Source organism: Papaver somniferum, chromosome 7, assembly GCF_003573695.1.
Source record: "Papaver somniferum cultivar HN1 chromosome 7, ASM357369v1, whole genome shotgun sequence".
In the NCBI taxonomy this organism is placed as follows: Eukaryota; Viridiplantae; Streptophyta; class Magnoliopsida; order Ranunculales; family Papaveraceae; genus Papaver; species Papaver somniferum.
Genome location: NC_039364.1, coordinates 10,322,864 through 10,467,042, shown reverse-complemented (window position 1 = coordinate 10,467,042; position 144,179 = coordinate 10,322,864). Strand labels below are relative to the sequence as shown.

Below are 144,179 nucleotides of genomic sequence, written 5' to 3'. Positions count from 1 at the left end.
TGTAACCAAGAGATATGCACGTCTTAAATGCACGCGTGAATAATCAGGGCCCTAGATACATCTTTATGGAAAACCGTTCCTGATTCGTTCTTGAACGTCCGATCTTTCTCGTGGTCGGGTGTCTCATTTTACTCCTATATTATGCTCAAAAGAGAAAGAAAATCTTAACCATAATCTTTTCACATTCTCTTCTACACCTCCCTTTATCCCTCACCCTCTCTGCTATAAACCCTTCCTTAGCAAACATTACAATGATAAAATCTCTTTTTGTCTCTCTGTGTCTATCTCACTTTCTCTTATCAACAGTCATCACCATCACAACCACCCATTCTCCATCTTTGTTTGAAGATAGCTCATTATAATTATACCTGTAACTTGTATTCGTCAAGGCTGCATTTTTTTTCATTATTCGTATTTTCTGGGTTTTGAAGATCATTACTAAAAAATGATAATTAGAAGAACTAATGATAAGAGGAAGTGGTGGTGGTATTGTTAATATTGAAACTGAGCAGAAAAATTATGTTTTTTCTTCCAATAGTCATTCGTAAGTTGTTGTGGGTGATTTCATTTGCACGAGGGTCTTAACAGTCTGTTTAAGGAGATGTCGACACCACGGTACTTCTTCTTCTTCATTTGTCATTTTTTTTTACTTTATTTGAATTTAATCGAAACGGTGGAAAAAATGTTAATATCAAAAAATTTAGATATAATTTACTTTTATGCAGAAGAATTTTTTTTTTTTTTTGCTCGACTTAGATTTTATTTTGTTAAAAATGTTAGATTTCGATTTTATGTTTTCAGTTAATTCTAATCTTAGTATTTTATTTGCTTGCGTCTAAATGCAGAACTCAAGTTTGTCAATTTCGTAGGGAGGAACCAGATCTGGAATTAATGCTCCATCAAGTCTAAAAATCATATCTAAAATATTAGGTCGCTGCAGTATGAATATCCTAGTTTTTTTAGGCTTGTCCACTGGTATTTTTTAGTTGTTGCAGTTGGGTCCATAGGTTTTCATGGGATTGTATTTATTTTAAGAGATTGCATATATATATATTTTTCTTATTTTTTTTGTGAAAAATGAAATTGTAATTTTTGTACAGAGAGATGACTATGTAAATTGAATTTAATAATTATGAAGTTAATATTTTGATTTAATTTGGTTCATATGTTTTTTTCTTCTCAGAACCGGAATTTTTAGGCCACCCCTAGTTGCTATAATTTCTGGCAGGTGCAAGGTAGCTACTAAAATTAACAACCATATTAATTGCCATATTAATTACAATCCTATTAATTACGATATTTATTTTCATATTAATTACGATATTAAATTACAATATTAATTAAAATTACAATATTATTAATTACCATATTAAGGAAGACATTGATTACCATAGTAATTATGATATTAATTACAATATTATCCATATGCCACCACATTAATTACAATCCTATTAATTACGATATTCATTTCCATATTAATTACGATATTAAATTACAATATTAATTAAAATTACAATATTATTAACTACCATATTAAGGAAGACATTTATTACCATAGTAATTATGATATTAATTACAATATTATTCATTGGAAAAACCTACAAAATATTAGATGCCACCACAGTTCTGGAATGATTTGGGAACTATATGCCGGCTAACAAACTTGTCGTTGAACAATTCGACAACTATTTGTCAACTGCAACATAGTTGCCTTAACCTATAACAATTATGAAATCCCAATATTTGGCTGCTACCGAATTAATTGTTAAATGAATTCACAACAATGTTTTAGTGTAGTTGCCATATTATTTGACAACCACCTGACGACTACGAAAATGTAGTTGTTTAAGATTTTGGAAAGTGACTAACAACTCCAAAAACCAGTAGGTTTAGTTTGTCGCACTTAACAAGTAACGTGTTTGGAAACTAACTTTAAGTTTCCAAAAGTGCGCATAGCAACTAGTTGGTTTTGGTAGTTGCTATAACATTTGGAAACAACCCATACGGCAACTTAAGCTCGGAAACTACCATTTGTTGTCTTTCTGTTTCGCAACTAAAATATCATTTTAGGCAACTAAACTAGTATGGTTGCAAATACTCAGGTTTTTTGTAGTGCCTGCAATACACCAGTCTCACTTTCTATTTCACTCACTGCTTCAGCTGGTATTCCATTAGAAGATCCAAGTGAATACAGATCATTAGTGGGTGCTCTACAATATCTTACTTGGACAAGACCTGAAATTGGTTTTGCAGTAAATCAGGTGTGTCTTTATATGCAGGCTCCTACTGATCAACATTTTATTGCAGCCAAGAGAATTCTAAGATACATCAAAGGCACTCTAGACTATGGAATACTGTTTTCCAAAGGCCTTCTTACATTACATGGATTCAGTGATGCTGACTGGGCAGGATCAATTGATACAAGAAGATTTACAGGAGGTTTTTGTATATTTTTTGGTCCTAATCCAATTTCTTGGTCTAGCAAAAGACAAGGTAGTGTCTCAAGAAGTTCCACTGAATCAGAATACAGGTCTCTAGCCAACACAACAGCAGAAATTGTTTGGGTTTGTCAACTACTTAAGGATCTTCATCTCTTGCTTCCTGCTCCACCATTGATATCTTGTGACAATCAAAGTGCAGTTTCTCTGTCATCTAATCCAGTATTTCACAGTAAAATGAAACATCTGGCCATTGACTATCATTTTGTCAGAGAACTTGTTCAGAACAAAAACATTCAGGTCACATATATTTCCACTTGGGATCAAATTGCGGACATTCTCACCAAGGGTCTGGCAGGGCCACGGTTTTCTACACTCAGAGACAAGCTAAAGGTTCTCTCTAGTCACAACCTCCAGCTTGAGGGGGGCTAATAGCTGAGAATCTCATAGAGTTCTCACGTGTATCAGAGTGTGTGAGAAATGCCTCTTATTGGCTGAGTATGAGCTGTTCACAGCCTGTCATGTTAGGACAGCTCTTATCTTGGTCAGAACTTGTATAAATGCCTGTCTGCATTGCTTTAAGTGTGTAAGAAAGAAATCAGACTTTTGTCTTTCAATCAATGTTATAATACTACTACCACATAGGAAGGATATTTTTATGGATGTGATTTCATCAAGAAGCTCTCGTCTTAACCTTACAGAAAGTGTGAGTGAGGAATTTTTGTTTGATTCGCAAGAAAATCTGGCTTAAAGAAAAAGGTTGTTCTCTGAAAATTTACCAGATGTTAACAATTTCCCACCTGAATCGGGGCTTTTTCAAGTAGTGGTGTACGAAAGATTATTAACTTATCAGGAAAGACCTGATTTCAATTTCGAAACTGCTGATGCTCATCGCTCGTTCTCCGGAGATCCGTCTGAAGAAGAAGAGCACTACACACTGCATAGAGAATTGAAGATTGATAGCAGTCAGGCAGCATTCATGATGTCTGTTAATTTACTAGGTCTGATTGAAACTAATAGCTCTCTAGGTTCTAATTCAGTAGAAATCGAAGAGGATGCTCAATCGAGGACTATGGTAGATCAGTTTGGCTCTTTCTTGGGGTCCGATATCATAGAGCATTTTCATATATATCAGGAAGTTAGATAGTATTCTCCCTTGTCACTTTCTCATTATCATTTTGTTCTGAAGTTAAGTAACGACCTGGCAAATATGTAACCAAACACATAATAATTACGTACATCTATAATTGTAGTACTCCTTGATTCACCAATCTTAAAGTACTGTATATATTTATTGAACATTGTAAGTGGTTATTTCATGCTTTGCATATTTTATACCTAGTTACCTACTAAAAAATATCCTTTCGAATAATGTTTTTTCCATATGGAGATATAATAATTTCCGGATTTTAGGATTACAAAATTTTCATCCCAATAACTGATAAACTATTTTTATCTCTCTTAATTTTCCTAATCGTCATTATACAAAAATGATAAAAGTTATTTCATTACACAATAGTAAATAAACATCTAATTTACAAAGAAAATTTCTTCAACAGGCTGATGGCGGGAGATGAAATCATTAAAAACGGATATGAATCTAACGAACCTAATTTGGTTGAACATTTTTTTCTTAATAAAAGACTTGCGCATTTAAAAGTTTGAATGATGTACAAATTCAATAAGAACGACCTTAAATAAGAAATATATCAAGCCAGAAATAGCCCCATCCCATTAAATATAGCAAATTAGGTTTAGGATGCATAAACACAAAAGATAATGGTTGTCTGGTGAGTGGTGATCCATCACATATTTTGTCCACCAACCTTCACATTTATCATAAGGGATACATTTTATCCGTGTTGATTGCTCATCTCAAAGACATGCAACACTAGGAAACAAGTCCAAGTTCAGTCTTATAGATGAACTTCAAGTCACCATAGAGTTAATTGTTGTTGTCAGGCAAAATGACAATGAGCAAGTCAGTCCTTACCCTTGAGTTTTGTCATTGCTTCAGAATATCCAGTCTTCAACGCTCGTTTAACATAATCTTGACAAGCGGTATACGCAAGGAGAACCGGCTAACATAAAATGTCATTCCAGAAATATGACACATTTGGGCGAGCTCGTAACTAAACCCTCGAGCCACACTCTCTTGTGCATTGCGTGATAAGTTGAAACACGACCTGTTTTTGACCATACCCCATCAACCATTTTCTTGTTCATCATGTTCCATTGTCCGACTTGGAGCAATAAATATCTCTCTCTACCACTTTCACAGTACTTAAGCCTTGGGGCAGGAAGATTGCAAGTTTCAACTTGAGCGAGCTTATCCTTGATTTTTACTCCAAACTGTTCCGTGCATGAGTCATCCACAGAAAACATGCGGTGCAGAATGCTTTAACTTATTAGACACTAACCTGCACTTCCTCAGCGACACTAATACCAACTCCAATTCAGATTCTTGATGCCTGCACCATCATTTCAACCATTGCCAATGGCTAGCTGGTGTGTTTATACCAGTTCCTACTATCACCATCACCAATCTTATAACACCTGTGCATATACTTAAATGTTCAACAAAATGTGCCCAAGTAATAATGATGTCGAGAACAAAAGGTTCAATTTACATAAAAATAAATAATGTCAAATGGTTCGAGTGTACTTACAAGAGCCTCTTTTTTTGGTGAAGAACGGCCACAAACAACTGATGCATAAGTAAGTGGAAGCTTCAGAAATAAGTTCTCCCGATCCGTTGGATGACTAAAATCAAAGGACTTGCCATCATCAATTAAAGCCGGAGGAACATAAATTTTTTTCGCGGAAATAACTTGAGAATTTCCTTCATGTGAAAAGATGTTATGCAGACCATGTGCCACAAGTCTTCATTATGTAAGAAAAAAAGGAGTCTCGATTTTCCAAAAAACGTATGAGGCTGATCTTCCGGAAATCCTTTCCTGTCTCAACCTCCAAGCCAACGTGCTTGTAAGACAGGTTTCTTAAAAGGATTTGTATCTGTAAATGAATTGAATGGAACCATTATATCAAAACATACAATCACAGCTAGGATGAACATAAGATAAAAAATTAACTTTCAGTAACTCATTAATATAACTTCTAATCGTTGCGTACTGTATGCGTGAAAAAACAACCAAAAGAATTGAGAAAGTACCCTAGCTTACCTTGAAAGGGAGTTGCAGAATATTCCATTAGACGGCCAAAAATGAGATCGAGCTCAGTATTTATTTATTTCTTGGAGAAGAGAAGAAAAGATATTTCTGGAATCGCGGAAATGCTTATTATGATGACCCTTAAGCAAAGGATATTGTAATAGAATTCTTTGATAAGTTTGCTTAAATTGAGGCTGGCGTTCTTCCTGCCCCATGGCTTAAGTACAGTGAAAGTGGTAGAGCGAGAGATTTTTTGATCCAAGTCGGACAGTGGAATATGATGAACAAGAAAATGGTTAATGGGATATGGTCAGAAACAGGTTGTGTTTTAACTTATCACGCAATGCACAAGATAGTGTGGCTTGAGGGTTTTGTTACGAGCTCGCCCAAATGTGTCATATTTCTGGAATGACATTTAAAGTGAGCCGATTCTCCCTCCGTATACCGCTTGTCTGGATTATGTTGAACGAGGGTTGAAGACTAGATATTCTGAAGCAATCACAAAACTCAAGGGTAAGGTACTCGACTTGGTCATTGTCATTGTACCTCACAACGTCTATGGTAACTTGAGACTGATCCTGGACTTGTTTCCTCAAGATGAGCAACCAATTTTTGACAAATGTATGCGTAAGATAAATTCGAATATCAGAGAACAAATACTGTGCTGATTTTCTACATTTTGTAAACGCTGCGAAAGAAGTGAGGTTTTGTAGTTGTTGTTTTTTTCTAATAAGGTTGAGAATCCCATCTCTAGGGCATACACTTCTTTATAGCCTACAAGGTTCATGAACCTTTCTCCATGCCAAATCAATTTTAGGAAAACAATAAATTTATTTATTAAATGCCTAAACAAGTAATGTAAATAATTACTAAATTTGTGAAGATTTTATCCGGCCCATTCAAATTTTAAAATATGGGTCATCGACAGCTATATGTTCAATGAATTTAGATTAATTTGGCAACTCCATTTGAAGAAAAAAATTAATATTTAAATGCCGGAACAACGGATATATGTATGTTGTGAGCAATCTGATAAGAGTTGGTAAGTAGGTAAAGATTTTCCCGCCAATTTGAATTTTCATATCTGCACTAGCCGACATAGATTACATGAATCCTTGTATATGGCATGTCCAATTTCGAGCAAACATTAAATTTTCGACAATGGGAATTATCAACACAAATAGTCAATTAAATTAAATTTATATTTCAATCAGTGGGATACCAAAGAGGGAGTTACATTTGTTAATTAAATTAAATTAAATAAAATTCCAATATGATGTTGACAATAACAATCACACGTTTTATCAGTTCTTACCCTATATTAGGATATGATCCGTGCCGTAACGGTCCGGGATTCAGTGTATTTGATATTAAAATCCACAATTTTTCACCTTGTAAACCGGTAGCTTCCATGTATTATTATTATTATTATTATTTTTAATTGCCACAAAGGCTATATTGAAGAAAAAAAGAGTTAATTACAAAGATTTGGCAGGGAGTCGAGCAACAAGTTGTGCTCCCATACCTTTTTGAATAATAATACCTAATCTATGGAAGAGAGAACTACCCAAGTTATTATTAACATCATGACTTGCCATACAGTTTTTCAAACGATTTACAAGGACGATAATGTCATCACCTAATTCACCTAAGGTTGAGAAGGCTAGAACCCCAAATTCATATCCATGAGTCAGACATAGACTGGCGTATTTGTTACGTTTGCGAGTAATAGCTGCTGATATTGCATGCCCTGGAGTGAAGGACCGATTCCCACCTTTAGAAAATGGTGAAACACCTGTCACATCAAAACATGTATCTTTGCCATTCTCCCAATTGAAGACCATAATATCTGCTGGTTTAAGGGGTGTGTTCGTGTTGGAGGTAAGTCCTAACGAAGCTTCCTTCCTGGCTGCCACTCCGGCCTTATAACATAATTCCACAAAGAGGTCTCGTACCATGTCATGTCTGTATTTAAGGCCCACTTCGCTTGCACAATGGATTGCGTGATCACCAAAACGATCCATTTCGCGTTTACAACATGAGCATGTACTATTCTCCTCAAAAAGGGGGATACCCAGACGGTATTGAAGCACTGATCTGAACTGACGTGGCCCGATGGACTGGTTAAGACCTTGAATTGGAATAGCTTTTAAATAATCATGTGCGTGTGATTTTTTGTTACACTGCCATAAGATTGAGTCCCTCGTAGATAACGTGTAAGAAGTGCGTATATTCCTAGTGACTACTTCAAAATAACGACTCGCCAGTTGATGCATAGGTTGTGGGGTGAAATCGTTAATGTTAAAAGTAGCCGGGCATAAGTCACAGGTACTTACGTAATCATCTAGTGCTTCTTGGAAGTTTGGACTCGGGTCTGTCGTACACTGAAGGATGGAGCTTTGAAGTTGTCTTGTTTGGATGCATGATGCAATATAGAAATACTTGGTGGTATCAGCCATGGTGTATATTCCCAAACCTCCATCAGCAAATGGTAGAGTAGCGATCCTCTACTGTAGTAAACCAAAACCTGGTCCATCTCCTGTTATTAGATGCTGCAGGTAACGGATAAGGTGTTGATCGAACTGAAGTCGTGAACGTTGTAGTACACTTGGTCTGGTTGTTCGCATCGTGAAATAAAGCTTTGAGACACCAGCACAGTTGCGTAAGAGTAAGAGCTCGCTTTGTGGATCTTTAAGCCTTTTAATGCAGTCCATTAGATGTGTAGTCTTATCAATCCTGGCTGAGATGATATCACTGCAGTATTGGTTGTTTGTACTTACAGGTCCACCTAATAGTTTTACTCCATCAACAGGTCTTCCAACAGCAGATGGGAACACACCACCTTCACAGCATCTCGGGTCTGGTGTAGGCCAAAAGATTTCAGTCTTCCTGATGTTTAGGCATAATCCTCTTGCTGGACCATCTTGTTGTAAGATCTGCAGGCCTTTTGCAACTTCCAATGTGTCTCCGATTAGAGTGCCATCGTCTAGATACCACGCATGAAGATCCAACTTGCAAGTGGAAGATATTTTGGTTACAAGAGGCTGGAGCACCAGGGAGAAAAGCAATGGACCTAGGGGATCTCCCTGTTGGACGCCTTGTGCAGAAAACAAGATGGATTCGTTGTAGTACAGTTTTGCAGGATGTGCATAACAAAACTCGACCCATTTCGAAATGCTTGGACATCTGATACGCACCTCGTTGAGCATGGCAGTTCTGTCGGCAATGTTGAATGCATTAGTGAAGTCGATCAGTAACATTGTTGTGGTTTTTTGATCTCCTTTAAGCTCTAACAATCTGTTGACAGAATGTACGATGCCTTCACCTCCGCAGGGGATTCCTACCCCAAACTGGTGATTGCCTAGATAACTTGTCATGTCTTTGAGTACAGATGTTCCTGCTAGTTTCGAGCATAATCTTCGCCAGATCGTTCCAACAGCGATTGGCCGTAGACCACCACCAGGTTTGAGCAGAGATGTTAGTGGTGCGCTGGCGATGTATTCTCCCAGAGTGGACGGGCATTTGCCAGCAAGCCAGAGATTGATGACACCGGTAATGGACACAAGGAGTTCATCAGCCACTGCTGCTGCCGCTCCACTGGTTGCATCCAGTAAATGCTGAGCTCGGAGTCCGTCTCGACCACATGAGGTGCCTTTTGGGAAACTTCTCAGAGCTTTAATCACTTCCTGTACATTTACAGACACAGCATCTGCATTAGGATTGTCAGTTGGGATGATAGGGGCCCTTGCTTGTGGGTGTTTAAGCTGTAGTTCGTGGAGAGTATCTGTATTGGATTCAACAACCCCACTAGAAGATAGAATACGTATTGCAGCAGTGTAATGTCCTTGGCTCAGTTTCTTCATGCATGCTTCTGTGTTGGTTTTAGGCTTTTTCTTCTTTGCAGGCTTGCGTCTCTGTTGTAGCGTTTCTTGTTCTTTGATCTTACCTAGTAAGCACTGAATAATAGAGATACACCCACCTGGTTGGCTCCATTCAGTCAGGGATTGATTGATAGCAGCAATTTGGAGTTTCTTACGTGTTCCGGACCTTTCTTAAGTTGTATTGGTTGGCATGTACAGATTAAGTGTACAGATTGGAAGTAATAATAGTTCTAGCCATGCCGATAAGTCGTGGTATTTGTTAAGAACTCTGTCTAATGCTGTCTTGAGAACCCTAGAAAAATGCAGTCTACATGGTGGTGGAATGCATGCTGTTGTGGTTATCCGCTTCTGGTAGACTAAGTTTAAAAGTTCTAGAGATAATCCATGTGTTTCGTCTGTTACAGGGGTTGTAGAAGAGGATGCTCCAATCTCTTAAGTTCCAGGGGATACAGCCACAGGTTTAACAATCCCTAATATTAGAATATCATTGTTGGGTCTGGTAAGGATGTTTCCATTGTGTGGACGGCATGGTCTTTTCCAAGATTGTATCTTCATGCATTCTCCACACAACCACATCTGTAACTGAACTAAAAGTCGTTCCCATGCAATATAAACATGTTCATGGATTCTGATACGTTCTTTGCAAAGAAGAATATTGCTTGAGAAGTGCCAATGTAGATCACGAATGTGTCTTAGGATTGATGTCTTGGCATAACCTCTGCCATTAACACCATCTTGGCATTCTTCGAAATTCTTGTAAGGGCAGTGAACCAGCATGTCATTAATATGTTCTTCGTAAGAGAAGGAGTGATTAGTAATGGGGACATTATCTTCAGTTTCATAATCCTGTGGGCTAGGGTTTCTTCGTGTTCTAAGCATTACAGAAACTCATGTAACTGCCGTAACTGCTAAAAAGATGGCGGTGGTGAGTGCGATGGCAGTGAAGGGTATCCTGAACAACTGATGCAATAACAGATGGCAGTGGTGAGTGCGATGAGGAAAGTAGAAGCTGATATTAATTTAACAACAGTTATATACACAGAGCGTGAGTTGCAGGAGATGCATAAAACTATGAAAACCTAGGGGATAATACTATGAAAAGATGCAGGGCAAGACGGTGATGAAGAAGGTATAAGATGGGTGAAGTTTGCTGATGAATTAAGGTATAAAAATGGAGAAAAGATTACTGCAGGTTTTCAATCGCCTACAGGAGATGGCTCTGCCATTTTTATATATATTGGATAACGATTATTACATGAAACTAGTTAGAAGCCTAACAAGCTAAGCTCCAACAAGGCACTACCACATTACTTTAACAGGTTGTCGTGTTAGCCTACCAGCGAGCCTTATGAGGAACTAGCCAAGGGAGCCGATTATGTCGCAAGGGGGACAAGCTAACTCTACCTTCCATGTCAAATTCTGCAATATTGCGCCATCGGGGACTCGAACCTGGGACCTCCCGGGGCGCATCAAATCTTTGGGAAACGGGGATGACCAGCTGAGTTAGAGCTCGTTATTTTTTTTATTTTTTTTAGTCAAAAGGAAGTCTTGTTGTTAAATGCGGTCACCACAATAAAAGCAAGTCTGAAATATTTTTTGTATCCCTTCCAAACACTTTTTTTAAGATTCTTCTGGATATTATGGTTCTTCGATAATTACAGAAATAAGATTTACAATGGCGATAAAAGGTACCATGAGCGGCGGAAAGCTCGAGAGTGGAGTCACTCAAACTATTCATGATTATCAGAGATTAGGATATGATCCGTGAATAGATAATTTTGGTGGGAGTGAGAGCTAAGGAAAGAAGAAGAGTATGAAATGATTTAAACTTACAAATAATAGCTGCAGGGCCGGCCCTGAAGGGAGGTCAACGAAGGTTGACTTCGGGCCAGCACGTGAAAGGGGCAGCAAAATTTGCTTTTCTGTCCAAGGATGGTTTCGTGCTAAAACAAACACTGAAGGCTTAAATTGTGAGTTAGAACTTAAAAAAGGATGTATTCCTAAGAGATGTAGGGGCATATTAAAAAAAGAGATAGTTTAGTGGTTTTCTGATAAATATATAAAAAGTCCCGTATATATTTCAGAAAGCAATCTCTTTCTCCTGGACTCTCGAGAAATTTATCCCCTTCCGATTTCTGGTTTCCAGTTTCTTACCCTGCACCATTCAATTATAAGAATAGATTATCATGTATACTCTACGATTGATTGGAATCTATCTTTTGTTTTCAGTTAATATTATTTAATTTCATTTTTAGGGTAAAAACATAAGTATCACCAATGACCAATCTTGTTCATAATTTTTAGGTCTCACTCATAGTTTAAACTTCTGTTTAGAAGGAAAAATTGTTGTCGTCGGCGATTGATTGAGGATCTACAGTACTGGTTGTAGTGACAGGAAAACTTGCTTGTCTTCTCATACCCCTTGTAGAGGATAATTAGTGCCCAAATTTGGCCAAGCCATGCTCGGCATTGAAGTGCACAAGCCAAAAATGGATTGGTGATACTTATGGTTATGGGGCAACAACTTTATCTTCCCTTCGGGGCAGCAAATTCTCAGGGCCGGCCCTGAATTGCTGGAAATGATTTAAACTTGCTAATGGTCTAGGGCATTAGCATCGAGTTACAGTTCAGCTGTAACAAACGGTTTGCGGGATATTCTCGTCCTTTTATTATTTCTAGTTTGTTTACAATTACAAAATGAATTTCATTGATCAAACCGGTAAAATAATAAATTTCATTAATGTTTTCTTAAGAAGTAATTTGTACAAAAGCCACAATCAGGCTTGAATATAGCTTTTACACTTACATGATAGGTCTATAAGAAAAATACTCACATTCAGATATCCAAGTCCGTTTCTTGTGGGGCCCGAGCATGGTAAATGATTGCTTTTCAAAGTGGTGATGCCAATTACATTATATAGCTTCAAAATGCCAATTGCATTTCAATTGAAAAGTTCTTACGTATACCCAAACAGATAGACAACGCACCTTTGATGATATTGTGGTGATCTCTGTAGATAGTAGTGCGAATGGATCTTAAAAAGGTTGAAGCATATAAGTCCACCGCAGCAAGGCATTATAAACGAAATTCAGAAAGAAAAATTTGTTACCCGAACAGTTGCCAGTATTATTTTCCTCGATTCATTTTCATAAATGTTTTAATTGATTCAAATTGTTCTCCTCCAACTGCAATTAGCAAATGTTACCCTAAACCCGTGATAAGTAACTTGAACATTATCTAAAGCAAGATACAACCATATCACTCTGTCAATCTGATTCTCCAAGTTTTATATAAATTAGATGGAAGTAAAACCAAATACAACCTGAACGGGATGCAACTTTCGGATTTGGTCAAAAAATAGCATTGATTTAGCCAAATCTTATGACTAATATCTGAAATCCCTGAGAGATTAGGTACAAAATACACAACAAAGAACTTAAATGCAAGTAAGCCGGTTCAGAACTTCGTACCTTTGAAACAAAAGTCACTTTTTAACAACTTAAAAGCAAGTATCTGCAAATGGGGCTATCAGACTGCTTTCAAATATCAGCTAAACATAATTCTCCACTATTTTTATGGTAATTTAAAAATTAGAACCTTACAAAAGGAACCCTTTAAAAAAAAAACTACTACAACCATCAATTATATCTGTCATGATGGTTTAAGGGTCCCCTATATTGTTCCAATATTTCAAAAAGAAAATAAAATGTTACAGCTTACTTGGGAAGCTTTAAGAAGCATATGGTAGATTTCTTATAGCTCATCTAAAGAAAAGCAAAAAGCTTATTTCTTCAATACAAAACAGAAAATAAGGAAGTGTTAAGCATTGGCATACATGGTCTCGGGCTCAGCAAAGGAAATTTCTTCCAATGCTTTCAATTCATGTTTAACATTAAATATTTTTTTAATTTGTTAAGGATGCTTTAGCACAAACATGCATACTAATCGTCCAGTTAATGTACTGTTAGTTGCTATCCCCTAGTTAAAAGCAAGCAAGCCAAAAGAAAGTAAACCAAGTTGAAATCCGAAAATAATATAGTTCACCAAATGGCACAAACTCATAGTTGTCGGCGACCTGCACATGAAGATAGGTAGTCATATACTTAAAAATGCTTACATTTGATCATTTAAATTTTAAAGTTTCTTGGAAGCTTTCCAACTAAATATGAAGAAGAGAGAAGGTGATCAGCAATTAATAAGTTTTTTGTTTGTACAGCAATTAATAAGTTGTTTGTTTGTACAAATATAGATGGTTTTCGAATCCTCTGCAACTGTCTATGAGCATCCAGAGAAGATTCCATGTGTTGAGGATTTCTACTTAGTCGTCATGAATCAATACAGCTGGAGTAAGGTATTCCTAACTAGCTATTACCTAAATTTCTGTTTATGCCTTTGTTAAATCAAATGGAATGATTTTTTTTCCCTAGGAAGTAGGGTTTGATCTAAATTTAGGCTGTGTTACATGTAATTTCTTACTGTTGAAAGCAGTACATTAGGTAGGTTTTTTCCCCTAGGAAGTAGGGTTTAATATCTATTTCATTTACATTCACAATTGAATTTCCAACTGAAGAAGGGTTCGTTCGTTGGACCAGATTTACTAGAACCATGAGAAGGGTTACCTTGATTTAGCTTGCCAAAGAAATGCAATTTCCTTATGTCTTGAGTTATTAGAAGGAAATTGATTTAGCGGCGCGAGTCATGACCCTTAGATTTTGGTGGCTTTACTACTTAACTGAGTATCATAATTTGGTTGAACATCCACCGAGGATAGGTGGCCCAGATAAGTTGCAACCTCTCTATTGCCTCTTATCTTCAATTTCTTCTGTAATCAAGCAGATACGACCAGTATCTTAAACTAGAGTTAAACATCAAGGTTCATAGTACTCCTTTTTTACATAAAAACTAGGAAATCCATTTCTTATATGAAGTATAAATATATGATGTGTTTTGTTTTCTTCTCATCCATGGAGACAGGAAAAGAACAAAAGTAGATATGCCCAAGGCAAGGCTGGATGCATATTAGCAGATGTGTTGGTAAGTTCTTGATGTTTTAACTAACTTTAAATGAATGAATTGAAACGTTTTGGTTTATCATATACCAATTCTTATGTTATGATTTATCTGAAATATAGTGCTTCGAATCTGATAGTTTTATCATTTGCTAGATTCTGGAGACTTAGCTAAGCATTACATCGTTACAAACACAAATCACAACTTAGTTATGTTAGGACTTATGAGTTATATAGGATACAGACCGCCATATATGGATATCTAACCTTATAAACTTGCAGGTTTCGCAGATCCCTTGATCAAGTGAGGGAGGTGAAAGTCTTGGTGACTACAAATGTTTCGAGTGTTCGTTGCATTTCTTATAAATTAAAGTGTGTATCAGCCATAAAAAGAATTTAGTTACTGAAATAATATTGTGTATCAGCCATGTAAACTGACCTACTTTAATTACTTGCTGAATTTGTATTTCCATGAGGACCACAAATACAATTATTGAATCTACTTATGCAGTAATGGTGTTATGAACACCATACAGAATCTCGGAGTTCACTTACCAAGATTTCATTCATTAGAAATGCTACGTGGTAGTTGTCAAGAACAACATCACGTCAATGTTTGAAAATTGCAATGAAATTTTTTGTGCATAAAGAAGTGGTTAGCAATTTACATTCAGGTAACAAACTATTACTAATATTAGGTTCTAAGTACTAGAGAACATTATAACATAAAATTGTGTCAAATGCAGTTGTCATCACAATACAACGGGTAAAAATCTTGAATAGACGAGAAGAACCAAGTGGAGACGAAAAATGTGTGTTCTTGACAAAGTAAAACAACTCCACTTATGAAGTCGTGAAATGTAAATACAATTTTAACTTTTAATATTTTGTGTATTCAAGTTTCCTAATAGTCCTATAATTGATTTCTCTTTAGGGTTGATTGTATTCGGATGTGATTATTAAATCGTTAATTTAAATTCATCACCTTTAACAAGTATAAACTAATTTTTCAAAACTGATGATACATAATCCGACCAATTCACTTACCTCGAAGGGACGAGCTAAGCTCCAGAGCCAGTGTTAGGTCCAGTAGTGGTGGAGTGGGACTAGAGAGTGAGTTTTATACAAAACGTATAAAAGCATAACCCTGCGCACAATTTGATAGTATACCACTAACATGACTCATATCACTATGCCCGTGAAAATCACGGGCGCACAACTAGTATAACTGATAAAGTCATTTGGTTTATCCATTATCAAGTAATAGAGACTATAACTAGTATAAATAAAAAGACATTAGTATTTACCTTAACTTGAACCTGAAGAATGCGAACATAAGCGGAAGCTCCAATAACCGTTTTCCTAGCCTAAATTTGGTTAGCATTAACACATCTAAATGATATGCTTTTCAATGCAATGAAAATTAGATGTACAAATGATAACCTAGTTCAGCTGGGAGTGACACGAACGCTTGCAACAGCATCAACATCGGTCAGTAAAAACAAACCTGTTGAAATGGATTTTCACTTCTGGTCCTACATATAATTTATTTGCTTTTGCTAGAAAATGAAATGACAGAAAATTAAAGTAGCAGTGAAGGTGGAATCATACAATTGAGGTAGAATCCAGGAATCAAATAGAACTGATACGAATCATACAATTGATTATAACAACAATTCCTCAAATCATCAACACCATGGAACAGCATTAAGAATCATACAAATTCATGATTGATAGGAAAAAAAGAGTGAAGATTTGCTGAATCACAGTTCGCAACATAAAAAATCAAATAAATATGCATAATATAAGGTATTTGATTCACAGACAACATGATTCCAAACAAATCAAAGGGTTTGTTATACTATAAAAATACATGATAAAATGCAATACATGAACGAAAATTCAGCTAGCTTAGCATTCAAAACTATTTACCTGAGTTAGATGGCAGATCTTTTGTTAATCGACCAACCAAAATCTGAAACAAATTGAAGAAAATATTAAGAAAATCAAATAAAAGAAGAAACCAATTCCAAATATACCAATTAATGGTCCCTGAGTTGTTTTGTAAAAATAACAATTAAAGAAAAACTAATTGAAACTAAGATAGGATTACCTAGTATGCCTGTGAGAGAGAGAGAATGCTGGAGACAGAAACGGAGAAATCTGGGAAGATGATAACCTTTCTCAATTACTGGGAAAGAAGAGAAGACCTAACATGTTTGTTATGGTAACGTAAGAAAAGAAAAAATGGTAAAAGTGATCTGGGTCATCGGTGGACCTAATTTTCTCTTACGTTAGTCAATGTATTGATTAATTAAGTCGTCGGTGGACCTAATTTATTATGCTAATGGAAGAGATTAATCAATGTATTATGGTAAAGGAAAAGATAATCAATGTTAGAAGTGATCTAGTCGGTCGGATGCGAGCGTTAAACATGGTTTGATTCACAGTCACGATTTGTCTTTCAACTTTCTCAACTTTGATAGCAGATGCTGGTCATGTATCGCGATCAAAAAACCATTCACAACCGTCGGATTGGGCTAACATCTTTTGTTTTTGTAAGATAGATTATCGTTGACAACCACTTACGAACTTACATTTGTTACATAATCAGCGTATTAGGGATAACTTCATGAAATTACACTCCAAGAATGTTAAAAAAAAGGAGTGCCCCCATCAAGATAAAATAAGTAAAAAATGTTTTGTTTTAATTCTAACAACCCTGGTAATAAATTTAAATACTGTTGGAGCCAAAAGATAAGTCATGAGCTGACAGTCATAGACTATACTATCACTATCTTAGTCAGATTATTGAAATTTAAATATCCTTTTACGTGCGAAAAATAAACGAAACTTAATTGATAGTTTAGGTAAATCAAAACACAGATGCAACAACCGTATACCAACCAAAGGTACAAAACAAATACTTCATACCACCTTTGCCTTCACTTTTTTTGACTGGTTCCTCATTTACGTTCACATAAGTGCCAGAGTTGGGCGATTCGAGGATAATAACATATTTCTCTGCTCCTAAAATGTAGTTAGACACAATCAATCCTCAATGCACAAAAAAGGTCGTTAGTATTAAAAAGAATGGTGTGGGTTGTCATGGCTTGTCATCAATTTAAGTGGGATGTCACTTTCTCGTAATCATTAAGTTTTCTTTTACGTGCTAGCATGATGTGTTCTTAACATATGTGAGCATGTTTCTGTGTACTACGATGTATGTGCATTATATGTTTTGTGTGGTTTTCCCGCAAAGAGTGTCTGTGATTCTCACGGTTCCTAGCTAATTTTACTAGGTCGTCGAAAGCCGGTTGAAATATTATTAGTATCGCGTAATCTGGTTGAAATATTATCGCGTAACACAATTTCAATATTATTTTAGTAGGCCCACATAAGCCGGTCGAAATATTATATATACTATATATTTTGGGGAATCACTCGTGTGCATATTATGTTTGATAACACTCTCCTTTGATGATAATATTCTGAATCACGATTTTGGCGGACACTTCATGTGGATGACATTATTATTATTTATTGGGGTTATTCTTGTATCGTCTTAGGATGACACTTTCGTCTTGATGCATAAATTATTGAATGGTTTGAAATTCATTACTATTAATTAAATCATTGTTTATCACTTGGACATGTGAAGCATGTTAGTGATTTCTTGAGAGTTATTTTGTTTCCACTGATCCCCTTTGGGAAGATGTGCTCACTCGTTTGCACTTCAGTTTTTTAGTTATCAGAAGAGACGGTAGGTTTAAGGTCATGCATTTTCATAGTTTAAAGATTTAGTGAGTTAAAGATGTTTATGGATCCTTTATATATGTACTGCTTGTTTATCTATAAAATAACACATTATTATATATCACATTGAGAGATTCTTATTTATAAAGTATGAGACAGTTTAGATTTATTTTAGTTTTACTTTATGTAATTACAATTCTCATAATCAATAATCCAGATTTAATGCTTTAATTAGTTTAATTTTAATCCTATTAGCTAAGCACGTTTAATATTTGGGGTGTCACAACAAACAATAACACCTCCAAGACCATCGCCAATCACTAACATCACCGACTGCTAACCTTAGGGTGATTTGTACGGTGAACTCTCATTTTAAAATTGAAAGTGAAGAGGTATTGGTGCTGGTTTATGGGTGAAGAAAGAGCTAGGTTGTTCTGAGCATCGATACCTTGCAGATACAATCGCTTTGTTGTTGCAGCAAAATCCAGGTCCCTTCGATTATTGAATTCGACTGAATCAATGATGCTAATCAAGGGAAAATTACACAGGGCTCATATGTTTTTGGTGTGAATTTCTTTAAGAGTAAATTAATAGAAATTATGATGGTGATGAACTGAATCTGCTGGTATTATGATAAGGTATTATAATGCTTTAGAGGAAATGGATTTTGTTAATTTTTTATCAGGGTTCGGACTAGAGATGATTTGAGCTCGAAATCAAGCATGGTAATGGAAATGGATTTTAGGGGATAAGGTTTCGATATTGGGTTTACATGAAAGTTCCCGATTATGAAATAAACACAACAACAATAGATGGAAGTACATGAGCTAGAATTCATGTGTTGAGGTGCATAACATTGACAATAGAGGTAATGGTGTAACAAGAAGACAATATTTTAATTACAATACAATTTAATATGGATAATACGCAGTCATTTACAATCTCAAATCCGTATACAAACTGAATTTGTTGGCTGGAAAATTGCTTGGAGTCATAGTGGTTACCATTGATTAATTTCGATCAGTATGTGGATTAAGAGTTGTTTTATTATTTATACTAGGATATGACATGTGCCGTAACGGCAAGGGGGTATGAGTTGTTTTTCTGTTGGTTAGATATTTTTTTCTTGTGAGACTACCAAGAGCTGAGCGTGGGAACCCTGCGGGAACTGTAATCTTTCTCAAATCGAATTTAAAAATTTGATCGATACTATTAACATCAACCAGATCGGTTTCTTGTTAAATGGCGATTAGGATGTCCACATGGATGTACACTGACATATATATAGCAGAAAATACATTTTTGGTGATTAAGATATCCAATGTAAGTGTGTACACTGGGATCTGCACCCGTTTTCATTTATTGGAATTGAGATAACCATACATTCATAGTTGTTGCAAATAATACCAACAAACTTGAAAACCTAATGTCCCAATAGGGAACACATAGAAATTCCAGGTTTGAATAAAAGCAACTTGTCGATTGCATTCCAAATTACAAATGTAGTTCAGTCATCATTTAAATAGATTGTCATTTTGTGCTAAGAAAATTTTAGTAAATTTTTTTCGTAATTCAAAAAGTTGAATCTGAGTTGGGAATCCTTCTTCCATATCCTTAAAAAGCATTATATCTATATTTTGGAATCGCTAACAGTTTTATGACACGAATATTGATTTTGTGCTTGTATCAATGTATAATTGGCATGGTTACACATTAGTAATACTTGAACTCATGGTAAAAAAAATTAATCGGTTTGGGTTATATAATTTACGGCCATTAAACGTCATTATTCCCTACAATATTATAGGTTTGAGAGACGTCATACTGTAATATGAAACCTCTTGATAAAGAATGATAACTATACATTTATGGTTTAAACTAACATATGAAAAACGCTCAGCATACAGCGTCACAAAAAAATAAAATAAATAAAATGTAAAACATTAAATCCTACAGCATTCCCTTGGATATCAGTGATACGAAGCGTCCTTGAATCTTTCTTAGCGGTGAAAAATGATGCACGTGATGATATTGCATATATCGTATGCCAAATATGCTTTTCTTTGCAAATTAATAATACAATCTTATTGTATTAACTAAGCAGTGAAAGACTCACGTTAAATAAAATTGCATGTCCAAAAAAAAGAAATTTCCCCCTCTAATATGATACATGTATAAGAGCGTTCCTCTTTATCAGCATATGCGTTTGAGACATATAAGTAAATAAGAGACCCAATCTGAATATGAATGGTATGAAAACTTGCAAATGGAAATGATATTACACCTTAACCTAAGAGTACATAAGAGAGCTAAAACATCCATAATTTTATAGCATAAAATGAACATGACAATACAATTTAATATTAAAATATTTTTTAAATCAACTTCCATAAAGTGTAAGATATTTGTACCGGCTTTGGTTACTTGGTATCTTCAATGAAATAAATTAAAGAAGTTCAAGTATTAGATGATATCCACATAGTAAAAGATAGGTAATGGATCAATTATTAGTCATGGTATCTTTAGATGAAAAATGTAGATGAGTTCCTAAGCACTAAGCTCTCTTATACCAAGATAATCTTTAAAAAACTCGACAATTTAGTCATCGCATTCACATATGTGCATATGAGCCACATCTTCTAGCAAAAATTGGACTTGTACCTTTCTGGAATACCAAAACTTCTTCATTTGCATGAACGATAAAATGCATGCAACGGAAATTTGTATAGTCTTGACACATATAGATATAGTGACGCATCCCACAGAAAAAAAATTGTATTTTTGTATTGCTCCCTAAACCGCTTTATTTATTGCTTAAAAATAATCTCTTGAAATCAGAAAATGGAAGATTATAGGTGAATTTGAATAAGCCAGTTTCGCGGTGCTTGTTTTGAGGCTTCTTAAATTTCAGTATTAGCAAGATGGTTGACTATGTATAAAGAATTTAGGATGATCTTTTAAGAGAATACCTATTTTTAGATGTCAACCGCATATAACCATTATTTGATTATGCATGAAGAATTTTAAGACAAAAAAATACTCACTTTGTAAACCATCAAAAGGCTATAAATATGAAGAGATGTAATTTCAATTTTCACATGATACAAAAAATTTGAAGTATAACATACACACATAATCAAGAAACTTTAATCCATTTTATACGAACATGTACACGACTCTAGTCCAACAAAGAGTATGAACTCTCTAACATCAATAGCAATACAGTTAAAAAATGCTATTTACTTACCCTTTTATTTTCTCTCCATGGAAATTCTCTGATTTTGGCCCGAAGAAGTCAGAGTCTAATTAGAAAATTTCATGTCCAGAGAAAAATAAAAAATTTAGTGTAAAAAAATAGAAATTAAATGATATGGTATTAAATAAAACCTAACATAAGAATAAAAATGAATAGATAGCAATATCAAATCTGATCAGTATCTTTTGACTGCAAATGAAAAAAAATCGAGATAACAAAATACAATATTAATGAAAAGTAGCAAAGAGAAATTAAACTGCATAGGTGACACAAATATTAGGCGCGAGGCACCCTTAATCCGTCGATGTTAAACAAAAAATTAAAGAATAAAACTAACAAAAATTATCTCAATCAAGCAAAACAACAGAGAATCATACCTTGAGAATAGAGGTGTGCAAAGGATGAAAAGTGAACAAAAATTAAAGAGAAAAGCTAACAAAAATTATCTAGAGAAATTAAACTGCATAATGACACAAATATTAGGCGCGACGCAGCATGAATCCATTGATGTTAAACAAAAAATTAAAGAGAAAAGCTAACAAAAATTGTGTCAATCAAGAAAAATAACAGAGAATCAGGCCTTGGAAATAGAGTTGTGCAAAGGATGAAAAGCTAACAAAAATTAAGGCGAAAACTAACAAAAATTATCTCAATCAACCAAAACAAAAGAGAATCATACCTTGAGAATAGAGTTGTGCAAAGGATGAAAACCGAACAAAAATTAAAGAGAAAAGCTAACAAAAATTGTGTCAATCAAGAAAAATAACAGAGAATCATGCCTTGGAAATAGAGTTGTGCAAAGGATGAAAAGCTAACAAAAATTAAGGGGAAAACTAACAAAAATTATCTCAATCAACCAAAACAAAAGAGAATCATACCTTGAGAATAGAGTTGTGCAAAGGATGAAAACCGAACAAAAATTAAAGAGAAAAGCTAACAAAAATTATCTAGAGAAATTAAACTGCATAAATGACAAAAATATTAGGAACGAGGCACCATGAATTCATTGATGTTAAACATAAAATTAAAGAGAAAAGCTAACAAAAAATGTCTTAATCAAGCAAAATCACAGAGAATCATACCTTGGAAATAGAGTTGTGCAACGGATGAAAAGCTAACAAAAATTAAAGAGAAAAGCTTACAAAATTTATCTCAATCAACCAAAACAAAAGACAATCATTCCTTGAGAATAGAGTTGTGCAAAGGATGAAATAGAATTGTTGATTTAGAATAAAAGAAACGGTTTGACATTAAATGGGAGGAATAACTCCCAAAAAATAAATGACATTAAAAATCTAAATTTAGTCTTATATAAAATTAATATGTGAATTAATCTGGACCCTTCTTTATATGACTAAAATGTGGATTGAAAATCTTAAATATTTAGCTCAATCTGGACCATTCTTTATATGCCAGAAATATAATTGAATAACTTAAATATGTATCTCAATCTGGGCCATCCTTTATGTGTTCAAACTGTAGATCTCCGTCCATAGAGAAAAACACCATTGGTCCTTATAATATAGAAGACTAGGATATGACCCGTGCCGTTATGGCACGGGTTTTGTACTGTAGTTACAGCTTGATATGACCTTACTAACTCATTATATGCTCCCCTATAACATAATCGCGTTATCCTAGAATGAGTGATACTAACGCCCTTGGTTGTTTGTTTTTTTTCACCCCTTCTTAACGATAAAAAAAGGTCGCATTTTAAGAACTTTGTAATTGATAATCATGTTTATATTGAATACACAATTTCTCCCTCTTCAAGTATATATAAGTATAATATCGACCGTTGATAATCAACCATTGATTACTATTTTTAACCTTTTTATTACAAAGTGATAGAGGTTAATGTTATACGTAGGCACAATCAATATGCAAGGGGCATATGGATAATATGGAATGGTCTTACTGAACCAATCAATATTAGAACATCCGTAGTTTCCTTGCAGTGCCGCTGCTGATTCTTTAAGTTGTGTTATGGAGGTGGATGAAATCGAGGTTTGACAGCGTATGTTCCCAACCCTTAATGTTACACTTAAACATTAAGGACGCGGCCAATTGAAAGCATGGACATATAGTTGTAGACCATACCCAACTGGCTCCTGTTAGATCACTGCTCGGTCGAACTCGCATGCGCTGCTATATCAAGCATGTTTGTCAATATTAGTGATCAAAACTATAAGTCTTGATTTCTAGTCTATTATAGCTAAGTCTCGGACTAGGATAGTAAGTGTAGTTGAGCTCAAGGACTTCATGGAGATTCATCATACAAGTGGAAGAACTACTCAAGGAACCGGTGGAACTTCTCGACAAGAAGGTATGTGAAGACTTGAATGTATCTGTCACTCAAAATTCTATCCATTCTATCTTTTATTTCTTGAGACAAAAGTCGTATGCTATATATATATACTTAGATTATACACATTTGGTATTTCGATCCAAGTATACCTCGCCTATCTATATCTCGAAATATGTGTTGGTAATCGTTTCGCTTTGACCATGTTTTTCGTTACCTAGTGACGCAAGTCATGATATGTTTTAGTCATCTTGAAAATTGCTTTGACGATAAATAATGTAACAACTATATAACGTTATCTAAGAATTTTTCAATGATTGGAATGAGAGTTTAGATTACATAACCATGATGGACATAAGTATGTTGTGGAAACACATATGTGCATAAGTCCTATACTAGAAGAATGGCTAGTAGCCAAGTCCGCGAACTCAGTCCGCGAACTTCCGAAGTTCTCAAACCCGAGAATTTCTTCTGGAGTTAACAAACTTCTTGCGTGAGTCAAGTACGTGAACCCAGTCCGCGAACCGGCGAAGTTCTCAAACCTGAGAATTTCTGCTAAGTTTGTAAACTCTATCCAGTACCTTAAGTCCTTGAACCTTAGTCTGCGAACTTGAGAAAGGTTATATATCTGAAGATGATTTCTGAACTTAAACTTATAAAGACTAAGGAATGATTTTGCAAACCGTGGATATAAAGTTCATGAACCGATTCATGTGAATCAAATCATCTTTGCTTAATTGTGTCTTGTGTAGTACATGAGATTTCCTTGCAATTGAACAACTCGTTAACTAGTTCATATGAGTCATTTGAACTAGTTATAGTGAAGAAGAAAATGGTTGGTATGAAATGCTCAAATGACTAACCTTTTGGTTGACTATTGTTGAACCAACAATGCACATGTTTGGTATGGTTAACAAACCTAGAAGCGTGCACTTCATTTTTGTATAACAAGCTAAGATTTCGATCTAACGGTTGAGATTATCTTGAATCTAAATCAGGTTTTCATCTAACGGTGGATAGTGTTTACTTTGTGAGCAAGGAGAAACCCTGATTTGAAAGACTATATAAAGGAGACATCTAGCCTTGTGCAAAACTAATCCTCACACCTTACGTGTGATACTATTTTGCGTGCTAGACTCGGTTCTCCTTTAACCTTTGGTTTTCTTCTTCTAAAACCAGGTTAACGACTTAAAGACTTCATTGGGATTGTGAAGCCAGACCGATACTACTTTTATCGTAGTTGCGTGTTCTGATCTTGCATCTTCTATCATACGAGTACAATCATATTGATTGGATTGAGATTAACCTCTCCGATAGACAGGATATAAAAAGTAATCACAAACATCTTCGTCTCATCTTTTTTGATTCCATGACATCTTGTTGCGCTACCATACAACTAAGATTGTTGTGAGGTGATTGATTAATCTAGGATGTTCTTCGGTAATATAAGACCGGATTATCAATTGGTTTCTGTTCACCTTGATTTTATATCAAAAGACGAAACAAAAACTTTAGGGTTTTTCTGTGGGAGACAGATTGATCCTTTGATAGACTTGTCCGTGTGAGACAAATTTGTTTATTGTCAAAGCCTGCGATTTTGGGTTGTAGCAACTCTTAGTTGTGGGTGAGATCAGCTAAGGGAATCAAGTGCGCAGTATCCTGCTGGGATCAGAGGCGTAGGGGTGCAACTGTACCTTGGATCAGTGGGAGACTGATTGGGGTTCAACTACAGTCTAGTCTGAAGTTAGCTTGGAGTAGGCTAGTGTCTGTAGCGGCTTAATACAGCGTGTATTCGGGGATTTTTCTGCATTTGCGATTTTCTCGTTAACAAAACTTATGGTGTCTGTGTTATTTCTTTTCCGCATTATATTTGGTATGTAATTAAAATAATACAGGTTGTGCGCTTAGATCAATCAATTGGAGAGTCCGACCTAACAGTTGTTGATTGATATTGATTGATCCTTGGATATTGGTCTTTGGTACCGTTCAAGTTTATCTCTTTTTAATCAAGACTCGCAGTTTGCTTGAATAAGATTAAATCGAGAGATTGAGATATAAACTCTTTGATATATCTTTTTATTGATTGAGTCTAACTGTGTAGTTGATTCTTATAAAAACTATATTGGAGTTTGTCCATACAGATTGCTAATCAAATTATTGGGTGTGGTTGTTAGACCCCGCTTTTTCAGCTCCCAAATCTTAAATTTCCAGGAGTTTAGAGCTCGGAGGCTATTTTTTTCTTTCCTGCACCTTTAGCAAGATTTTTCTTCCCATTAGTCAAGTTTCTGGCTCCGCCTTTGCTAGCATTTCTTCATCTTCAATCGAACTTCTTGGAACACTTTATATGTTTAAAAACGCAATAGAATATCCTCCTAATGTGTCTAGATAATAGGGTTGTTATATCAAAGAAAAAAAGCAATCGTTGTATTTGAAAAGAAATTCTTGTATGTTATCAATTTTCCTCACATCTCTTATTTCTTCCTACAAATATGCAAAATGTGGGACCGCCAACAGAATTGTCAAAGGACCATCAATAGTAATTAAGGATCTGTAAGTTTGTACACATGGAGAATGGTATGGCACTATGGCCTATAAGTTTGTAAGAACCATCAATAGTAATTAAGGTTTAAAATAATGGCATGTTGCCCAATGCACTTGAAAGTAACATAAAAATTCTTCCCTTTCTTGTACTATACAATCTACAACAATGTTTTCATTTTAGAGCAAAAAAAAGAATGATTGATGTTTTTTATTTACAAAAACTTATTGTAAATGTAGATTTTTTCACATGTGGATGAAAATAAACACCCCCCAAAATCATTTACAAACTGCCTCTCCTCGTGGTAAAAGTTTAGCGCATGTAGATGCTTCGTCCATGATTGTGGGATATCCTTCTGGGTAGATCGAATTCATTAACTTCCTTTGTGCTGTGGTATAAATATTTCACAATGACTCTGCAGGACCATACAAAATGTATAATTTGAGCAAGAAGTAAATAGCAACGGGCTTAGGCCTTTTTTTCTATCACCCTTATATAGCTTCCTTCTCCTGTAAGTTCGAATAGGATGGACACGCCACAATTCCTAATCATTCAAGCTTCTAAAAATATATTCAAATATCAAGCATTCATCATACAGAACTGATGGCAACAACTTGCACACTTGGCTATCTTCTCAGCAGTGCCGTCCCTGAGGCAAAGTCAACGAAGGTTGATTTTGGGGCATCACCGCAACCGGGCAACAAAAATAGGATTTTCTTCAGGGGTGGTTTGGTGTTAAATAGAAAAATGAAGGTTTAAATCGTGATTATAGAAAATAGAAAGGATGTGTAGCATAATATTTAGGGACATATGGTAAGTAAGAACTAATTTTCAGGGCTTATAGGTAAATATATGACAAATTTCATATACTACACATAGGCCATTCTTTTTCTATCGGTTTCTCATCAGACTCTCATCTTCTTCTTCTGGTTCCTTTCCTACACCACTACTTCCACTTGAGCCACCATCTCCATAGCCATTGTAAGTGAAATTAAACCCCCAATTCAATACGATTGATTTTAAATCTAGTCTTTGATTTTCAGTTAATTGTAATACTTGATTGTATTTTTAAGGCAACAAATTTTAAACCCCAATCCAAATAACAGATTATCATGTATAAATTCTATGATTGATTTTATATCCAATCTTTTGATTTTGATTTTCTGTTTGTGCTACTAAATTGTACTTTTTAGGGCAAAAAATGTTCAGCCAATTCATGCTCTACAATATATCCTCAATAAAGTCTAATAATCATGCATATATTTGGTAGTTACATGATCCAGATAGTTTTTTGATTGTAGAGTTATAATTCAGAGTTATTTTGAAGAAAAAAATTTGTTTGTTGTTCTTGTTTGTTGAGCTTTTTTCGTTGGATCAATTGCAGGTATGGTTCTTAAAAGAAAACAAGCTTCTGGATGTCAAAATAAGAAGAACAAAAAATAAAATGAAAAATAGATGGGCATCTACTAAATCTCTAGCAGATTTTTTTGATAACTTTTTGGTTAGGAATCAACCAATAGTCGAAATTGCTGCCAATGAAGATGATGATACAGTTGATAATGGCATGAATGAGGGGAATGGGAATGATGATGGATGCTGCTAATGGTATTATTGACGAGGGGAATGTGGATGATGGTGTTGCTAATAATGGTTTTAATGATGGGATTCAGGGAATGTCTATGTTGGTGCTTTTGATAATGGTTTTAATGATAATGAGAATTATAGAAATGTTGCTAATGATATGAATGATCTCAATGGGAATGATGTCTATGATGTGAAGAGTGAGAATGAAGGCGCTGAGTTTAGAGATAGAGACATTTTTGATCCAGTAAATTGGAGCACAGTGAGAATGTACAGGCCACTTTATGCTCCTAATCTACGGAAAGGGGCAACATTTATTGGCTGTTGTTTGGGGCAGCATAGCGTCAGGGCCAGCCCTGCTTCTCGGCAAGAATCTCCCTCCAAACTGAAACAAATTGATCTTCTCCTCCGTGTTGAGCACATCATCCCGCCAGTGCCAAATACCCCTCAAACACAGCCATCGAGCCATGGCAACGGCAGCGAAAGACCAAAGCAGAACTGTTGGTGTCTTCACTGTTTTCTCGCTGCCAGAACTTTGCTCAAACATTCACTAGTTCATATCTAGCCGTAACCCAACTTTGAAATACCTTCCAGGACAAGAAATATCTCTTCAAGCCTCCCCACATTGGTCACGGCAAATCATCTTCTGATTAACCTTCTTCCATAGACCTTCGCGGCTAAATCCAACAGCCAAACTCAATCAAAACTCCACGTTTCCTGAACATCTCTGTACCCAGCTCTTCCCTTATTACCGACTTCTAAAACTCAGCTCAATCTACCCCGTGCGAACATCAGAACATGGAAAATAGCCACACAAACCCTCGCAGCAACAATACTGTCAGACAGATTCAACTAAAGCTTGAAGCGGGGAAGAAAAGTCGTTTCAGGCAATTACTCGAATATCTGATGTGCACTGACTCTGTTAATGGAGTCATTGATTTGGGAAGATTAAGCACTCTGTTTGTGTATCGCCCTTCTTCTGGTCATCAACTAAAAACTGATTCCCCCATATTCAGCTAAATTAAGTTCTTGAATCGAAACCATATTCGGGAACGATTGATAATTTACTGCCAGTGTTGAAGAAAACCCACAAATTAGCACAATCGATCACAAAGTTAGGAAAACAAAAGTAAAGCAAGGAAATGACACAATATTCAGCTACATAACAATCCATGAAATTGGAATCGAAGTTAAGAATCAAATACAAGGACAATGAATTGAGAATCAAAGAAAAATATATAAATTGCGAATAACATATCTAGGCAGGCTTACCTTTTAGATTCAGCGAAAAAATCAAAAGATATCTTACTGCGTCTGGGTGTAGCTGAAGAAAATGGTATGATTATATAATTTATATTCCATGAATTAACACTTAACTGAAGTAAACAATTACCTCCAGTTTAAGTTCTCTTATATCCTGTTTCGTTACCTGATTATCTCATACAATGCTTCCATATTTCTAGATGCGTGTGAGTTGATGAGTTGATGAGCATATGAAAAAAGAAACATCTCTGTGTCAGTTTACGTTGCTTCAAAAGATATCGCTCCACTGACTCCAGTAATCCCCAATTATTGCCAACAATTTGAAACGTCTGGGACTGATTAATTCCGTTCATTTAACTTTGAACATTCATTGTGGGATTAATGGGACACATTGAATGTGAGAAGAAATTTATTAGAGATAGATAATGTGAAACAGGCTAGGTAAACGGGGGATTATGATAAATCTGGACCATTCTTTATACCGTTAAAATGTAGATATCCGTTCTACTGGGTGAGGGATTAAGATGAATCTAAACCGTCCTTTATGTGTCCTAACTACAGATGACCGTGGATATAGGAAAACACCATTGTTCCTTATAATATAGATGTTTTAAGGATTGTATGATATACATCCAGTTCGAGTTTGTATGAAAAAGAGCTATTAACGAAGGAGAAAATGATGGCCGAAAGATACTTCTACACCACTAATTTTACCCCTTTGAAGTGTTTGAGAAAGTTTCAGAACGAGTTCGTCTAAATATTAATAGGATAAATCAAGATTTACAAATACAAAAGATGCACCTGAGTGCATAACGTATAGTCTGACAGAAAAATACATTTTGGTCAGGTTGCACCAAAGCATAATGTATATTTTTTGAATTTTTTTGTTGTTCTTCTTATTTTTGTTTTTTGTTTTTTGTTGATATTTATAATGTGAATGTGATGATAATGGTGATTGATATTTCTCAAGATCATGAACTATTGATTTTGGTTGTATATAATGTGTTATAGGTGATTGCTTAGATAAACCTATATTTATCCATGAAGCACAAAAGATGCATCTGAATGCATAATGCATATTGTTTATAAGAAATAGGTTTTTCTAGGTGCACTCGAGTGCATACGGTATTTCTGTTTTCATTTTATCTTATTTTTGTTCCTATTCTTTTTCTTCATTAATACTTGTTCTTGATTGATGTTTTAACGGTGAATGTGATGGTAATGGTTGTGGATTTATTACTCGAGATCATGAACTAGTGATTTTGGTTGTGTATGATATATTGCAGGTGATTAATATGATAAACCCAGATTTATCCATGAAGTACACAAAAGATGCACCCGAGTGCATAATGCATATTCTCCATAAGAATTAGGTTTTTCCCAGGTGCAATTGGTGCATAATGCATATTCTTATAGGAAAAGGTTTTGACTAGGTGCATCAGGGTGAGTAGATGTTGGGAAGGCTGCACCTGGGTGCATAATGCATAATCTTATAAGAATATAATTTTGGCCAGGTTGTATCTAGGTGCATAATGTATCTAGGTGCATAGTGTATCCTCGGTTTGGTTTCAAATTTTACCTTTTTATCGAATATTATATGAACAATGGATCTAGTTTTGTGGATCATTTCGAGATCTTCTCATAAAGATAAATTTTATAAAATCCCAACTTATATTTCAGAAGTTAAGACCATTCTCTTTATATAAGTTCCAACTTATATTTTAGAAGTTAAGACCATTATCGCTATTATTTTTAGTTTACTATCGTTATTATTATTGTTATTATTTTAAGGGAATTTTGTTGTAATTATATAGAAGTTGTGTTCCCTTCCTTTCTCCACCCTCTTGAAAATTTGGGATTACCTTAGTTCGGTGAAATTTCGGATTACCTTAGTAATTTGTAAATCTGACATCAATTTTCTATATTTTTTGTTCGATTGGTCATATAAAATGATACCTTGATCCTCCATCCATAAAATTATACCGTTCTTCAGACGCAATATTAGCTATGCATATGTTTTATTAGTTATATCTCTCGAGTAATGGAGAAACTTTAAATTCAAGATTTTCTCCATCCGTATTGTTTCATCAAACTCGTTTCACCTTGATATAATGTTGTTTTTCCATTCACTTACATCAAACCAGACATGAAATAATAGGGAAAACTATACATTGGCGTCTCCCGGTACTCCCACATATCTATTAAACATATTTCCTTTCCAAAGCTTGGTCTGGCTATGGTGGAATATGGGATTCTGATAGTGCTACCTCCTCGAAGTTCGCATTAAAAGTATCGAAATAGACCAACATGGTAGAACCTTGTCAAAATGAATGTGCAAGCCAATGATGAGATCCATTGAAGGGCACTTCTTCAACCTTGAATTTATAGTAAAGATCGCATGGCAGGCTTTGACTATATTTCCATGAATTCGATCCTAATGTACAGACATCAACACCAGAAAAATTTGAAGCCATGTTGTAAATAACCCTTATAAATTTGTTATCTTGTAATCATAGACAAATCCATTTCCATCAATGTGATTTTTGATGAGGTTGACAATGGACGTACTAAAGATGATATTGACTTATGATTGTCAAGGTTTCATGGTTCTAGGTGTCCCTGTTAGCAGCAAATAAATGGCGGGATTTAGTGATGCTCAATCTGGGATTTGAAGTTGGTTTGCCGATATGAATTCAGAAACTTTCATAGATGATAGATTGACTGCCCACATTTCAGTAATGCTTTGGAAAATCTGGAAAGAAAGGAGTAAATGTGTTTTCCGTAACACTAAGCCCAATATAGTCAATACAATAGAAAGATACAGGTCTTATATCATCAGATTTGTCAATGCTGGAATGCAAACTATGATAAAATAGACATTCTATCTACAGGAAATACCAACTGGACACCACCTCCAACTCTTTTATTTTTATATGTTATGATGCATATTTTAAATCAAAATTTAAGTAAAGTAGTATTGACCCAACCGTTATGAATTTTGCAGGTGTCTACCGATCCTCGAGATGTATCTACAAGAATGGACATCTAAATCCGGAATAGGATGAATGTGGTATATTGCATTGGAAGCAATTTGATGGCTATAGTTTTGGGAATACGTAATCTGGAAGTCGAAACAAACCCGAAAAACGTGGCAGCTGCTATTAATAGAGCAACCACAAGCTTATCCCGGAAGAATCAAATAATAATTGAAGATTTAAAATCCTATTTAAATAATCTTAATAGCTGGGTATGTTAGCATTAAGAATCAAATAATAATTGGAGACATAAAATTTTATTTGAATGATCTTAATAGCTGTATATGACAGCATTAAAGGTGTCAAACAGGCCAGGAAAGGGATTAATAAAAGCTTATGTAAGCTTATAACATTTTAATGATATTTGTGACCTTCGTCTATCTTCATTTTAACGTAAAATTATAACATTTCAAGGTTACAACTATTATCTTTTGTTATAGATAATTGTTTTTTATTTAATCATTATCATCACATTATAGAGAAATTGTTAGTGTATCATTTTTACTGTTTGTATGTGATCTCTTTGTTTAACGGTCACCACAAACCAAAAAGCTTATTGCTAAGTTGGTTTCAAAGTTTGTCGAAATACATAGAAAAGGATTTTTGGGCCTGGCTTACCAAAAGTAGGCCAGGCTCAAGCTCAGCTTAGCTATGGGCTTAGGGAAGGCTTAGATGTAGTCACAGCAGTGTGCCTGGCCTAGGGGTGTGTAATGGACGGACGGTTGCGGATTAGGGGTCACCCGCAATCAAACCGTCAAAGTTGCGTATTTGAAAAATTGAACCGTAACCGGCCCAATCATTCACGGATTTGACATCCACGAATTAGCGGGTGATGCGGACCGGATGCGGATTAACCACGGATTTAGAATTAAAAAAAAAAAAGAAAGTCTGCCTATCTGCGAAAATCCCTTCGTATGGGTAATTGATCTCTATATTGATGTAAACTCACTGTCTCACTCCCATGATAATAAATTAATAACAATGAAGTAATTGCCAAAGTTTTGTTGCACAACATTATGAGTACAATATATACTTACTAGGTAGTAATCTTAATTAACACTACAACTGATAAGTGTAGTGATCTTTAATCAATTGATTAAGCACCTTGGTTTTGAAAACGACTTTAATTTCCTATATGAATTGACAAACAACATGATAAATTTCCTAGATTACTGCTTTAGAAGGATTCTTGTCCACATTAGACCACCTTTGGCGGATAATTAGCTACATTGTTGTGTTTATATTCAGTATCAAGAGGAGGGCATAGCTTCTTTTTCTAGTAGTTCTCACAACACACGGAGTGGATCACATGCAAGCATCGAGAAGCTTCAAAACCTTCAGTTTCTTCAAGAAGATTATGCAGATCTTGAAATGTTCTCTGAAGAGGATGAACCTCTTATTCCCAGTAAATTAAATTAGAGATATTTAATCTAATCTAAAATCTAAAACTCTTTTTTTGCGGGTGCGGGTGAATCCGCGGATTTCAAAGTCCAACCGCAACCAATCCGCTAAACCTTGCGGATTTGAATACTCAACCGTGTCCGGTCCATAGACTCTTGCGGATTGGTTTTCACCCGCAATTTTGCGGACGGTTGCGGGTGAAAACCGCGGTTTCGGTTTTTCTGCACACCCCTAGCCTGGCCTTTCTATCATGTAGTCTTAGCAGGCCAGGCCAAACATGCTACAAAGCCAACAACTATCCGGTCCTGTATTGAGCATGGACCCTGTCAAGCCAACTTAAAACACGCATCAGGCCAAGTTGGAGCAGCTCGATGACCAATGTAGTTTGGTTTAAGAGTCTTAATAAACCTCTTTATGCATTGAAAAGATAAGTTGAGCCTGGGACCGCCAGGCTAGGCTAATTTAAAACATGAGCCAAATCAGGTTTTAGCATGTTTATACAGGCCAGGAATATCCTCATCCCAGTGCGTAAATGCATTGGATTGTGCGTCCTTACTAGGCCCAATCTTCGGATGTAAGGAAGCATATATACATGGGCTGCTAATATCCTACTGATATCTCTTATTCAACATAGAGAGATTACACAATCTACCTTAAGGATACTTTAAAACATCTTTATGTGTAGAAAGGTTGTCTTACAACAACTTGTGTAAAAGGATAAGTTAGTTATTTTGAAGTATCTCTTGATACCGATTTTGGAGACAAGCTCCTTGGAGAATATTGTGTTTCTGTAACACATTAGATGCGAAAATATTTTCAAATATTGTCTGAATTATTTATATAAGGCTGATATCTATGTTTGGAATGTGTTAAAGGTATTTTAGTATTTGTACTCAACATATGAGAACTTATACAAAAGAATGTATTCTCAAACCAGATCTCAAGCACAACTTCTGAAAGCCTTGAGTGGAATGTCTTCTAAGGAAAGGGTTCATCTTAATAATACCTTCAAGAAATCTGGTTGTGAAAATATTGATAATGAAAAGGATTATATGACCCATCTCCTTGTCTAAAACAGCTTGGATGCTAAGGTTGATATTATCAATCTACCACAAGTCCTCCTCAGTACCAAAGAAACTCATCATAGACATGCAACATTACTAAGAACTGTTATCCGTAACCACATGAAACTGATTAAACTTGGAATCGGTAATAGGGAGTATGCTCGGAATATTAATCAAAAGGTTAATGCTTTAGCCTGTGAACATAACCAAGGTACTGTGTGCAGAATCCGTGATATCACTCAAGATGCTGTTGATGAAGATCCTGAAAAATTTGAGAAAATTCATGATGATCTTTGAAAACACCTTTCTGAAGGTTAATAGAGATTAAGTTATATGTTGTAATACATAAACTAGAATAATAGACATCAATTTTTGATTTCTTTCATTGGTTGTATTGGTCTTTTATGAATAAAACTATTATGAATAAAATTATTTGATTGATAATTTTTCTTGTGATAGTTTTCGGTTTACATATCATGTGCTTTAATGCTTTTATCTAATTGCTATGTATGTTTATGAGATGTTTGATTTCTATTTTACTACCTTAATATTCGATCTCATATATTGTGAACCCTTATGGTTTGGGTGACTTTTTGGTATAGCAAGGTTAAGTTCTTGCCCATGATGGTAGGATTTATAAAGGATCATGAAGGGTTCTGGTAGAAACAATATGTGAAAAAGACACAATATGTTGAATCGGTTTTGGTTTAGCATAAAAGCATATGTGTTTCGACGGTTTTCAACTTTTGCTTGCAATTGTTAAAACCAGTTTTCAACCTTTCTCTGGTAAACATTGAAGGTTGTTGTTATTCTTTTTTTTATGCATAAGGATTATAACGTGATGATATTTCGATATTAATTCTCCCTGGACGAAAATGCAAACATATAGGAGAAGTAGATGCGAAATTTGAGGTAACAATCTTGGTAGTTAATTGTTTTCCTGTTTAAGAAAAGCCAGAGTTATATTATATATATTTATTGCTTTTGCTTAACAAAATTTCGGCAAAATTGATGTTGTGTGTGATTCAATTGGTTCCGGTTAAGAAAAAATATTGTTATCTTGCTTTTGTATGGTATCAATTGTTTAGGCTTACAAAATTTTGATGCAATTGCGGTGCTTTTAATGTCTATGTTGTTTCAATTTCTTCCGATTGAGGTGAATAATTATGCAGGTTGATTTATTTTGGTTTGTATGAATTATTTATGGCTTAACGAAATAAAAGGTCTACGAGATGAGTTGTTTAGTCCAATTCGATTTCGGATAAGAGAAACTAAGTTAATTCTGATCTTAGTTAGACTTATCAAAGTAAGGTTTCGGTTATTCAAGTCTAATCGAATGCCTTAACAAGAAATGCTAGTTAACTAACCTAGTACTTGTCTTGTTTAAAATAGAAAGGTCTAAGTTTATGGATAATTAGAACCTGATGAGAAAAATAGAGTTTATCTTTATTTTGGTCTTATCGAATTAAGCGGTTGTTTCTGAACAATCAGTTTAGCAAAGGGACTAAAGTGCTTAGTTGATTTTTGTTTTGCTAAACTAAATTGGAAAAAAAAATCAGAAAATTGTTTCCTGGTAACATATCAAAATAAAACTACTTGTAGTTTCGGTTTTGATATTGGATATCAGAACATGATGTGTGGAACCCTCGTGCCTAACTCTACAGGTTGCAAGTCTATTGAGATTTGTAAGATTCTTTTCGTGTTGTCCTTTATTTTTTCGTTTCTTTGTCATTTTTGTGAAAAAGGGGGATAAATATATGGAGTAAACAAGTGATACTGGCATTGATTTTATATTGATTGGTATCGCTGAGGAAAAGAACATTGGTGCTTGAACGTTTATCTAACGAAAGAGTGAAAGCACAGACTAAGGGGGAGTAACATGTCATATGAAGTGGTATAACAAAGACGTGTGGTTTGAATATCCACCTATCTTCCTTAGGGGGAGTATTATTTTTGTTATTATAATGTCAACAACGGCATTTTCAAGGATTGAATGTAAGCAGTTTTACTGTGTTGTTGAATCGGGAATCAAGAGGATGTGTAATGAATTCTTGTAATTTGTTTATCCATATGATGTAAGAGTTTTGTCACTAAAATTGACAAAGGGGGAGATTGTTAGAGCATTGCTCGGTTGAACCCACCAAGTGTTGGTATGTCAAGTTTGGTTGTCATATTTTAGTGAATCAAAACTCATGTTAAGAGTCGCTTAATTATGTGCTAGAGTCAACTTTGTATAGGTTACATTGAATGTATTAGGATATGAGACATTACAAGTATTGCGAAGTCTTGAAGATGTGAAGAAGCAAGGAACTACAACGACAACAATCATCCTTCCACTTGAAGTTAGTGATATTTGACTTGAACTGTTTCATTCCCTAACGTATCTTTCAAGTTGTACATATTGAAAACATAACTGCGAAGCATATTTGAACTCTAGATAGACATAGTATTGAGGAATACATACGAGGTTTATTGCTTAACCATCAAACTTTATAGATAAGACATCGCCATAATCATTTGAATGCTATTGTGATTATGTATGGGTATGAGGTGAGGATTTCATCCTAGGGAACAATGTTTACATGTGTTCTAAGGAAGTAAGTTCATAAACTTGTTTGTGAACCGAAAAGGAAATTGCCAGGTGTTATTGTTTTGTTATTCATTGCATATCTTATGAACAATTAATATGTGTGATTCATTATAACCGCTCACAACTTGTTTGTGTTTTTGGTAGAACTTTTCACAAAGGACTGACTTATGTATTGGTATGCCTTTTATTAGTGAAACCGATCTTAAGTAATCACCTGAGATCGTACGATCGGGTTTGTGTTTTGTATGACCGAATATGGGAGAGGGAAACTGATCCTAGTAAGAGGTGCAATACATCACAAGGGGAAACTATCCTTATATGGGGTGTACCAAGGTTTATAGCAGAAAGGGGAACCGATCCTATGGACATGTACAACACGTTTTTAGGCAAAGGGGAACCGATCCTATGGACATGTGCAACACATATAAGTTAGATACCATATATATGTGGGGAACCGATCCTAGTACCTGGTCAACCAAATTTTGGAAAGCTAGCGTGCCTTTAATTATATATCCGGGACTTCTTCTTTTGAGACCTTCAGCGGGAAACCTCCTCTTAGAGTCATCCAGATTAGGAAGGAACATAACTTAGTGAGACACTTCCTTTATCATTTTACTTTATGTCCCCGCGTCTGGAATAACCTTCTTTATATTCATCGGCAAGCTAGAAAAACCCTTTTAATTTCTTAAGGAAACGGAAAGTTGGACTATGCACAGTACTCACATGGAGGTAGAACCAAAACTTTTTTTGGCTGAACCGTTAAACCCATGATTGTGATTGAATGTTAGTTTGATCAATTACATAGTTCTTGAAAGTCAGATGAACCAATTCTAAACTTGTTTGGAAGTGTGGAAAATCGGTTTCAAGGTTGTAAGTGTGAAAGAGAACTTACAAAGTAACAAATGTCGACATACTTTGAACACGTGTTGTGAATGTTTATTTCTTTAATTGTTCAAAGATATTAGTTAACAACTAAGGGAAGAGAATCCCAGGATCGAAACATAAATAAGTTAAGAATCTTTTAATTAAGGTTATTAATTTCATTTGGTAGGGAAATTCCATAATTAGTAATGTGCATTTACTAATTAGATTTTCCGAGAGATTTCGATCATTATTTTTTGACAGACCATTTTCAGGAATTATGAAAATCGAATCTGTGCTTTAATGAATATCTTGAGAATATTTTCGGTTTTGGAAATTCCTTGGTGTCCAAACTTCCTTTTCTATAAATACTTGAAGTTTGCCTTTCTAGCAAACTAATCCTTCATAACAACAGACTTCCTCTTTTGTTGTTGTTACTGGTGTAGCCGCCTATTCGGAGAGGAGAGTAACCTAATTAGGATAAATCTCTTACGGCCCTCAGTTTAATGTCTTCTTTGGGATTGAGAAGCTCTATCGTGTACCGTTGGTGGGAAACTAGATAATTGCGGTTTATCTTTTGTTTTCGATTGATTTGATTGATTAACGGCGGTTGAAATCTGATTGCACCTAGTTTGTTTATTCTTGAGAATCTTCTACTCTGATATGAGATTCACTCAAACTAGTTCAGAGTTTCGACATGGATCTTTAGACTGTTGTGAGTTCTAAAGACGATCTTGTGATAATCCATTGTTAACAAACTCCGTTATGTGCGTGATTGATCACAAGAGATTCAAGTGATTGTGTGCTAGTTTTTATTGAAAATTTAAGAGCATTTGAAGACAAATAAGATATTGAAGATCTGACTTGGGTTTTATAATCTTTCGTTTTGCACAATACTTGTTTCGATCGGTAAAGAGGATCCAATTAATAATCGGTTTATCCTTGTGGTAGATTGGATTGATTAATTGAGTAGATCAGCATCAACACAGTTCTTTGGATTAAGAGTGTTGTTGGCTTAATCTTAAACGATTACTTCAGTAATTGAACATAAGATAGATCTAAGGACCTGACGAAGGAGTTTATGTTAAGATAAACGGAAGAGCCTTTGTCCGACTCATATCACTTGGTTGAATAGAGCTGATACCAAATATATTTGTTGTTCCTTTACTGTTTGGAATACGAACCAAAGGAATTGTTCCAAGTACGTGACTTATTTATAAGTTGGAGGCATGGGAATACAGACGAAACTAGGTGAACTATAGGTTTAGTTGCTTGGTCTCAACTATACGAATTTAGGTGTAATTTTGTGTAGCCGCTTAATCCTGAGAGTATTCAATTATGGACAAGGTCCCGGGGTTTTTCTGCATTTGAGGTTTCCTCATTAACAAAATCTTGTTGTGTCATTTAATTTATATTTTCGCATTATAATTATTTAATTATAGTTAAAGTAAATTACACAAGCATTAATTCCTATTTACTTGATAAGAAATCCTATTGTGTTTGGTTAAGTCCGAACCTTTGTATCAAGTAAACATACTTCGTTTTTGTATTTTCTCGATCTCATATCCATAGATGATCACACGAAGTATGAACCGATTAGTTGTATTGTCTCGACTCAGTCCATAGATAATCACTTTCGGAGAAAGGACTTATAGGTAGGAAAAGTTTTAGCTTGAGGTATATTTGAGTACCCTCGCCTTTTCAATTGGTATCAGAGCAGGCAATCACGAAAAGATCTAACAATATGTGTTTGGTGCGATCCAACCTATAAGAATGAATCCAAAGGATGATTCAGTTAACGTAAGTAAAGATAATGAGAATAAGATATCAAGGAAAACCAATGGAAATTGGTCTCGAAAGTCCTTTCAAAAATCAAAGAAAAAGTCTTTGGCTAGTAACTTGATAGCAAAGCAGGTTACTGATCAGAAAAAGGTGAGTTCGAAACTCAAGAAACTTGTTTTGGATTAGAGTCCAATTCCTAGTGAAAATTCTTCTTTTATAGAATGTGAAAAGAGATTAGAATCACTAGCATACCCTATCTCTGAATTCCGTAATATGTTGGTAAGGTTTTTCAAACATATCGACACCTATTTAGAGAAAGGGAAAACCATTGACAGTCTAGATGATGTCATAGAACTTGTTGTTCGATTGAATGTAAGAGTGTGTGAAGGAATGCGCGAAACACTAAGTCTTCAGAATAATATGACAGATTATATGGAACAAAAATTGGCCTTGTGCAATGAAGTTCATCAAAAGACTACTGAGTGCGAAATTATCAATCAATCGCTAGAACATTCACAGTTAAGGAATAAATTCCTGATTGAGAAACTTCTTACTGTAATATGTTGAGAGGTATATCTAAACCAATGTTTAAAAAAACATTTCTAGCAAGGAATGGATACCTTAAGAGGACATATAGAGTGTCTTGAACAAGAGACATTAGAAAATTTGCCTACTGGAAGATCTAGACAAATCGGGTTCAAGTTCAAAGAACATACCATCCTGGGCACAAGATGTAATTGAGTACATTGAGTCTCGGAATTTTATCAACAAAGAGGATGGGTTCAGAACCCACGAAGAAGAACAAGATGATGTTCAAAAGGGAGAAAGTTCTCCTCATGAGGTATATGATGAGGAATATCCCCATCTCAGTGCGTAACTGCATTGGATTATGCGTCCTTACTATGCCCAGTCTTCGGATGTAAGGAAGCACATATACCCGGGATGCTAATATCCTACTAATATCTCTTATTCAACATAGATAGATTACCCAATCTACCTTAAGGATACTTTAAAACATCTTTATGTGTAGAAAGGTTTCAATCATTATTTTTTATTAAATAGATTTTCCGAGAGATTTCAATCATTATTTTTTGACAAAGCATTTCCAGGAATTATGAAAACCGAATTTGTGATTTAATGAATATCTTGAGAATATTTTCGGTTTTGGAAATTCCTTGGTGTCCAAACTTCCTTGTCTATAAATATTTGAAGTTTGCCTTTCTAGCAAACTAATCTTTCGTAACAACAGACTTCCTCTTTTGTTGTTGTTACTGGTGTAGCCTCCTATTCGGAGAGGTGAATAACCTAATTAGGAGAAATCTCTTACGGCCGCTCAGTTTAAAGTCTTCTTTGGTATTGAGAAGCTCTAGCATGTACCGTTGGTGGGAAACTAGATAATTGGGGTTTATCTTTTATTTTCGATTGATTTGATTGACTAACGGTGGTTGAAATATGATTGCACCTAGTTTGTTTATTCTTGAGAATCTTCTCTTCTGATATAACTCAAACTATTTCATAGTTTCGACAGGGATCTTTAGACTGTTGTGAGTTCTAAAGACGATCTTGTGATAATCCATTGTGAACATACTCCGTTCTGAGCGTGATTGATCACAAGAGATTCAAGTGATTGTGTGCAGGGTTTTATTGAAGATTTAAGAAGATTTGAAGATAAAGAAGATATTGAAGATCTGACCTGGGTTTTATAATCTTTGATGTGCACAATACTTGTTTCGGTAAAGGAGGATCCAATTAATAATCGGTTTATCCTTGTGGTAGATTGGATTGATTAATTGAGTAGATCGGCATCAACGCAATTCTTTGGATTAAGAGTGTTGTTGGCTTAATTTTAAACGATTACTTCGGTAATTGAACATAAGATAGATCTAAGGACCTGACGAAGGAGTTTATGTTAAGATAAACAGAAGAGCCTTTTTCCGACTCATATCACTTGGTTGAATAGAGTTGATACCGAACAGATTTGTTGTTCCTTTACTGTTTAGAATACGAACCAAAGGAATTGTTCCAAGTACGTGACTTATTTATAAGTTGGAGCCGAGGGAATACAGACGGAACTAGATGAACTATAGGTTTAGTTGCTTGGTCTCAACTATACGAAGTTAGGTGTAATTTTGTGTAGCGGCTTAATCCTGAGAATATTCAATTCCGGACAAGGTCCCGGGTTTTTCTGCATTTGCGCTTTCTTCGTTAACAAAATCTTGCTGTGTCATTTACTTTATATTTCCGCATTGTAATTGTTTTATTATAATTAAAGTAAATTACACAAACGTTAATTCCTATTTAATTGATAAGCAATATTATTGTGTTTGGTTAAGTTCGAACCTTTGTATCAAGTAAACATACTTTGTTGTTATATTGTCTTGATCTCGTATCCATAGACGATCACACGAAGTGTGAACCGATTAATTGTATTGTCTCGACTCAGTTCATAGACAATCACTTACGGAGAAAAGACTTATAGGTAGGAAAAGTTTTAGCTTGAGGTATATTTGGGTACCCTCGCCTTTTCAAGCTCTATTAAAGAGCAGTGCTTCATCTCTTTCATAATAAGGACTGCAAGGTATTCTTTGAGTCTTCCTCCATGAATTTGATCCTAATGCATAAACATTAACATGAGAACAATATGAAACCATGTTGTAAACAACCTTTACCAATTTGTAATCATAACAAAATCAATAGCCATCCATGTCATTATATTTTACTTCTCGTAGCATGGGTAATTTTTTGTAGCATTCGTCGGCGGATTCCAGATATAAAATTCGTTGCAACGACATATCCAAACCAATTCTTGACATGAAGAAAAAAAACTCAACCTTATTAAGATATTGAACTATAGATGGGTGATCTATTTGACTAAAGTGCTCATACCATGATTCAAATTCACACATTGTTGTTGCTGATGTTGGAAACGGCAGTAAAGATGATACTGACTTATAATCAATCATATACTTTTGATTTCGTTTAGCCATGCGAACCAAAATTCTAGTATCTTTCTTGATGTTACTAAGTTCATGATGCATATTTTGAAAATTAGGGGAATAAAAAGACTTATTTTGGTAGACTTTAGAAAATTTCCTGGAGACTCTCTTCAGGCAACGGGTTTGAAACTCCATGTTATGCAGAACTGGAATAGGAAGAAGGAAATCGAATTTTCGAAGAAACTTGTATAACCTTAACAAAAAACAATTAAAAATAAAAATAAGTGTTTAATTAAGATAATCTCATAATACCAGCATGGTACTTGGCTAACGAAGAATATTATGTGGTGTAGCCACTACCACGATCATAATTAGGCTTTCTTTTGAGATAATCTCATAATACCATCACAGTAATTTTGGTGATGTAACATTGTGAAACTTTCTTACGCTACTTATTTTCTATTGCATTTGACCGTTTAAGATTCTACATTAGCACATTACGGGTGCCTATGGGTTAGACTCTCATTCTTAACATAAGTCGTTTGAGTTTATTTTATTTTTTTGAAAGAGGCAAAAAGAAAATTAATTAATAAGAGTGCCACCGTGAAAATACAAGAAACAAATAGAGAGTTTGCAACCTACTACTCTCTAACCAAAATCTCCCAATCGAAAACAAATTCATCAAGTTTAATGTTTTTAAACTAATCGACATTTATATACCAACTAAGTTACAACACGTTAATATCTAAAATAAGAGAGATTAAAGATTTTATCTCTTGTTTCATCCCTATCAAAATGTCATTTTATTCCAACCGAACGGACCACCAAATCGCAAAAGGAAGACAATATCTCAACAAGATAAGTGGCTTGGTTGAGTTTTTCAGATTCCACTTCCATAAAAATTCAATAATTATTTCAGTTTCTCTGGTTCCCTGATAACCTCTTTCAACAACGAGAACAGAAAAAGTTGCATTAATTAAGGTTTTCCCTATTTCCTACCCCCACCAAACCTGTTTATCATCCCCATAAATTCTCATCCCCAATTATCCTAAGTACCACCTAAGTGAATTCTCATATATCCTAAATCCTATGTTTGACTATTTATTTATACCCATAAACTAAGATTTTACCTAAATACCACCAAGTTTTTCCTAAATATCACTCGTGCAGAAATAATAAATAATTTTCAACCTCATTTGAAGTGGGTTAAAGACACACACCTTGCTCCCTAACTATAACTACCACCTATAACAGGCGTTGCTGCCTTCATCTCCTTCCATAGTTCCATTTACTAGGTTCAACGTAACCCATCATGTATAACGTCTTAATGTTACTGAGATTTAGGTTGTAGTTTTAGTTTTAATTGTAACCTTAATCTCCATCTTAATCACCAATTCTATTATAGAAATTAAGTTAGGGTTTAAACATAATTTATTTTGATCAATTAGGTTTTGTTTTGATCCCAAAATAGAGAAACTCTGATGACCAAATTTATTTGATTTCATCAATGGAATAAACACAAGGGTTTTCCTGATTTTGATGTAATATGATTTGAAAACTTTGTAACTAAGATTCATGAATAGTATTATGAAGAGGGATGATGCTGATACTGGTGACTATGGTAGATGTAAGTGGCGGTCATAATAATGGCCTAATGAGTGTTATTGTATTGGATAGTGCTATCTCGCACGGTTGTGCCGGAAGGCTTTATTAGCTAGCAACTTCTAAAATGTTAGATATGAATATGTCTTTCTTTTTAGCCGTCCATCACGAATCCACAATTGTCATAGATTTTAATTTGAAACACGTCCTTATATTTATTTAACAAAACTATTACAACCTTTGAAGATGTCTTTGTCTTCGTTAAAAAGACCTTTCCCTTGAGTAAATGAAAACCCGTATACATTCTTAAATTAAACCAATTCTAGGGCTTTCGCTCTGTGGTCTGAAGAAATGAATCCTTGCTGAAACCTATTAAGTGAGTTCGATTGCAGCGAAGATGTTACTGATAATAATTTGGATCTATCACTAGGCAAGAATGGTATTATTATTATAAACTTAAAACCCTAATTATTATTTTTATGGTATAAGAATAACATTAGTTAGTGTTAACCAATAACTTATTAACAATTAGTACTTTGATTATTGTAATCTATCCTTCCATTCAGTTAGTATACAGCCAATATTTATCTTTATTTTTTCAATTTTTTTAAAAATTGACGTATTTATATTTTTTTTTATGTTATACAGTATATTCATATGAAGATGAGATACAAATTTCCAGTGAAGAAACATTTACTGATATGAAAGATATAGAGAATATTAATTCACTTGATGGAGAAGAACTAAACGGTGAAGTAATTGCAGCAAACAGTGCGAAAGAACCATCGGAAGAAGAACTAAACGCTGTCCGTCCATACGTCGGAAAAAAATTTGAATCTCAAGATGAAGCATATGATTTCTATAACAGGTTTGCAGGTAAAGCTGGATTCAGTATTCGTTGGCACTCTACCAATAAGTCTAGGGTTGATCCTTTTGAAGTGATAGGGCGTACATTTTGTTGTTCATGTCAAGGATTGAGAAACCGTAGATCTAAGCCTGTTGAACAAAGGAAAAGGCATCAAGAAGATGTGAGGACAGATTGCAAGGCAGTGATGATGATAAAGAAGAGAAACGATAGATGGGTTGTGTCCGGTGTTGTAGAAGAACACAATCATAAACTTGTTTCCACAAGTAAAAGGCACAATCTCCGATCATTGAGAAAAATAAGTAGTAGCCACAAACAACAAATCGTGAACTTTAGACTAGCAGGCGTTAAAACAAATCAATTGATAAATTATTTGGAAGTTGAGAATGGTGGAGTGAAGAACATTGGGTTTCTTCCAAAAGATGCTATAATTTATTTGAGTACAAAAAGGAAGTTGGAGCTAAAACATGGAGATGCTCAAGCTGTACTAGATTACTTCGAACGCCAGCAAATGGAAAATCCATCATTTTTCTAATCAATTCAAGTTGATTCAGAAGGCCAAATGACTAAATTCTTTTGGAAGATGTTAAGTCAAGGATGGACTATTACTATTTTGGAGACGTCGTTTGTTTTGATCCTACTTATAGTACAAATAGATATGATATGCCATTTGTTCGGATAGTAGGAATCAATCATCATAATCAAACTGTTTTATTTGGTGGCTCTCTCCTTTATTCCGAAAGTGAATACTCGTTTGAGTGGTTAATGAAAACATGGATGAGGGCAATGTACGGCAAAACACCAAAGGTTATACCTACGGATCAAGAATCAGCTATTGGGGGAGTGATTGCACGTGTTCTTCCAGGTACGCGTCATAGATATTGTTTATGGCATATTAGCAGAAATGCTATGAAAAATTTATCTGATGTAACCAAAGAATTTGTTTCGGAGTTCAAAAATTGCTTATATGGGAATGAGACAGTTGAACAATTTGTGCATGGTGGGAAGACAATGCTTGCGAATCACAAACTGCAGAACAATAAGTGGTTGCTAAATTTGTATGAAAAACGTGAATATTGGGCCTCAGTGTATACGCGTGATATATTCTGTGGAGATATGTATACAACACAACGCAGTGAGAGTATAAATTCTTTTTTTTATGGATTTTTGAAAAGAAATTTGCCTTTGTGTGAATTTGTTCGACATTTTGAAAGAGCTGTGGTTGCAAGACGAGAGGCAGAAAATAATATGGACTATGAAACAAATTATTCAAGACCGGTTTTGAGATTTCGAATGGTTATTGAAGAAAATGCAGCTTTAGTGTATACGAAGACTATTTTTAAAAATTCAAATACAATTAACTGAATGTTTTTGTTATTCTCATGATAAAGTCGAAGAGATTGGAACAAAGTCGACTTACCACTTATCTAGAGTTAGGTATCCGCATAAATTTCGGACTGTGGTATTTGACTCTTTTGATAAAAGTGCTCAGTGTAGCTGCTTGTTATATGAATTTGCTGGTTACTTGTGTAGACACGTCTTGAAGGTTTTTATAGTTGAGAATATTCAGAATCTTCCATCTCAACATGTCCTAAAACGGTGGACAAGAGATGCTAAATCTGGAACTGTAGTGTTCGACCAGGGTGAAGAAATTTCATCTGATCGTCGGGATACAGTTATAATTAGATACAGTAAACTTTGTCAAGATGCAATTAATATTGCAGTTAAAGGTTCTACATATGTATCAGTATATACGTCGCAGTTCAAGTATTACAAAAGGCCTTAGAAGATATCGAGAAAGCGATAAAAGACTCTCAAGTAAATGCCGAAACTCAGTCTGATGCAATCCTAAATGAAAATAATAGAATGCATGTGGAAAATGTGGGAAACCTTACAAACGCTAGGGAGTTAGTGGGTGATCCACCTATTGTGAAACGTAAAGGCAAAAATGGAGCAATGAAATCATGGATTGACAAGCTTAACAACAAGCGGAAAAGTACTGAAACAAAAGCAAGAAAGAAATTACGGGAGTCAACAAGGTATGCCGACAATACTTTCCTATATACTCCTGTTCCAACTCACGTAGATTGTCCATCTTGATAAGCTTTGTGTAAGAGCTCGAATCTATTGCAAAACTATTGATTTTATTTTTTTGCTTGTCGACTAATTCATAGTATGTGCAGGTTGGAACCAAATGATGTAAACACTCAAGAAAAACAACCGAGGATAAAGAAAAGGCGTACTTAATGCTTCCCTTTCCCTTGAATTAGCATTTCAGTTTATGGCCATTGTTTTGTTTTATTTTTCATTAACTTTGTAACTTATGCATTTTATCGCAGGGGAAAGCAAAGATTCTTTCAGAGAAATAAGCAGCCAACCCGAATCTCTCCATGGTATGTTTTGACAGACTTTGATGTGTATGAATAAGAACAGTTAGGTTGCAGTATGAAAACAATTAGTTCTCTATTGTCTTCACCAAATAACTATTCGTATTGTCTATTGATCATACTGTACTCTGTTGTCGTTATATAAGCTTAATAGTACTTAATTTTTTGTCCATGAGTTCACCAAACCAACAGTTGGAAAACCCTCACTGCAAAATTTCCTTTTTTATGTCCACACAGTCCAACAAGGTCGTGCAGCAAGTGGAAGCAGCAGCGTGCAACCAACAAGCATGTCTCTAAGTTAGGCGCAAAGATAATTGTGTATGGGCATGAAGCAATGAGTAGTTGTTTTTTCTTTTAGGTCAAATTTTTCCGTTGGTAACATTCAAATCTACTCAAACTAATTGGGCATATTGGGAAAATATGTCCTATTTGAATTAGTTGGCAAGCATTTTGGTTTATTTTATGAAATACATTTGCATCCGTTAAATTTACATACTCTGATCAGAGCCCTGTACTGCTACTAAAATTACTAAGATTAATGTCACCTGTGAGTCTGTGATGGTACTGATACTACAAATTACTAAACTTAATTTTGGTTGTCCGTGTACCGATATGCGTCTAAGTAACATCTAACATATTGTAGACCAAACAGGTAGTAACCTTACAAACACAAATTCGAAAACGGGTACTAATTCTTTACTTGCGGTTGTGCTAGCATAAAGCTTATACTCGTTTTTATCAAAACTCGTCATTTACGTTGTTCTTGTCTATCACTACCTGCACCCCAGAGTAAGGAGTCCGCTGAGTTAGAAGCTAATTAACAAGTAAATGTTTTATGGAGGAAGAAACAGCCTATTTCATGTCATCAGTCAGAGAACAATAAGTGAAAAGAAATCTGATTCATTTATTTATATATTCTACAAATGAGGCACTTAATAAATATAAATTAAGTTTGAGGATATACCAAAAATTATGCATATTCTCACAGTTGTCGCCGGCTGTAACTTTAAAACAGAAAAACAAAATAAATAGATTTCAGCCAATCCAACGACCAGCAAGTTGCTAGCTCATAAAACAATCCCGCACGATCCTATTGTATTTAGGCGGTGGTAGAGAGATGAATTTTTATTACCCACTCTAAATTAGGTCAATGATGCATGGTTGTAAAACCTAAACTAAAACCACCCCAACCTTCTTCTCCATCCAGTGGCGGAGCCAGGTTTTTCAAACTAGGAGGCTAAAAAGAGAAAACCCCAAGACCGCTTAAGGCCGCAACAATTTTTTTCGGACATGATGGGACTAAACCAGTGAAAGTGGTGAGCTGAATGTTTTAGCACCTTAAACATTCCCACTCCGCCTCCTCTGTTCTCTCTTCTTCCTACTCTGCAAATGAAACCACCAAGGCATCGATAGATTTTTGATTTGGAAGGTTGCTATTAGGGCTTTGGTGGACTGAATTACTGGGAAGAGGTGGACTAATTTAATGGATCAGGTGGACTAACTTGACAAATTTTATTTTGTAAGGGGTAAAATACTAACATGGCAGGGTGGAGACTCCATCTCATCTTCACCGACCACCACCTTTTCTACGTGATCTCCAAAAAAAAAAAAAAAAAAAGGAAATCGTTTAAGCAATATGAAAATCTAAATGAAGCATACGCTAAATCTAATTTTTTATTTTCTTTTGAGTATCGTTGGCGGAAAAGATTATAAGTAGGAATTATTAAAATATAGTTATCAAAAGGAAGTATTGCTGCACTGCCTAATATTGGTACGGCTAGGTTAATGTAACCATAGTATTTCAACTGACTATCAGTGATCAAGATCGTCATTAAGAGTGCCACAGCTTACGATGATTTTTTTGGGAACGGCAACGGCAAGGGTAATGTATGAATGGTGGAGTCAAGCTGTTTTATATCTTAGATTAATAGCAATCGGCATAATTTGAAGGACACGTAACACATTCCACGGTATTTGTCAAACAAGAAATAATGTGATTTTGGGTACCTTTTTGGAACAATAATTAAATCTAGGGTTTCCAACCCAATAGTCTCACAATGGTGTTTTTATTTGGAAACGGAAGGTTGATGATGGAGGAGACTAGGTGGTAACAATAATAATCAAACTTAATTTGACTTTTGAAGGTGGTAAATAGGAAAAATGAGAAATAAAAAGTAGATTGATGTTTAGGAATTGTGTGGGGATGGGAACTAGGAGATATGAGGATGGGAAGTAGGGAAAACCTTACTTAAATAGAAAATTCTCTCTGGGAAATTAGATGTAGCTCGAAAGTCTCCAACCACTCCAAGATATTTCTACGTACTCACACCATTCTTCAAGCTAGCTACCCATTAATATAAAGACATAAGTTTCTTACATGGATTTGATTCTATTCTTCAAGCTAGCTACCCACTAATATAAAGACATAAGTTTCTTACATGGATTTGATTCTATTCTTCAAGCTAGCTACCCACCACTATAAAGTCATAAGTCTGTTCCATGAATTTCATTCTATTTGCTGTATCTGTACAATCTTGACTAGCTTCTTTAACTTTGTACACAATATTTTCACTCTTTATGGCATGCATGACAACTTATTTTCACCATAATTACGCGAATCTGAACTAACCATATCATTGTTTGTTACAATATCCAACATCAGTTCTCTATATCTGTTGTTCTTTGGGTAATATAAAACAAAACATTGATCGACCATCCATAAAATTTCACTGTTCTTGAAACTCTATACTAACTCCACCGACATGCTACTAATTACATTCTCATAAGTAATAGAGAAACCTTAGTCCAAAATTCTCTCACTCCATATTCTTGCATCATCCATACATCAATTCGGACATTACGAAAATGAAAAACTAAACATAGGCATTCTCCCAATACCCCCATAGATATATCAAACATATTTCCTCCCAAAGGTTCTTGTGAATATATCATAGGTGTTTACTTCTCATCCTATGGGTATTTTCATGTACCATTTGGTGGACATATTCAAATTATAAAGTTCTTCACAACCACTAGTAATACCACGTAACCAAACCAAGCCATTATATGAAGACGTAAGAAACTCAAACTTTCGAAAATCTAGAGATATTCAAGGGTAATTCCATGCCTCACATACGCACATTGTTGCTGATGATGTTGACAATGGCAATAAAGATGTTACTGACTTATAATTAATCGAATACTTTTTACTGCCTTTAAGCCAATCGAAACGCAATTCTAGTACAGTTTTTTATCTTACTAAGAAATTAGGGTTTTTGAAGAAAGTTGTAAAACCCTTGGAAGAAAAGACTTTGTTTTTTTTTTAATGTGAAAGGTTATATTAAGAAAAATGAGAAGATTGAATAAAGACTTGTACGCGCGGTTATATCGTAAATAAAAAGGAGTGCTTCACTGTCTAGTTGGCCAGGTCTAACGTAAGAGGTTCGAGTCTCTGGTTTTGAATACTTAGTTTCTGGTGTATAATAATGAGAGTCAAATTCTTGGACAATGTAGCTATTCCCAATTGATTGATCAAATGAGCTTGAAGGGGTTGTGCCTCTTCAGCAATAATCAAATGATGCGAATGCCCATGAAAACAACGAAAAAAGTATACGTCCAAAAGAGGATTAGGATTGTTCAGATCCATCTAACATTCTAAAAACTGTGAATTCGTCTGATAATGATATGATATACCGAAAGGGGATAGGTAGTGTAACATTTATAGTTGGAATGGAGAAGCCACACAGGCTTTCGTTTGGGGTTTCAATAAACATTAAATGTTTATGGAAATTAATAGGGATAAATCTTATACCTTTTTGTTGAGGTCTTCCAATAAAAGTTGTATCGAAATTTAAAGTGGAAGATGAAGGTGAATCAAATTTTGGGCTCTTGACCTGTCCGAGTCTAAGAGATTTGGAATCGTCTTAAACGGTAACCTAGTGAGCGAAATTTTCAAATTTGGAATAAGCTTGGCTATAGAAGCCAGCTGTCTAATCAATGTCTGCAGTCTAAGTCATTTGGATACAAAATAGTAGAAATTTATGTTTGGTCCCGAAGTTGTTGGGCTTTGGACGCTCTAGTCCTGCCTTCTCAAGCGAGTATTAGGAGATCCAAATTTACCAGATTTTAAATGAGTTGATCCATTTGTTGAGGATTCAATCCAAATCTACTTTTCATTTTTATCCCTGTTCGATTGACCAAAGACTTAGATGTGTTATGTAGTATCTCGATGAACTCTTTTTAAAATATGATAGCTAAGCAAATATTTAATCCATGATGTAACACTGCAGTCGTGTCTCAGATGTGGTTGTCAGGGCTCACCCAACAACTCCTGACATTTGATAGTGTCTTTGTTCTGTTACTAGCATGCAAATTCGTTAACCGTGTCATACTTTTGGCGTGGTTACCTATATTTTAAGTTGGTATAAACTTTTTCTCTTGTAGAATGTTACAAACTTACAACTGGATGTATTTTGATGAGGAAGAGCCGTATGAGCATTTAGTATTAAGTCTTTGACTGCGTTTCACCCCTTTAGCTCTTTGAATGCGTTTTACTTCATTCCATTCTCACTGACATGCATTCTTCACAAGAAATATATGTTGGACCCTAATGGTTCCCCTTAATATATGTATTCTTTGTTCTAATAATTATGAACTAAATTGTATTAGAAGACATGAACAGAAACTATGAACTCAATCTAATAATTTTGCGTTACAGACAGAGATATAAAGCTTCGATCCCCCCAGGTCACATGGTCCAAGGTTAATAAAGTGTACAGAAACCGCTTGCGGCCGCGGAACATGGGCATAGATTTATATGCACGCGACACAATTGGTGACCGGTGGATTGTTTGCCATCTTAAAACACAAAAAATTCATTACACATCCTCCAAAAACAAAGTAAACACTTCTTCTTGATCATTTGATTCATTTTTTCAATTTTATTTATTCTGTAGAAACAAGAGCTTAAACCATTTTCAAAATCCAAAAAAAGAAACCCCATAGCACAGACTAGTAAAAGACGGAATCCGAGCAAGGTACATCTTCAGTACCACTAACTCCGACAACCAGTTTATGCACATTTTTGCATTGAATTCTTAATGTGTACATAATTGTACACATGTTAATTCTTAATGTGTACATAGTTGTACACTTGTTAATTGTTTTTTGATTGGGTATTTTATTGATGAGATCTGTTTGATGACATCATCTAACTGATCTTATTGTAGGATAATTGGAAACAATTGCTAACTAGGATCAAACTTGGCCTCTTAGTGTTATGATTTGTGATCATTTTATTGCTTTGGTCACAAAGCCAACATTTGTACATGACTCTGAACCGGTCAGTGGAGTTCATGTAAGAATCATAATAAAGTCAACCTGGGTGTTGCTAGGCTGTTCACTCTAACCTATTTGCGCCTTTTTTTTTGTATGAGTATCTCTTAGTAACTGCAAACTACCTTTGCTTTTATGGATTATCTTTTGATTGTCTCTTTCATATCTTATATAATCATATTTGAATTTGTGTGGTGTATATTAACTATGGCATATCCTCTGATTTCCATTTTCTTATTTGTATTCTACAAGTCTGGTTCAAGCCAATTCTTTTATGCATTATGTGGGCAGTGCCTTTACGTGACACTGACAACATCAGTTGTGCATTGTTGCTCGGTAAATGATTTCATTTTATCTTTTATTTATGTTATAGTTTTAGTTGTCTGAGCCATGTTAGTGTTACTATTAACAATTCGAATAGGTTTATGAATTTTGTAAAAAATAGCTCTTTTCAGTTTGTTTAGGGAGAAAAAACACTGAAAAAAATCTCAATTCTAATAATAGATTGTGGTAGCTGCCCTACCTATGTAGTTCCGTCAAATTGTTTATTGGCTTAATGGTGCTAGTCATGCTAGAAAATTAGTGAGTATCCAACTGACAACCACCAGCCATTGGGTGGAGTGCTTAAGATCACTGTCTATGTGAGATCGTTCTGAACGATGTGCATCCATTTACTTGGGAAATTATTTAGTCAACTTCCTGGGTTGTCAGCACAGACTATTCTACTTAACAATAATGATTTTCCACCATTGGCAATTTTCAGTTTAATGATGTGAACTTTTCTTAGCTTCATATTTTCTAATCTTGGATATTTCATATCTGTGGTGTATACTAATCATGTTTTTAACTTTTGTCATCTCAAGAAGCAGGGATACAGTTTTGAAAACAAGTTTATCACTGTTACCGTTAAGTCTAACCCATGGTGGAAGTTGATGGAGGGGGCGGTAAAGAAAGCTAATGGAAACCTAGGTAAGCCCGAGATCCACACCTCCTCAACTAATGCCCGCTATTTCAGGAAACAAGGTTTACAAGCAATTGGTTTCTCCCCAATGATCAGCATTCCCAATCTGCTTCATGACCATAATGAGGTAAATATCTAAAAAAGAAAAGTTTGAATTTATGGGATCCAAAACTAATTAGAGAAATTAGACACATATTTCCGGGGGTTATTAATGTGTACATATGTGTATACATGTTGATTATTTAGGTGTACATAATTGTACACATGCATGTTATTCATTTTGAAGTCTAAGAAATTAGGTAAAGCACTAATGTGTACATAATTGTACACACATGTTATGTTATTTAGGTGTACATAGTTGTCCACGTGTTGATTATTTAGGTGTACATAGTTGTACACTTGCAGAACTGTATTTTACTTATACAAACCAAAAATTAGGGAAACCACTAATGAGTTTTGCATTTTCCATTAAAGTTAGTTTGATATGTGTGCAACCTGTGATATAGAAAAGTCCATAAGCTTGTGCTTTCATAGATGACTAGGGTGTACAAACGGGTACACATGTAAAAAATTGATACCATAAGATTATGCTTGCATAAAATAAAGGTGTAAATACTAGTACACATATGGAAAAAATGAATATTAGTTTATCCTTGGATAGATACATGGGGTGTACAAACGGGTACACGTGTAGAGAATTGACTCCATAATCTTATGCATGCATCAATAACTAGAGTGTACGTGTGAAAAATAATGGCTTCATAAGCTTATGTTGCATAGATAACTAGGATGTACAAACTGGAAAACATGTAAAAAATTGACTCTATAAGCTTATGGTTGCGTAAAAATAGGGTGTACAAACTGGTACACATGTGGATAAAATGACTCTATAAATTTATACTTGGGTAAATAGAAAGGGTCTAAAAATTGGTACACATGTGGATAATTGACTCCTTAAGCTTATGTTAGAGTAAATAAGCTTATGGAGTATTGTGCTAGTTACCTTTTGTTTCTAGTTATTTAATTTTTTTGTTTGCTTATCTTGTAACCTCATGTACTTCCTTAGCACTCTTGACTGCAAGCAAACATTCTTGTCCCAATAAGAAATTGATACCTCACCCGAGTATCACAGGTTTAAGATTTGTTGATTATCAATGTGTACATAGTTGTACAAATATTGATTCTTAATGTGTACATAATTGTACACATGTTGATTATGTGCACATAGTTGTACGCACTAAGAATTGTACGCATGTTGATTCTTAATTTGCAAATAGTTATACACTTGTTGGTCGTCAATGTACACATGATTGTACATCTATTGATTGTTAATGAGTGCACCTGTTGAAATTCATTTTGACTTCAAATTTATTGATTAACATAACTACCTTAGGACATCTCCTTTTTAATTATCATGGAAAAACACTTCATGTTGTTCATTCCTATCCGTTGACACTTGGCTCGTCTTTCATGAACTCTCAAAATTTTCTGCGATAATGGGTCCTTGCATTTTCCCTATTGTATTGTCAGTTTTATAGTTTCCACTGACCTTGCTTCAATTGTATGTTAAGTTTCTCTTGAGAGGAATAAAAAAATGAGAGCAAATGCTCCTGAAAGATTGGTATTGGGGTATGATGTTATCACCATGTTCCTTTGGGAAATTGTTGTCAGTAAGCACACTAAATCCCACCTGACTGGTCACCAGCAAAAATTTGTTGGCCTTCTTATTGAGAGAAAATTAGTAAAAGCTAATGGAAGTTGGTCTTTTCTGTACAGCTGCACTCTCTTTTTATCCTTCTCCCACTATGTTCGTGATGCAATCTGCTGGTTCAAGGTATCCGCATTTCTGTTGTTCAATCTTAAACGCTGGAGATGACTTATGGGATGACATAACCTGAATCTTGTTTTGTTTATGTATTTTTTCATATGGACAATGAATTTATATTCAAGTATTTTTCATCATTTTAAACATGTTGTACTCATCTTGATTCTTAATGTGTAAATAATTTTACACATGTTGATTTTCAATGTATACGTAGTTGTACATCTGTTAATCGTTATATACCTTGCCATAATAGGGATGATGTCATCAACCCACTCTTTTATTTCATTTTACAGTGATATAGTTGAAGTAGCATATGAAGAGGTTGTTGGTTTGAAGATGATGAGGAGCTCGTTCGTTAGGAAGAGGAGAGTTAGCGCTGAGAGTGAGAAAAAAGTAAATGGTGGAGTTGCTGACAAGGAAAAATGCGCCAAGGAAAAGTAGATGTAAGTGTCTCTAGATTTGTAAATGTTGATCAGATTGAAAGGCAGGGTTTCCCTTAAACCTCGGGATGGCCTATAGTTTGTTGCATTGACATGTAACATTTCAGATTCAGTACATGACATTTCAGACATGCTGTATCATTTTATCTTTAGATTCGCCCCAATACTATATACTATTTTACAGACCAACTAGGAGCGATTTATTAGAGGTTGAGATACAGATCTGAGCTTTGATTAGAAAACCAAACGAGTGGATATTAATTGTTATTGTTTTTATGCATTAGTACTCCTTCATGCCTCTAAAGAAAAACCAGATCAGTGATGATGAACACATTAGCTGCAACAAATGATTTTGTCGCCGTTGTAGAAAACAGTGGTACTATTAGCGAAACCTGCATTACTGCTACTATTAGTTAAACTTGCATTATTGATGTTGATAAACATTACCATGAAGAGAATATGAGGAAAGTACTTCAATTCATAGAAGAAATTACAACTAATGTGGATGAATTTCAAACTCAAATTCTCTTAGAAATTTTATGTTGCAATCCGCAAGTTGATGTGTACATAGTTGTACACCTGCTGGTTGTTAATGTGAACATAGTTGTAAACCTGTTTATGCATCTAATTTAGGGACTCACAAGCTCAAAATGGTAGAGCGCCCAAGCCTATCATAAGGTTTGCGGAGGTTGATGGTTCAAATCCATCTGATTTTCCATGTTATGTTTATAAAATATGGGGTAGGTGTGTATATACTAGTGCATCTGAATTTTCATATTGATGCACCCGTGTATTTTCTATAATAAAAGTAAATTAGTGTCTCATTATGAATAAATTGTTTCATACATGTTTTGCATGGGTGTCATATTGGTGACCTGTGTAATTCTGATGAGAAAATATGTCTACATATGAAAGGCCAATTTCATACATGTTTTGTAGATGCGTACAAAGTCGTGCACATGTAAAAAAATGACTGCAAAATTCGTGCATGCATATATTTTTTTTTGTACACGTCAAATAATGAAGCCAAAATTAAACTTTTTAAAAACTGAAAATTATATAGTCATATGGGTACTCTTTTTGTAGCTATCGGAACTAGCTTTCCGAATATATAAAGTTTGTGAGTTTTGGATGAGCGGTTTAAAAGATAAATCGTTTTTAAATTATTTTTATATTATTTCAAATTGCTGACATCATTATGAGCCACCGTGGACTAAACTGCAAATATTTGGACTAAATTGTAAATGATAAGGGTTATTTGTGTATTTTCCCATACTTTGGACTAATTTGTACCTAATTGACTCGGACTGGACTAAACCTTATTTTTGGATTGGTTTTTGGACTAAACCGTATTTTTCCCTACAAAATATCAGCCATAAGTTTTTTTAATCTTGTTTTTTATGCCATTAGGGTGCCTACAACTTAGGGGTGTAAATTCGGGCAGGCCGGGCCGCCCGACCCAAAAACTAAGACGGGCCGGGCAGGCCAGACTTAATATTTGTGAGCCCGTAAACAAATTCATGCCGGACAGGCCGGGCACAAGTAGATAATTTGCCACCCAAAGACCTCCCAAAGCCCGCTTTTTATACGGGCAGGCCAGATCGGGCCGGAAAGGCCACTATTTTGATTTTTTTTTTTAAGTTTAAATTTTCAAATGAACGTTATTAAATACAATATCCTTTCCTTTCCAACATCGCATATCGTAAGTGATAGTATTATTTTATATTTAAATTACACTGACAAATTTTTAATTTTAGCCTATAATAAATAATTAATTAGAGTACAATAAACTTTCTAATAAGAAAATATATTACCACTAATGTTTTGAAAAGGTTAATTATAAGTAAAAAAACAATTATATATTTTATTTTTCTTGACACAAAATTGACAATTATAAAATTGTAACTTTTAAGTCTTTTTAAGAGGATATTAAATGATTAATGGCACATAGAAGGCTTTCAGGCCGGGCATCAGGCCGGGCATCATAATTAATCGCAAAGCCCGAGACCGCCCAATAATTTAATCCAGGCCAGGCCGGGTGGTCCATGACGGGCCATAACAGACTTTGGGCTACTTCGAGTACAGGCGGGCTCGGACGGATACAGGCAGGCTGAGTATTTTCGGGTATTATTTACACCCCTACAATACAACTTGTGTGGACATAAACTGCTACGGTAGCAGCAGCCAACAAACCATTGGGTAAACCGGCCAAAAAGAATTTTAACTTAATAAGGAAACAAATTGCATACCTTATTCTCATTCCATCCTTATCCGTTCTGGTGTTTGTTTTTCTATTCCAGAAAACAGTTTGTGAGGTCTCTGACTATCTTCCATCCTTAACTTCATTGTGATCAACTGTGTGAGGAAAATATGATTGACTATGAAGATCCTTAATTATTCAGGTTATTATTATGTGTTTCTAAGTTCTTATTTAAGTTTTTCCAGACTTTACAACCCGATATTTCGGATCTTACTTATGAAGAGGTGCATCCCATGAAGACAAAGTTGATAATATATTCACTCCAGATACTAAAGAAAAAAAATTCTTTTCATATCTCCAAATAGCCAAAAACAAGATAAAGTTAGATGACAACACCACCCCTCATGAATTTTTTCACGAAAAATGTTTATAAATGTTTATAATTTCCTGGTTCAAGATCAAGAAAACGACATCTCAAAAGATTTCCCTTGGGAAAAGATTCGAAAGATAAAGGTGAGGTTTTATGCTGCAACGAGGTTATTCTCGTGACAACATCTATAAGGGTGCACTTTCAAATCCTTAGATATTATATCCAAGATATATTCGTATCTCAAGATATTTAAATAATTGAAACATTTTTATTATTTTTCTCTACCTTATTTACTTTTTAGTACCCGTTTATTTAATTTTATTTCCATCTTGTCCCGGTTCACATATTCTTTCCAATAATCTCCATTTTTATTTTTTCGGTTTCTTAAACCTAGAAACGTTTGTTCTTAATTTTTTTCTCCATCACCGAATGAGAATCAAAATGATTATATTTGGTGACGAGTGGCTGGAATGACAAGATTGGAAGGACTGTAAATGAACTCCAGCATGGATAGAAAACCATTTGTCCATTTTCTTGAATGGTGTTGTTTTAAGAAACATGCTGATCAAAACTAACAATTACACACCGAAACACTGTTCTAGTCTACAGACGTGAGAGTGCATTGATCGCAATTTAAGAGAAAAAAACATATGAACTCTAGCAGCGTAGTTATTTAAACGTATCCAATAAGAGAAAAAAGACGAACTATCTTTGTACGGTCTCCTAAGCATGATTAAAAAGCTCATGATTAGTTCTTCAAAAGCTATTATCATCAAACAAAGTCAATTTTGTTTCACTGCTAGAGAAAACAATATATAAACTATGTTTTTAGGTTTATGAAACTAGAAAGGACGAATTTGAGTGGAAGAAATGAAATATAATTAAATTAAGGGATTTGAAAACACAATATAAACAAGGAAAAATAATAAAATATTTTAATTACTTCAAATTTTTCTCGAAATTCAAATATATCTAGGATATAATATCCAACGGTCAGATGGTGCACCCTTAGAGGGTGACCTCGTCACAGCATGATAAGGTGATTCCGAAGATCAAATTATTTGTTTGGAAATTAGCTTAAAAAATTCTCAAATAAATACGGAGTGCCCAATGTGTAACTCCAAAGTTCAAAAAACAGAACAATATCTAATTCAGAAAATCCCTTAGGTTCTTCTCATTACTCTTTCTTTTACAATGATTTCCGAACATCGTTATGTGCAAATCGACAAAAAATTCCTTAGATTTTCATGTAGAAAATCCACTCCCTGTTCTAATATAACCCTAACATAGTTCCACTCTCATGGCTCTACTAGGGGCACTTTCAGCAATTCTCTAGCCACGAATCTACAATCAGTGTTCTTTGAAGCAGCAAGACATGGTGATGTAGGCAGGACAGTGTGGAAGTATGATGATAACAAGAACTGATTCTGTGTTACCAAACAATCAAATGCCAATGGCTACTATCTGTACATCATCCTTGCAAGACCTAATCCAAAATCTGGTCCTGTATCCTTCTACATTCCAGCTGGTGACTGTTTTACTGGTTGGTTTGCGGTTGCAGAATCTATAGAATCAATTCTTCACTACTCTTCATCCATCTCTAAACCTATCATGACGCCTTCCATCCCACCACCCATTACACAATCCTATATTCATTCGGGCACATCTTATGCTCAATCTCTTTTTCGCCAATCCAATCTTCATTCAAACAACATTCCCAATCGAACTTCCAAAGCTCATAAGTCTCCTTTTCTGTGTGATGACTTTGCCGCACCTTCAACCATTAGAGTCCAAAAATCCAATAATGCAATTTGCATTGATAATCCTGCTCATTCACTTGGGAAATGGAATGATGCTTTTATTATCTCTTCCCCTGAAACCGTTTATTCTTGGAATCGCATTGGCATTGCATTGTTCTTTGAATTACAAATTGCTGCTAACTTTCAGATCTTCCCAATAAATTCTTTTCATGCGATTTTTCATGTAGATAAGGTGTTATCGAATCTTAATCTGGAATTTAAATTTGTGGCTTTTAATAAGACATATTCAGTTTTTAGATGGCATGATCAAATTTGGAGCTCAGCAAACCAAAATCAACATGAATATCATCTGGAAATATATGGAGTCCCCTATCAGTTCTGGTCATCTGAAATTATTCGTGCCATTGGTAAACTATGTGGAGATGTTTTGCTTATTGACCCAGTCACACTTCATCTTCGAGATTTAAGGGCCATTCATTTGAAGATTCGTAACAAAAAAGGGATTAACTCAATTCCAAGGATGATCACTCTTTACTCAGGGAAGATGAAGTTCATTGGTCATGTCGCTGTAACAGGGAAATCGTCAAAGATTGACCAAAGCTTCCTTATTTCGCCACCTACAAATTTGGATCTCTATTCAAATCCTTCTCTCAGCAAGGCATGTGTGGTGCCTGATTTCCTGGAGGAAAGCAGAAGGAAGAAAAGAAATTTTCTCCCAGCGTATATCACTCCTATCAACATAATACAACCTGTTATTAAGGAAACGTCTTCTTCAAGTAAGGCTGAATTTCCCAATTTAACGGATACGTATACAGTTCCTAGAAAATCCGGGCATCATGGGTCAAAGAAATCTCCAAGGGATAAGGCAAATCGTAATAAGGTTAAGCAAGTCTGGCGCAGAGTCCAAAGATCTTTTGCTACATCAGTTACACTTACAGAGTACTATTGAATTAGGATTTATATGGATATTTAACAATTCTAAAAACTCCTAGATATTTAATTAGGATATACAAAGAATTATTAAATATCCATGATATTCAATTAGAATTGTTTTAGATTTCACAAATATCTTAGGTATTCAATTTATTTAAGATTTTTCTTAGAATAGTTAAGAGACAGGATATATGTGTATTCTTATGGATATTTGTAGGCAAATTATGTATGTTATTATCTCATATCAATCTTAACACAAACCACAAGAGTTTCATGGATTCTTATGGACAATTATTTTTTATCACAAAATGCTATGTTTTTCCACCACCACCACTGCAAACCACCACCACCACCACATACCACCAACCAACACCAGCAGAACCAACACCATCGACCACTGCCGCCACCACCAACCATCACCGCCACACACCAACCACCACCGCCCATGCCCACCACCACAACCACCAACCATCACCGCCACCGCGCACACCAACCACCACCGCCCATCACCACCACCTCAACTTTTGGATTTTCTTTTCTTCCAGGGAATCATGATAATCCTGGTTTTTCAAATATATTACTAATTGGTAATATACTTCAATTTTCAAAAATCTAACTTCTCCTAAGGCTATACGGTATAATGCAGAATCATATATCTACAAGAATCTTTAAGAAACATTATAAATTCACTAGATTCGACCAAAACTAGTATCTAATTTTATCTAGATAAATCCTAATCCAATACACCCCTTTTAATTAACTCCAGATTTGAGAAGTCCCAGTCGGCAGTCTCGGCTTTTTAGCACTTTGCCACTCCAGCAGTAGCCCGTATCCGTAGGTATAGTTAATTCCTAAAATAATCCATGGACAACTATAGGTATGGTCAATTCAACTATGGTGGGGAACTTACATGATCATGAGAATATTACATTCACTGAGGTTTTTCCAACATTGCACAAATAACAAATGAGACTACTGCCAGACCATTCCTTTTTCTTGAGTGACATTTAAGGCGGGTACTCAGACTACTGATGAGCCTCGTGTATAATTGCAGCCATGCAAACCCTGGCCAAAGAAGTCCTTTTTCTCTCTTTTTTGCAATCGCTCAGCCAAAACAATCTTAATCTGCTCATGATTTCAAAACAACAGCTCATAGCTCAGTTGGTTAGAGCACCCGTTTAGTAAGCGGGAGGTCTTGAGTTCAACTCTCAATGAAAGCAAACTTTTTTTTTTCCTTTATCATCTCCCTGTTGTTGCCTTTTTGCTAATTCCTGTTGTGAACCTCCAAGAAGGAGGTGATCCTCTATCTTTATCATCTATTAATGAAGATGTACGGGTTTATTACCTAGCAATAAATACAAGGAAAGAAATCTAAATCTGCATCTATAGTTTTACTTAATCACCACTTGCTACTGACAACTACCTAGTAATGCTGCAGTCGTATGAGTGATTGATTAGTCACATCTTGCAACTGACACCTAATTGCTAATACGAAATTAATTAGCTCAAGATTTGTTATCACGGATCTCAGCACATCTATATCTTATGACCACGCAGATCTGGTGGAACCAAATGCCGGGCGCAAGCGATGTGTGGGCCGAATATCGAATTGCCAAGCCTCTAGCCTAGCTTTTGCGGATCGACCATTGGTTATTTCCTAATTAATTACGTCAAAGAAAAAAGAGTACAACTAATGATGGATTGAATTCAGCTAATAAGGTTAGTGATGGATTTTGACTTTATAACTAAGAAAGTTCGGTGCTGCATTTCCTATAGTACAATGATGTGGAGAATTAAATGTATGATTGATTTGGTTGTTTCATCCACTTTGTTTGAAAATTTCAAGTATATGCTACAAATTACACATTAATAATAGGGTATGGTCAATTAAGAAATATTATTGGTCTGTAATTGAAGTACAAGTGCACATGGATTTGCAATTATCAATCCTTGACATAATTTGTGAATAATTGAAAAACCACACACCTCTCAAGATTACTTCAAACACAAGATAATATAATTCCTTGACATCACCTTCCTTTGTGTCTTGTTCTTCATAGAAACACTACACAATCATGAAAAGGGGGATCTTAACTCCTAGAAGCTAAATCATTACAGGATCATGCAACACAAAGCACAAAGAAGAGGTATTTTGGGTTCAATGATGCAAATTTGTTGGATGTGTCTCCTCTCTAGCTGGTGATCTATCTATACAAACCTCAAAAGACCTTTCACTGAATTTTCGTATATCTGGTTATTATCAATTGTGACTTGATCTAAACCTTGGATATCCTTAAAATCAGCTGTCAGCGTTCTCCATAATTTTCATTTCTTTTCCCCTTTCATGACTAAAGAATTTCAAAGTCTGGTTACTAATGGCAACTGCAAAATGAAATTTAGCTTATATAAAGACAACTCTCTTTATTGATGTTTAAAAAATCTCTCAAAACTAAACACAAGCTCTAATCTTGTTCATATGATCAACCACAACTTTGGTGATCATATATATATAGAACAATGAATTCTTTTTCCTAGTCGTATTACCTTATTACATGTCTTTCCTTTTCTTATAACTAGATGATTTCTAATTCCCTTATGATTACATCAATTTTCTAATCTTGTCCTAACCAACTTGTTAGTGACTTTTATGTTGAAGTTAATCCAACAGTTACTCCATAAATTTTAGGAGTGACGATTTTGAACAAACTTGAAGAACACTACTTTTGGAACGGTAACAACTGGTCACGGCTGTTAACAACAATATAACGGCGGCTTTCTGAAACATTGATTTGTTTAAAGGAAGAAGCACGTGGTTAGTGGACAGCTAAATTCTTCTCTGAAACACGTTATACTCTGTTACGCACTTTTAAGATTGGGGTCTGTCGACATGATCAAAACATCTGGATGCGTTTAAAAGATCCTCCATGTCGGACAAACTTGTCCCATAAAAACTTTGTTTCACGAGACTCGTTATAGGGCCCTCCGTAATTTGTTTGGCACTTTAAATTTGAGTACAGTGATATTACTAACGATCTGGGTTTGAAATTCTTCGACTCTAATCTTTTTTGCCGAACAAATTAAAAGAGAAACATAATTATGGAAACTTCTTGCTCTGATACAAATGATACTTGACCTCAAAATTTCTGGTCAACTCAACTACTAGACAGGGTTAGAACACTTCACATGTAACCATGCACAAAGCATGGTGTTTATTTCCGGCAATCTTGTTATTTGACGCAGAAAAAAATTAAATTAGAGATTTTTGATTGATTGATTTTCATCATGACATTTGTCGGTTGGTTGTAAAATATTAGAACTGGACTCACTTGACGCTGTCGTACCATCATTCATACACTTCATGTGCACCTGATAAAAGTCTCAAAGGGAAATGGCACCGACAGTTCTTTTTGGGTAATAATTCTAGAAACATGATGTAGTCATTATTATATTATTATTATGTTAACTACTATATCTTTCCTGTAATCAAACATTAATTTCGAAATTTAACGAGGTGCTGCATTTGCGGTAATTCTTTCCTCCTCCAGATTTGTGCAAGAAAAATAAATGAAAATGAAAATAAGAAATAATAATAATTCTATTTAATTCTTCGAAATAGAACAATTTCATCAAACAGTTATAAACCTTACAAACCCCACAAAACAAAATTTCGATTCCATTTTTCTTTTTTCACTATATTTATATTTTTCTTTGTTCCTTTACTCTAAAAACAATACCTAAAAAAAAAAATTCATCAAACCACAAATTCTGCTCAATTTACAATCAAAAACCCAAAAAATAAATGTAAAAAAAATTAAGATCACGCTAATTATCATTAAAAATTAAAAAGTCCATTTCCAAATCTTAATCCTAAGATTAACCTTACATCGAGGTTTAGAAGAAGCAGATAAAGTAGATGTAGTAGCAGTAGTAGTAGAATTCTTACCTTTAGTAGTAGTAGTAGTAATCACAGCATGAATCCCAATACAAGAAACTCTAATCCCAATTCTTGATGTCTTCATTCCACCAATTTTCACCTTCACTTTAGTCTCCATTTCAATTTCTAATGGCAGCCCAGTTTTCTTCTTCAAATCGGACTTCAATTTAGTCACAGAACTTTCCTCAATACTGTCGCCGTTGTTAGCAAGCGTTGCTTTTAAAACCGTGGTATTCTTAGTTCCATGAATTAACGAAGGAAACGAACCAACACCAACGTTTACATCATTAGATTTGACCGTTACAGAGATAGGATCGTAAGTGAACGTGATTCTCTTGTTCGGGTTACGAGATGAAATCGCGAGATCGAGTTTTGATGCGAGATGATTAGTTGAATCCTTCGAATTGGTTGTGACATTGAACTGTGAGATCCGGAGTGTGGTGAGAGTGAACGAAGGACGATGAGGACTGTAAAGAACGTACAGAATACCTCCGGCGATGGCAGCTAGGAGTATCAGTGCTATGATAATCATTGTAGACCATAGGAAACAACAGCAACATCTGCTACGGCTACGACGCTTTGGCTGTGGACGGTATGCTGGACGTGATGCGCCGTATTGCTGTGATTTCGGTGCTGGGAACAGCGGAGTTGTGGTGGTGGTGGCGTTTCCGTTCACGGTTGGGTTCATGGTTGTTGGTTTTGAATTTGGGTATACTCTATCTGCATTCATATTTGCGAAGAGAGAGTGGAGAATGATTTGGAGAAGGAGATAGTGAGAGGGAGAGGGGAGGAAATGGAGATGTTAAAGGAAATGGTGGAATAAGGAGGAAGGTGGGAGCTTGGGGGAAGGAAAGAAAGCAACCTTCTACCCAAATGAGATGTTCCCACTTCTCCTTATTTTGGAATCTGTTTTATGTTTCTATCACTACACCTTTTAAATTGATTGAGTTTGACAGTGTGGCTTGCTTGCTTAGAGTTAACATAACCTTAACCCCCGATTTTACCTAACCTAATGGGCTGATCCTGAATCTCAACCCTAACTCATTTCACCAGCCCTCAAGTTTTTCATTTTGGTCAAAGTCAAGGTACAACAATAACTCTTTACCTGCAAAAATTCGTGCGGGAAATCTGAACCAATGGTTTTCTAGTCAAAGTCATTCTTAACCCAATAGATTTCTGCCTGCAAAAATTCATGTAGGAAATCTGAAACTATTGAGAAAACAACAATTCTATACCTACATCAAGAAAAGTAAGGTTGTGAACGAGATTTGGTAGTTTTCGGACAGTCAGTATTTGGATATGCACAATGGATCCCTGGTAAAAATGAAGCTATGAGATGTTATTGGTCTAAATGATACGACCAATGTAATTTCTTATTGGCCTTTGTACTATGCGCATTTGCAAAATTGAATCATATAATTTAGATTTGGGAATTTTGATAAAGTGACCCAGTTTTGAATTAGGGTAAAAAAAGTGTCCCCGCATTTTTGCAGTTTTCTAAACTGCCCCGTTTTTTTCAAATAACACTTTCCATCCGGTTAAATGCAAGGTGGTAGTTATCTCACCTGTTAAAAAGTCATATTTACCCCTGAACCATGTCGTGAACTATGAACCCTAACCATGAACCATGAATCCTAAACCCCTAACCCTGAACTATATCGTGAACCATGAACCCTGAACCATTAACAACGAAGCCTGAACTATGAACCCTAAAACCCTAACCCTGAACTATATCGTGAACCATGAACCCAGAACTTTGAACTTTGAACCCTGAACCTTAAACCCCTAACCCTGAACCCCGAACCCTAAATCCATGACTCTCTTAGCAATGTCCTTTAGGTTCTTTTATTGAGAGGGTTGACTTGACAGTAGCATCCTACAGGGTTGCTTCCTAACCCAATTGATTGAACCTAGACCTAGTAGTTGACAGACAAAATTGGATAGGTCACATCCATGAGTAAATTTCACAAGCAAAGGTGGTAGATATTTCATATTTGGGCCATTTGCATTCGGTTTCTTTATTAGCTGGGTTTCCTTCTTTTCTTAAACAAATGTTTCCTTTTCTCATTCTTTTTGTTTTCTTTTGTAACCACTACGATGGTTGCCATGTTATGTCATACTCACTCATACTGGTAGATGAATCATGAATATTATCCTCTTAGTTTATGCATTTTCACATTGATAATGCTCTCATTATATGCCAGATATTCTGTTTTATTTTGAAAATTAAAAAGCAATTACGGATGAATATGCTAAGCATATCTCCCCAACATTAAACTAAGTACATATTTGTACATGTTTCGAATTTCATCACCTGTTATATATATATAATATACGGATCAGACTTCAACATTCATCGAAATTGTTAGTTCTGATTCAGAACTGAAGTGAGTCCGTGTTTAGGTGTCTTACTTATGTCTTCCGGAAAATAGTATTAATTTTGTTTTATGAAAAATGAGACTTTTAGATTTTATTTTTGCATCAAAATAGGTTAATTAAAAATAAATAAATGAAAATATCAAAAAAAAAAAATCTGAAACGGATGGAGTATTACTTTTGAGGTCATACCCTGAGTTTCGTTCTTTTTCCTTGCGATTGGATCATCCAAATTGACGGTATTAAAATTATTTTTAATTTGTTTAATTTATTTATGTTTTATAAATTCTCTACTAATATATTGAAGTTTTATAATTGGACTCCAAAGCTGGTAGTTTACACCTAGTGCTGCACATGAGAAATGTAAGCCAGTGGTGACAAACTGACAAAAATGCTGATGAAAGAGACCATTCCATGAACATTTTTAGTTTAGGGAAGGGTTTGTTTCTCTTTTGTACTAGACAGGACTATATCATTTGATAATATTCATTTTTGTCCATTTCAGCCACAAAAAAAAAAACAATCACTCCCCAAAATAAGGTTTGTTCCTTTATGCAGATTTTTGTAGTCATTTGGATTCCTACAAAATAGAACAAACCCAAGTTTTCTAAAAAACCAATTTTGCTTAAAATTCAGCAAGAAATTCTATGACTGTTTCAGATTCAATGAGAAATTCTATGACTGTAAAACTGAAATAGAGGTCATTTATGTCATCTGACTGCCCGGTGGTAAAGAGACAGTACCAGTTGTGGACCTCAGACGATATGATGATGCGGCAGCAACCCAGGATTTGAACTATTTCTTGTACCTAAGATTGTTTCTGCATTGTATCTATGTAATGCTTCTCGTCCGAAACTTACATTTCTGGCTTCTTCTTCCTTACAATCTCAGTTAAGGGGCAAATCATCGGCAGTCTTTCAGATCACCTAACCTGTTACTCAGTTGCAAATTTGTTTTATTATAAGAAAATGTATTTTTACGAACTTGGTAATGAGACGATAAAACAAGGAAAATAAATTTTAACAAGTTTGGAGTTCATGGGAAAGGAAAGTTTGGCAGTCTTCATTAAATGGTAAATAACTACATAAGAGTGAGCGAGGGAGGGAGATTACCTTGGTGTTCTAGTACTTCTGTACATAAGCATGATGCTGAGCAAAACAGGAACTATGACCAAACATAGATGCTCCAAGGAGTGTCCACTGATGATGTAATGGTCTAAACCATAAATTTTCATGTCTGCAAAAGCTTCGAATTTTGCAAGCAGGTAAACCCCTGTGAACACATCCAGAATATTTACAAATGGGTTTATACAGTAATTTAAAAAATTCATATCGTCTTATACCAAATTCATGAATACTCTTTGCCATGGTTACTTAAGGTCCTTCATCGATTGCATTCATCAATGTAAAGATTTTTTGCGCTCATGAATACTTATGGCCTTATCTTCTTTCTTTGCGTGATGTACAGAGCACTCTGTCTGTTGTATCTATAAGTTGGTTTGTTCAACTCAATAAGACTTACTGACAGTGACAGAGGATTGATTACATGAGTCTTGGGAGATATTATTAACGGATAGTGGCATTAACAGGAGATGGGTGTAATAATATCACCTAAGTTTTGACTAAGCAATAAAGAAGCACAAGCAAAATATTGTAATGGCAGATCCACGCAGTCAAGAATTATTATATGGTTGAAGAATAATTGGTACTGAACTATGGTAGTTAAGTGATTTGTTCACAGTTTGCAGTCTATACTGATACTAGGTGACTTGTTCACAAAAGCACGTTCAAAAGCATTTGTCAGCTATGCGATCTGTTTCCTATTGGGTTTTCATGATTTCCTTATATGGATAGGTATACTTTGAATAATTCCTTAGTCAGGAACCTATTACATAAGAAAAATCATAATCATTGTTACTACCGATTTTCTAGTAGTCACAACCAATGAGGTCACCAAAAAGTAACTAAGAGCAGGGGTAAAAAGAGCAATGCAGGGATCAAGATCTACGTGGTTCGGCACGCCAAGGCCCACTTTTAGGGGTTAGTGTTTCATTATTGTAGTTTCTATAACAATGGATTTACAACTTCATGAAAGACATGAATTTCAGATAGAGAGACCGAGAGAACTTCTTATTCTGTAAGCTGCCCAAACAAACTTGTTTCAGAACCTAAATCCAATTCGTTTATATAGAGGAAATGAGTACAAATAAGCTATATACCTTTCATGGGATTTACGTGAAGAGTATAAATGTGACTTACTTTGTATATCTCCTCTATATAGTTGGCATAAACCAATGCATCATCCTATGAAAAATATAAGAGAAAATTATTGGTTACCAACTTGTTTGCATCAAGTTTCAGCTGAGTCCTTGCTGGATGCCCAGGCTTTAGTTTTAATTCTATCTCCTTTTTTTTGGATACAATCACTCTGGGATCTACTCTAGACACAATGAGAAGTCATCCGTTCAACGTCAAAATCCCGGTAGCACACCCCCAACAACGACCAAGAAACTCGAGACAGGACTACTCTGACAATATACTAATCAACCATTGACTGATTCACATCTCAACTGGAATCACCTCACTTTTACATAATTCAAGAGCTCAAACAGATTGACAAACTTAAAAAGATAACACAACCTAGACCGATACAGAAAGAGCAATTTAGACACTATCTGTGTTTCCACCAGGAAATTGACTTAGCTCTCCAGCAACAACAATTTATTTAGCCACTGTCTGTGTTTCCACCAGGAAATTGACTTAGCTCTCCAGCAACAGCAATATATGAATAGACTATCTAAAGATACCTAATTCCGTTACCAAGATGATAACTAAATGACTGCAGTAACTGCACTATAAACTATAACGGTTCAATTAAAACATTGCCAACTTCCTTCGTCAGATTAGCTATGGGAATTTATATAAAAAACTTCTAATTTCATTTATACTTGTTTATCACCTATAACCTGAAACGGATCAAAAGATACTAGAACCATCCCATAAGTTTCAGATGCCATTTATAGCTTATCTTTCCAAATTTATTCTATGGCAGTAAAAGCATAAATGAAGAGGTTTAAAATCTCTAACCTGCCGCCCAAAACCAGTATCTTGAATGTGTATACTTGGGTGGGAACATAAACGCCAATGCAGGTATTACTATGGTCGGGATCAGTTGGAACATCATACACAACTAAGATCATCAAAACTCCTGCAAACAGCTAGCATAGCAAAAAAAGAAGTGTACATTAAATACTCCTCCATGTTCCAACCAATCATATCACAATTAAACCGAACGACTACAAAAACAAACAACAATGCAGGGACAACTACAAACCTTTCATAGGCAATGCTAACAAGAGCAAGCATAAGAACGGAACACAAACAAGTTACCCCGATCCGCTCTCCTACTTTCTCAACAACAAAAATGGAGAGTAGTGAAGTATAAACAATCATCATCTGCATAACAAAACAGAACCGATAATCAATGCAAACACCAACACGGCAAAATCGAAAAACAAAACTAGATTAACACAATAAAATTATTACCGGAAGCCTATCAAAAACAACTCTGTCATCATCAGGCTTTAAATGATAATAAGCAGACCCAAATGCAATTCCAACAATTCCAGCATAGAAAAATGCCCAACCCCAAACTTCTCCTCTTAAACTACAACAACCCCAAAAATCACACCCATATTGACAGAATTTCACATAAAAATCCTTAAAAAATAGATCAATGAATCAAGGATTAAACAAGGGCACCCACCTAATTACAAAAATGCTTCCTTGGAGACAAATGACAAAACCAAGAACACCCACAATCAAAAATGGGAAATTTGTGATCACATTTAATGTATTTGGAACTCCTGAACCAAAACCCATAAGCCAAAATTAGAATTAAACAAAAATTTCCCATTAAAGGAACAAGCTTCAAGGGTAAAATGCATTAGATTGGAAAATGATGAATACCTAAAAAATTGCGCATGTCTGAAAAACGATGGTGATTAGGAGAATGAGGAATTTTTGGTGCTAATAACATAAATATGAGAAAACAAAGCAAACCCATAATGCAATTACGAACTTTCTTTGCCTTTTTTAACGATGGTTGTATCCCCATTACTATCATCTTTGCATTCATCTCTCTGTGGATATGCTGAAATACTTCAGTCTGTTTCACTTAGATTAAGATATGAACCATGAAAGCTTTCTTGAATCAAATTATTTTCAGGGTAGAACCCAGATTTTGAGATCGAAGTTCTCTCTTTTATGTTTCCAATTTTTGAGTTTTTATCAGTTGGAACTGTAACAAAAGTATTTTGTTGAGTTCCAAAATTTTGCATTTCGGTATTGAATCGGTGGAGATAATCGTCGAACCAGGGATGACTCGTTTCGGGATTCTCTATGGGCTGAATATAGCACGTCTGGGATAAAATAGGCTTACCCAAAACTAAAATAAAGCCACCCCTTATCGCAATTTTTTTGAAAAGTAAAAAATGCGGTCCATAATCGGTAGATAATTCTACAATCGGTAGTTTATATTGATGTATATTGGTTTGTGTTAAGAAAATTATAATCGGTATTTAAAATAGTAATTTCGTGATGTTAATTTTCTACCGATTATGGTAGTAGCCCCAAATTTAAATTTTTCAAAAACCAATGGGATTTTGAATTTCTCTATTTTCACAATCGGTAGTTTCGTGATGTTTATTATCGACCGATTGTACAATCGGTAGTCTCTTGATGTTCTTTATCTACCGATTGTTCTAGTAGCTCCAAATCCGAAATTTTCAAAAACCAATGGAATTTTGAATTTCTCTATTTACACAATCAATAGTTTCGTGCTATTTATTATCTACCGATTGTACAATCGGTAATCTTGTGATGTTCTTTATCTACCGATTATAGTAATAGCCCTATGTAAGCACAGATGTAACGATGATGAGCATCATGCTCACAACCAATGTTCGCATTCATAGGAATATCTAGATAAATGCAATAAGAGAAAATATATATGCAGAGGGAAGAAACACCGAGTCTTCGGACCCGTCATCGTTTCTCTAACAGATGAATGATGATATAAAATACAATAAGCAATGAAGTAAGCATAAGTAAATGAACACAATGATTTACGTGGTTCGATCGGTTCTAAGGCCTACGTCCACGACGGTTTGGGTTTCACTATGCGTCTTTCAAGGTTAAATTGATAGTCAAATGACTTTGAATGGAAACAGAAGGTCTGAAGGATAAACTCATATCTACAATTTACTCTCTACTTATCACTATAGTTCTCTCTCCTAACTATAGTCTTTTCTTCGATGGAATTTGGTCGACCCCCTCTTCATTGGTGAAGATTGGTATTTATAGGGCTTCTGTGTGGGATCCGCACTTCTGTCTTGTCAGAACCTTATCTCTTTGGTTATCGTGTTGAGTCCGCTGATGGATTCGTGATTGCCCGATCCTCACTAACGGTCTTCAGTTGTCCCGATGATCAACCTCCCTTCATTCCATAGACTTCTTGACACGTGCCCCAGCTATTAAATGCGGGTGGTTGGGTCAGACCGCATGCGCCATACAATTGTTACTCCAGTTGTCACATCTTCGTCAGATGCTCCCATCTCATCCGCTCGTTTTAGGGTTTATCTCGAGATGGGGTAAAGTGATATTTGGATCTTCTATGGTGCTTCTCGGGTTTTCGTTCATTAGGTAGCCCCAAGTCTTGAGATCGTTGAATCTTCCTCGTGATGTTGGCGTGTCGGGAGATAACATCTCTGATTCATCAGTGTAGAGACGCGTCATCAGAGCTAGATGTGATTACCCTCCATGCGTTACACGTGTGATCGACTTTCCACGTGTCCGGTTGTGGGAATATGTGTATACACCCTAAATTCAAATATTTCAAAAACCAATGGAATTTTGAATTTCTCTATTTGCACAATCGGTAGTTTCGTGATATTTATTATCAACCGATTGTACAATCGTTAGTCTCGTGATATTCATTTATCTACCTATTGTGGTAATTGCCCCAAATTCGAAATTTTCAAAACCAATGGAATTTTGAATTTCTCTATTTGCGCAATCGGTAGTTTCGTGATATTTATTATCTACCGATTGTACAATCGGTAGTCTCGTGATGTTCTTTATCTACCGATTATATAGCCCTAAATTCGAAACTTTCCAAAACCAATGGAATTTTGCATTTCTCTATTTTCACAATCGGTAGTTTCATGATATTTATTATGTATCGTGATGTTATTTATCTAACGATTGTGGTAGTAGCCCCAAATTCAAATTTTTCAAAACCAATGAAATTTTGGAATTCTCAAAGAAGAGAAAAACATAATCACAATCGGTAGATAAAAAAATACTAAAATACCGATTATGAAGGGACATATAAGTATTTTCAACCTATTTTGTCTTGTTATGCCGCCCCTAATTCTTTCAGGGTCGCCCCTAAAGATGCCAGGAATAGAAGTCAGAAACAAAGTTATATTGCTTCACAATAATTCGATTTTTTTTTGTTTTTAGAAGTCGTTCTAAAATTTTACACACAAACTAACTTCTTGCTTTTTAATTTTTAGAAGTTAAAAAGTAACTTCTTGATGTGTATCCAGACGTAATCTTTTTTGCGGGAGCATATATTGAACTAGCAACTATGGAACCATTAGATATACCAGATATGACATCAGCAAACTATGGTTAAATCCACAATTATCTCTTCCTTATTTTTCTACATATCAGTGCAGACAATTGATGTGTGTTATGTTATCTCTTCCCGATTTTTAAGATTAACTCAAGTGTTTGGCATATTTTTTCTTTGAGTTGCAACAATCTTCTGAAACAATTTATATATAAGCTTGAATCAAATATGTACCCACATAACATAAAAATAAATCAAGGAATTACGAATATAAATATCAGAACCAAGCAAAGCTTTAATAATAACCGTCCCATGAAAAAGTTTTCCTTTATCTTAAGCCTGAAAAGTCTGAAACTATTTCAATCAAGAAAGGAAAATAGCGCGATCAGAGCTTTCAGAAACATCTAAGGAAAAAATGGGAGTGAGCAGGATTATAGCAGGCATGAGAATTTCTCTTTCAATCAAAAAAAAGACGTGAGAATTAGTACCGTACAAGTTCTGATTAAGGATAATAATTTGGTTGTATAACTAGATCAAAATCAAATACTTCACTGTATAATTAATGTGTTGTCTAAAATGAGAAAATGCAGGGATTGTGATGAGTACTCTCACTGGTAAAAGGTCAACAACAACATAAAATATATAGAGTTTATTGAGCCTGAAAAGTCTGAAACTATTTCAATCAAGAAAGGAAAAGATGCTTTTGTTGCATGTAGGGAATGATATGCAAAGGATCTGCAGGAAAAGTGAACAGATAATTAGAAAACCATGTAAGATAGTTTATTATGATTGATTGTAACTATTAATTTAAAATAATATGGTCTATATTGAAGTATGTTAACATTAGATAAACAAAATGTTGAACTATGCAGTGTTTTCTATACCCTATATATCTTGTGCTGTCATGGTTGCATAATTATGTATTGCCTACAAAAAATATTTACATTTGGTATGCAACTTTTAATTAGATACTTCAAAATAAAGTTTACCAACTCTCTTGCGTTTGATGAGTGCCAAATATTGTATATATTTATCCCTTTTTGTTGGCATTTTAACTCATCTTTTGTGCATTAATTCTACATTTTATCCCATATTATGTATTTTCCTTGTTTTCAAGAATAAATATTTTTCTTAATTAATTTTGCATTTTTTGGTACCAAATAAAGTCTGGATGATTTGCGGAGCAGAAAAGTAGTGAAAAGCCGAGAGGAATTACGCAAGGAAGCCGCAAAGAATGGAGCGCACGTTCAAAAAAGCTAGGAATGGGCTCAAGAAGGAAGAATTGTTCTTAAAGAAGATATGGGCTTGGCATACCCAAGGCCCAAAACCCTTACCCAAACCCATTTTCTATATCCATACCCGCCTCCATTCTCAGCCGTTAGATGGGACTACATCGAAATCCTACGGTCGCTCCTTCGTAGAGCATCAAAATCTGAAGTCTCTGCAAAACACCACAGCGCTTAAATTCCAAGCCATCAGATTAGATTGTAGTTGAATCCAACGATCGCTTCTATGCCGATGCATCAAAATTAGATACTCCCGATCTACACCACAGTACCTAACATCATCTAACACCGTTGACTTCGTTGTGTTTCAAAATCCAACGGTCGCAGCGATTCATCTCTCATCTCACCGTTAGATCTACCAACAATCTTCGCATCCCGCAGCTCAGAGTCGCTGGACATCGAATTGATGATCCCGCACAACACCCTAGTACCTAATATCTATACCCCAAAACAAACGATCCCTAAACCTAAATCCATCGATCTCTTCTCCTCCACCTCCTCCCTCACCGTCTGCAGAGAAAACCCATGTCCGCCATCACCACCATCACCCTGCCACTGCCATCGCCACCACCTACTCCATAGCCACCTAAACACCACCACCAACTCCACTATAATCATTCCCCCCATCTTCTAGCCATCTATCCTACCAATTTCTTTTCTTTTCTTTCTCAGAAAACCCTAGGAAAGAAATTGGTACAATAGCTAGGGCTAGAGAAGAAATAGAAGCATGGGAATGGAACAGAGGACCAAGGAGAATAATGGGTCGAAGAAAAACTCGTCAATTCACATCAATTTGGGTAAGAATTTACCAAACCCTAGTTCTGTCAATTTGGGGGTTTTTACATAAATCCTAATTAGGTTGAGATAGAGCATGGAGAAGATAAAGTGGGTGATATAGGGTAGGTAATTGAACCTAACTGTGATTTTCTGTCACATTAGGTAGAACCCTAATGTCTACTGTTTTGGGAATTTTTGGGTGAAAAGGGTGTAAACCCTAATTATGTAATTGGGTATAAAAAGGGGACTGTGGTGTGTGTAATGAATCATGCCTGGTTTAGCCAGTGTGTCACCCAAGAGCACTGGAATAGCCAGTGTCTCAAGGGTTAGTGTTTAATTTTCAACTATCTTTATGTTTATTCCATTACTCTTATTCAGTTTCAATTCAGTTGCTCTTATTCAGTTTCAATTCAGTTCATGTTTTTGTTTGATGTCTTCTGTGTTTGTTTATGTTCAGTTCATTGCTATGTTTAGTAAATGTTTTGTTTTTGTTGCTGTTATGTGAGATCACATGTTTATGTGTATAGCTAGGCTGTGATGATTCCTTAAGTCACTGTTAGTGGTGGAATGCTAGGTTATAATTCATGTAAATTGAGTTGATTGAGTAATGGAGGAATTTAGTGCTCAACTGTGCTTGTGATTGATTGTGCTGTCAAAAGACAGTCAATGCTAGGAGAAAACAGTTGAGCAAGCTTCTTCTCCTTCCATTCCATTTTTGTATGCCCTGGAACATAGGCAGGCTTGAACCTTCACCTAGCTCCATTAGGGACAGGGATTTAACATAGAATTACACTATTTGGCCAGGTCACAAGGTGGATTCATAACCTAGTTGTGTTGTTTCTCTGTTTTGTATCTGTAATTTTGCTCCCCTGCCATTGCCCTTGGCTTAGGCCTTGGTTTGCAACTATCTTGATTTATCACTACCACATTGCCACTACCATGCCATTGTTAATATGCACATGTAGATCACTGTTGTTTTATCATTGTATATATTGCCACATTGTATATAATGACACTATCTCCATTGCCATTGTCCATTTTTGCCTTGTTCTGCCTTGTTTTGCCTTGTTCTGCCCTGTTTTGCTTCCCTGCCCAGCCTGCATTACCCTACTGCTGCTGTTGTGCCTCTCTTCCTTTGCCTGTGCTGTCCACAGCACTAGTCCTCTCATGTCACTGCCCTGTAAATACCCTCTCATGTTGGCCTTGTACACACATTGTTTCACTTTGTTACTTCCTCACTGTCACTTTCTGTTTGCTCATTGTCTTTCTTTACCATTCTTGTTCACTGATCTCTTGTTACTGCCCACTTTGCTCTCAGCTCTGTCACTTCTCTTCTGCTTTAATCCCACTGTAAACTCTTAAGGTTAAAGACAAGCCCAGTCCACTGTGAACTCAAAGCCCAGAGCACTTGCAAAGGTCCAGAATCAAGTTTAGAGATCCAGGGCTCAGTTCATTACACTAAGCCCAAGCCCAAATTCAAAACCAAAGCCTAGTGCACTACAAAACCAACTGAGCCCAAGCTCAGTTCATTTCATTAAGACAACACCCCGATTCATTCCAAGAGTATTCAAAGGCCCAAAGCACAATCATAACCCATTGGTTACCAAAATCCATTGGTACCCAAAGCCCAACAATAGCAAATTTAGAGCCCAAATAGCTAGAAACTCCAAACACCCCCAGTCTCTGTGGATCGACCCGTACTTGCACGAGCTACAACTGACGACCGTGCACTTGCGGTATTACTATAGGCCCGCGTTTTCATTTCGCTTCAATTTTATACGCTTTCCCGGGCCCACCAAGTTTTTGGCGCCGTTGCCGGGGACTGGTGCTGTGTTTTTCTTGTAGTTTTCTTGGCTATTTTGCATTTCACTTCATCGCACTTGCATCTGCATCTGCTTCACTTCATTTGCTGTTGGACCTGCTGTTCTGAACCAGTTTTTCCTCTGCTGGGACGCCACCAAGGAAAAGAACCAAAGCCCAACTGGGTTTTTGCAACAATATCAGAGCAGCTGGGCTGTGCTTAAAAGGTAACCCATTTAAGAGAACCCGAATTGTGGGCTTCCAATTTTTAATTGTGGGCTTGTAATATTAAAGCCAATTTTTGGGCTTTTTATTTTCTGTTGGGTTTGTAATTAATTTTTGTGGGCTTGTTTGTTTAATTTGTGGGCTTGTATTTAATTTTTGTGAGCTTGTTTAATTTGGACTTGTATTTTGTATTCTGGGTTTTTAAACCCAGCTGAGCTTGTAACCGATCACGCTAGGTTAACTCGTTAGTGGGCCGAGTACCCAAATTCTAGGCCGGGATTTTGGACTCAGTTTCACCAAACGTTTTCAAACCAGCTGAGCCAAAGCAAACACAAAACCAATAGTGGGCTTGCTCCCATTCAAAAACCAAATTTTATTTTCTGTAAAAAAAAAAAAAAAAAAGTTTCCAAATGTCTCCCGCCAAAACCAAATGTCTCCCGACAAAACCAAATTTTTCCCAAAAAGTCCAATCCCATTAAAAACCAAAATTTGCTTGTAGATAATGTGTTAGTTAAATTTCCTTTTGTATATATTTTGTGCTCATCCATTGTGACTCCGAATATGTTGGAGTTTTGCCTTGGATAACGGAGTTTTAATTCTGCTTTCGCCGAAATCGGGTATTCTCTCTCCTTTTACTCTACTCAGCATGTCCCTTTCCATATGTTGCATTTTAATTCTTTCCATATTATGAAACATTGAGGACAATGTTTAGTTTAGGTTTGGGGGTATAGAGTAGATACCATGATAATATGCCATAATTGAAAACAAGAACTCCCTCTTTTTGAAAAAATTTAAAAAATTCCAAAAAAATTAAAAAAATGAAAAATCATAAAAATGGAGCTCATTTACCTTGAAATGTTGACTCTTGTGCAAATATGTAATTATTAGGAGTCTTAGTCTAGATATTTAGGCACCCTGATTCTAGCACAATTCACATAGTGATAAGAAATTTGCACGCGCACGATCTACCAATACATGTATAGCCTCGATCTTCAAGGTGTTTGATAGGAAGTCACGATTTCCAATCACTTTAGAATACTGAACGAAACTTGACTAGCTTGTTCTTTGGTTGGTTGGGATAGAAGGTGGAGGTTACATTAAGAAAGACAACCATCGAATTTAACTGGGTGCATCAAAAAGGGCTACCTCTTGCTAAGAGTCATGTAATTTTTTGTTTCCTTTTGTATTTGTATCAACTGTTTCCTTATCAAAAAAAAAAAAAAAAAAAAAAAAAAAACGATGTATATTCAGAAAAAAAAAAAAAAAAAAATCAGAAAAATACAAAAAATATCAAGTATTTATGAATTCCATCCTCTCTTGTTCCAAAAATAAAATAGTCAATGTAAATAAGAGTCATGTAAAGAGTCATTTTGTTGTTTCATTGTAATAAGCAAGGAGGGTGCAAGCCATTGATGTACAACGCGAGTAATTGTGAAATACCTCCAACTCATTCACAATTCTCGTAAAGTCCGGACAGCTAGCTAGATTTCGACCTTGGTTCTTAGCCTGAGAAACTATCTCTTGGTGATTAGTAGTCATAACTTCAGATCTTTCTTTACACATGTGTAGATACACTTTACACTCTTATCACATGTCTTTTTTTGTTATCAGTGCTAGGATTGTGCCTTGGATAGCTAGATTGACATCTCCATTTTGCTGTGAGCTTAAACTGACTTGCACATGTCACATTTGATGGAATCTGAGCTTATATTTTGACCTAGAACTTTGTAGGTACGTTCTAAGCAAACCTTCACGAGACTTAACTCGTCCACTAGGGACACTTAGTGGTTTAAAAGGCTTAGTGCATACGCTAAATGCATTCGAGAGACCATCGACAGTGGTATAATTAGGATTTCCTTAGTTTTGTTTTACTTGAGGACAAGTAAAATTCAGGTTTGGGGTATTCGATGAGTGCCAAATATTGTATATATTTATCCCTTTTTGTTGGAATTTTAACTCATCTTTTGTGCATTAATTCTACATTTTATCCCATATTATGTATTTTCCTTGTTTTCAAGAATAAATATTTTTCTTAATTAATTTTGCATTTTTAGGTACCAAATAAAGTCTGGATGATTTGCGGAGCAGAAAAGTAGTGAAAAGCCGGGAGGAATTACGCAAGGAAGCCGCAAAGAATGGAGCGCACGTTCAAAAAAGCTAGGAATGGGCTCAAGAAGGAAGAATTGTTCTTAAAGAAGATATGGGCTTGGCATATCCAAGGCCCAAAACCCTTACCCAAACCCATTTTCTATATCCATACCCGCCTCCATTCTCAGCCGTTAGATGGGACTACATCGAAATCCTACGGTCGCTCCTTCGTAGAGCATCAAAATCTGAAGTCTCTGCAAAACACCACAGCGCTTAAATTCCAAGCCTTCAGATTAGATTGTAGTTGAATCCAACGATCGCTTCTATGCCTGTGCATCAAAATTAGATACTCCCGATCTACACTACAGTACCTAACATCATCTAACACCGTTGACTTCGTTGTGTTTCAAAATCCAACGGTCGCAGCGATTCATCTCTCATCTCACCGTTAGATCTACCAACCATCTTCGCATCCCGCAGCTCAGAGTCGCTGGACATCGAATTGATGATCCCGCACAACACCCTAGTACCTAATATCTATACCCCAAAACAAACGATCCCTAAACCTAAATCCATCGATCTCTTCTCCTCCACCTCCTCCCTCACCGTCTGCAGAGAAAACCCATGTCCGCCATCACCACCATCACCCTGCCACTGCCATCGCCACCACCTACTCCATAGCCACCTAAACACCACCACCAAATCCACTATAATCATTCCCCCCATCTTCTAGCCATCTATCCTACCAATTTCTTTTCTTTTCTTTCTCAGAAAACCCTAGGAAAGAAATTGGTACAATAGCTAGGGCTAGAGAAGAAATAGAAGCATGGGAATGGAACAGAGGACCAAGGAGAAGAATGGGTCGAAGAAAAACTCGTCAAATCACATCAATTTGGGTAAGAATTTACCAAACCCTAGTTCTGTCAATTTGGGGGTTTTTACATAAATCCTAATTAGGTTGAGATAGAGCATGGAGAAGATAAAGTGGGTGATATAGGGTAGGTAATTGAACCTAACTGTGATTTTCTGTCACATTAAGTAGAACCCTAATGTCTACTGTTTTGGGAATTTTTGGGTGAAAAGGGTGTAAACCCTAATTATGTAATTGGGTATAAAAAGGGGACTGTGGTGTGTGTAATGAATCATGCCTGGATTAGCCAGTGTGTCACCCAAGAGCACTGGAATAGCCAGTGTCTCAAGGGTTAGTGTTTAATTTTCAACTATCTTTATGTTTATTCCATTACTCTTATTCAGTTTCAATTCAGTTGCTCTTATTCAGTTTCAATTCAGTTCATGTTTTTGTTTTATGTCTTCTGTGTTTGTTTATGTTCAGTTCATTGCTATGTTTAGTAAATGTTTTGTTTTTGTTGCTGTTATGTGAGCTCACATGTGTATGTGTATAGCTAGGCTGAGATGATGCCTTAAGTCACTGTTAGTGGTGGAATGCTAGGTTATAATTCATGTAAATTGAGTTGATTGAGTAATGGAGGAATTTAGTGCTCAACTGTGCTTGTGATTGATTGTGCTGTCAAAAGACAGTCAATGCTAGGAGAAAACAGTTGAGCAAGCTTCTTCTCCTTCCATTTCATTTTTGTATGCCCTGGAACATAGGCAGGCTTGAACCTTCACCTAGCTCCATTAGGGACAGGGATTTAACATAGAATTACACTATCTGGCCAGGTCACAAGGTGGATTCATAACCTAGTTGTGTTGTTTCTCTGTTTTGTATCTGTAATTTTGCTCCCCTGCCATTGCCCTTGGCTTAGGCCTTGGTTTGCAACTATCTTGATTTATCACTACCACATTGCCACTACCATGCCATTGTTAATATGCACATGTAGATCACTGTTGTTTTATCATTGTATATATTGCCACATTGTATATAATGACACTATCTCCATTTCCATTGTCCACTTTTGCCTTGTTTTGCCCTGTTTTGCCTTGTTCTGCCCTGTTTTGCTTCCCTGCCCAGCCTGCATTACCCTACTGCTGCTGTTGTGCCTCTCTTCCTTTGCATGTGCTGTCCACAGCACTAGTCCTCTCATGTCACTGCCCTGTAAATACCCTCTCATGTTGGCCTTGTACACACATTGTTTCACTTTGTTACTTCCTCACTGTCACTTTATGTTTGCTCACTGTCTTTCTTTACCATTCTTGTTCACTGATCTCTTGTTACTGCCCACTTTGCTCTCAGCTCTGTCACTTCTCTTCTGCTTTAATCCCACTGTAAACTCTTAAGGTTAAAGACAAGCCCAGTCCACTGTGAACTCAAAGCCCAGAGCACTTGCAAAGGTCCAGAATCAAGTTTAGAGATCCAGGGCTCAGTTCATTACACTAAGCCCAAGCCCAAATTCAAAACCAAAGCCTAGTGCACTACAAAACCTACTGAGCCCAAGCTCAGTTCATTTCATTAAGACAACACCCCAATTCATTCCAAGAGTATTCAAAGGCCCAAAGCACAATCATAACCCATTGGTTACCAAAATCCATTGGTACCCAAAGCCCAACAATAGCAAATTTAGAGCCCAAATAGCTAGAAACTCCAAACACCCCCAGTCTCTGTGGATCGAACCGTACTTGCACGAGCTACAACTGACGACCGTGCAAGTACGGGTGGGCCCGGGAAAGCGTATAAAATTGAAGCGAAATGAAAACGCGGGCCTATAGTAATACCGCAAGTGCACGGTCGTCAGTTGTAGCTCGTGCAAGTACGGGTCGATCCACATAGACTGGGGGTGTTTGGAGTTTCTAGCTATTTGGGCTCTAAATTTGCTATTGTTGGGTTTTGGGTACCAATGGATTTTGGTAACCAATGGGTTATGATTGTGCTTTGGGCCTTTGAATACTCTTGGAATGAATTGGGGTGTTGTCTTAATGAAATGAACTGAGCTTGGGCTCAGTTGGTTTTGTAGTGCACTAGGCTTTGGTTTTGAATTTGGGCTTGGGCTTAGTGTAATGAACTGAGCTCTGGATCTCTAAACTTGATTCTGGACCTTTGCAAGTGCTCTGGGCTTTGAGTTCACAGTGGACTGGGCTTGTCTTTAACCTTAAGAGTTTACAGTGGGATTAAAGCAGAAGAGAAGTGACAGAGCTGAGAGCAAAGTGGGCAGTAACAAGAGATCAGTGAACAAGAATGGTAAAGAAAGACAGTGAGCAAACAAAAAGTGACAGTGAGGAAGTAACAAAGTGAAACAATGTGTGTACAAGGCCAACATGAGAGGGTATTTACAGGGCAGTGACATGAGAGGACTAGTGTTGTGGACAGCACAGGCAAAGGAAGAGAGGCACAACAGCAGCAGTAGGGTAATGCAGGCTGGGCAGGGAAGCAAAACATGGCAGAACAAGGCAAAACAGGGCAGAACAAGGCAAAAGTGGACAATGGAAATGGAGATAGTGTCATTATATACAATGTGGCAATATATACAATGATAAAACAACAGTGATCTACATGTGCATATTAACAATGGCATGGTAGTGGCAATGTGGTAGTGATAAATCAAGATAGTTGTAAACCAAGGCCTAAGCCAAGGGCAATGGCAGGGGAGAAAAATTACAGATACAAAACAGAGAATCAACACAACTAGGTTATGAATCCACCTTGTGACCTATCCAGATAGTGTAATTCTATGTTAAAGCCATGTCCCTAATGGAGCTAGGTGAAGGTTCAAGCCTGCCTATGTTCCAGGGAATACAAAAATGGAATGGAAGGAGAAGAAGCTTGCTCTACTGTTTTCTCCTAGCATTGACTGTCTTTTGACAGCACAATCAATCACAAGCACAGTTGAGCACTAAATTCCTCCATTACTCAATCAACTCAATTTACATGAATTATAACCTAGCATTCCACCACTAACAGTGACTTAAGGAATCATCACAGCCTAGCTATACACATAAACATGTGATCTCACATAACAGCAACAAAAACAAAACATTTACTAAACATAGCAATGAACTGAACATAAACAAACACAGAAGACATAAAACAAAAACATGAACTGAATTGAAACTGAATAAGAGCAACTGAATTGAAACTGAATAAGAGTAATGGAATAAACATAAAGATAGTTGAAAATTAAACACTAACCCTTGAGACACTGGCTATTCCAGTGCTCTTGGGTGACACACTGGCTAATCCAGGCATGATTCATTACACACACCACAGTCCCCTTTTTATACCCAATTACATAATTAGGGTTTACACCCTTTTCACCCAAAAATTCCCAAAACAGTAGACATTAGGGTTCTACCTAATGTGACAGAAAATCACAGTTAGGTTCAATTACCTACCCTATATCACCCACTTTATCTTCTCCATGCTCTATCTCAACCTAATTAGGATTTATGTAAAAACCCCCAAATTGACAGAACTAGGGTTTGGTAAATTCTTACCCAAATTGATGTGATTTGACGAGTTTTTCTTCGACCCATTCTTCTCCTTGGTCCTCTGTTCCATTCCCATGCTTCTATTTCTTCTCTAGCCCTAGCTATTGTACCAATTTCTTTCCTAGGGTTTTCTGAGAAAGAAAAGAAAAGAAATTGGTAGGATAGATGGCTAGAAGATGGGGGGAATGATTATAGTGGAGTTGGTGGTGGTGTTTAGGTGGCTATGGAGTAGGTGGTGGCGATGGCAGTGGCAGGGTGATGGTGGTGATGGCGGACATGGGTTTTCTCTGCAGACGGTGAGGGAGGAGGTGGAGGAGAAGAGATAGATGGATTTAGGTTTAGGGATCGTTTGTTTTGGGGTATAGATATTAGGTACTAGGGTGTTGTGCGGGATCATCAATTCGATGTCCAGCGACTCTGAGCTGCGGGATGCGAAGATGGTTGGTAGATCTAACGGTGAGATGAGAGATGAATCGCTGCGACCGTTGGATTTTGAAACACAACGAAGTCAACGGTGTTAGATGATGTTAGGTACTGTAGTGTAGATCGGGAGTATCTAATTTTGATGCACAGGCATAGAAGCGATCGTTGGATTCAACTACAATCTAATCTGAAGGCTTGGAATTTAAGCGCTGTGATGTTTTGCAGAGACTTCAGATTTTGATGCTCTACGAAGGAGCGACCGTAGGATTTCGATGTAGTCCCATCTAACGGCTGAGAATGGAGGCGGGTATGGATATAGAAAATGGGTTTGGGTAAGGGTTTTGGGCCTTGGGTATGCCAAGCCCATATCTTCTTTAAGAACAATTCTTCCTTCTTGAGCCCATTCCTAGCTTTTTTGAACGTGCGCTCCATTCTTTGCGGCTTCCTTGCGTAATTCCTCCCGGCTTTTCACTACTTTTCTGCTCCGCAAATCATCCAGACTTTATTTGGTACCTAAAAATGCAAAATTAATTAAGAAAAATATTTATTCTTGAAAACAAGGAAAATACAGAATATGGGATAAAATATAGAATTAATGCACAAAAGATGAGTTAAAATGCCAACAAAAAGGGATAAATATATACAATATTTGGCACTCATCAGCGTTTATTTTCATAATTAGCATGATATACAACATGATTAAACTGAAAAGATAACATCGTCTTTAGTTGTGTAACTCTCGATTACACTAGTCAGATGTATGTGTAACTCATACTTACACTAGTCAAATGCATGTGTAACTCCAACTTACACTGATAGTTTTTTTCTCTGTCTTCCTCATTTCTTCTACATTAGGTATAAATATCTTTACAATTAATTAGATATTCAGTCACTGTTCTGTAACTATATTGTTGTACGTCTATAAAGATTCCACATTTCTTTGGTTAAATGGTACTTTAGTAGATCAATTTTCATTAAGTAGATCAACTTTCATGCATATAGTAATTATATAGGTTGTTGTTCAATTTATTCTTTTTTTTGTTTGAATTATATTTGTTAATTCACATGAGTTAGTGGTCTAAGATCTAAACATATGTGCAGGTACCCATTCTATGATTCCAAGGTATCTCCGATGAAACTATGTTATTTGAAGCGTGACAAGCTGGCCCTCTCTTATGAAAAAATGGCGTAAGCTGCAAATTGAAGGTAAGATATGCAGAACTTAACATTCTACTAGAGTTTGTGTGTGATTAAACCAGAGTAGTTACTTGTCACCTTGTATAATAACTCCAATTGAATTATTCAGGTTTCAGTTAATGATCGAGAATTTAGAGCAACTGTTCCTGAAACAATAAAAATGGTCGGCTTGTTTTTAATGACGATCGTGGCGATGAGTTAATGCCACTGAGAGCAAATCCAGATACCCTTGTCTCTGCCTATAAGTATGTAATGGAAATGGTTTGTTGAAGTAAGTGTAGGACTAACTAGTGGAACTACGTTAACCAGTTTAAGTCAATAGTGAAAGTAGTGTATGGAAAGCAGAATGAAATATCCACAATTGTATAATTTTGTAAGAACTATTAGCTTTTGAATTTTGTCGCCTTCATACTTTACGAGTATGCAAGATAATTGGGTATGTAGCTAATAGTTACACATGCCAATTAGATGTGTAAGTGCGAGTTACACATACAATTTTCATGTGTAACTGCTAGTTACATATGCTAATGATGCGTAGTTTAGTGTATTAGTTGCATATAGGCCATGGGTGTTGAAAGTTTGTCAGTACTTTCAGTAGATGTTATGCATGTGTATATCACAGGTAAATTCGGTAAGATGAGTATCACAAGTAAATTCGGTAAGCTGAGTACACAAGTCATACGTAGGTGTACCTAGCTAGATGTTACAATTGTGAATATCACAAGTAAATTCGGTAAGCTGAGTACACGAGTCATACGCAGGTGTAACTCCTAGTTACACATGATATATGCATGTGTAACTCCTCTTTACACTAAAATGAACAAACTTGCAACCAAAAAATTCCACATGCTAGGTATCCAAGTCATATGCATGTGTAAATGTCAATTACGCATGACGGATGCATGCTAAGATAGGTTATCATGTGTATTTTCTGTGATGTTTGTTCTATAATTTTGCCTTACAATTGTTCTATAATATTTATTTATTTTTGCTTTTTGTTCATCCAACCTAATCCATGGATGTTGATTTCGTTGCAGATATGCAAGCAATTTGGAGTGAAGAAGACAAGAAGGAAAGGCAAAGATTTAAACACTATAACAAAACACACGTTTAGTGACAAAATTTTATGTGACCAATAAAATTTAGTCTACAAATCTAGTGTTTAGGGAGGAATATTTTTTTGGTCACTATATATATTTTTTCGGCGACAAACAGTAAATTTAGTCTTTAAAGTTGTCACTGAAAATTTTTGTGACCAAATATAGTGACCAATCATGTCTCCGTCTCAAAACGTTTTTCTTGTGACCAAATATAGTGACCAATTTTGTCTCCGCCTTAAAATATTTCTTTGTGACCAATTATTTCGGTCACGGACTTGGTTTCTAGTGACAGAGGAAAATTATAGTCTCCAAACATGTTATTGCTAACAATCCGAGACTTTTTTCCCTGAACGTATCTTACACTGACAAAATTAGTTTGTTGCCGAAATAAATGCCCGTCAAATAAGGATTTTGCAGTTAGAACTATTAGTATCCAAACAAATTGTTGGATTGTTTCTGCTGACGGAGAAAAAATTGGTCTCCGAAAGAACTATTGCTGATAACGTGTAACTTTTGTCCTTATATCTATTTATGCAAACAAAAATTCATTCGTCATCTAAATGAATACGAAGCAAATCTAAAATTTTGCCGTTAAAACTTTGTAGTGGCGAGACAAATTATGGTCACCAAATCCGAATATTTAGTGACTGCTTGTGATTTTGTCTGCTCACTTCTAGGAATTGAAGTGTTGATGTTGCTTCAGAGTATGACTGGCATCCACAGGCATACGTGATGGATTTAACAAGGACACTCCTCACAGGCAGCACCTGAACCTGAATCACCGGAAGGTCCACCTAGATCTCAAACAATGTACTTGAACCTCAAGAATAACCCAATTTCCCTCCTATTATACTAATATCAATAGGGGATTATTAGGGCTGCACATACTCCGGTACGGACCGGTTCTTTTATGGAACCGGTGTCTGTACTTGGTGTTGGCCGGTACCTCATTTTGAGGACCGGTACCTGTACTTGTACCTGGTGTTGTACCTGTATCTCCGGTACCGGTCCGGTACAAGACCGGTACCGGTTTTTTTACCCGGAAAACGTTACAAATTAATACTAAGTTATACAACATTTTCATATGATCAATGTATCCAAAATAAGTTCAGGTTGCATACATACTTAAGTTCAACATTTCCATAACTTCAAAACAACAATCCAAAATAAGTTCAATTTTCTAAAAAGTAAAAAACAACATTTCCACAACCATAAGTCTGTCTACGGAAAGTCGACAAGAAATGAAATGCGATCATTGCAAGCGAAAATGGATGGCTGCAAAGCCTGCACTTGCAATTTGCAATCCTAGCCTGCATTCATTTCCATACATTACATAGTAGCAATGAGAATTTGATATAAAAATGAATCTAAAGTATGTTTCAACAAGTACAACAAGATAAAGAAAGTTGCCAACCTTCCATTTCTTAGCAAGGAGCCAATAATATGCATGGAGATCATGTTTCTAGCCTTTTAGCCAATAATTATGTTTCAGTGAGGGACAATAATATGCATGGACATCATGTTTCTAGCCTTTTAGCCAGTTATCACTATGCACCCTCACCAAAACTCGATTCAATCTCCTATTCCAACAACAGAATGACAGAAATACATCTAGCAGATCCCAATTTCAAGCATGCATTCATCAATTTCCACATCGGATTAATGAATTGGTAAGTAAGTAAATTAACAAGTAAGTAAATTTGCACAAGAAACAGTAGTCAGTAAAGAGTGTAAGCTAATAAATGGAAATCGGTGACAATTAAAAGTTGGAAAAAGCTAGCATTTCCACAAAACTGCAGAAATTGTTAAGCCCAAACTGATCATGCTCTTTAAAGCTTAAGCATCTACCTCACCATAAAAACTGCAGAAATTTGTTATTGTAAGTATGTTTCAAGAAGAAGAGAAACTTAGTGTGTCCCTTGTAGAAACCCATCATATATGTACTTTCAAATTACATCAAATTGCAGAAATTGCTGATCCTTCATTTATGAGAGTAAAATGAAATCCTATTGTAAAGCCAAGGAATAGCTAAACTGCATTGTGATCCATATCAATATGCACTGAACTCTTATTGCTTGTCTCTTTATATAAGAGTTGAGTAAAAATTGAGCTTACCACAAGCCATTGTGCAGTACTTGAGAACCCCAAAAATCTAATTCTTCCTTCTTCTCTGCTTTGGCCTTTGGACTAATCTTCTCAATATCTGAAGAAAAAAATACAAACGAACTTAGAACATAAAACTGAAATTAGAAAAGGAATTCTACTGAGAGACAATCAGACAAACCAAAACAAAATAAAAGGAAAAAATAAACCCTAAAAATATCAATACAACCAGATGTACAGTAACCCTAAAAAATCAATACAATCAAAACTCGGATCATAAAACTGAAATTAGAACCATACCCATGATTTGAACTTCATAAAATCAAAAAGTTTGCTAGAGATTATGTCAAAAAAATCAATATTCTAGGGTTCAATACGAAATCAATGTACAATCAAACGATTCAAAGTTTCAAAGCCTAAGGAGAAGAATACTGACCTGAATCCTGATAGAGATGGTGATCTACTGATATTACTGATATTCAATCTCGATTCAAACCCTAAGAGAATCGAGAAAATGATGCTGCCGCTGAGTGAGAAGAAGAAACGAAGAAGAACTGAAGAATGCTTCTTCATTTTTTTTTCTTCTCGACATTTTATCTAGATCTCAACGGCTAGGATTAAAAACCTAGATAGATCTTAACGGCTAATAATAACCGGTACAAATGGTCCGGTTCTCTCCAAGAACCGGTGTCTGTACCAGTCTAGTCCGGTTCTCAAATTTCAAAACCGGTGTCTGTACCGGTCAAACCAGTTCCGGTTCGGTACCGGTCCGATTTTTCCGGTTCTGCTCCGGTTCAGGTCGTGTAGACCGGTTCTTGTGCAGCCCTAGGGATTATCATTCTGTGAGCATAATCTATAAGAAGGGAAATTACAACAAAAAACAAGAGACAGGGATACGCATAGTTGAGTACTAAACACGAGATTGACAAGTCAAGCAACTGAGAAATACTTTCTTCTATCTAGTAACTAACTAGGATATATACCGGTCTAATAGGGATATTAGTTACTAAGAATCATCTACAAAATCCCAACATTTGATCAACAAAAGCTTCTGATTTTCACCGCCACATTTTACATGGAAACTGCGGCGAAGAAGCATCTCTTCCCTGCACCCTTAAGGTTGGCCACCAAATAAGAATACCAACTTATTATTGCCAAGGAACCCCTCCATGGAAATATAACAAAATAAATAGAAAGGAACTAATTACACACATCTTGGTTTGGAATTCACTTCTGGAACTGGTCAGAATAAAAATGGCGGGAAACTAGAAAAAATAAACTAAAGTAAAATCTCAGAGAACCAGCTAAATGCTTAATGCAATTGTGCTGACAAAATCTCGGGAATCATCACAAGCTTGACCCGCCTCCCATCATCTTCTTTCACCTCTTTTCCTCTTCAACTCAAAGATGATTTCGGTACATTTGTTGAAATCAGTCTCAGCATTCTACAGACTTCTGTTCTCATTACTTCTTTATGCGGATGACTTTGAACTCCGGACTAAATGAAAAAGAAGACATGCAGAGCAAGGCTAGATGATAAGGTCCTTGAATGTCTCTAACTTCCCGTTTACAGAATTAGAATCTTTATGATGACCCAAACCCCCATTCACGAGGGTATCAGAAATCTTCCCGTCAGCAGATTTGATCATGATGGAGCTTCGACTACCTTCGAAGTAACACGAGAAACGGCATAATTCGGCACACCGTATTTTCCATCCTACAATTAAAAACAAAAGAGTCAGGTAGGGAATGCAATTGCTGGATCAGACTGTACCAAAGAGGAAATCCCCAAAAAAAAAAAAAAAATTGTTGAAGAACACCCCTACACTCCGTCCTACTCATATAGAGAACCAAGATAGAAGGGAAACATGGAACAGTCAAAAGCTTATAGCCAAAAATCCCCAAAACCTTCATATGGCTTGAATGCTTGATTGATGGTATTGGTTCCAACTATCCGATTCATATGACAAACTTACCCACAATGAAATCTGATGCAAAACATCAACCGCGATGGGATTTTATCTTTTGTATCCTTTTACTTCTTTTCTTGCTTTAGTTATAACAAAATACAAAAACGAAGTGCTTAATGAACTAATGACCTTTTTAGCAGAATCCATTATAGAAACCAATTCACCAATGTTTGATAATCCTCATCTCATAACCATACCAATATTTGACAATCCTCTGGCAAGTTTTGAGACATCATCACTTAGACTGTCGACAGAATCCCTAGAAATGCAAATAACCTAGTTTGGCAATCAAACTGATAACTAATACTACTAGATCGACTTGAAATTATGTCACCCTGATGTGTTATTATAAAGTTAAGACGTGGCAAACACTAACAAGTGTCCTTACTAATGCTTGAGGTGTCGCATTGTAAAACATCTGCATGTTTTGAAATTCTTATGTACCAAAGGAGGACTCAAAGTATGCAGGTGGGCTAAACCTGCATGGAAATTATAAGAAAGACGTTATCCAGAGAGTACTGCTTCAAGATTCTAGTCCATAAAGAGGACGTTCTTGACTAAATTAATGTCTTAGAGGCAGCATCTATAGCATGGGCGAACAAAGAACCTTCTAATACTTTTTCTTACTAAAATAACCAAAACCAATACCAGGGAAGCCATCAATGCTCTCTGATTTTCCAGAGGATCACCTTTAGCTGCTCCAAGAGCTATTGGAAGCCTATGCTTGAATTCTAGCTTCTATTCAGGAACCTCAGATGGCTGTTTAGAAGAGATTTGGTGAAAATAATTGGTAGATACTATATGGTCTACACTCAGTCTCATAAAAGTTAGGATTACATATCATCCACTTGGAATTGTCACAAAATCAGGTGAGCACTTACTGCATAAGTACGGAAGCAAATCACAACAAATTGAGGAATGACTAAAGAAATAAAACCAGAACTGCATCTTCTTAGAGCAACTGCAGTGGACGACTAAGATCAAATTTCTAGTCGAGTGGGCTGGCGTAGTGGGACGGACCATCGATCAAAATTTGATCAAAAAGTAAAACCCAGACCAAATTTGGTCGACGATCAAGACCAAATCCAGATATAGTCGAGCGGTCGTATAGTTCACGCCCCACCACCAGGCGGTTATATAATCTACGTCCCACATCAGACGTACGTAAAGTCCCCGCACCACACCAGGCGTACGTAAAGTCTACGCTCCACATGGGGCGTACCTAAAGTCTGCGCCCCATTTTTTATTTTATTTTTAATTTTGTATGGGGCGGGCATTATACCCCCGCCCCATTCTTTGTTTTCCAAATTTTTTTTTGTGGGGCGGGCTTTATACCTCCGCCCCACTTCTTTTTTTTTTTTTTTTTTTTTTAAGAATCTCCCTAATCAGGCGGACGTATATCCCACGTCCCACACCAGGCGAATATATAATGTACGCTCGATCAAATTTAGTCTTCCACCCGTAACGTGACACACCAGACTAAACTCAAATTTGATCGTTTATTTTGGTCTTTGATCTTTGGTTATGATCGTACCACTGTGGACGCTCTTAACCACTATAACTACTGTTGAGAAAGCAATCCATAATACTTGCAAGTGGGACATTATCTCAAACAGGTAACACGTATCAAAATGATGACTGAGATTAACTCAAACGAGGAGGGAAAGAAATACAAGAAGAAAATTACCCAAAACTGGTGATTCACTCAGCTGCTGATGGATACCCAAATGTCCAAATCCTTCAAACGAACCAAAACTCACTCCTAGCTGCAACAAAATAAAAACACAATTAGCAAATCAATTACTGTTCTTTAGAAGAATACAAGATTCGAATAGATTCCTGAGAAACTAACGGAAATCATAAGAAATTAGAAAAACATAGATGTAATTGGTACCAAAGCTTCAAAAGATTTAATCCACATAAAACGTATTTGAAGTAAATAGATGAACATATCAAACTTACTTACCTGATCAATGGATCTCTACGGTTACAATCGGATGAACTCTAATTTCCACCATTAAATTGAAAAACTGTAATTTGTAAATGATTTGCCTAACCATTTTATGGGTAATGCAGAGTACAGCATACTAATCACTAATCTGAGATCGGATTCGAAATCGAGTTATAGAATTTACACAAGAACATGTCCTAAAGATCAGATGTATTCTATGTTTATGAGGGGAATTCTATTGTGGGTTTCTAATGGGAAAAAACTTGTTCCTGTCGTTGATGTTGATGATGATTTCTTTTTTTCGAACAAAAATCATTCAAATGAAGATTCGAAGATGGGTTTCGGTTTACGGTAGATTTTGGGTTTTTGATTTTGGTGAGAGAAAATTAACTATGAAATTCTGTTTGTGGATTTTATTACAGCTTTAAGTAGCAATGACGAAGAAGAAAAATAATAGGCAACGATGGGGCTAGTAGGATTCCAATGGAGGGAAAAGAATTTTAGTAAAAATTTTGGGGATTTAGTGCGCCAAAACTTAGTTATTCCCGCCATTACTGATTGCAATTGTGAAACAACTCGACCAGAGCCTACGGATATATGACTTGTCATAGTTTATTGTCGTTGGATTTAAAAGAGATGGGACGAGATGTAAAAATAGGCGGAGGGATTAGATTTTTAGTGAAAAAAATTGGTGGAAATTTAGAACGCTATTTTTAAAAAATAACGTATGATAATTTTAAAAAAAAGTTGATTAAAAAAAAACATACATGTTTGTGTCAATTATATTTTTGCCCCATGTAGATGGCTTCGCTAAGAGAGTTGTATCACTTGTAATCAGTAAGATCTTTTCGCTTAAAAAAGAAAAAGGGAAAAAAGTTAAGTCTGACAAGTCGGGTTGTTATGCTACCGGTACCAGACACAATTGGTGAAATTAATTGAAGTCGGTAGATATGTGAAATTAATGGATAACAAGAAAATTCTAAGATATCCAAGAGAAATTGAACAAAGTCGAGCGATATTTGGTGATATCGATGAAACTTGAGAAATTGATGAAATCCATGTGAAGTCGGGTGAAATTGGGTAAGATCCATGGACATTCGATAAAATTAATAGATAACCGAGGAAATGGATAGAATCTCGATGAAAACGAGTATCGTCAAGCGTATTGTGTAAGCTTGATGGATAACATGGAAAATGAGCGTGAAAAATTCATTTGACTTTAGATTTTGCTCTTTTGTGTTAGAGGTTAATAGTAAATATCATAATTTGAACTTCGGATTTCTTTTTTGGAACATGTTGGTGGTGTTAGCACCCGAACCTAACTCAAATGGAGTAAACTGGAACGAAATGTCATGGCTCAAGAACGGGATGATAATTATGTACAGTAGATTGAGTCGGCATGCATTACATAAGTATCAATTGAGATGAAGTTATAAGAATGAAATAGTAAGGTGTATCTCAAGATTTTGCATAAAGGTGATTTTACGCAGATAGTTGGTGAGATGGATGTGGATCTAACAAACTGGAGACTAACAGTGATTTGACTCGATCAAACGAAATAAGGTTAGTCTCACGTGGGATAAGAGCAGTTTTTTATTACTATTATTATTATATATTGCACACTCTTATAATTTTTTTGATCGAAAAAGAACATAAGTTGATTCCAAATTAAAAAAAAATCGACTTAAATATTTTTTCAATCTCATTTTACATGTTGATAGATTACATAAGTCAATTCCAAGAAAAATTCATTTAACTTTAGATTTTGTATTCTTTCCCGTTAAAGGTTGATGTTATATATCAGAATTCGACATTCACTTTTTGATATTGTGATTCGTTCTTACTCACGTGTCTTCTGTAAAGTACTTGCATTCTCTTTATCGTGTTTTAAAATTCATTTGACCTCATTTGGTATATGTTTTGGAACAAATTCTCTCAAAGAGTGTATGTGTAGATGATAATAAATCATAACAGCTATTGTTTGGATATCAAAAGCAGAAGTTAAAACCAATGAGAATCGTCGGATTATATTTGCTTTTTACATGTGGTGCTAAGCGTACTCTTAGATCTTTGGATACCAATAAAATTAGTGTTGATCGTAAGGATCGTCTAACCTCGCTACACTACGACTAAGAGATATGCACGTGGGAAATACACGAATCAAAGTTTATTTATAGTAGGAAAAACATAGTCGTTGTGCAAATATATTGTTGCGCCAAAATGAAAGTATTGGTACCCCTAATACTGAAAGTAAATTTATCAATATAGTTTAATACCATTAAAAAATATACACAAAAACCATTAAAGTTTTTTTTTTCTTAATTAGTAAATGAAGAATTAAAAAAGAAAAGAAAAACAAATTACAAGAGATATTAGAAGAATTTGTGGGGAAAATGCTAAAGGCAAGACAAATAAAGCAGGGGAAATGTGAGACGATTAATCCAGATAAAATCTATAAATGGAGACATGAAAATAATTAACTATTTACCCTATCCCAGCCCCCTGCCTATCCAAATGCTAGTCGTTCCCGCAAGTTCTTTGTCAGCGTTAAACACATTTTGTGTTCGTCAACACATACATTATCTAAAAACGTATATATTGAGTTCGGTTGCGTCGCATTTTTTTTTCCTAAATGAATTTTTTTCTGAAAATCTATATATTGAGTTTCACGTCGCAATTTTTTCTCAAAATTGAAGTCGGCTACATCGCAAATTTTTCTTCTTAGCCTATAGTTAGTCAGTATATTCAGTTATGTCACAGTTTTTTCTCCTAACTGAATTTTCTTCAAATTAAAATAAAAACTAGCCGAACTCGGTTAAGAAAAAAAGTGTAGCATAACCAAACCTAATTTAAAAAATAAAATAAAAAATAATGTTAATTTGTTTATTAATATTTATTATGGTTCAAATATAAATAATGAAATTACAAGAGATTGGATGGGAGTCTCGCCACAAGCTAAGCTCTAACACCCTTTTGGATAGCCATCCTTATTTTTTATTTAAAAGAAAAATAATTGGATCGGGGTTGTCATTCAAAAAGGGATTGGAGCCCATCTTGTTGTCAGGCTTCCATCCATCTCTTTTAATTCCTCCTCTCCCGATGAATAATTTTTTTTTCTTTTTTAGCTATCTAAAAAGGTGTTCGAGCCAAACTTATTGCTAGGCTCCCATCTAGTTTCAATCTTTTATCCAAAAAAATAAAAATAATTAAATAAAAAAATGGATTGGAATCATTGGAGTACAACCTGTTGCTCGTCTCCTTGCCAATTTCCTACAAAATTCTCATATTTTCTTTGTAATTTCTTAATCCAATAATATAACATAATATATTTTAGGGAAAAATTAATTTCTTCAAATTATTTTTGGAAAGCCATCGAGAATCAAGAGAATAATTATGAATAAAAATAATATAAATGTATTATGACCATTAGTTAAAATATGTGGATTAGAGATGCTAGGCTTTATTTCATAATGACCTACCAAAAATAAAAGAAATAATATAAATTTATTCTGATCATTAGTTAAAATATGTGGATAAGAGATGCTGGGCTTTATTTCGTAATGACCTACCAAATATAAAAGAAAGTCCGCTCCGGTCAAAGTTTTCACTTTTCATGGTCTCAAAAAATCATTCGTTTCAAGAGTGAAAAGGCCCAATTATCCATCTTATGACTTCTCAAATTGGATTTTCTTGATAACCATAGGATTTCCTTAAACGTCGGATCCCTTATTAATCCCAAAATAAATAAATAAAAACCCTAAATCTAATTCTACATCACCTTCTCCGCCTCCCTCTCTCTCGTCTCCCATTCTTCTCCCTCAATCTGATCCTCTCTGCTGAAACTCTCCTTTATCACACACGATCAGACCACTATCAATCATCTACATGTCTCTCTCAAAACCACCAACACCACACAACCAAGCCAATAACCAGTTTTCCACCTCTCTCACTCGCTCAAGCCGTTCCTTGATGCCAGAGATCTACTACTCCACTTGGTACTCGTTATTGATGTGGAAAGGTTGGTAATGGAAGTGGGTAATGGAAAAGCTGAGAAACATATGGATTGCTTCTTAACAAAATAGGTAATTATTCAAATGGTTTCTTTGTTTTTAATCTCTCCGGTGGTAGATCGAATATATATGGTGGAGTAAAATACTAATTTTATATCACATGAGGCTGTCTAGAAACCACTTATTTACCGATCAAAAATAAAATAAAATGATTGAGATAAGCTGATTTGCTCTTCTTCAAGGACTCCGTCCAATTACGTTTCTTTAGCTTTTTTGGCAGCATCCTGCCTTTGAATGGGTTAATACATTTTTGATAAGCCGTTGAAATGGTATATGAATTGATCTTCGCTAGCTACATTTTTTATTTTGAACAATATAGTTTAGGTGATCCTTGGAATTGACAAGGGATTGTTAATAACGGTATAGTAATCATATATGCAAGCAAAATTTGTTCTTTCAGTGAAGATATTTCTTTGTTTTCATCTTTGGATTCTCAAAATTTCTGCTGCCAGTGGACCGTTTCTAATGTTTTATGTGAAGATTTGTTGTGTTTTGCTCAGTGCTGCTGTGGGAGCTAGGGAGACCGATCAGTTTGGGTGGCTTTGATCTCTGGTGTACCTTCTCCTTCAATCTTACTAAAGATTGAACTGGACACATTTACTGTGCGTTTTGAAAAATTGGTTCAAAGGCAAGCTGCACAAATACAGAAGATGCAAGAAAACAATGCACGATTCTTACCAAAGATGTTAAATTAATTGGGCTCGGATGTGTAGTAATGTTCAAAATCACAGACATAGATAATTAACCATTGGATTCAATTATAATTTTAATTCTTGTCATTAATTTATGATGATGTAATTTTGTATTGTTTTCGAATTTTTAAATTGGTGTTATTGCAATGGTGCTGTCATATTTAACTATTTTGTTTAATAAAATTGAAATTTTTTTGTCTACATTCAAAAAATTTATTAAAATATACATTGAACGAGTTTCTGGTACAATTCTTTTTTGACTTGAAAAATTAAAGCTTGTAAAGAGGAATAATTTAGTCTTTAATAAAGTATTTAAAGACTAAAAAATTCCTTTTAATGAAGAAGAAAATTGTTTGAATTCCAAACATTTGAAAGTTCGCTTTAAAGACAAAATGAATCGTCATTGACAAAAAGATTAGAGAGAATTTTGTCTCCGAATAATTTTAAGGAGAAAAAATTTGGTGAATAATAAAATATTTAGGGACGATAAAGTGAGTCTTCGAAACTGGATTCATGTTTTTGAGACAATATTTTTGGTTTTAAATAGTTACAAAAATCATGTTTTCGAGACAAAATAAAATATTTTGGAGAGGAGGAATTTGTCTCAGAAAATTCTTTTTAAGACAAGAAATTTGGTCACTATTTTTTTTTTTGGAGACGAACAAGTTAGTCTCCAAATATTTGATATTCATACTAGGAATTTGGGGCCTAAATTTAAACTTCTTTAATTTTCCAATGAAACATACGGAACTGAAAGCAGACCTGTTAGTTCTTCTTAGCATAGCATGGAACAACAACAAAAAATAGGGTTTGAGATTCTAAGAAACCTGGTGCGTGGCTTGGATGATGCAGAGAGTATTATTGCATTAGGTGGTATTGGTAGCTTAAGTGGCAGTGTTGCTGGTGGTTATGATGGCGGTGGAGTGGATGACTATGCACTACCAGAGATATCCTACCACACCACTTACACAGGCTTCCTTTCTTCCCCTATACTTAGCTATGTTTCCGCAGATTGAGCTTTGGAAGTATTTGAAGGTTTCTATAACCTAAGACAAGACGAGATAACTTAAAGAACAAAACGAGAGAGACGATTCAATTCCGTGTGTGTTTTCATTGATCACAAAGACTCCTATATAAAGGAGTTAGGGTTACAACAATATTCTAAAGATATTCTAAAAGAGGTGAATATCTTCTCAAGACAAGTAAGTGAATATATGCAAATATACAAGAATATACCCAATACCCCCCCTCAAGTTGGAGCATGAAGAGTCGAAATGCCCATCTTGAGAAGAAGAGTTTGAAACTGCTAACGTCCCAAGGCTTTAGTCAGAATATCAGCTAGTTGAGAGGTAGTATGAATATAAGATGGACGAATAGTACCTCGAAGTATTTCGTCATGCACAAAGTGACAGTCAATCTCGATATGCTTTGTTCGTTCATGAAAGACAGGATTATTAGCAATATGTAACGCAGCTTGACTATCACAATGAATCGAGACTGGTTTTGTATGTCCTAAACCAAAATTCCGTAATAACCCTTTTAACCAAATGATTTCACAAGTTGTTGAAGCAAAAGCACGATATTCTGCTTCGGCTGAAGAACGAGAAACTGTGGTTTGTTTCTTCGTTTTCCAAGATATAGGAGAACCTCCGAGAAAGATAAAGTGTGCCGTGAGTGAACGTCGACTGAGTGGACAGCTAGCCCAATCTGCATCACAATAAGCATCAAGAACTAACTTGGAATCAGCACGAAGTAAAATACCTTTCCCCGGGCTAGATTTCAAATAGCGCACAACTCGAAGTGCAGCATCCCAATGTGATTGAGTTGGATGTTGTAAAAACTGGGAAAGAATATGAACAGAATAACACAGATCCGCCGTGTAAGATTAAGATAAATCAGTTTCCCTACCAACCGTCTGTAACGAGCAGGATCATCCATAGGTGAGTCTGAGGAAAGAGCCAGCCGATGATTTTCTTCCATGGGAATATTAGCTGGTTTTGAACCAAGAAGACCTGTTTCTGTCAATATATCTAGAGCATATTTGCGCTGACAAAGGAAAATTCCTTTGGAACTCCTAGCTACCTCAATGCCTAGAAAGTATTTTAATTTTCCCAAATTCTTCATGTGAAAACATCTGCCTAGATATTCCTGAAATTCTCGAATAGCAGCTGTGTTGTTACCAGCAATAACAAGATCTTCCACATATACAAGAATATACATGATAATATTCCCATGACGATAAAGAAATAACGAGTGATCAGAAGCGCTGGTAGAAAAGCCATATGTACGCAAAGCAGCTGCTAGCTTAGCATACCAACACCGTGGAGCCTGGCGTAGACCATACAATGACTTATGAAGTCTACAAACTTTGTGCATTACTAAAACCATTACTAATAATCCATTACTAAAACCATTATTAATAATCCATTACTAAAACCAGGAGGAAGTCGCATATAAACTTCTTCTTTTAAATCACCATGAAGAAACGCATTGTGCACATCCATCTGAACTAACTCCCAGTTGTTTATTGCAGCAACCGCAAGAAGAGTTCGTACAGTTACCATCTTTACTGTGGGAGCAAAAGTTTCAGTGAAATTAATTCCTTCCTGTTGATGATTTCCAAAAACAACTAATCTGTCTTTGTAATGCTCAACTGAGCCATCAGATTTTCGATTAATGCGAAAAACCCACATGCAACCAATTGCAGACTTGTTGGCAGGCAAATCTTCAATTGTCCATGTACCATTGGAAATAAGTGCAGCAATTTCAACTTCCATTGCCTGACGCCATCGTGGATCAGCCATTGCCTCTTTAAATGATTTGGGTTCAACATCATTGGAAATAGCTGCAACAAAAAAACGATGTGCAGTACAAAATGCATCACAATTCACAAAATTAGTTATAGGATAGGGAGTACCTGAGGACTTGACTGGTATAGGTGAAGCTGCAGGGGAAACCAAGGTCGTGTTAGACTGTTTTGAAACACCCTGCCACTGGACAAAATCCTTGTGCCTAACGTTCTCAAATTTTGTACGTTTACCCCGGCCAAGTTCTTCGTCTGCAACTATATTATTATGATCTCGACTATCTGTATTGTCTGTGAGAGAAGGAGTAACAATTTCTGTACCAGACGCAGGCACAACAGAAGAAGAAGTAGGTGCTGAATCAATTTCCTGATGAGCTGAACATGTATCATTTACAGCAGGTGCCGTATGAGAAAACGGCTGTGCATCATTCTCAGCAATATGTGATGTTTGTTGTGCATCATCCAGGAAGACTGATGGAATATGGGAACTAGTCTGTGGAGGTGCAGTGTCAACAGGCGAGAGAGTAGCAGCGGAAGAAGAACCACCAGATACATGTGCATTATTGGAGTCAGCTTCAAAATGATCGTCAGACAAAGTTCTAGTAGCTGAATCAGTGACCGCATCAGAATACAGTGAGTGCAGTTTCAGAAGCTCATCATTATCTGCCAACGGGAAAGTATCTTCAATAAAATGTACGTCTCGAGACTGAAAGTAATGGCCTGTGTCAAGATCAAATAGGTGCCAGGCCTTCTTTCCAAATGGATAGCCGAGAAATATGCAACGACGACTGCGACTGTCAAATTTATCACAAGGATTGAGGTTTTTCGCGTAACAGAGACATCCAAAGACCCTAAGAGAGTGAATAGATGGAGCTGAACCATAAATAAGATCATAAGGCGTCTTGAAGTGAAGAACACGAGAAGGGGTTCGATTAATTAAGTAGGCAGCTGTAAGAACACATTCTCCCCAAAAGTCGATTGGTAAGGATGCTTGAAAACGTAGCGCACGAGCGACATTAAGAATGTGACGATGCTTTCTTTCCACCCTAGCATTTTGCTGTAGTGTCTTAACGACAGAGGTTTGATGAATAATGCCATTGTTTCGAAAATAAGAAACGAGACCTTTGAACTCAGTTCCATTATCACTGCGTAAAGTCTTAAACTTTCGAGTAAACTGTCGTTCAACCAGTGCAAAGAAGTTTGTTAACAAGGTAGGTACCTCATCTTTGGTTTTCATCAAATACACCCAAACACATCTAGAAAAATCATCAACAATGGTTAAAAAATATCTCGAGTTACAGGCACGATTTGGATGATAAGGCCCCCAAACTTCGCAATGAATTAACTCAAATAAATCAACTGCCCTACTATTACTCAATGGAAACGAAGTACGAGTTTGCTTGGCTCTATGACAGACATCACAAGCATGAAAATGTAACTGACTATCAACACAACCAATCTGAGGTAGAGACTTCAAAGCTTGGATAGAAGGATGACCAAGCCGTTTGTGCCATAATTCTGTTGCAGTCTTCTCTAACACAACGTTGACACGAGCTGGTTTCCCCACCATCAAGCAATACAGCCCATCCATGAGCTTACCCATACCAATCCTCGTCCTCAAAGTATGGTCCTGTATAACACATTCAGAGTTAGTGAATTGAACACTTATAGTATTCTTCTGTGCATGAGTAGCATGCGATGAAGATAAAAGTTGAGAAACGAGAGAGACGATTCAATTCCGTGTGTGTTTTCATTGATCACAAAGACTCTAAAGGAGTTAGGGTTACAACAATATTCTAAAGATATTCTAAAAGAGGTGAATATCTTCTCAAGACAAGTGAATATATGCAAATATACAAGAATATACCCAATAGTATTTAAGTTGGGTGGAGGTTTAAAGTTTGTTTACTGTTGTGTCATATGCTACACATTTTCTATAGTCTTAATTCATTGATCCGTTATATCTGAATTGAGCAAGTGGCTAGTTCGTACGGAGCATTTTGGTATTGATTGAGAAGCAATTGATAGTTGTCTACAGATTTCTAGTTGGTGTTTCGAGATCTAATTTCTAGTTGGTGTTGCAGTGGATGAAAGACCACCCAACATTGCTTCTCTTGAGAAGCTGAGGTATTCAACAACAAAAGCATATGCTGCAATCGACAATGGTAATTGGGCAAAGGAAATTTTGAACATTTCACTGGATGCCATAATCAATGACGTTGTTCTCCAGAAGCAGATGTCGTCATCAAAAAAAGAAGAGGGAAATGTTGCTCTCAAGAATCTCTCCTGTACGGCTTAATACTAATTTATTAATGTTTTTGTAAGTAGACAAGATATCTTTTTATAACCTTATGAAAGAAAAAGGTAAATTGTGAGAAAACTCGAAGATAATTTTTTTTTTAAGACTGGTACTAGTACTTCTTTACTAGTTTAAGACACTTGTTAATATAATATTGTTGCATATGATTTTTTTTAGTGGTCGCATTCTTGCATAATCTGTCATGCAGTTTCAGAAAATGTTTGCATAACATGTTATGCAGTCGTGAAAATGGATGCATTTTTCATTATGCATCTACAAAAATTGCTGCATAACTTGTTATACAATCCAGAAAACGGTTGCATAATATGTTATGCAGCTACTTTTTTCTTAGTATTGAAACGAACAAAAAACAAGGTTGCATAGCTTGTCATGCACCTACAATAATATCTACATAACATGTTATGCAGTCGTGAGAATATGAATGCATAATGCATCGAGAAAATTGTTGCACAATCTTTTATGCATCGAGAACAGAGATGCATAACCTGATATGCATCCGTAAATATGGATGCATACTGCAGTATGCATCAATTTTTTATGTACACACTAAAATCAACCAAAATAATGGTTACATAACTTGTTATAGATGCATAATTTGTTATGCAACCGAGAAAATGGTTGCATAATTCGTTATGCGTCTGCAGAATGTGTTATGCATCTTTTTTTGTGGATGCATAATGGTTATGTAGTCAGTTTTCGAAATTTTACCTAAAATGATGATTACCTCCGATTTTTTCGTGAAAAATAAAAATTTGACATTGTTGTTTGTACTCGTTGGATAACTCTCTTAAAAAATTTTCCAACGATATAAAATTTATAAAATTCCAAGGCGCGGATTTTTAGATATGTTATATCCAAATTGCGTTGTCAATTATACCCCTGATGCATAACCTGTCGCACGGATGCATAATCCGTCATGCAGACATTTTTCATAATTTCATATAATTATGGGTGTCACGGTACCTAAAATTAATTGTGGGCCTCACAATGAAAATATTCTTTTTTTTGGGTCTTTGCTTAATTTTCCCGATTAGAAAGTGGGAAACATTTTAGACATATAAATTCGGAATACTTTTTTGGACCCAATTTCTATCCCATATTGATTAAATGCGTTGTAGGACACATGCCCAACCATGGTTCTCACTAGAGGTATAAATTGGGCTATGGCACCACGAACACATCCCAGCCGAGCACGGCATAATACATTACTTTCATGAACGGACTGGGTTTGACTAATTGGCATATTAGCTCAACATAGCACGCGGCACGAATAAGAGCGTGGCACGGCAAAACACAACACGTTAAGAAAATACATCATAATATGTATAAAATACTACGTATACACAACATTACATAACACATAACATTTTGTGTATATTTCACAAAAGAGTCTTTATTCTAGCTAATTATTGACATTTTATTACGTTATGTTTATCTATTTTCAGAATAAAACATACAATACTTAAATATTTGGAAAATATAAAATAAATATGACAGGCCCAGCACAACACGACACAACAAATTTATATTTCTAGCATAGCCCAGCACAACACGCCTTCTAGCACGACATATCACGACACGTCATAATCATAATCTCCGGCACAACACGGCACATAGCACGCTAAAGGTACACAGGAACCGAGCCGGACCGACGGACCATCCCGGAACCGGTGGAACCATACCTGTTTTTGTACCGAACCAAGGAAGGGGGTACAGGTATCGTTCCAAAAAATAGGAACCGGGACTAAGCAGGTACAGGTACACGGTCCTGCCCTAATCCCGTACCGTCCTGGACCGAATGTACCGAATAATTATAACCATTGGATTTAGGGGTAGTAGACTAATGATATCCGTTAGATTTAGGGGTGGTATATATAGGAAAACTTGGCTAGGATTTCTCATTTTCTTCTCTTTTTTTTCCGTCTTCTCTCTTCCTGTGTTACTAATGAAGGTTATATTATGGATCAATTCATTCCTATTAACCTCCGTTACAATACGGAATCAGGTACATGCAGAGATAATCTGGTGCAACTAGTAACTCAAGTTAACATGTTTGATTGTGGCGGAATGGTAGTTGGAGTTTCTGTGTTGCATAACATCGCTGATGCAGCATCATTAAGCATATTCGTTAATGCTTGGGCAAGAACAAACGCTCGTATAAAGATGAATGATGGAGGTCATTATGAAGAAGGAGAATCAATCATCCCTACTTTTGACGGTGCTTTTCATTTTCCTCCGAAAGACGTACCTAATGTTCTGCCATTCAAAATGGATCCAGGAAACAGTGATATCGTTACCGTTTGCAAGAGGTTTGTCTTCGTTTCATCCAAAATTGTTGCTCTTAAAGCCAAGGATGCCAATAATTTACATGTAGCAAACCCGACGAAGGTGGAATTAGTAACAGCGTTGTTATGGCAGTGTGCTTCGAACCTAAAGTTTACGGTAGATTCAAAACCATCCATGTTGTGTATAGCCGTGAACATACTCCGAAGGATGGTTCCTCCATTGTCTGACCATTCTATAGGGAGTCTCATTGCGCTTGCACTAGTAGGACCATTGAAAAAACCAGGTGAAGATGAATTGCATGAATTGGTGGGAAGTCTGAGATCCTCCATATAGAAAACCGATGGCGATTACATTGAAGATGAATTTCAAGTAAATTACGGACTGATTAGCTCTTTGCAAGATGTGCAGGATTTTTTTTGCTCTGGAACCGAGACTAGTACCGGAACCGTACCTGGTACCGCACGTGTACCGAGTGGTACCGAAACCGAGCTACAAAGTATATGTATCGGTCCAAAATTTTGGAACCGAGGTTAGGGAGGTACAGGTACTCGGTCTCGGCAAGAACCGAGCCGAACCGTACCGTGTGCACCCTTAACCACGTGTTTCATGAGCGGGGCCGTGCTGTGCTGGGCCGGCAAGTTTTACTCTTCAAGTTCTCACATCGAAAGTCGTAATCACGATTCACCGACTCACCAAATTCCGTGATCATGATTCAGTGACTCACCAAATTCCTTTTTCTTTTCTTCTCTTTCATTGAATTTTCATCTCCCTCTTCTAAGATTCCTCTCCTCTCTATACAACCATTAACCCAAATAAACCCAATTCTCATCAAACCCTAACTCAAAAGGTGTAAATTTTTTCCGTTAAGATTTTGTTCATCACTTTAACCTACACCGGACAGTCTGACTGTTGATTTTCTTTTCTGATTTGTCAAAGAAGGTATGAAGATGTCTCTGTCTGAATCATCATCATCATCAAGCAACAAATTTTTGAAGAAGAAAGCCTTAAACAGCACATATTTCACAGAGGATTTTTGGTTTCAGATCTTTCCTTATTTTCCTCTGAATCTCATATTTAAGTTCAAATGTGTCTCTAAGGTATGGAATCTGCACCTCTCTAGCCCTAATTTCATACACAAATGGATTCAATTCAATAATAATAATCTCTGCCCATGGATCCTATTTTACATTTTTAAACAGAATTCGTTGAGAAAGTTTTCAATTGCATATCTTGGTTCTCATTCCCAATTTATTTCTAATCACAATGGGTTTTCTTTTCAATTCTTACCAAATTCAAACAGTACATTATACTTTTTAGGATCAAGTAATGGTCTGGTTTTATGTCTTAGAAATTCAATTCATTATGTCTGTAATCCACTTACTCAAAAATGGGTTGAACTTCCTACTACACCACATCGATATGATACGGAAAGACTTGCAACTTTAACTGGTTTCGTATGCGAGTGTTCTTCGGAACACACAAGTTATAAGGTTGTGCGGATACTTCCATGGCAAACGAATTCGAACAAATTCAATATTCAAATATTTTCTTCTGATTTGGGTAAATGGGAATTCTATGATATTTTCTGTCCTGATGGTGTTACTTTGATATCCATTCGAGGTGCCTCTGTTGGATTACCCACTGGTGGTGTGATTATCCATAGAAATATGCGATACTGGATGGGCTGGTATAATAAAATTTCAGCATATGATCTAGGGAACAATGAATCTGAATTTCGTCAATGTAGGATGGTTGTGTTGCCTGACAGGGGAATTGGTTCCACTCGTTGTCTTGGGGAATCAAATGGATCTATCTTTTGTGCTCAAATGAGAAGACATGAGGCGACTCTATGTGTCTGGGTGCTCCAGGAGGAGAATTTCTGTTTGTTGCACAACAATATTGACTTACATGATCTATTTGCCGAAATTAGTATCAAATTAAGTGCAAATTCTGTTGGTGTTAGATGGGGTGACATAATTAAAGTTATCGGTTTCAGTCCAGTTGACAGTAATGTTGTTATAATCAGTTACAAGAACTATGTTTAGGTATACAATGCTGGAACCAGAAAATATGATGAGCTCTGTCATCCTTCTTTCCTCGGTAACGAACATTCAACTTCTGATATTGCCTACTTGCCACTATTTCTGAAGCCAATGCCAACCATACTTGCACCTCGGTCTTGGTAAGAGTATTTTATATCTCTAGTTAACAAAATGTATTATGCTATGTCGTGGAAATGCTTATCTGTGTATTACTTTTAATTCTTCCATGTCGATTGTTTGGGATGACATCTCGTAGACTCATATGGTAACAATATTTGATATTTCTTACAAGCTGTAGACTGGGGTTGTCCAGCATTTGATATCTTGTTCATCAATGTTACTATATTGGAACTTAGGAGTTTGGAGAAATACATCTTATTGTTTTTGTGCCTTTTCGTTTTCTTCATATTACCAGGATATACTTCACCAAATCTATATAGACAATATACTAGTTAGGTATGCTGTTATGCTGCTGTTACTTGTAGCAGTAGCAGCAATTGGTTCTTCATTGCTGGTTCTAATTTTATGGAATACGAATACAATTGTGTTTTATTTGGTCATGAGTTGCAGGAAAGATTTGGGATCGGTCCATATTCAATACTGATTATGTGTATTGTATTATCTGGTAATGAAGCAAATATATTGATTGAACGGACGGACTCCGATATTACTGCATTGGAACTTCAAAATTTGGAGAAATACTTTTTATTATATTTTTGTGTTCTTTTTGTTTTCATATTACCAGAGATGTATGATTAGTCACTGTCAGGTGTGTAAATCCCGAACATGTCTCATTCACAGACAAGGTGTCACTTGTAACTCTAATTAGGTCTTGTGTTAAACTGCTGTTACTTGTCGCAGTAGCTGAAAATTGTTCCTTCGCTGCTGAATCTGATTCTACTGAATAAAATTGCATTTTGTTTATTTCAGTCATGAGTTGCAGGATAGATTTGGAATTGGTTCTTTGAATATTACTGATAACATATACCGTGTTTATCAGACAGGCACATACTAGTGGCTTCAACATATGGACCATCAGTCATGACTATGTTATTGGCCCGTAACTTAACAACAGGCACTGATAGGAGTACGACTAGCCAAAAGTCCTTCGCAGTTACTGGAAATTCCCTCAATTTCTTCTTCATTGGTTCAAGCTCTAAATGACCAACTTCAGGTTTTGCTAACCTTTTTTTGTGTGGCTTATTTAAGTATTTAAGAAATCATACATTCCTAAATTTTGATTGTCAGTCGTTGATTGTTCACAATCAGCTCTAGGTACCATATCTTAATTTTTGAGTAACTAGTTATTAGAGAAAAAATGATTGATGTAACGTGGGTTTTCTCCCTTGGTCAATGTCGTGAGAGGAGGTGATAAGACCCGCTTTCTATAGCTCTAATCCGAAAATGATATGTATCCAGAGAAAATCCCAGAAAAAAGTTTCAGACTCAGAAACCGTGATTGACACTTTTCAAAACAAAGAAAAGAAGTTGACTGCAGAACTATCAGCTCTACAATTAAAACGAGAGAAGAACTAAGAAAGCTTTCTTAGAAACAAATTTCTGAATGTATTGTTACCCCACTTTGCTTCATTGTTTGGAGTACTAGAGTAGGTGTAGGTGCCATTTATGATACTTTGATATACAACAACTTGCCAAAAACTCTCCAGGACCAAGTTTTGGTGAATCAAACTAATCAAATTCAGCTCATTGATTCATCCCAGAGAGACGATTTAGAATTAAAGAACCCAAATCCGGACGAATTAGACGAGAAAAAAAGACTCAAAAGAATTTAGGCATCACCTTTGAGTTGGATCAAATCATAGTATTTGACCCATTGGCCCTTGCTAAAAACTTAGCATGTTCCCTCTGTTAATGTTATAATATTGACCGCGACTTTGAGAATTGACGAAAGTATAAAATATATCTATCGAACAGGGTAAACTCAACATTATTTAGCTCAATTTCCCCAAACATCTCAATTCTTAGGTGTTATTTATTTTATTTATCAATGTAAAAGCAGAAACCACAGTTATGAAACTTTACAACCGCATGTGAGAGTTGGATCAGTGATTACATGCGAATACTATTAAACGCGCAATTTCTTAATCATTTAGTCACACAAATCAGTTCATCGCATTTTTAAGTGGCTTAGTGCATACAAAATTTGCACCAATAGAAAACGAGAAATACGTTTGGCAAGTTCATTCAACATCCTATCAAACAGAAGTGAAAAAATTCTATTTTTCACCTTACATTTTAGTAGGTTGGGCTTGTCACAGTTTATAGCCGGGATTGAGGGGTATCTTAAGACACCTTTTCATGGTCCACTTATTTGTTTCATGGATAGGGTTACGACGAAGAGGAATGTGTGGAAGGAGAGGAATGATATAGTTTTTACCAATAAAGCTAGGTCTGTGAAGCAAATCATAATTGCATTGAAGTGTTCTCTCTTCAACTGGTCTATTCACACTGATTTGTTCAAGAATATTTTGCTTTCAACTATCATTTTGTTACTGGGATGCTGTCTTACGTAGTCAACCCAGTGACTTCTTTGGTTCTTTGCTTTTATCTCTTTGTCACTATTTTAGTGACTCTTTGATTTTATTATTAAATTTTGCTTTTCATTGCCAAAAGTAAGGGTTACCACCAAGGCTAGCTTCTTGCAAAATGTACTGTTGTCATTTGTTTTAATGGTCCACTCATTGGGCCAAAGGAACAACATTACATTTTGCGAGAAGCTAGCCTTCGTCGTAACCCTCTCCATCAAACAAATGAGTGGACCATGAAAAGATGTCTTAAGACACCCCTCCATGAAACAACTATAATTCTATATGTGAATCGATTGGTCGGTATATGCACAAATAGAGTTCATTATATGACGGGAAGATGTGGTGATGATCTCGATTTGTCGACACATTAAGAATTTACCTCGGACAAAGCTGTAGGCAGGCTCCACATTCAAAGTTAAGCCTGAGCATTGTTAGTGCTGCATTCCTCAAGGAGAAAGCCAACGACCAAACCAGTGAGGCCAATGTAGGTAGGTAGACTGGAATCAGATCTGATTTAATAATCAAGATATGGTCCTTTTTTATTGAAGACTGACAGTTTCAAGTCTCAACATGCTAATTGCTACACATTAGTACCCAATTTTCTCATAACTGCGACGTAATTCCAAAGTTGATTCGGACTTGTCATCATCTGACTTGTCCAGTCCCAAATACAGCAAGTCAGTAACCAATGATAAAAGGAAGATATGGGTATTCAGATGAGGAATTGTGACGAGTTTTTTTTCAGATAAGGAAAACTTATGTTTTGTTGTGGCAAAATTTACGGTTGTACTTGACTCACTGCGAGACCTGATTTTAGTGAGGACTTATATTTATGTTTGCTGAGTTATGTTGAATATCTAACCTGGTTGCAAGTCTGCTACAAGATTCTATGCTTTCTCATTTTTGAGATTTGTACGCTATTCGGTTTCCCTAGTTGGATTAAAATATCATTTCTATGCTTGCCTGGAGTTCTAGACTAGGTGAGCTCTCATGGCTTATGTTATAGTTCTAAGAAGGCTGCTTAAGGTTTGAAATAGAAAAACTTGAAACATTCTAGATTTCATGCCTTCACTCTACGCGTCACTTTTCTGAGTCCTCTTAGAATCGATACAATTACAACATTGACGTTAAAGGAATCCTTGCAAAAGTCTATCCCTTGCTAAGAGAAGCTAATTTCAGATTATTAAATTTGAAATACTCAACAAAAAAATAAAAAATAATAATAATAAATTCGTTAACATCATAAACCATATTTCCATATTATCATCCGATAGTAAAACTAAAAAGAATCACAAGTTACTTCTTTTATGCAACTCAGTTTCCTCAAATATCTTAATTTGTAAATCTTCGTAGCCATATAAATCATTACATTATAAGGTGTAAAAATGCACCAACAGACTTCCAACCTATTCTTTTTTTTTCTTCTTCTTGTTCTTTTGATTGGTATCCTTATGCTTAGACATAATGCATATACGCAGTAAATACGCATTAAAATCTTTTTTGATCATATAGCCTCACACTTAGTTTTGGGTCTCCATTGGTGCATACCAAAATTAGTTTTGGGTCTCCATTGGTGCATACCAAAATTGCTACAAGTCCTAAGCCAATGTGCATGACTAATGTCAAGTTCTTGAGTCGGTTCAGTTTTATACATCTGACGTGTCACAAGTTCCCGCCGGAGACCATAAAAAAAAAACCGACTAACGTCGAGTAGAAACTAGAAAGTAGGAAACATTAGACAAATAATTTCTGACCAAAAGCATTCCAGGCCATGTAACCACGGTTCCCACATCAAAAGTTGACTCCCACCTTACGCAGATAAGAAACCAGGAATTAGAATAAAGATATTCTTAATCACGATTCACCGACTCACCAAATTCCTTTTTTTTCTCTCTTTCATCTCCTCCTAAAATTCTTCTCCTCTCTATACACAACCATTGACCCAAATAAACCCAATTCTCATCAAACCCTAACTCAAAAGGTGTAAATTCAATTAGGGATTTTTCACATTAGTATTTTGTTCATCACTTTAACGTCCACATAGTCTGATTGTTGATTTTCTTTTTTGATCCGTCAAAGGAGGTATAAAGATGTCTTTGTCTGAAGAATCATCACCAAGCAACCAAGTTATGAAGAAAACCTTAAACAGCACATATTTCACAGAGGATCTTTGGCTTCAGATCTTTCCTTATTTTCCTCTGAATCTCATATTTAAGTTCAAATGTGTCTCAAAGGTATGGAATCTTCACCTATCTAGCCCTAATTTCATACACAAATGGATTCAATTCAATAATAACAATACTCTCTGCCCATGGATGCTATTTTACATTTTTAAACAAAATTCTTTCAGAAAGTTTTCAATTGCATATCTTGGTTCTCATTCCAAATTTATTTCAAATCACAATACTCTCTGCCCATGGATGCTCTTCCTGAATTGTATTTCTAAGACATCAATATGATTCGGAAAGACTCGCAACTTTAACTGGTTTCGTATGCGAGTGTTCTTCCTTAACTACAAGCTACAAGGTTGTGCGGATACCCCCATGGCAAACCAACTCGAACAAATTCAATATTCAAATATTTTCTTCTCATTCAGGTAAATGGGAATTCTATGAAGTTTTCTGTCCTGATGGTTTTACTTTGAGATCCCTTCAAGGTGCCACTGGTGGTGTGATTATTCATAGAAATGTGCTTTACTGGATGGGCTGGTATGATAAAATCTCAGTATACGATCTAGGGAACAATGAATCTGAATTTCGTCAATGTAGGATGATTGATTTTCCTGAGAGGGGGATTGGTTCCGCTCATTGTCTTGGGGAGTCAAATGGATTGATCGTTTATGCTGAAATGAGAAGACCTAAGGGGACTCTATGTGTCTGGGTGCTCCAGGAGGAGAATTTCTGTTGGTTGCACAGCAATGTTGACTTACATGATCTCTTTGCCGAAATTATTATCAAATTAAGTGCAAATTCTGTTGGTATTAGATGGGGTGACATATTTAAAGTTATCGGTTTCAGTCCAGTGGACAGTAATGTTGTTATAATCAGTTACAAGAACTATATTTGGGCATACAATGCTGGAACCAGAAAATATGATGAGCTCTGTCATCCATCTTTCCTCGATAACGAACATTCAACTTCTGATATTGTCTACTTACCACTATTTCTGAAGCCAATGCCAACCATACTTGCACCTCGGTCTTGGTAAGACTGTTCAATATCTCTAGTTGACAAACTGCATTGTGCTATGTCGTGCAAATGCTTATCTGTCTATTACTTTTGATTCTTCCGTGTCCATTGTTTGGGATGACATCTCATAGACTCATATGGTAACAATATTTGATATTTCTTACAAGCTGTAGACTGGGATTGTCCAGCATTTGATATCTTGTTCATCAATGTTACTATATTGGAACTTAGGAGTTTGGAGAAATACATCTTATTAGACTTTCATTAAGGTGTTGATGTGTTAATTAGATTTTCTATTTTATATTAGTAATTGATTTTGAAATTTTTATGAAAAACCCTATACTACTGAAATAGAACGTGGGAATTAGGATTTCTCTGTATTCTTTTGCTTGGGTTTGTTTGCTTTGTTATATAAAACCCTCTTTGCTTCATCTATTTGATTATACTTGGTTTTCCATAATGTAAGTGTTTTGAATTAGATTGCCATGTGGCTGCCCTGATTTATTGTGTATTAACTCTTTGCTTCATCTATTTGATTATGCATACAGATATTTCTTAAGAGAAACGATGTTGGTGACCATTTTCTCTCACTTGCAATCTGCTTAGGCTTTGAACTGTTAAGTATCGTTATCAGGTTTGGTTCCCTCCCTTATAGATACATTTCTTGATATGTATCTTTGATAATTTTAGATGAATTTTCGTGTCTTTGCTTCTAGTTGTCCGTTGTTTAACATGTATGATATATGGTCAACTGTTGTTCAAGTAAATCAACTGACTTGAGTGTAGCTTATGGAACATTTTGTCTTATAAAACAATTCTTAACATAGCTCAATAAATGAATTTAGAGAACAAAAAGTAGGTTTGTTCTATTACAGATTTTTTCAGGGAGCAGAGCTTATACCTTGTTACAAAACCTATACATCCCACATATGATGAGCATGATTAGACACTCATACCCCTTAAGAGTTCTTATTCTCATCCAGGGAGAGATGAAAGTCAACGAAAGAGATTACTGCTTGTGACATGTCCTTCCACATTGTGGAGAATCTGGTGGTTTTTTGAAAACATATATGTTTTTTAAAGAACCTTTTTCATGTATAGATTTTCTACTTTGTGAATCCAAATTTTTAGAGAAGCAATATGAAGTAGATACCTTTGTATTTCGCAATTAATGACTGCACTGGTAGGAACTGCATTGGTTGATAACTTTCACCTTAGGTGTTGTTGATATACTGGTATTACTGTCAGTTAGTATTTTCCAGTTTGGGTGTAGTTATCATGAATGAACTCAAATGGATTAAGTTTTGTGTTGAAGTTTGATAGTAGAAAGTATTACGAGCGTAAAAGAGTACTTTTATGTAGTCTTTGAAGGTTATGTTAAGAGTGATGTTTCTATTTCATTGTTGGAATGTGGATATCTTTGTTATGTTATATTAGTGTGGTTAGAAGCCATAGTGTATCAAGCACCCTGTGTAAAAAGCTAGAAATCCCAATATAGACATCAAATATTTCTCATGTACAAAGTAGTATGTTATAGTTAGCAACTGGTACTTATACCTGACTTAAAAGATAATTTTTGGTACAACACTATATGTTACTTTAGAAAAACATGTTCTCTCACAAATAGTTTGACTTAAAAGAACATCGCATGGTAACACATTGCCAGATTAGCTTCTAACTAACTTGACCTACTAATGAGCCTTATAGCTTCAAACAATTTCAGTAAGATTTTGATTATTTGACTTTGAACCCATGTCTTTAAAAGAAATTGCTGCTCTTCAGTTGTTTAGTATTTGAAGAAATTATTTGAGAAATTAACATGCATGTTAACTGATTGATGAAATTTCTCATAGGAATTTGTTGATTATTAATTTGATTCTGGTTTTGAACAATTTAGGTTCTTATTCTTTTCTGCCCTTAATTTTGTGCAGGCTTAGTGTGGGAAAAATATGAAAAAGCCTTTATAAGGCTAGCACGGTCAGATAAAGCCTTTCGTGAGAGGTTTATCTTCGATATTCCCGATGAACCAGAAATGGGTGTTAATATTGATGCTATTGACAGTACAGATGTTCCCGATGAATATGAATCTACTTCATCTAATTCTGATGCTCCTGAAGAACCCGTAGCTGGTCGGAAAAAAGCCAAGAAGAAAAAGCCTCGTGTGCATGCTCCTGAAAAGTATGATTGGGCTAATGCTCGAGTCCTAGTTCAGTTTTTACAGGTATTTTATCTTTCTTTATCAACCATTTTAGAACTGATTGCATGAAACAAAACAAGGTCTGAAACTTAGAACTGATTGCATGATACAAAACAAAGTCTGAAACCAGTAGATGGATTGTAGACTGCGATAGTCTATTGGTAGTTGCATCATTATTGGTAGTTGCCGGTAGCAATAACTGAACTCTCTTTTATATGAAGCGTCGCCTATTTTCCATTGCCGCAAATTTCTCCTCTCGCGTCTGGGCACAGTAATCTTATTGTACTGCGACATGAATCACCATAAACAGTAGTTGCTTTCTGCTGGCTGTTCTCGTTCAACTAATGACTGGTTATTTTGCTTGGCAACTTGTGACTCAACTGAATAGCACCTTTACAGTTCATTTTCCTTTTCTAAGAAGAAACTTAATTATTGTAAGTTTTGCTATGACAACATTCATCTCTATGGATGCAACAGTCGGTAACAATTAGTACTGTATCTACAGGTATTTTTTGAAGCCACTGTTGAGTTTTCTAGTTCTACGAATGTCACTTCGCATACATTTTTGGCGGAAATTTGTGATGTACGTGGAGATTTAAATGAATGGAAAAAAGCTCATTATGATCCTCACTTAAGCCATATGGGTGAGAAGATGTTACTTAAATACAACAAGTATTGGGGTGAGTATAAAAACATGAATCCTTTATTGTTTATTTCTGTGCTTCTTGATCCAAGAGAAAAAGAACGTGGACTACAAGTAATACTAGAAGACTTGATTGTGCATGATATTCCTTGGATGAAACAAAGATTGGTAAAAAATTGGTTAGATAAAGTGAAATAGGATTTTAATGAATTATATACAGCTTACAAGGCAAAATATGCAGGTGTAGGAAGTGTGTTAGCCTCGTCAGAATCTGTAGGTGAAACTGGTGGTAGTCCTAGTCAAGAGAGCTCTAGTTCTAGTTCTACGTTACATAGAAAGAGAAGATATAAGGCCCATAGAGAAGATCGTAAAACCCAGTTGTCTACAATGGAGGATTTTGACAAATCATAGGTGGAAAGATACTTATCGGAGCAGATTTACTCACCAACAAAAAACAAGAAAGAAGGTTCAAAGTTTGATATATTGACTTGGTGGAAAAGCAATGCTGCAAGGTTTGGTATTCTGTCACTTATAGCAAGAGACATACTTGTTATTCCCGTCTCTTCAGTTGCAACTTAAGTGAATCTGCTTTCAGTACTGGAAAGCGAATACTTGGTCATTTCCGTAGTTCTTTAAGACCCCGAACTGTGGAAGCATTGATTCTCCTACAGAACTGGTTGAGGACGCCGATTGATATGGATCCATCTACACTAGGAGCTGAAGAGAAGGAGGATGACGTCTTAGAGTCAGGTATACAACTTTCCTACATTGATTCTCCTACATTTGTCAAGTCTCTGCTGTTTTCAGTTTCTTAGAATATAGTATAACCATATGTATATTTCCATTAGTAAGTTGTGAATTTAGTTACTGTTCTTGTTTCATAGAATTAGGTACAACACTATATGTTACTTTCACTTGGATGACATATTTGCAGTGGTTAGTTGTGGATTCTGAATGCCTTGATTGTTGATAGAGCATCTAGGTTTGTTTAGTTGCTTCCCTAATGGAATTAGGTATATTGAATACGTAGTTTGGTGACATTGACGGTTTTAGATTACTGGCAATACACATGGAATACGTAATTTTGGAGTAATGCGAACTATGAGCCATGAAATGAACCTCTGGATATGTCAAACCTGAACAATTTGATACTTTTGGAAGCTCTAACAACCAACGAATAGCTTTCAATTTTATTGTTTCTCGCAGTAGTATTACTGTTGTGAAGTCTATTTTAGTATACTTACATGTGTTCTTATTTTCTACACTGGCCTGCAGAGGTTAAAACCCTTGATACATATTTGTGTTTGCTGGCCTAATTTGAGGTTGAATTTTTTCATGTATGCAGATTTATTTGGTGATCTTAGTACTTATTCCATCATCGTAGATGATGATTGAAGAAGAAGGTCAATATGAGGAGCTTTTGGTGCAGGTCATATAACCGTTTGATGAGACATGAATATGAGGATCCTCTGAAGAAAAAAAAATTATCACACCAAGTTGGTTGAAAAAACAATCAATACACAGAGAATTCTCTATGATCACATTCTCTGCATAAGAATGGAGAAATAGATACAACATTCAATTACGACCATCAAGTTAGTTTTAACTCGTAAACTATCTAATTGTTACTGTGTTAAACGGCAGATAAATTAATTATCTAACAGAATGAAGAAGGTAGAAGAAACTTGTTCATGGCATAACAATCTCATTCATTCTAAGACATGTAATGATTATGTTATCCTTACCTTTTAGCCTGAGCTGAATGTTATATCATAAGTATGCATACCTGGATATAGCAAATTGTGGCACAACTATGAATGATTTTGAACAAACAAAAAAATAAAAAAACAAATTGTACACTACTTGATTCCGTAGAATGAAGCACAAACTTGTGTATAGCTAAAACCAGAACTCTAAAACAGAATATAAAAAACTAAAAAAGAAAAAAAAAAAAAAAAAACAGTTATACCCGCCACCCTATCATACCCGATCCGCCAATTAATGGGTCGGATAGGACCTTATCCGTTTAGTGGCGGGTAGGGTGGCCGGTAAAAATTTCTTACCCACCAGTCAGCGGATAGGGTGGCGAAATAGGCCATATCCTACCCACCCTACCCGTTGTGCATCCCTACACGGATGTAACGGGGTTGCTAAAGTTCAGTAAAGATAATACACAAAACATTCGAGCAAACCTTTTTTCCATAGGAATATCGCCTATAGTGGTAGTGAACGTTGCTGAGTTGATTCCAAATAAAGAATGCGCAAGCTTCATTCCAGAAATAATAGAGCCGCAGTTGTACATATAAGATTAGTTCCTGGTGTAGTTTCTTAGGGAGTACAAAATAAGCACCATTGGAAAACTAGAACAATGTGTGATAGGTTCACTGAAACTTTGGGTCAAACAACAAACGGAAAAGTTCCTATTTTGACCTTCCAAAATTAAGGGATAGTGCTTGTGACAGTTTACCATTCGGGATGTGATCTTAGGGCTTCATTTTCTGGTCCACTGTTTTATTTCAAGGCATCAGTTTCCTGGAGGCTTCTCACAAAATGTATTTTGTCACTAAGCCATGGTTGAGTCAGCATTGTGTGTATGTATACACTATTCATAACGCTTCTATTTTCTCATTTCCGAGCCATTGGAACGAATTCGCAAACTATCATGATGAAACAACCATTACAACAGTGATTCATCAGTGGTGTTGACTATTATTTTCCGTGAAAATACCTAAACATGGAATGAGTAAATCTTTCCAAAAGAATCTGACACATCGTGAAAGATACCCAGGCAGGCTAACTTGTTTGTTTGAGTTCCAAAAAATTGCTTCGTGTATTGTATCGGTTCTGTTTAAGTGAGTCGTTCCAGGTCTGACTCATTTGAAACCAAGCCACTAGCAGCTGCAAGACTAATTGTAAGTAGCTGAAATACTTCTTACAAAAAAAAAAAAAAAAAAAAAATCTCAAAATTAAGTGTAATTGGTTTGGCAATAATTGCTCGGTGTGCTTAGAAATTTAATTTGAACTTTCAATTTCAGATTTTCTTTTTTGAAAACATTTTCGATTTCAAATTGTATAATCTTTATAATGTATGACTCGTTGACCGATTAACACATACTTAGGGTGGGGAAATATCAATCTGACACTAATAAAGTGTAAGGATAAGTCCTGTTCAACATACCGATCTAGAGACATGTCAAATTGAATCGAGTTGGACGAGACCGAATAGACCGACTCAATAAGTCTACTTAGCCGAATCAGCCATGGACGAGTTCGATGTGAAATGTTTTACAAAAAATGAACACCACCATGGAGTTGGACACTTGAAATCTTTAAATTACTGCTTTCGAAGTGCAAAGCAATTTTTTTTATTCCCAATCTATCATGTGTTAAGATTGTGTTGTGGATTTTTGGTATACAATGAAACCTGATGAACTTGAACAATCTAATAAACTCCATAATATATCTCGATTTCAATTCCATTAATAATCTCCACATAGTTCATTTCAATTTCTTCGAACATCCCAACCCTTTCGAAACTTGTGTCTTCACTCCCAAAATCATAATATGCAACATACACAAAATCACAAGAGATTTGGATTGTCATTATATGAAAATTATAATTTGTTGATCGTTAGTCTCGCATATGGCATTTGTTTAGTGTCTTGGCTTAGTTCATGCCGAAATTGAACCCCAAGAAAGCGACAACAATGTATGAGAAGTTCATAAAATTATCGTGTCAAAACCACAATAGAAACAGCAGGAAATATATTGCTTCAACTGTGAGGAATTTGTTATGGTGACTTCTTTTTTTATTCTTCCCTAGACTCTTCAACTCATACAAGACGACCATTCCCTACTTACTCATAATGCCATGGTGGTACGCATCCTCATAATTCATTCTGTCTGTAGTTGCAGGAAATCCTTCAACCACACAAATATAAGAATTTACCAACTATCAAGTGATCATGGTAGAAGTTATCTCTTTATTATATCAAAATCTCAAGATCAATTACAAGAAGATATAAAACCCTAAGTTTCTTATACACAAATTTTCTCTCTCCTAATATTTTGACCAAGGATTCTAAAGAATTCTCCCTCTCACTAGGCCAATCTACACTTTATATAGGGTTTTACATAGTGGATGACAGCTAAGATATCCCCTTATTTCGGAATAGCCGTGCGCTATTATCGCACACTTATACTTGATTGTGTCGCAGAACTTACATACTTCGCACAGGTCCTCACACTTTACTCGTGATTATGCTGACTTCACCTGATACGTCATCTTGATTTAACTGTGCGCGATCATATTCGCTCTCATTATATCTTCTTTTCTTCGCATAACTTGTATGTGCGATATTTTACTCCTACATTTTACCTCTTCTCATTTCGTTCTTTCCGTGGAGAGAGAAATGAGAAATATTCATCCTTTAATATCGCACATGCTTTATTTTTCGAATTTCAATCTTGCCGACATTTTTCCACAATTTCAGCTTATCTTTCTACGTGTGTTGACTTCCTCTTTTACCGGCATATCCTGTTTCTAACCGGTCATCTTCTTCTTATTATTTATTCTTCTGAGAAAGTTAATTTTTTTTTTCTCCACTCTCTCTCTTCTCGAAATTATCTTCTATCTCGTTTTCTTTACCTGTTGTGCTTGTTTGTTCAATCACTATCACCATCTGTTGCCGCTGCTTTTTTGTTTGATCACCATCATCATCTGCTGCTACTGCTGTTATCGTCATCTTCTATCTCTATGAATACCAACTCACAGTATGTTTATTTTCCCTAAATCATTCTTTTTTCTTCAGATTTTATCCTTTGATTTGTTATTAACCTAATTCCCATACCATTTGTAGATCAATGTCTTCTTCTAGCGGTATGAAGATAACCATTAATAACCCTAGATCTTCTTCTGACAAAGATAAGGAAACTCAGAAGAGGAAACCGTCGCACGACAAAGAAGTAAGAAATATCTCATTTTTCATTTAACAATATTGTTTCTCTTAATTCTTATCTTCATTCTTATTCGCAGGGTTTCAATCAAGTGAAGAAATCTCGCAAGCCTGTAGAAATTACTTCTAATATCGCCATGCCCCAGTTTGGATTAGTGAAAACTACTTCCCCATCACCTTCTTCAATACCAAATCAAGTTAATACCAATCCTCCTATCCAACCTTCAATGATCGGAACCCCTTTAGAAATTCAAACTCCTTTTAAAGAAGTTTCTCCTCCTAAGGATAATGTTGCGATTAATCTTGAAGTAAATGATTTTCCTCCTCCTACCACTACGATCTTATCTAATGTAGTTGTATCTCTGTAACCCTTCGCTCCTACTTCCCCATCTACGAATGTTGAGACTATTAAAGAAAATACTTCTTTAACTTTCACCTCTCCCTCTCCCTCTTCTTCTTCGGATCCTTCCTCTAACGAAAATTCTGCAAGGAACTCTGCGATAACTTGTGATTTAGGTGATGACAACATTTCATAACTAATATTGTAATTCCCCAACTGTGCTTTCCATCTTTCAATTCTTCCCGATTTTTTCCAACTCTTCATTGTAGGTTCTATTGGTACTTTTGTTAGTACTTTAATTTTGTGATCCTGAAAATAAATGCGAAGTTTGAAAGATGCATAAACCAGTGAGAGAATTAGTTTTTCTATTTTGAGTAATTTCTTTCTGCTGAGTTGTACGTCTTTCTTATGTAATATATTGGTTTCTAAACTCCTTGATCCACGCGTATCAAAACATCACTTGAAGCATATGGTGCTGATGCCAAATAAAAGAGCAATTCTTCTCCTGGTATTGCCTTCTGCATGATTGATAGATTCATTAAGTAATTTTTTATGCTCTGCAATGCTTGATCGCACTCTTCTGTCCACTCAAATTATGTTCCCTTCTTTACTATATTAAAAAAGTGTTTGCACTTATCTGAAGAGCGCGAAACAAATCTCCCCAGCGATGCTATCAAACCATTTAATTTTTGAACATCCTTTATAGTTGCAAGTGGTGGCATGTCTCGGACTGCTTGTACTTTTTCTGGATCAACTTCGATTCCTTCTTTTGATATTATGTAACCCAAATTTTTTCCTGAAGATACTCGAAAGATGCATTTTTTTGGGTTTACCTTAATATTAAACTTTGGCATTTGTTCAAAGATTTCTCTCAAATTATACACATGATCTTCTGCTTTTTTACTTTTTACCAGCATGTCGTCAACGTAGACTTCTAACATTTTATGTATCCACTCTGCAAACACCTTTCAACTATTCTATGATATGTCGCACCGGCATTTTTAACCCAAACGGCATTTTTTTAGCAAATTGTGGCACAATTATGAATGATTTTGAACAGACAAAAAAATAAAAAAACAAATTGTACACTACTTGATTCCGTAGAATGAAGCACAAACTTGTGTATAGCTAAAACCAGAACTCTAAAACAGAATATAGAAAACTAAAAAAGAAAAAAACGGTTATACCCGCCACCCTATCCTACCCGACCCGCCAGTCAGCGGATAGGATGGCGAAATAGGGTCGGGTAGGACCTTATACGTTTAGTGGCGGGTAAAAAATTTCTTACCCGCCAGTCAGCGGATAGGGTGGCGAAATAGGCCATATCCTACCCACCCTACCCGTTGTGCATCCCTACTCAAACTAACAGGAAAAGAAAACAAAGAGAAAAAGAAGAAGGAAGATGAAGATAAGAAGGGTGACCGGGGCTGCTAACGAATTATCATTTTTGAGGCCCCTGGTAGTGAATACCTAATAATTTAAGGAGTGCACAAAAAATAACCAAGTCAAATAGTTAGACACGCCACCATATAACCGAGTCAATGCGGGTCAACGTTGGTCTTTAGACCAAACACAAAGCCTGGACAACTGTTAGACCAAACCCAGGTTTTGGTCAAAATCCGGGTACCAAAAACCAAATAACCCAATTCAGTTTCATCTTTATTATTTTTTTGGTATCCATTTCACCCATAATAATTTTTACTCGTCCATTTGAACCATGTTTTAGAAATATTTGGACAAATGATCCATTTTTCATAAAATGTTCATATGCGTATAGAAAGAGAAGATATAATCAAAAGACAACTGACGTAAGGAACTGGTATAAGTACCTTACAATTGTTGCACAATAGATCAAAGTAATCTAGTATTGTTTAAAATAATGTTTGTTAATACCGTACACCTAGGGTTTTAGGAGGAATGGGGATTGTTATTCTTTCTATTTTTCGAGGTATAATGATAGACCTGAATCTTTGAAATAAGTTGATTGGAAGAGCCACAGTGTGAGGGAGATCAGTTTATAAAATCTTATCTTATTTTTGTTGGCTGTAATGTCAACCATGTACTCCCATAACCATCGCCAATCGATTTACCATTGAATAAAACTCTGAAAAATGGTTTCTAACAGGTATATCCTATTCCGCGAAGGGATAAACAATTAAAAGAATGCATTTTATAGTTGTAATTATCTAACATTGACGTTTATGGGGTGTTTCTTTCTAACAGGTAAATATACACTATTGTTATTTCCTTCATCTTGTGTTCGGCAATATGTGCTAATGCCTTCTTTTTTTCTCAAATAGGATATGTTATTTTCTTTTTGAATATCAAAAAACTATAATAGCGGTATCTAAGATCATCAACTACCCTATGGAAAAAAGAAGGAAAACAAAAACAGATCAACAACTACTAAGTTTCCGAACCGATCAGTAAAAGTGTTGGACAACCTTCAGTACTATCTTTCTGTTAATAATACCAAGGCTGCAAGGCTCTTCTGTATTAATGGAGCTTACACGGAAAAAAAAAATTCGGGGATGTTCTTAGATGATTTGGCGGCTTGCCTTGAGATTTTGAAATTGCTAATTTAAGAGAAGTTGGAGATTAAATATTGAACATTAATTCCATCATACGATTACGTTGCAACCTCCTTATACATGTAAGAAGTTTTCCCCTAAAGAAATACATCTTTCTGCAGTGGACAATTTGATGTTATAGAACCTAAATAAAACAGAAATAGCTAATGACATAAGAACAAGGTCCATATAAGTGCAGAATATACTCAAGTCTCATAAAGTTAGGCAAAGACATGAGATACTATGTGATAAACGATTAAGAATGCATAAGATACTCGGATCATCTTCGCTTTCTTTTTTCTGTTCTCAACATCCTCTTCTTGTTCTACATCATTGCGGTCTTTGTCTACTTGTTTGTCATTTTTCACATCACCAATGCTCATGTCAAAAACCCTATGCTTTTCTGCAATCTGGTTACCACACATTTGCCACCACTTTAACTGGAAAGCATTCATCTTTGATGTGTCCATACTCATATGCCGGTTCTCTTGCACACGAATTTTCAGATCAAGTTTTTCTTGTTTCCAAATCAAGTTTTCTTTTCTTAAGATCCATATATTTTTCCACATAATGATTATAGTTATCCAATGTTTCACAGGTGTTTCGAGGACTTGTTCCCCTAGATTCATAAACTGATTTGAGCCTGGCAGGAAATCCTTCTGCGATCTCATCCTCTTCCTCTTCCTTTTCCTCTTTCCCCTCTCACTCTTCTTCTTCTTGTAGGAGTGAAATATTGCACATTAATTATGTATGCGAAGTAAAGGTCATGTAATATGAGCGAAGATCATCGCGTATAGCCAAATTAAGATGACGTATTTGATGATGTCAGTATAGTCACGAGTAAAATGTGAAGATTTGTGCGAAATATAAAGTGTGCGAAGATGAAGGAATGAACATGAACGATTGTATCGTACGACCGTTCCGAAAATAAAGGATCCATTATCTGTCATCCATTATTTAGTACCTTATATAAAGGGAAAGGTTATCATCTAATAGAGAGATCTCAGTTAGTGTGTTAGATAAGAAATTAGGAGAGAGAAAGTTTATTTGGAGAGCAAGTAAAACCTTTGTATTATCTTGTATCTAATTTAAGATTTGAATGAGTAAATATATGATTTTCACCACGATTTCTTAATACATTGCTCAAATAGTTATACAAGCGTGGTTGTAGGATTTCCTGCAACTACATCTGGCGCTAGAAACAGGGATGAGTGATATACCCTGTTGGTGAATTTGTTTAGAAATCAAGTTTACAGGATTTTAGATCTAATCTTTTTGTTTAAACAATTGAGATTTTCATCGTTAGTATCTTTCAACTCTTCTTAAAATAGTCTTTCATTTGTTAAAAAGTAGAGATGGTACGAATTGGATCTACTGCTGAACAAACGGCGACAGCTAGGAGGAGTAAAAGAATTGCTGAAAGAAGAAGAGGTGAAATTCCTGAGCAACCAGAGGAAGGAGAAAGAGAAAATCAAAGAAATACAACTCTAATTAGACATCAGCGTACACACGAGCAGCATAATGATATTAATTACGATCGAGTGAGTATTCATATCGCACGAACAAATTCAACCGAAGAAGAGGAACAAAGAACTGGAGATGCAAGAAGGATTGAAGGAAATGAAGAAACTATGACAATTGCAGAACTAAGACAAAGATTGATTGCACAACAGAGAAGAGAAGAGGAAGAGCGTGCGAATTTGATACGTCAGAATGAAGATCTATGAGAAGAGAACCTCAGATTACAAGAACGTAGATCAAGAATCTCTACACGATCAAGATCTAGGACAAGCAGAAGTTCATCAAGACGAAGTCAATCTAATCAAAGAGGTGCTAGGCGAGAACAACCTTTAGACAATATTGATGAGAAATTACAGGTAGGTGATAATTTACAAGATCAACGCGAGAGACGCGTGGAATATGAAAGATACGAGCAACCGCGTGAGAATCATCACCGACAAGAAGGTCAAAGGAATAACAGGCGTCAAAATGTAGGCGAACGATACCGCACACACTATAAGTCAGATAACGATGAAGAAAATGATCCAGAACAAGGGAGAATTCTATTACACGGTAGAGAAATATTAAGAGATGAATATGCACGTGAAGAAGAGGATGAAAGGGATAATTCCATTCGTGAACGTATGAGAGATGAAAGAGAAAGACGTAGGAGAAGAAGAGAAGAAGCTGAAGAAAGAGAGATCCAAGAAGCCATGCGACAGAATAATCATGAAAATAGGTTGAGGCAAGTGAGATTAAAAATACCAATGAGGCAGGATTTGGATTAAACTATGAGTGACGAAATTTGTAGAGAAATGGCAGAGCTAAGAGAAATGATGACTGTGCGAAGGAATGGTTGAAGGAGACAGTTAGAAGAAGCAGTGTAGGAAGCTGGGAAAACACCCTTTTTGAGGCAAATCCAAAGTGTAATAATACCACCTAAATGCAATTTACCAGTATTCACAAGTATATTTGATGGAAGTACATGTGCAGTACAACACATTAACGCTTACAATCGATCTCTGTTGCAATGAGAAGAGAATGATGCAGTGTTGTGTAAGTATTTCCCTGCCAGCTTGACAGGGGAAGCCTTGATATGGTTTGAAGGGTTGCCAGTAGGAACCATTAGATCATTTCGTCATTTACAGAACGTCTTTTTGGGACAATATATCAGTAATAATATGTCAAGACCCGGGATTGAGACAACCTTTGGACTTCGGAGAAGGATTAATGAGAGTTTGCGTCATCTAATCACACGTTGGAGAACCATGTGTAGTGAAATGGCAAGAACGGTAGATGAACTAAATATTACACTAGCTTTTATCAATGCTCTTTTTCCTACAGATTTATAATATACGCATATCTTCAGGATAAAAGACAGTATAACAATGTCAGAGCTGCACGAAATTCAAGAAGAATATATAGCACTTGAGGAGAAGCAGAGAGATATGGAGTCTTACCCGGTTGCGATACCCAATGCGAATAATGGGAGCGCAAGTTTACTCCCAAGAATGACAAATGCGGTTGCTAGTACATCTCAAGGAAGTCAAGGAAATAACGTTAAGGAGGTAGAACAAAAGCTGGTAGCAACGGGTAGTACAGATCAAGAAGAATTCGAAAGAGAATACAAAGAAAAGAAATTTCTAAATCGCGGAGGAAATAATAAGATTCAAAGAGTGGACAATCCACCAGAAGGTTACGGGGGCCAACAACCATATTATAATAAAAGACAAGGAACTGAAAAGGTGGTCTGGGAACAGATAAACTTGCCAAAGTTGAATACTACAGTAGACAAAATCTGGAAAGCTATTATATTTATGGAAGAAATTCCTGAACCACATAATGCAGGAGATAAGCCACCACCTGGGAGAAGGAGCAAAGAATTTTGTGTATATCATCGCCTCCATGGTCACACGACAAGTAATTGTAGAAATGTGAGGAAAATCATACTACGAATGATTGAACAAGGAAAACTAGATCATTTCTTAGCAAAGCAGCCATAGAATTTACCACCACCACCACCAGGAGGAATTGCATATGGTGCAGAGAAAGGAAAGAATACATATGTAATTGAAGTTGGTGCGAAGGAGAAAAACCTATACTGTAATTCGATTATACATTTGTTCAAAAATATATAAGACTTTCATAACAACATTTTAAGTCGGGTGCATGCGAGAAACAATGATGGAAGAGAAATCTTTAACCTTGCGAAGACATCACCAGTAAAAGATTTGCAAAAGGAGACTATTTCATTCAGTGTGGAAGAATCACCAGGAGCAGGAGAACCACATGAATATCCACTAGTGGTGAGGTTAGGGATTAATCCGAAGGCTAAAGTAGAGGATGGCGAAAAAGATGAAGCGAATACTTGGGTTATAAACAAAATACTCATAGATCCTGGGAGTTCTATTGATATTCTCTTTTATCATACATACAAGACTATGGCGGAAAAGATTACGAATTAATTCCTTCAACTTATAAAATTTACGGCTTTAATGGTGTTGCGAATAAACCAAAGGGAGAAGTAACAAGCGAATTCCTATGCAAAGTCTTCCAACAGAAATTGTGTTATGTGTTGTTGATGTTGAGTCATCCTATAATGCTCTGATTGGGATACCATGGATGCATAGTATCTTGGGCGTGGCATCGACATTTCATAAATGTATAAAGTTTCCTTTACCTCAAGGTCTTGGCATAATAAGATGAGATACTAGTGAAGAAAGAAATTGTTTAGAAATTGATATTGACAAGTGCGAGGAGCGAGAATGCAAATGAAGAAATTGTAAGAAGTATGCGAAGGATAATCAAAGAGGTGAAAGATTAATGGTGGATGTAATTTCTATAATTGGAAAAGCATATAAGCACTATGCTGAGGCAGAATCTTCTGCGAATAACAATATTAAACGAGCCAGAAAGATTACTTCTAAAAAAGGAGAACGAATGCATAGGCAGAAGTTATGTTCTAAATATATGTGCGAAGCTTCTTGCATAGAGGAGATTGACGAAATCATGCAAAGTAATATTCTGAGGAGCATCTGCGAACTTAAAGAGATGCAAAAGGCAAATGAAGAAAGTGAATAGTACGAAAGGCGTAAATGTTTTTCTTCATGAGTAAGAAATTAATAAGAGTTCTATGTACTAGATTTGTAAACTCGAGCATAAGAATGGGAATGAAAATTTTTATTTGCATATGATGATGTCATATCAAGAGAAGGAAAATGTAAATCCTAATAATAAGACCTTAATAGAAGGCAACAAAAATAAAAACTCTAATTAGGGAGGCTAGGCATCTGAATGTGGCGTGCAACCTAGTTCGCATAAATGCAAGAGGCAAAAAGTAAGACCTATCGCACTTCATAGTCGGGGAAAACCTGGTAAAGCATGACTCAAGGGAAAGCTACATCGACCCTGGAACTTGAGTCATGGAGATTTGGGGTGAGAAAAACGAAAATGCCCATCCAGGAAAGACACCTAAATCGAAAGATTGGGGTAATAAGATTTTTCCTAAGGAGTGCAGAAACTCGATCAGGGCGCCAAGGTACACGGTTGAGTCAAGAGTGCCCGGGGCGTCTGGAGCGTACCTTGCCACTCTTGACAAGTCCTGACTATGATGCACTCGGTCCGAAGATACCCCACTTAGGGTGCAGTTTCGTAACCATAAACCTTGTCGGTGGAGGGATAAGAGACTGCGAAATCAACTGATTGTTGTATTACCGGATGGGAGGAGCCAACCTTAACCCAGTAGAGGTAAGCTTCCTTGAAGGGGCAACCAGGGGAAGATAAGGAGGGGACCCTCCATTAGGGAGCTGAATTGTGTCAAAAGACGTAAATGTCATGAGGCTTTTACTCAAGGGAGTACTAAGGCTTGTCATATTTACGCACATAAGAAACCTGAAGAGGTAATAATGCAAGAAAAAGATAAGGCGAGATCAATGGATCGATGCACTACAGTGTAAATACTTCCTGCGATTTCATCGCACAAGAATAAAGAAATTTTTTTTTGGGGCAAAATAAGACCTCATGAGAAAAATAAGATATATTCTAACTTTGTTTTACAGGAAAACGATTATACTGCGAATAACTTCGCATAGTATATAACATAAATAAGGCAGAGAACGGCATTATGTTCATTAGTCTATCAATATGTGCCAATTAACAGAGGCAAGAATGGGAATGAAAACATAAGAAGGATGTTATTTTCCCCATTTGATAGTCTCATGCACGTGTGAAGAATGACATTTTGTTATGTGCGAATACATGTATAAATCAAAGGGAGTATATATTAAAAGTTAATACTTAAAAGATATTCATTCCAAAAGACATGAAAATATACAAAAAGCAGAAAAAGAATTTACAACAAGTGAATAATGATTAATCTTTGCCTAAATTATCTTCATCATTTTGCTCAGTCTCAGAATCACTTACTTCTTCTTCGTATTTTTCATATTCTCTTTCACTATCTTCAATATCATGAACAGCTTCGTTGGGAGGAACGTCTGCGAATATGTACTTTGAGAGAGGAATATCATTATCAATACAGACTCTCTTAACAGCAGCATCACGAGCACGAGTGGCATCCTTGCCATTATTTGAAACAGTGACGATATAGTTCTTCTATAACTGATGATACTTGGCATTGCGAGCAGATAATTGTGTCTTTAACTCTTCAATCTCTCCAAGATAATTCTTCTCTTTCTCTGCGAAGAAAAAATAAGCAAGTTAGAATTAAAAAAGGTATCATCCTCAGGAAATGACAAGTATGACAGAGCAACAAATGACCTTCATGATTGGAAATAATGTTTTTAACCAGTGTGCAGAATGTTCAGATTCAAGGTTCACATTTACATCTAAACCCTTCCAAGCATCATTCAAAACCCTAGCAGCCCAACTAAACTCAGGTTCACTTTCTATAAGAAGTTGAGAACGAATTAAATTTCTTTCTTCAACGAGTGCGTTCTTTTCGCTCAAAGTTAAAACACGTTCAACTTGAACTTTAAGGATGGCTTCTTGGAATTTTTCTAATGCCTTCGCACCTTTGAGAGCAACCTCATATTTTTCACTAATGAGTTTTTTCTTTCTTGTCTCCAAAATATGAATTGTTTCTTTATTCACACGAAGACGACATCTGAAGTTATTGAGTGTAGTCAATAGAGGTCTATGATCCATCCTAAGAGCAGTATACTTCGATCTTAATTCTTCCAAACTAAGATTCTCAATTCCTTTGGTAGGGTAATTGTTTAAAGAAGAATTGAGATGTTCGAAAAGAATTTCCTCATCGGGAAAATTAGACACCTCATCAGAAATGTTATAAATGTATGTGAACATAGAAAATAAGAAGTGCAAATTATCATATAAAGCAAAGAAAGGAGAATGATAAAAACTACGCACCAATGAGTTCATCATTTCTTTCTTGGATTTCGCGAATACGTTCAGAGTTGGAAGTATTTTTAGCTTTAAGTTTGGTATTTTCTCCCTTTAACTTGAGAAGTTTCCTTTGGTAATCCGAGGAAACCACATAGGATAAGCGAGATACCTGCGAAAATTTAAGGAAGGAATTATATAGCGAAGAAAAAGAATAGAAATAGTATTTAAGAAAGTGCGAAGATGAGAACATTACCATAGAACCAAGTGAATATTGGAAACTTGGGTTTATTACAGAAGCAGCTCCGCGAAGAGATGGATCATCCAAAATGAGAGCATCACATACTTTAGAGATCATTTCAAAAGTGCGTTGTAATTCATCATTATTAATAGCTGACATGGTATCATAGAAAAGACTGGATAAATCTTTCATGAAGGAGGAATTCGATGGATCCTCAGAAGCAAGAATATCATCATCTTCGGATTCAGGACTTGAAGAAGGGTCAAGTTCTTTGCGCTTCTTGGATGAAGATTTAGACACAGGTTTCTTAGGTTGATTCTTAGCTTTACCCATAGTTTTAACACCCGAAGTTTCAACCTACGCGAACAACCAAGATAAGGAATAAAGGCAACAATATTTTTAAAACTAAAGAAAGAATGTTCCTTACTTCGATATTCTGCGAAGATGACGCATTGTGCGAAGTCTTGGTTCTCTTTGCCAAATTCTTTGACTTAACAACCTGAAATTGAAGGAATAAGAAAATAAAAAATAAAGAAAATAAAGCTATGCGAAATCTAGAATATCTCTACGGAAATATCATACCTTATTCTCATCTTCGGAAAGAAACAGCTTCCAAGGCTGATAAGCAGAACAATTCTGAGGCAGAGGAAGATCGCAGCCATCAGCAGCTTTTCCCTAAATATAAGGACCTTCTAAGACAACAGGATAATTGAGCCAGCATGTGTCATTAGACCTGCGAGCCGTTCTATTGGATTTTTCGTTCCAATATACGTCTTACATAATCTTCTCATCTTCAGCAATGCCATATTTTCTTCTTAAACGAATGGCCCACTTGGTTGACTCGTTCTTCATGATCGCAATGTAGTAATGTTTGAAGAAATTCTCAAGAGTATAATCAGCAGGGTTGATAGGTTTGTCATGAAACATTTCATTTCGCACTTCATAAGCATAGGAAGTTCCTAACCCTGTTGCGCGACGCGAATACTCCAAAATTATTCTAATACCATCACCACTTAGATGAAATATTCCCCGTGCGAACCGATCATCGGCCAGAATTTCATAGAACAAGGGAATTCCTGGGTTATACAGTGGGATAGGAAGATTATTAAGAAGCTGTCCTAGTGATATGATAATCTTCTGATTAGTCCATTGTTCGGAATTGATTCACTCAAGATTGAATTTGGACGAATAATTAGAATCAGAAGGAAGCGAAAATGAATAACTTCAGATATCAAATTCTTTCTTGAGTCTGGTGAATTCTATTTCCATATTTTTTCCAGCAGGAGCCATTGATGGAATGGGAATGGTGAGTTTAAAAGTAGAAAATTCTTGATCAAGATCAAATTAGTAAAAGTGTGATCAAATTAGTGAAATTGAGATTAAGTTAGGAGAAGAGGGGAAAAAGTGGAGAATGATAAAGAGGATGGGGAAGAAACGATAGACTGTAAAAAAGAAAAGGTGATGAAGAAAGTTCTAGTAACAGGTGAAAAGGAAAGAAGAAGTAAAAAGAAGAAAGAAAAAGACGAAGGAAGATATATAAGGAGATTACGAAGAAGATTTACTCTCGATTTTCGAGGTTTCATCTCATTAATGCGAAGAATAAACGGATAGGAAGAACCAGTTATAAGGACGTGTCGGATAATGAATGGTCAAGAAAACACGCGTAGGTTAAGATAACTCAAATTCCGTAAGTATGTCGGGAAAGCAGAATACGAAAAGTTGAACATGCGCGATACTTTAGGATGGGGATTTCTCATATGATTCACTCTATGAAGAGAACGAAATGAGAAGAGGCAAAATGTAGGAGTGAAATATCGCATATTCATTACGTATGTGAAGTAAAGGTCATGTAATATGAGCGAAGATCATCGCGTATAGCCAAATTAAGATGACGTATTTGATGATGTCAGTATAGTCACGAGTAAAGTGTGAAGATCTGTTTGGAATATAAAGTGTGCGAAGATGAAGGAATAAACATGAGCGATTGTATCGCACGACGATTCCGAAAATAAAGGATCCATTAGCTGTCATCCATTATTTAGTACCATACATAAAGGGAAAGGTTATCATGTAATACATAGATCTCAATGAGTGTGTTAGATAAGAAATTAGGAGAGAGAAAGTTTATTTGGAGAGCAAGTAAAACCTTTGTATTATCTTGTATCCAATTTAAGATTTGAATGAGTAAATATATGATTATCACCATGATTTCTTAATATATTGCTCGGATAATTATACAAATGTTGTTGTAGGATTTTCTGCAACCACACTTCTGAGTCACTCTCATCAGGAAATCATTGTGCCATCTTATCCTCTTCCTCTTCCCCCTCTTCCTCCTTTTCTTCTGAGTCACCCTCATCTTCAGAGTTTCCTCTCTCTAGTCCCATAACATGAGTACCTGAATTAAGACATACCAGATTTGTTTTTCCTGCGCTAGCTGCATGGAGTGCGTAATTATGAGAATTCGATACAATAGAGTGACAAGAAAGGAGGGATTTGTATGTGAGAGATTAGTAGTTTCAATTGGTCTTAAGGATTAAGAAAACCCTATTTGGTTCTGCAAAGCCATAATTGGACAGATTAAATCTAAGGAACACAAGTACAAATGTTATCAATAAGTATCGCAACCTACTGCCTTTGATATCAAGGCAGAAGTGGATGATTTCGGTAACACAAAGCCTGAAACTGCTAATTTGATAAAAATTGGAGCGAACATGTTCACTATCAATGGCATGAATAAAGCACACATAAAATTGCACATCGTATTGCGCCTAAAATGATGAAATGATATCATTTAAGTAAGTTGTAAACATATGTTTTTTGCTGTATTGGAGAATAGATAGTTTTAGACACTAAGCAAAACAGCTTTAGTATATGCATTTTTTGGTAATGGGTTAAGATAGAAAGCTACATGTTTAATCTAACATTTGGTTAGGAAAATATAAGTAATACTATGTGGCATAAGTAAATAAGTGCATAAAGATACCTTTAGGGTCTTCTATTTCTGGTAGCTCAACATAAGTACCCGAATTAAGTGATACAAGGCTCTCCACATAGACAAAAGTAGTTTCAGCGTACCAATTCCAGGTAGCATGATCCTTGAGATTTATGGAAGTTCCACGCTTTAGGTCATACAAATCCAGATGAAAACCAACATCAGTGTCATATCCTAGTAAAACCTTGCCATTCTTGACAACTTGAAGCGGAACCAACCGTCTAAACTGACAGATGGTTTCTTGGTTAAAGGTGAAGAGTTTAACCCAAGATTCAGCCACTCCATACTCCTTCATTTACCATACATCAATTCCACCACGCCAGGAAGTAGAACCATGCAAGCAAAGAGACCCTCCCAATGAACACAAATTGGTGTTACCGAGTCCGTATTTAGTTAAACAGCTGGGTAGGCACATCCTATCGAATTTTTCATCCTTGAAATCAAAAGAGACAATGACATTGCAGGGCCTAGAGTCAGCTTCTGCTAACCAATGCATAACTCCATTAACACTTAGTTGAGCTATATCAAGTTATCCTGGATAATAAAGATCATAAGGTATAGTCTCAAGCCTTCTCCATGAACTAGACTTTAATGTATATACGCGAACTTCACAATGAGGTTTCTCCTGAATCCCCAAAAAACTTATAACCTTAAAATCATCAATCTTATCATCATAACCAAATCCATATTTAGTATAACTAAAACGATTGTCTGACCTAATTGGTACAGGTAGTTCCTTAAACTCTTTTGTAGCTGGATTCCAAAGGACGATATAATTCTTGCAAGTGGTGGTTAAACAAACCGAGCCATTACAAGTTCCCCAAAAGAAACCACCGCGAGGATAGCCTATATCAACAAAGGTACTCAATGTAGATGAAGATTGATCGTAAGCTAAAGTGTGGGTATTTTTATGAAACTCACCAAATGGGTGTATCATTAAACTGAATTTTTCATTAGAATTGCATGATTAAGGTGTTTTTTCACAAAATCAGGGTCTTTCAATAACTTGCACCAGTCTTTTGATACACACCTGAACCGTAAGATTGACTTCTCAGGCAACCTAACAGCGAGGTTTACGATATTCTCACATAGTTTCGCCATTCCTGCACATTAGGAAGAAAAGAAATTTAATCAAACACACCAAATTAAATTCGCATTGCTGAAGTATAAACAATCTATGTAGATGTCAAGTTTGACCTGAAATTGAATTAGACATTTAAGAACTACACAAACTAGTAGTAGATGCAGTAAAATTGTTTATCCAAAATACATTACCATTTAGAGGTAGGTCATAAATCCCATAATTTATCAATAAAACTATCAAAATGAAATGAACCCCGTGATTCTTTAACTTCTATTTTAAACAGCTCATGATTCCAACCCCTATAAATCAAAACCAAAATCATTTTAGGTTGAAACAGAAACAACTCAGGATTCCAACCCCAAAATCAAATGAAACCCCGTGATTTCCTATCATTAGATCTGAGCACCGAAGATCAAAAAAAAAAAAAAAAAAAAAATTGAAAACAACCCATGATTATTTGCTATTAGTTCATTGAATAGAAAACAATAAAAACTTAGTAGAAACCTTGACATTAACAAATGTGTAAGTTAGAGAAAAGAAGAGTATGTGTACCAATAAAAACAGATGTCGAAGGAGTCTGAACAAGCTTTACAAATCTTGGGTCTCTGCCTCGCTAGGTTTCAACCTAGTTCTCTCTTTTTCTAAGCGGAAGGATTTCTTTGTTGCATTGATACTGTGAAAGAAAATCTATAGAGTATATTCACCGGATTTGGTAAGTTTACATCAATGGTTCTCAGTTATTTGCCCAAGAGTGGTGATTTTATTATTAGGATAAAAGTTGGCGGAAAATTTGAATTCTTGCCGCGTAAATGCTCTTTATGGGCGAGAGTGGTGGTAATATATAGAGGTGTAAATTGGGTTGTGCTACCACAAGCACAGCCCAGCACTGCATGCTAAAAATTGAGCACAGCCCAGCCCAACACGTGATTTAGAACGGCACGACACAACACGTTAGTTTCATTGGACAGGCTGAGTTTGACTAATCAGCACAGTAACCCAGCAAAGCATACGACATGAATGAGCATGTGGCACGGCACAACACAACATGTTAATAAAGCACGTCATAATAGGTATAAAATACTACATTATATTACAAAATACATCACATTGTGTATATATTTCACAAAATAGTCATTATTCTAACCAATTATTGACATTTTATTATTGTTATATCGACTTATTTTCATAATAACACATATAATACCTAAATACTGCGAAAATATTTGTATTGAAAAATATAAAATAAATGTGTCCGGCACAGCACAACACGGTACATCACGTTTATTTTTCTGCCACAACCTAACACAGCAGGCCTTCTAGCACGACACGTCATAATCTCCGACACAGCATAACACGTCATATAACACGCTAAACACGTGATTTGGAGGACTGTGTTGTGCGGGGCCGGCACGTTTCACACCCCTAATGATATATACCCCATATCTAACAGATAAGGGGTACTTATTTGATATTAGAGTCGTCGCCCTTGTAGAGTCTTGCTACAAAGTGAACCAACCACAATTCTTGCTCGGCGCCATGTGGCAACATGGCGTATTTTGATTCTTTATTACAAAAAGCACATGTAAATAGTAATTTTGTTGCATTTTAAAAGAAATTTCTGAATCATTTCATATCAAAAAACTTGTTATTGTGGAGTTTCCTTGTCAGGTACCTAGCTAGAGTATGAATGCATAATTCCACTCATTCATTCTTTAAAATTAACAAGTATTTTGTCAGAAATGTAAAGTTCTGACAAATAGTGTATTCAACGAGAGCTGCCATAAGAAAACAGTACGTACCATTCATTGTATAGTTCATGTAAACAAGGGTGACCGAAATTCAAATAATGAATATTGGTATCGACAATGGACAGCCGAGGGTTGTCTAGGTACATGACATGCTTATTGGGGTATCGCACGAGCTTTGTCTGTAGGATTAATTTACTTGGTTGGATTCGGTGAAGTCCGTTCATGTACTACAGTATTTCAGAATTATAAAGAATCGTTGATTCATTAACCATCTGAGGCAAGAAAAAAGCGCCAAACCCGAACCCAAATGCAAAAGACTAAGTTGACTGTTATGTGGATGAATGAGAACGCATCCATTAACAAATAAATAAATATAAATATATATCATGTTCAAAGCAGGGACGGACCTACCCTGAGGTAAAGGGGGCTAAAGCCCGGGTGATCTTGCTAGTCCACAGGCCTAAATTCTTTTTTTTTTTTCTCGATCAAGCTTCTTGCCCGGGTCTTTTAAAAGAAAATTTATACTTCCTGGATCCGTCCCTGGTTCAAAGTTGCTAGGTCTACCAAGATTTTAGGTGTTTGATTTTTTCTTGCCACTGGAAGAGAAGAGGGGAAGCTAGCTAGATATAGAAACGAAAAAATAGATAGACATACGGTGCAGGATAATTGGTGAGGAAGAAAAGGAGAAAAAAAACGGAACAATTCCTTTGCTAAACATAGGCGACAAAAATTAAACTTAAGCTTTCACAAACAATTTCTAATTGTTTTGATAATTTTGCAGTTCTTTTTCATTTCAGAAAAATCAATTCGTTCCTGAACGGCATTTGACAATCGCCCCTAACTGACCTCCCCGGATCCAAATAGCGGAAATTCGCCACCCACAGATTCTAATAATGATTCAACTCATCATATGTGAATGACGACTGCGCATCTCAAAAGGACCAGATTCGGGTACATTAGGAGATGCACAGTCATCATTCACATATGATGAATTAATGGGCGTAAAGGAAGTATTTTCTTGCAAAACCGTTATCGGAGAAGGTGTATTTTGAGCTGTTCACAGGGGTTACGTTGCCGATGGGAGAATAGTAGCAGTGAAACAACTGAAGGCTAGTAGCGGCCAGGGTGAGAGAGAGTTCAGAGCCGAAGATATAGTTAGTCGGCCAGGCATTTGGTTTATCTGGTTTGATACTGCATATTGCTGACGCGCAAAGATTTCTTGTCTACGAATTTTTTCCAAATAATACTCCTGAACATCACATACATAGAGAGTTAACTGATGCTTGTTTAATAATATGGTGATGCATTCATACACGCTTTTGGTAACAACAATTTGTGTATGCACCAATGGCGGCCGTATGATGTTAAAGGACAAACAAATTTTGCATGGACAGTTTTTGCTTAATTATATTCTCTCTAACAACTAATGATTACCAATACCAGTTTTTTTTTTTTTTTTAAGTTACACACTTTAGTACATTCGAGTAGGATCCATGGACAATCTTAGATGGACATTATCATGTATAATTTGTGTCATTTTCGACGTAAAATCAAAACGACAATAAATTTAAATTTAACATTTTTATGATAAATTTCTCTTATAAGACTCTATATTCTTACCAAAAATGAGCACAATTAAAAACGTATAACACCACCATCTATCCCTTCGACTATAAGCCGTTAAAAATTAACGGATGAAATTAAGATCCGTAAATGGTGAAGTTTGATATTTCGAATTGTGCTCATTTTTGATAGGAAAGTAGAGTCTTATAAGAGAAACGTATTATCATAATATCAGATTTAAATTCATTTTCATTTGAATTTTGCAACAAAAATGACACAAATCATGTATGATAGTGCCCATTTAAGAGTGTCCATGGATCCTCATTACATTTTAAACCTTAAAATATAATGATATCTGCATTTACATATTTTCCCTACAAACTAAGGTGTTTGAGGAAACTGAAGTGCTTAAAATAAATGCAATGTGATTTTCTTGGTATCCAGTAGTTAGCTATCTGCATGAGAATTGGACTTGCATAATTTGTTTTACAAGTTTCGATTAAAAACAAAATCCCATGTGTGAATGGAGTCTCAAATATATGATGGTGAGAAATCTGAAGATCCACAAGAAGTAAAAGAATGTTAAGTTATTTTTGCATGTTAGTGATCCTGGAATTATGTAAGGAGAAGTCATTTCAAACCGTTAGTCCTCAATCAATGAACTGTAGTTTTTTTTATTTACTTTTTTTGTAATCCTAAAACTTGTTGTAAAAACCTCAATTAGGATTTTTCTAGATTTCTAGTAATATTCTAGTACCCTTTACTCCCACTTACTCAGTAAAATGTATAGGTTTTCTTGGCAAAAAATATAGCATTTCATGCATGTATTTGGTGAGTTTGTTTTGGATTAGCCACTACATTAGCAAAATTATGACAAACGAACAGATGAAACGATGAGTGTGTGTCTGTCCATGATCGTAAGAATCTCGCGCAGAAATTGTGTGGTTGATCTTGTAGAACTTCACTTCACCAGTAAGGCTGCTAATTTTAGTTTTTTTTTTTTTTTTGAAGCATGAAATTTATTAAACTATTAGAGGGTTGTTACACGAGGATATGCGATACTCAAAGATTCATCGGTTACAATTGACCTGGTAATCCATGAACCTATAGCAACACAATAGTGAGATTGAAAGTGAACAGCGGTTTTCAGATCAAAGTTGCGTCGGGGGTAAATGTTTAGGTAGTCGAAGGTCAAAAGGCCTCCGATCAATGCTTTCCACAAGAAAAGTTCTACTGTTGAAGGACACGGCAGTGTATGTCGGAACTTGGTGATGGTAATGAGGTTCGATGCAATTGATTCAAGATGCTAATCAGGCAGTTGCATCCATATGTTGCGATGTAGAGCCCGAACAATGTCTGTCTATCTTCTTTTCTCCCGGCTTGATCCATAAATTCAATATGAGCCTATAACTTTGATTGCGGCTTGATTGCAGCTTGAAGTAGTCTTCCCAGATGAAAGAATGAAAAAGATAACTACCTAATACTGTTACTAAAAGGACACTAGAGACTGAAATAAAGATAACCACGTAATTTAAACTTGAAAACAAATTTGCTTAGAAGTAAAAAACAAACTAAGCTGACACAAATTTTCTAGTAAAATTGTCGAGTTCACCGACCCATTCGCACTTCAATTAGGATATGTACTTGTTGTTGCTACTGTGATAAAATTGAAACCAGTATTTGTGATGTTTTCAGTCGTCTCCCATTAACTCATTGTTTCCGTCTAGAGGAGATGAAGTTACGCTGCTTGCTGAGAAAAGAATTCGCCCTTTTCAAGTCGTTGCAGTTGATTCTATTATTCTCAAAGACACCTAGATGAGAAGGCATCTGAGTATGGCTTGGCTCAGGTTTCACCCCTAATCAACCACATATGAAAATTAGCAAAATAGGATAATACGAGATTAATTACGGAGGTGCAGATTAGACTGCTGAGATGAAAACTATTGTTTGAAGCTGGTTATCCCAATTTCGGCACAAAGGATAAAAAAAACTGAAGAATGTAAATCTCTTATGCTAATAACTTCGGATGCTCAGGTTAAAGCCAAAACTTTTATCCCAAAGTCCAATTTATTAAACCCCGATTAATTGTATCCTATAAAAAAGACCCAAATCCTGATCATAGAAATCATCACTCCAAAGAGAGTTCTAGCTTCTTCGTTGACAATACTTACTAATTAAGAAATAAAACAACTCAAGCAAACTATGCTGAGTTCCAAAGGATCTGATAAACAACCAAAAAACTTGTAAAAGAAACCAAGTGAAAACAAGGCAATCGGATGAAATAACAAGAGGAGGACACCACCAACATGCCAAACCATAACCTCAACTGAAACTAAACTTGTGGTTTGGAAAATTGTCTTTCAACATCTTAAAACAAAATCAGAGATGTACATAACCGAGTGAACAAGGGGACTCTACTAGCCCAGGAATTATTTGGGTTTTCATGTGAAATAGCTATTGAAATCAAGAGGGGTCTTAGGGGTTAATGAAAGAAAGAAAAAATTCAGCGGACTCCGAAAGTAGGATTTTGTTTGAAGTGTGTGGGCTTCCAACTCAAAACCAATTGGCAATGAGTGGAGTGACTCCACAACTCATATATTAAGATCTAGGCTAAGAAGTTAGTTATGTGGGACTATTTTATAGTTTCTCCAACATGCTCCCCCTCCACGTGTAGGGTTTTGAGTTGGAAGCCCACACACTTCAAACATGGTATCAGAGTTAGGCCCGTATGAAAGTGGAATTAGAAGTAGACCCAATGGGCTGCCCCGTCCACCCATACAGAGGCTCACGTTGTAGTGGCTTAATATCCGCCCTACACGTGGAGGGGGAGCATGTTGGAGAAACTATAAGATAGTCCCACATAGCTAATTCCTTAGCCTAGATCTTAATATATAAGGTGCGGAGCCACTCCACTTATAGCCAATTGGTTTTGAGTTGGAAGCCCACACACTTCAAACAGATTTAAAACCAAAGTTCAAACAACGTGAACTGGTATATCGAATCATCCTGAAAACTTCTTTCCTGTTTCTCCGATGTGGAGGAAGAAGAACAATTAATTTGAAAATTACCTCATAATTGTAAGCAGTTGGAAATCAAAGGGGTAAAATTGTTGAAGGATATCAGGTCTGAAAATAAACCCCCGTAAAATTTCAAATCCCAAAAACAGCAAGAAGATAAATCAGGATAAAATCTCCAAAAAAAAGGAGTGGTATCACAATAAAAAACAAGCAGTGATCTAATTGAAGGCTAAAGGCCGGGGGAATCGATGTAGCCGATGAGATCTGCTAAATCCATAGGTGTTGTATTTGGGTTTTGAAAATTAAATTAGGAGATAGGATCTATTTTCTTCTGAACAGATTTTCTGTTTGATTGATCTAAGAGACTACTAGAAGATTAAAAAACTCAGTGCTGCTCAGATCGACTCCGATCTGAGCAGCTAAGGATGCTGGCAAGGTTTTCTTCTTTATCGGAAAAACGCTTCGCAAATTTTAGTCATGTAAAAGGAAGTCTTATTTATATCTTGTGGAAAACAAACAAATTTTAATTTCGGGACGGATTTTCATGGGGTGTTAAGTGCAAAAGAAAAGCTCCATGAGATTGTCCAATTTTAATGTACATTCAAAGACAATTTTATTCTCGAAATTTTTCTCATTTAGTTAGCCTATGTTTTACGCGATTGTGACAGTGATGAAATTGTTAGAAGGATAGATGGAATTAATAAATGGTACTCCTATGACACTTTCAATTTAAATTATAATTTCCCAAGGAAAAATATTTACAGGTTTATGTAGGGCTGTCAACGGATAAATATCCGTCGGATATTAGACAATCCGATAAGATTAAGGTTAAGAATTATCGGATATCCTATATTCGTTAACATCCGGCGGATATCAAAAATACAAACCGATATCGTTAACGTTAATCTATCGGATAACGGATATTTATCCGTTAAAATCCGATAACGCCTGTCACAGAAGCAAATGCAGAAATGCTGAAAATTTAGGTTGTTCTTCAAGTTTTTTGACAGTCTTTTTTGTTCAGGTGTAAGAAATACAAACCACACAAACACCTCAGTCACATCACACATGAAAAAACAAACAACAACAGAGTCTGCAACTACAAACAAAAAACTACACTCAAACAGGCTAGATCTTCTTTGCTGGTTTCATTTTGCATTAACTTCAGTCGACGACTTCCATATCTGCATTCACAATCACAAAAACCTGGTTAGGGTAGCTCAATACTTGGACACTATATTAGCTCATCTACTAGCGTATGAGATCTAATATGCTTTTACATGTTACAGTTCTAATTACAGTTCTGGAACAAGTGCAATATGGTAGCTCATCTAATGTTACAGTTCTAATATGGTATCTCATCTAATATTAATATTGTTACAGTTCTAATATGGAAAAGAATTAAGTAAAGGAAAAGAAACGAAGATTTACCTGCATCAAAGAAGTCTGGCAGCCAATCACTTAAGCATAGCAATGCTTGGACTGCCTGAAGTTCCAACTCTGTTGGATGCTTTATGACTTTCAGACATTCTGAGAACAACATGAATAAAGTATTAGTAAAACACAGAACATGAAAGTCATAAAGCATAAAGCATGTTGTTCAAGAAATAGAAAAACTCTGTTGGATGTTATCGATTTCAACCAATAATAAAACTCTAATCCTTTACCTAAACTCATACAAGTTATACTCACTCACACAGACACACTGACCTTGGTATTTCCAAACTCCGTGTTTGCAGATCCTGCTGCAGAGTTACAAGCACCAGTCTTCAGCCCTGCAAGCAAGTAAAACATCAGTTTACCTATATATCTCCAAGAAATCCAGAAAATACAACAAATCAAACGTTGAAGACAAATTCTATCACAACATAAGATGTTTTAACTTCCCAAAATCTCAAATCGAACTAGAGGTTAAATGAAGTTTTAACCCAAAATACACCCAACATTTAACTGAAGAATCAATAATTAGAACTTAGCATATCATTTCATACACACAAAATGAACTAAACCGGTAACCCCTAAATCGAAGTTGAAGCTGCTTCATACAAGAATGAAAACATCAAAACAATTGAAAGAAACCCTAGCTTACCTTGAGGATTTTCGCACAGCTGATTCAAACAACACAAAAAACTAAATCAGTAATCCCTAATCGAACTATTCAAAATCCAACTATTCAATCTCACTTTCAATTACCTAAATCAACAGAGAAACAAAGAAA

The 144,179-nt window shown here is 35.8% G+C and overlaps 8 protein-coding genes, 1 long non-coding RNA gene and 1 other non-coding gene across 12 annotated transcripts; 6 read left to right on the top strand and 4 right to left on the bottom strand.

Annotated features, from left to right (window-relative positions):
• Window positions 1-44,455: 44,455 nt before the first annotated feature.
• LOC113294071 (protein FAR1-RELATED SEQUENCE 5-like) lies at window positions 44,456-45,870 on the top strand. Its single transcript, XM_026542495.1, has 2 exons — window positions 44,456-44,495; window positions 45,119-45,870. The coding sequence occupies exons 1-2, from the start codon at window positions 44,456-44,458 to the stop codon at window positions 45,868-45,870; spliced, it is 792 nt and encodes a 263-aa protein (XP_026398280.1).
• A 62-nt stretch (window positions 45,871-45,932) lies between these two features.
• Window positions 45,933-56,283, top strand: LOC113294070 (protein FAR1-RELATED SEQUENCE 5-like). The gene is made up of 5 exons (XM_026542494.1): window positions 45,933-46,657; window positions 46,869-47,102; window positions 47,201-47,374; window positions 47,675-47,728; window positions 56,136-56,283. The coding sequence occupies exons 1-5, from the start codon at window positions 45,933-45,935 to the stop codon at window positions 56,281-56,283; spliced, it is 1,335 nt and encodes a 444-aa protein (XP_026398279.1).
• Window positions 56,284-62,693: 6,410 nt separating this feature from the next.
• TRNAT-AGU lies at window positions 62,694-62,765 on the top strand. The gene has a single exon. It is a non-coding gene; the product is annotated as a tRNA-Thr (tRNA).
• Window positions 62,766-65,138: 2,373 nt separating this feature from the next.
• On the bottom strand, window positions 65,139-66,387 carry LOC113295426 (NDR1/HIN1-like protein 13). The gene has a single exon (XM_026543766.1). The coding sequence runs from the start codon at window positions 66,207-66,209 to the stop codon at window positions 65,385-65,387; it is 825 nt and encodes a 274-aa protein (XP_026399551.1). The 5' UTR covers window positions 66,210-66,387; the 3' UTR covers window positions 65,139-65,384.
• A 2,002-nt stretch (window positions 66,388-68,389) lies between these two features.
• On the bottom strand, window positions 68,390-72,117 carry LOC113300578. Of its 2 annotated transcripts, none has more exons than XM_026549783.1 (7): window positions 71,824-72,117; window positions 71,621-71,720; window positions 71,401-71,521; window positions 71,189-71,310; window positions 70,942-71,072; window positions 68,968-69,127; window positions 68,390-68,786 (listed from the first exon to the last, which is right to left on the bottom strand). In XM_026549783.1, exons 1-5 carry the CDS (start codon window positions 71,990-71,992, stop codon window positions 71,054-71,056), a joined length of 531 nt encoding a protein of 176 aa, XP_026405568.1. In that variant the 5' UTR covers window positions 71,993-72,117; the 3' UTR covers window positions 68,390-68,786; window positions 68,968-69,127; window positions 70,942-71,053. The 2 variants fall into 2 exon arrangements, with proteins under 2 accessions (XP_026405568.1, XP_026405567.1); XM_026549782.1 differs by having other exon boundaries at window positions 70,942-71,062.
• An 18,903-nt stretch (window positions 72,118-91,020) lies between these two features.
• LOC113292923 lies at window positions 91,021-94,155 on the bottom strand. Its single transcript, XR_003331949.1, has 3 exons — window positions 93,810-94,155; window positions 93,531-93,609; window positions 91,021-91,590 (listed from the first exon to the last, which is right to left on the bottom strand). It is a non-coding gene; the product is annotated as an uncharacterized LOC113292923 (long non-coding RNA).
• An 11,486-nt stretch (window positions 94,156-105,641) lies between these two features.
• On the top strand, window positions 105,642-106,301 carry LOC113294069 (salutaridinol 7-O-acetyltransferase-like). Its single transcript, XM_026542493.1, has one exon. The coding sequence runs from the start codon at window positions 105,642-105,644 to the stop codon at window positions 106,299-106,301; it is 660 nt and encodes a 219-aa protein (XP_026398278.1).
• Window positions 106,302-106,737: 436 nt separating this feature from the next.
• Window positions 106,738-109,292, top strand: LOC113295419 (putative F-box/kelch-repeat protein At4g22430). Of its 2 annotated transcripts, none has more exons than XM_026543759.1 (2): window positions 106,738-108,150; window positions 109,011-109,292. In XM_026543759.1, exon 1 carries the CDS (start codon window positions 106,910-106,912, stop codon window positions 108,011-108,013), a length of 1,104 nt encoding a protein of 367 aa, XP_026399544.1. In that variant the 5' UTR covers window positions 106,738-106,909; the 3' UTR covers window positions 108,014-108,150; window positions 109,011-109,292. The 2 variants fall into 2 exon arrangements, with proteins under 2 accessions (XP_026399544.1, XP_026399545.1); XM_026543760.1 differs by having other exon boundaries at window positions 109,015-109,033.
• Window positions 109,293-113,523: 4,231 nt separating this feature from the next.
• LOC113292702 lies at window positions 113,524-118,333 on the top strand. Its single transcript, XM_026541573.1, has 6 exons — window positions 113,524-113,762; window positions 114,296-114,381; window positions 115,679-115,968; window positions 116,450-116,624; window positions 116,829-117,337; window positions 117,933-118,333. The coding sequence occupies exons 3-5, from the start codon at window positions 115,780-115,782 to the stop codon at window positions 116,996-116,998; spliced, it is 534 nt and encodes a 177-aa protein (XP_026397358.1). The 5' UTR covers window positions 113,524-113,762; window positions 114,296-114,381; window positions 115,679-115,779; the 3' UTR covers window positions 116,999-117,337; window positions 117,933-118,333.
• A 16,745-nt stretch (window positions 118,334-135,078) lies between these two features.
• On the bottom strand, window positions 135,079-143,504 carry LOC113294068 (F-box protein CPR1-like). Its single transcript, XM_026542492.1, has 3 exons — window positions 143,393-143,504; window positions 135,580-135,652; window positions 135,079-135,490 (listed from the first exon to the last, which is right to left on the bottom strand). The coding sequence occupies exons 1-3, from the start codon at window positions 143,502-143,504 to the stop codon at window positions 135,079-135,081; spliced, it is 597 nt and encodes a 198-aa protein (XP_026398277.1).
• Between the last annotated feature and the right edge of the window lie 675 nt (window positions 143,505-144,179).

What these genes read in the sequence shown, in the direction of transcription:
- LOC113294071 (XM_026542495.1), top strand. Translation starts at nt 44,456, where the DNA reads ATGAAGAGGGATGATGCTGATACTGGTGACTATGGTAGAT. An exon ending in TACTGGTGACTATGGTAGAT is followed by an intron (nt 44,496 to 45,118) that starts GTAAGTGGCGGT and finishes TATGTTATACAG; the next exon opens with TATATTCATATGAAGATGAG.
- LOC113294070 (XM_026542494.1), top strand. Translation starts at nt 45,933, where the DNA reads ATGGACTATTACTATTTTGGAGACGTCGTTTGTTTTGATCCTACTTAT. An exon ending in GAAGAAAATGCAGCTTTAGT is followed by an intron (nt 46,658 to 46,868) that starts GTATACGAAGAC and finishes TTACTTGTGTAG; the next exon opens with ACACGTCTTGAAGGTTTTTA. An exon ending in GTATATACGTCGCAGTTCAA is followed by an intron (nt 47,103 to 47,200) that starts GTATTACAAAAG and finishes TGAAAATAATAG; the next exon opens with AATGCATGTGGAAAATGTGG.
- LOC113295426 (XM_026543766.1), bottom strand. Translation starts at nt 66,209, where the DNA reads ATGAATGCAGATAGAGTATACCCAAATTCAAAACCAACAACCATGAAC.
- LOC113300578 (XM_026549782.1), bottom strand. Translation starts at nt 71,992, where the DNA reads ATGAATGCAAAGATGATAGTAATGGGGATACAACCATCGTTAAAAAAG. An exon ending in AGACATGCGCAATTTTTTAG is followed by an intron (nt 71,721 to 71,823) that starts GTATTCATCATT and finishes GTTTTGGTTCAG; the next exon opens with GAGTTCCAAATACATTAAAT. An exon ending in GGAAGCATTTTTGTAATTAG is followed by an intron (nt 71,522 to 71,620) that starts GTGGGTGCCCTT and finishes GGGTTGTTGTAG; the next exon opens with TTTAAGAGGAGAAGTTTGGG.
- LOC113294069 (XM_026542493.1), top strand. Translation starts at nt 105,642, where the DNA reads ATGGATCAATTCATTCCTATTAACCTCCGTTACAATACGGAATCAGGT.
- LOC113295419 (XM_026543759.1), top strand. Translation starts at nt 106,910, where the DNA reads ATGAAGATGTCTCTGTCTGAATCATCATCATCATCAAGCAACAAATTT.
- LOC113292702 (XM_026541573.1), top strand. Translation starts at nt 115,780, where the DNA reads ATGGGTGTTAATATTGATGCTATTGACAGTACAGATGTTCCCGATGAA. An exon ending in TCCTAGTTCAGTTTTTACAG is followed by an intron (nt 115,969 to 116,449) that starts GTATTTTATCTT and finishes CTGTATCTACAG; the next exon opens with GTATTTTTTGAAGCCACTGT. An exon ending in TAAATACAACAAGTATTGGG is followed by an intron (nt 116,625 to 116,828) that starts GTGAGTATAAAA and finishes CAAAATATGCAG; the next exon opens with GTGTAGGAAGTGTGTTAGCC.
- LOC113294068 (XM_026542492.1), bottom strand. Translation starts at nt 143,504, where the DNA reads ATGTTGTTCTCAGAATGTCTGAAAGTCATAAAGCATCCAACAGAGTTG. An exon ending in GCCAGACTTCTTTGATGCAG is followed by an intron (nt 135,653 to 143,392) that starts GTAAATCTTCGT and finishes CCTAATGTGCAG; the next exon opens with GAATGGCGAAACTATGTGAG. An exon ending in AAGTCAATCTTACGGTTCAG is followed by an intron (nt 135,491 to 135,579) that starts GTGTGTATCAAA and finishes TGAAAAATTCAG; the next exon opens with TTTAATGATACACCCATTTG.